Source organism: Vicia villosa, linkage group LG4 (genome assembly GCF_029867415.1).
Source record: "Vicia villosa cultivar HV-30 ecotype Madison, WI linkage group LG4, Vvil1.0, whole genome shotgun sequence".
NCBI lineage: Eukaryota > Viridiplantae > Streptophyta > Magnoliopsida > Fabales > Fabaceae > Vicia > Vicia villosa.
Window position 1 is genome coordinate 95,667,992 of NC_081183.1, and position 144,179 is coordinate 95,812,170.

At 35.7% G+C, this 144,179-nt stretch overlaps 3 protein-coding genes, 1 long non-coding RNA gene and 1 pseudogene across 10 annotated transcripts; all 5 read right to left on the bottom strand.

Annotated features, from left to right (window-relative positions):
* Window positions 1–19,270: 19,270 nt before the first annotated feature.
* Window positions 19,271–27,846, bottom strand: LOC131594994 (uncharacterized). Of its 4 annotated transcripts, none has more exons than XM_058867201.1 (11): window positions 24,826–25,392; window positions 24,524–24,732; window positions 24,324–24,413; window positions 24,121–24,237; window positions 23,681–23,942; window positions 23,375–23,528; window positions 23,150–23,227; window positions 21,173–21,273; window positions 20,870–20,944; window positions 20,294–20,398; window positions 19,271–20,171 (listed from the first exon to the last, which is right to left on the bottom strand). In XM_058867201.1, exons 3-11 carry the CDS (start codon window positions 24,374–24,376, stop codon window positions 19,938–19,940), a joined length of 1,179 nt encoding a protein of 392 aa, XP_058723184.1. In that variant the 5' UTR covers window positions 24,377–24,413; window positions 24,524–24,732; window positions 24,826–25,392; the 3' UTR covers window positions 19,271–19,937. The 4 variants fall into 4 exon arrangements, 3 of the variants coding, with proteins under 3 accessions (XP_058723184.1, XP_058723183.1, XP_058723185.1); XM_058867200.1 differs by having other exon boundaries at window positions 19,280–20,171; window positions 23,681–23,950; window positions 24,524–24,736; XM_058867202.1 differs by lacking the exons at window positions 19,271–20,171; window positions 20,294–20,398; window positions 20,870–20,944 and having other exon boundaries at window positions 23,123–23,227; window positions 23,681–23,950; window positions 24,524–24,736.
* Window positions 27,847–30,568: 2,722 nt separating this feature from the next.
* Window positions 30,569–37,819, bottom strand: LOC131594993 (uncharacterized). The gene is made up of 13 exons (XM_058867199.1): window positions 37,145–37,819; window positions 35,643–35,798; window positions 35,193–35,405; window positions 34,997–35,086; window positions 34,794–34,910; window positions 34,356–34,625; window positions 34,049–34,202; window positions 33,824–33,901; window positions 32,380–32,480; window positions 31,880–32,050; window positions 31,695–31,769; window positions 31,117–31,221; window positions 30,569–30,974 (listed from the first exon to the last, which is right to left on the bottom strand). Exons 1-13 carry the CDS (start codon window positions 37,535–37,537, stop codon window positions 30,639–30,641), a joined length of 2,259 nt encoding a protein of 752 aa, XP_058723182.1. The 5' UTR covers window positions 37,538–37,819; the 3' UTR covers window positions 30,569–30,638.
* Window positions 37,820–39,750: 1,931 nt separating this feature from the next.
* On the bottom strand, window positions 39,751–42,310 carry LOC131597544 (protein FAR1-RELATED SEQUENCE 5-like; annotated as a pseudogene).
* Window positions 42,311–42,663: 353 nt separating this feature from the next.
* On the bottom strand, window positions 42,664–47,517 carry LOC131594995 (pentatricopeptide repeat-containing protein At5g43790-like). Of its 4 annotated transcripts, none has more exons than XM_058867207.1 (5): window positions 44,978–47,517; window positions 44,054–44,209; window positions 43,600–43,712; window positions 43,255–43,489; window positions 42,664–43,130 (listed from the first exon to the last, which is right to left on the bottom strand). In XM_058867207.1, the coding sequence occupies exon 1, from the start codon at window positions 47,370–47,372 to the stop codon at window positions 45,579–45,581; it is 1,794 nt and encodes a 597-aa protein (XP_058723190.1). In that variant the 5' UTR covers window positions 47,373–47,517; the 3' UTR covers window positions 42,664–43,130; window positions 43,255–43,489; window positions 43,600–43,712; window positions 44,054–44,209; window positions 44,978–45,578. The 4 variants fall into 4 exon arrangements, with proteins under 4 accessions (XP_058723190.1, XP_058723188.1, XP_058723187.1 ...); XM_058867205.1 differs by having other exon boundaries at window positions 42,665–43,130; window positions 43,600–43,812; window positions 44,054–44,196; XM_058867204.1 differs by having other exon boundaries at window positions 42,666–43,130; window positions 43,600–43,812.
* Window positions 47,518–68,100: 20,583 nt separating this feature from the next.
* On the bottom strand, window positions 68,101–71,819 carry LOC131599368 (uncharacterized). The gene is made up of 3 exons (XR_009282727.1): window positions 71,545–71,819; window positions 71,394–71,448; window positions 68,101–68,591 (listed from the first exon to the last, which is right to left on the bottom strand). It is a non-coding gene; the product is annotated as an uncharacterized LOC131599368 (long non-coding RNA).
* Window positions 71,820–144,179: the final 72,360 nt, after the last annotated feature.

Genomic DNA, 144,179 nt, shown 5'->3' on the forward strand with positions numbered 1-144,179 from the left:
CCCTGAAATAAATACTCGAAGAACTTTGATAAAAGACTTCCCTGATTATTTCGGTAGAGACGATCATATAAGCTTCTGCCTTCAGAGAATTCATAGCTTCTGACTTCTGCTTCCATTGGACAGCTTCAGAACTTGAATTTCTTTAGATCCTTAGAACACTCACAGCTTCTGATTCCTGCTTCCATCGTGGACAGCTTCAGAACTTGAATTTCTTTGATCTTCAGAACATTCACAGCTTCTGACTTCTGCTTCCATTCAGGACAGCTTCAGAACTTGAGTTTTCTGGATCTTTTAGAACATTCACATCTTCTGATTTCTGCTTCCCTCGGATAGCTTCAGAACTTTGAATGTCTGCCAACATCACTTCATGCTAGATTTGTATCAGAACATTGTTGAATGTACCAGAGCATCATCAGAGCATCTCTACATCCTGAAATGTTACAGAACAAAAACTAAACGACAAAAGTCAGCATGAACGAGTTAGAACATAAAATGTATGTTTGAACACATTATATGTATCAAAGCCATATAGGCTGAAATAATGTATCAGAGCAAATAATGTATCAGAGCCATAACATTATATGTATCAGAGCAAATAGAATTTTGTCAGAACAGGATAGACAATGATATTCAAATTCTATTATCAGTGCTTCTGGTTCATTCTTCTTTCTTGCTTCTGATCTCTGAAGCTTGACAGCACTCAGCTTGCTTCAGTTTCCATGGTTTTGCTTCTTGTGTTTGCTTCTGAAGATTCACTTCACTTTTCTGTACCTGCAAAACACTCAAACCATATAGAACTTGCAGTTCTTGTTAGTTCTTGTTAGTGAATGTGTGGGAGCCTTTACCCAGCAACTGATAGATTAATCAAATCATTTATCATTTATCTTCTCCCCCTTTTTGTCATAACATCAAAAAGAATAGTTCAAAAAAAAATTCAGATGCATAAAACGACAAAAGAAAACATTTACTGGAATGTAAAACACAAAGAAACTTTTTTCATTGATAATCAAAAAGGTTTACAAGAGGTTCCTATGTTTAACAAGATGAAAAACATTCCTAGCAAATACAAGGTAGAATTTCCAAAGAGGAAATCACTACAAAAATTAAAAACAGAACCCTAGCTAGACACGCTCTGTGTCAACCCATCAAGAACCCCGGAGGACTTCTTGTCTTCCAGACTGAAACCTCCACTGTAGGAGAGATCCCGGAACCAAGGAGGAAGTGAGGGACAGTTCACAGACAGAGAGCTAATGTTGCAAACGGGGCTTTCCTTCAACATAGAAGTTAAGAATATCATTCTTAACCTCCTCCCATAACTCAAGAAAGTCTTCTGTCTTTGGATGAAAGTTGATAACAACATCAAAGAAGAGTCTGACTTGAGCGGTATTAGAAGAGCCATCCCGAGATGCACAGAGATCTGTCGCCTTTGAGTCATGGAGCTTCAACAGACTTAGAGTGAACTCTAGGTTTTGAGAGAAGAAATGAAAAACGAGAGAGAGAGAGAGAGAGAAAAAAAAACTTTAAGAGGAAGACAAAGAGATAGGAAACCAAAAACCATTTTGAAGAGAATTTAAAAGAAAATAAAGTGAAACGAATGAAGAAAAGCATTTAATGTTACGTGACGTGAGGAGAGATAATAAAGACAAATGAGGTGACTAGCACAGTTACCTATGGTCGGCGTCCCTTCAACTGCACGCGCGCTTATCCATGAATAGTAACGACAGGTTTACCATCCCGAGATAAAACGTAACAGCTGTTTTGCTTTAAAAGAGGTTCTGAATCAACTTAGACAATGAAACGTTAGTAATAACCGAATCATAATTTCTAACAGATTTCAATCAGAACTTCTGACAAAAAAAAAATGTTCCACATTCATTTCAGAAGATACTCATACATGAGAACTTCTCATCTTCTCATTCTGGGCATAAATCCATACTGATGTTCTTCAGAATGAACTTAAACCTATCTTCAGCCAGGGGTTTTGTAAAGATATCAGCCCATTGATGGTCTGTATCAACAAAGTTTAAAGATATGACACCCTTCTGAACATAGTCCCTTATGAAATGATGTTTAATCTCAATATGTTTAGCTTTTGAATGAAGAATAGGATTCTTAGATAAACATATAGCAGAAGTATTATCACAGAATATAGGAATGTTACTCTCAAATATCTGATAATCTTCTAACTGACTCTTCTGAAGGATAGAAAAACACTTAGAAAGGGGGGGATTGAATAAGTGTGACTTTAAATCTTGGACGATAAAAATAAATTGCACAATTATTTTTATCCTGGTTCGCTGTTAACGAAGCTACTCCAGTCCACCCCCGCAGAGATGATTTACCTCAACTGAGGATTTAATCCACTAATCGCACGGATTACAATGGTTTTCCACTTAGTCTGCAACTAAGTCTTCCAGAGTCTTCTGATCACACACTGATCACTCCAGGAACAACTGCTTAGATACCCTCTAAGACTTTTCTAGAGTCTACTGATCAACACGATCACTCTAGGCTTAGTTCACTCCTAAGACTTCCCTAGAGTATTCTGATCAACACGATCACTCTAGTTACAAACTGCTCAGCCAACTGCTAAGACTTCCTAGAGTATACTGATCACACTGATCACTCTAGTTCCTTACAACTTAATGTAATTCTAAGAGTATTACAAATGCTTCTTAAAAAGCGATAATCACAACTGTGATATTTCTCTTAACGTTTAAGCTTAATCTCACTAAAATATTACAACAGCAATGTAGTGAGTTGATGAAGATTCTGAGCTTTGATTGAATAGCGTTTCAGCAAGTTTCTTTTCGTTCAGAGTTGTTAAGAATTGGTAACCTTGCTTCTCATCAGAACTTCATATTTATAGGCGTTGAGAAGATGACCGTTGAATGCATTTAATGCTTTGCGTGTTCCGTACAGCAATGCACTTAATGTTATACGCTTTTGTCAACTACCTCGAGCCTTGTTCACGCTGTGTCTACTGACGTAGCCTTTAGTAGCTTTTAACGTTCCTTTTGTCAGTCAGCGTAGTCTGCCACCTGTACTTCCTTCTGATCTGATGTTTGTGAATACGACGTTTGAATATCATCAGAGTCAAACAGCTTGGTGCATAGCATCTTCTGATCTTCTGACCTTGAAGTGCTTCTGAGCGTGATACCATCTTCTGATCTTCAGTGCTTCTGATCTCATGTTCTTCTGATGCTTCCATAGACCCATGTTCTGATTCTGCTTCGACCATCTTCTGATGTCTTGCCAGACCATGTTCTGATGTTGCATGCTGAACCATTTGAGATACAACTTCTGAGCGCTGAATTATGCGTACTCTTTATATATATTTCCTGAAAGGGAAATTGCATTGGATTAGAGTACCATATTATCTTAAGCAAAATTCATATTATTGTTATCATCAAAACTAAGATAATTGATAAGAACAAATCTTGTTCTAACAATCTCCCCCTTTTTGATGATGACAAAAACATATATAAATGATATGAATTTGCGATCAGAAAGAGTAGACGGCAAAAGACAAATTACACAGCTATAGCATAAGCATATGAATATGTCTCCCCCTGAGATTAACAATCTCCCCCTGAGATAAATAATCTCCCCCTGAAATAAATACTCGAAGAACTTTGATAAAAGACTTCCCTGATTATTTCGGTAGAGACGATCATATAAGCTTCTGCCTTCAGAGAATTCATAGCTTCTGACTTCTGCTTCCATTGGACAGCTTCAGAACTTGAATTTCTTTAGATCCTTAGAACACTCACAGCTTCTGATTCCTGCTTCCATCGTGGACAGCTTCAGAACTTGAATTTCTTTGATCTTCAGAACATTCACAGCTTCTGACTTCTGCTTCCATTCAGGACAGCTTCAGAACTTGAATTTTCTGGATCTTTTAGAACATTCACATCTTCTGATTTCTGCTTCCCTCGGATAGCTTCAGAACTTTGAATGTCTACCAACATCACTTCATGCTAGATTTGTATCAGAACATTGTTGAATGTACCAGAGCATCATCAGAGCATCTCTACATCCTGAAATGTTACAGAACAAAAAACTAAACGACAAAAGTCAGCATGAACGAGTTAGAACATAAAATGTATGTTTGAACACATTATATGTATCAGAGCCATATAGGCTGGAATAATGTATCAGAGCAAATAATGTATCAGAGCCATAACATTATATGTATCAGAGCAAATAGAATTTTGTCAGAACAGAATAGACAATGATATTCAAATTCTATTATCAGTGCTTCTGATTCATTCTTCTTTCTTGCTTCTGATCTCTGAAGCTTGACAGCACTCAGCTTGCTTCAGTTTCCATGGTTTTGCTTCTAGTGTTTGCTTCTGAAGATTCACTTCACTTCTCTGTACCTGCAAAACACTTAAACCATATAGAACTTGCAGTTCTTGTTAGAGAATGTGTGGGAGCCTTTACCCAGCAACTGATAGATTAATCAAATCATTTATCATTTATCTTCTCCCCCTTTTTTGTCATATCATTAAAAAATAGAAAAGATTCAGATGAATAAAACAGAACACATGGAGGAAGAAGATGATTTCATTAAGGTTCAACCATTGGGTACAGAAGTACAAAATGATAAGATCAGATGCACAGAAACAAAACAGATGCAACGAAAAGAAAGAAGCAACACAGACTCAATCTAAGATGGCCCTAGTCTTGACAAGATCTTGGCCAGCATCTGTTTAACATCGTTGTTGTGTCCTTCTTGCCTTTCAATGAAAGCATCATACTTGTCATTGAGTGATCTTTGCTCATCCTGTCTCCTCTGAATCGCTTCTAGAGTTCTTGCAAGACGAGAAGGTTCATCAGAAGAAGCTTCACCGCTTTCAACTACAGGAATGGCATGTTGATCTGCATCTTCCATAGATAGATCATTTGCAGGGATTTCCTCAACAGGAACAGTTTTGGCAACATGATCTTCAGCATCTGCTTCTTGCATAGAAGCATCTCCATACTCTGCAGCAGGAATTTCAGAGTCTCCATTCTCTAGTGCCTGAAGGATGGCAGCTAAATTCCTGGGAGCAGAGGGACCTTCAACTTCTGGTGGGTCAACAACTTCTGGAATGACCAAGTTTGGATCTTTCTCAGACGGGTTTTCCCTCAGATAGTCAAAGAGAGTCTTGAAATCTCCGATCAGAACAGGATATTGAGGTATCCAAACCACAATCTCCCTGCAAGGATTGGCTTCCAATGCAGCAGCCAGTCTTAATACTTCCAATTCATCCACAAAGGGCTTCTCCTCAGCAGCAACACAATTTCTGAGAGGATGGTAGTATATACCATTATCTCCCTCCAGAAGGTAACCAGGGTAACCAGGGGCAGCAGCCACTAGTCTTTTCTGTGCTGCTATTGCTTCTACTTGAAAATCCTTGCGAAATCTTCTCCAGAGATTTCTTGTAGAAACATCATCCAGACCATTTAGGAATGCATCCTTCAGAAGGTCTAGACTGCTAATCACCTCAAGTCTGAAAAGTTCCAGGTAGGTATAGGGTTCAGGTTCAGGTTCAGGCGGATTGAAGGTGAATTTGTAGTCAGGATAGAGAAGACAGTAAGGTTCGGAATTTTCGATAGGAAAGGGATGAGATATAGAAGTTGGAGGAACGGTGGATGAGGAAGAGGGGATATCTGAGAGAATGATTGATGAGGATGGAATATCAGAAATGATGGATTGAGACGAGGATGGAGTGTTTGTAAAGGGAATTGGTGAGAGAGATTTATCAGAAGGAGTTGGGGGAACAATACTTAAAGGTGTGGGGTTTAGTATGGGAGAGGAGAAAGATGATGGAGAAGGATTTGGTAGGGTGAAGTTTACTTTTGGTTCAGATGGAGGTGATTGGAAAGATGGTTTAGGGACAGAAGGAGGTGGAGTAAAGACCTTTCTGGAGATTTGTACAGAAGAAGAAGAAGAAGATCTGGTTCTGCGAAAGGAATCTCTGATCCTTTTATCTCTTCGTTCTTGAGAGTCCACCTTGTCAGGATCATAGGTGACCCTCAACTTCTTGGCTCTCTCAGCCTCATCTTCTTGTGCCTTTCTTTTTAGCCTTGCCTGACGTTCCTTTTTATCCTTCTTCAGAATATCATCTTTGGATGGAAGTACTCTGCCACGGATCCAAGCAGGATCAACGTCTGATTGCTTCTTCACACAATCTTCCAAGTAAAACTTGACAACTTGATCAAGTTCTTTATGATACAAAGATATGAATCCTTCAACAGCAATTCTTCTTGACAGAATGTCAGGGAAGCTTGTGCACATAACAGGTACATTCTTAATGACTTCCAGTCCGAACAGATCAACACCATTGAAGATGGGACCTTGAGTTACTCCAAGAAAATGCGAGGCATTACGATTTCTGATGGAGTCCACCACTTTGCTTTCAATCAGAATGTCTGAAATCATCCTTCCGAAAGGAATGGTTGTTCTTGGAATATGAGGGTACTTCGCCCTTTCATCTTCTCTTGACTCAAAGATAGAGGTTTTCAGATTCTCAAATAGAATATGAGAGATGTTGATCTCTATCTTTTTGCCAATGCAGAAAAGAGTATACTTGTGAGTCGGACTGATGTAGGAGGAGCAGCGCATCTTTTTTTCTATGGTGAAGAGAACCCAGAATAATCTCAGCCCATACTTTATAAAAAGGCTTTAAGTTGCCCGTAAAATGAGAATCAGTTCCAACAACCGTAGAGATTTGTTTTTCAACTAAAGTCCAGTCAACTGTATGGGGTTGAAACTCAGACCAACCTTCTTCATCATCAAGATTGTACAGCTTTCTGATGAGTTTCTCAGTGATAGTCACTTCATGCCCTAGCACGAATGAAATGATGGCAGTTGGGGTAACTGTTGCATGTACCCAAAACTCCTTTACAAGTTCAGGATAAATTGGACCAACCAATCTATCAAGATATTTAGACCATCCTTGCTCAAAGATTCTTGCATCACACTGAAAGCCATTTGCTTTAAGGTTGTTGACGTCCACAGCCGATTCACATAGAACTTCCAGTTCTTTCGTGGGTATTAAGCATGTTTTCAATGGAGCATCATTTTTGCTTAAACGGTTCTGTGTGGAAGTGATTCTATCTTTAGAGATTGATGAACGAGAAGATGGATTCATTATGATAATGCTTTGAGATCAAATCAAGACTTAGGGTTTGAAGAGAGATGCAACGAAGTGAATGCACAAAAGAGAGAGAAAGAGAGAAAAAGAGGGAATGAAGATGAAGCGGGTTATTTAAAAGATTTAAAAAGAAATCATTATGCATTTAATGAGAAATGACATTAGGAGAGAGAACATAGTAAATGAAATGATTTAATACAGTTACCTAGGTCGGCGTCTTTTCAACTGCACGCTTAGTACAAACCGTTCAGACACGTGTACATCATCAGATAATAGATGACAGCTGTAAACATCAGAGAGATTTTACGCCTTCAGATTCTGATCACTGCTTCTGATCTGATCTACTTTCTCTTCTGGAAACACTTCTTCTGAAGTGTGCTGATATAAATTTGAATGATCTTCTGATCCATTACTTCTGATATACACAGCTTCTGGAGGTTCACTTCTTTGTTCTGCAGCTTCTGATAAGACAAAATTGTATCTGCAGAAATTCTTAAGCTCTTTGTTTCATCAGAAACAAGTTTATCATCAAAACAGATGTTTCTAGATTTGTCCACAATCAATGTTTCAATGTTGTATATTCTGTAGCATTTAGAGCATTCAGAATAATCAAGAAAGAAACATCAAAGCTTTAGAGACAAACAAAACAGATGATTCCAAGACTAATAAACTTTCTTTTCTGAAATCCTACAAACATAGTTTCTTCAACAGATTTAAGAACCAGAACTTGGAAGACAATCTTTCTTCCCTTCAAGTGTTGAGACCAACTTGAGTCCAGGAGACATGTCATGTTGATTTTTATCTTCTTTGTCACCAAGAGAATCTGCAAAAGAAATAGTCTTTTTCTTTGGTACCCACATTTTCTTGGGACCTTTCTTGTTAGTTCTCCTCAAGTTCTGATTGAACTTGGGTTTAACATTATAAGCAATAGGAGGAACAGCATGATAATTTTTAATATGAGTTTCATGATATTTCCTAGGTTGTGTCACATGCTTCTTGGTGTGTGTTATGTGAAAACTTTGAGCATGTGAAGTGTGCCTAATATCATGAGAGTGGCCATACTTGAACTGATCATACAATGGCTTGTATGTAATTTTCATTTCATCAACAGGTTCAAGTTTGTATGGGGTTTCACCCTCAAAACCAATGCCAACTCTTTTGTTTCCAGATACGGCATATATCATAGAAGCTAGCTGACTTCTGCCAATACTTCTAGATAAGAACTTCCTGAAACTTAAATCATATTCTTTCAGAATATGGTTTAGACTAGGAGTGGATTTTTCTGAATCAGAAGGAGATCCAACATTATTGGATAATTTTAAAAGTTTTTCTTTTAATTCAGAATTTTCCAACTCAAGCTTCTTTGTTTCAAATTCAAATTGCTTTTTCAGCTTTTTGTATTTGAGACTAATCTGAGACTTGAGTTCCAGAAGTTCAGTTAGACCGGAAACTAACTCATCTCTAGTAAGTTCAGAAAATACCTCTTCAGAATCTGATTCTGATGTAGATTCTGATCCGTCATCTTCTGTCGCCATCAGCGCACAGTTAGCCTGCTCATCTTCTGAATCATCTTCTGACTCATCCCAGGTTGCCATAAGACCTTTCTTCTTATGAAACTTTTTCTTGGGACTTTCCTTCAGAAGATTTGGACATTCATTCTTGTAGTGTCCGGGCTCATTGCATTCATAGCACATGACCTTCTTCTTGTCAAATCTTCTTTCATCAGAAGATTCTCCACGTTCAAATTTCCTTGAACTTCTGAAGCCTCTGAACTTCCTTTGCTTGGTCTTCCAGAGTTGATTTAACCTTCTGGAGATCAGGGACAGTTCATCTTCTTCTTCAGATTCTGATTCTTCAGGATCTTCTTCTCTGGCCTGAAAAGCGTTAGTGCATTTCTTGATATTTGATTTTAATGCAATAGACTTACCTTTCTTTTGAGGCTCATTTGCATCCAGCTCAATTTCATGGCTTCTCAAGGCACTGATCAGCTCTTCCAGAGAAACTTCATTCAGATTCTTTGCAATCTTGAATGCAGTCACCATAGGACCCCATCTTCTGGGTAAGCTTCTGATGATCTTCTTCACATGATCAGCCTTGGTGTATCCTTTGTCAAGAACTCTCAATCCAGCAGTCAGAGTTTGAAATCTTGAAAACATCTTTTCAATGTCTTCATCATCCTCCATCTTGAAGGCTTCATACTTCTGGATTAAGGCAAGAGCTTTTGTCTCCTTGACTTGAGCATTTCCTTCATGAGTCATTTTCAAGGACTCATATATGTCATAGGCCGTTTCCCTGTTAGATATCTTCTCATACTCAGCATGAGAGATAGCATTCAGCAAAACAGTTCTACATTTATGATGATTCCTGAAAAGCTTCTTTTGATCATCATTCATTTCTTGCCTTGACAGCTTCACGCCACTGGCATTTACTGGATGTTTGTAACCATCCATTAGAAGATCCCATAGATCACCATCTAGACCCAGAAAGTAACTTTCCAGTTTATCTTTCCAGTATTCAAAGTTTTCACCATCAAATACCGGCGGTCTAGTATAACCATTGTTACCGTTGTATTGCTCAGCAGAGCCAGATGTAGATGCAGGTGGATTTGTCGGAGTTTCACCAGCCATCTTTTAGATGAAGCGTTTTTCTCTTCCTGAATCTTTTCTAAACACGGTTAAGTGCTCGCACCTTAGAACCGGCGCTCTGATGCCAATTGAAGGATAGAAAAACACTTAGAAAGGGGGGGATTGAATAAGTGTGACTTTAAATCTTGGACGATAAAAATAAATTGCACAATTATTTTTATCCTGGTTCGCTGTTAACGAAGCTACTCCAGTCCACCCCCGCAGAGATGATTTACCTCAACTGAGGATTTAATCCACTAATCGCACGGATTACAATGGTTTTCCACTTAGTCCGCAACTAAGTCTTCCAGAGTCTTCTGATCACACACTGATCACTCCAGGAACAACTGCTTAGATACCCTCTAAGACTTTTCTAGAGTCTACTGATCAACACGATCACTCTAGGCTTAGTTCACTCCTAAGACTTCCCTAGAGTATTCTGATCAACACGATCACTCTAGTTACAAACTGCTCAGCCAACTGCTAAGACTTCCTAGAGTATACTGATCACACTGATCACTCTAGTTCCTTACAACTTAATGTAATTCTAAGAGTATTACAAATGCTTCTTAAAAAGCGATAATCACAACTGTGATATTTCTCTTAACGTTTAAGCTTAATCTCACTAAAATATTACAACAGCAATGTAGTGAGTTGATGAAGATTCTGAGCTTTGATTGAATAGCGTTTCAGCAAGTTTCTTTTCGTTCAGAGTTGTTAAGAATTGGTAACCTTGCTTCTCATCAGAACTTCATATTTATAGGCGTTGAGAAGATGACCGTTGAATGCATTTAATGCTTTGCGTGTTCCGTACAGCAATGCACTTAATGTTATACGCTTTTGTCAACTACCTCGAGCCTTGTTCACGCTGTGTCTACTGACGTAGCCTTTAGTAGCTTTTAACGTTCCTTTTGTCAGTCAGCGTAGTCTGCCACCTGTACTTCCTTCTGATCTGATGTTTGTGAATACGACGTTTGAATATCATCAGAGTCAAACAGCTTGGTGCATAGCATCTTCTGATCTTCTGACCTTGAAGTGCTTCTGAGCGTGATACCATCTTCTGATCTTCAGTGCTTCTGATCTCATGTTCTTCTGATGCTTCCATAGACCCATGTTCTGATTCTGCTTCGACCATCTTCTGATGTCTTGCCAGACCATGTTCTGATGTTGCATGCTGAACCATTTGAGATACAACTTCTGAGCGCTGAATTATGCGTACTCTTTATATATATTTCCTGAAAGGGAAATTGCATTGGATTAGAGTACCATATTATCTTAAGCAAAATTCATATTATTGTTATCATCAAAACTAAGATAATTGATAAGAACAAATCTTGTTCTAACATCTTCATCCAGAGCATCTGTGTACTACAACCAGCAGCAGCTACATATTCTGCTTCTGTTGTTGATAGAGCAATAGTTGCTTGCTTCTTGCTGTACCAAGAGATCAAATGACTTCCAAGAAATTGGCAGCTTCCTGAAGTACTTTTTCTTTCAATTCTGTCTCCAGCATAATCAGCATCGCAGAATCCTACTAAGTTGTATTCTTTAGATTTTCTGTAAACTAAGCCAACATTAGTAGTACCTTTCAGATACCTTAGAATTCTCTTAACAGCAGTTAAATGAGATTCTCTAGGATCTTATTGGAATCTAGCACACAAACAAACACTGAACAAAATGTCAGGTCTAGAAGCAGTCAGATATAGAAGAGATCCAATCATACCTCTGTATAACTTCTGATCTACCTTCTTACTTACCTCATCCTTACCTAGGATGCATGTTGGATGCATAGGAGTTTTGGCTTCTTTGCAGTCCAGAAGATTAAACTTCTTCAGAAGTTCCTTCACATACTTTGTTTGGTGAACATATGTTCCTTCTGATGTTTGATTTATTTGTATTCCAAGGAAATACTTGAGTTCTCCCATCATGCTCATTTCAAACTCAGCCTAGCCACTGGTGCAAAGGTTTCTGTATAATCAATCTCTTCTTGTTGACTATAACCCTGAGCCACCAGTCTGGCTTTGTTTCTTACCACTTCACCTTTCTCACTGAGCTTGTTTCTGAAGACCCATTTTGTACCAATTATATTGAATCCATCTGGTCTAGGAACAAGATCCCAAACATCATTCCTTGTAAACTGATTCAGTTCTTCTTGCATAGCAATTATCCAGTCTGGATCTTCTAGAGCATGATCAACAGAAGTTGGCTCGATCAAAGATACAAGACCTAATTGACAGTCTGCATTGTTCTTAAGGAATGCTCTTGTTCTGATTGGATCATCCTTCTTTCCAAGAATGACATCTTCTGAATGACCAGAGATGAGTCTGGATGATCTTCTGACAGATGGTTCTTCAGAAATACTTAGATCCTCCAGAGAAGCTGATACTTGATCTTCTGGTTCTTTGCTTCTGAGGAGCTCTGCTTCTGATGCGTTGCTTCTTGGCTCAACAACTTCTGATATATCAATATCACAATCTGCAAAATTATCAAACTGCTTTGGTTTTTCAGAACCAAGCTTATCATCAAACCTGATATTGATTGATTCTTCTACAACCAATGTTTCAGTATTGTATACTCTGTAGCCTTTTGAGCGTTCAGAATATCCAAGAAGGAAACACTTTTGAGCTTTGGAATCAAACTTACCAAGATGATCTTTAGTGTTCAGAATAAAGCATACACATCCAAAAGGATGGAAATATGAAATGTTGGGCTTTCTATTCTTCCACAATTCATAAGGAGTCTTATTTAGAATAGGTCTGATAGAGATTCTATTCTGAATATAGCATGCAGTGTTTATTGCTTCTGCCCAGAAATGCTTAGCCATATTGGTTTCATTGATCATGGTTCTGGCCATTTCTTGCAGAGTCCTATTCTTTCGCTCTACAACCCCATTTTGCTGTGGAGTTCTAGGACAAGAGAAATCATGGGAAATACCATTCTCTTTGAAGAATTCTTCAAAGGATCCGTTTTCAAATTCACCACCATGATCACTTCTGACCTTTATGATTTTACACTCTTTTTCAGATTGAATCTGAATGCAGAAATCAAAGAACACTGAATGAGTCTCATCCTTGTGTTTTAAGAATTTTACCCAAGTCCAGCGGCTATAATCATCTACGATGACTAATCCATATTTCTTTCCTCTGACAGATGCTGTTTTGACTGGTCCAAACAGATCAATGTGCAAGAGTTCTAATGGCCTTGAGGTAGAAACAACATTCTTAGACTTGAATGCAGGTTTGGAGAACTTGCCCTTCTGACATGCTTCACAAAGAGCATCTGATTTGAATTTCAGATTAGGGAGTCCTCTGACCAGATTCAGTTTGTTAATCTGAGAAATCTTTCTCAAACTAGCATGACCTAATCTTCTGTGCCAGACCCACTGCTCTTCAGAAACAGACATAAGACAGGTCACCTTCTGACTCATAAGATCTTGCAGATCTGTCTTATAAATGTTGTTCTTCCTCTTGCCTGTAAATAGGATTGAGCCATCCTTCTGATTTACAGCCTTGCAAGACTTTTGATTAAAGATTATATCATAATCATTGTCACTCAATTGACTGATAGATAAGAGGTTATGAGTTAATCCTTCTACAAGAAGTACATTAGAAATGGAAGGAGAGTTACCAGACTTTATAGTTCCAGAGCCAATTATCTTGCCCTTCTGATCTCCTCCAAACTTGACTTCTCCTCCAGACTTAAGCACCAGGTCTTGGAACATAGACCTTCTTCCTGTCATGTGTCGTGAGCATCCAGAGTCCAGGTACCATGACATGTTGTGCTTTGTCCTTCTTGCAGCCAAGGATATCTGCAATAGGAATAATCTTATCCTTAGGTACCCACATTTTCTTGGGTCCTTTCTTGTTAGATTTTCTCAAGTTCTGATTGAACTTGGGTTTAACATTATAAGCAATAGGAGGAACAGCATGATAATTTTTAATATGAGTTTCATGATATTTCCTAGGTTGTGTCACATGCTTCTTGGTGTGTGTTATGTGAAAACTTTGTGCATGTGAAGTGTGCCTAATATCATGAGAGTGATCATACTTGAACTGATCATACAATGGCTTGTATGTAATTTTCATTTCATCAACAGGTTCAAGTTTGTATGGGGTTTCACCCTCAAAACCAATGCCAACTCTTTTGTTTCCAGATACGGCATATATCATAGAAGCTAGCTGACTTCTGCCAATACTTCTAGATAAGAACTTCCTGAAACTTAAATCATATTCTTTCAGAATATGGTTTAGACTAGGAGTGGATTTTTCTGAATTAGAAGGAGATCCAACATTATTGGATAATTTTAAAAGTTTTTCTTTTAATTCAGAATTCTCCAACTCAAGCTTCTTTGTTTCAAATTCAAATTGCTTTTTCAGCTTTTTGTATTTGAGACTAATCTGAGACTTGAGTTCCAGAAGTTCAGTTAGACCGGAAACTAACTCATCTCTAGTAAGTTCAGAAAATACCTCTTCAGAATCTGATTCTGATGTAGATTCTGATCCGTTATCTTCTGTCGCCATCAGCGCACAGTTGGCCTGCTCATCTTCTGAATCATCTTCTGACTCATCCCAGGTTGCCATAAGACCTTTCTTCTTATGAAACTTTTTCTTGGGACTTTCCTTCTGAAGATTTGGACATTCATTCTTGTAGTGTCCAGGCTCATTGCATTCATAGCACATGACCTTCTTCTTGTCAAATCTTCTTTCATCAGAAGATTCTCCACGTTCAAATTTCCTTGAACTTCTGAAGCCTCTGAACTTCCTTTGCTTGGTCTTCCAGAGTTGGTTTAGCCTTCTGGAGATCAAGGACAGTTCATCTTCTTCTTCAGATTCTGATTCTTCAGGATCTTCTTCTCTGGCCTGAAAAGCGTTAGTGCATTTCTTGATATTTGATTTTAATTCAATAGACTTACCTTTCTTTTGAGGCTCATTTGCATCCAGCTCTATTTCATGACTTCTCAAGGCGCTGATAAGCTCTTCCAGAGAGACTTCATTCAGATTCTTTGCAATCTTGAATGCAGTCACCATAGGACCCCATCTTCTGGGTAAGCTTCTGATGATCTTCTTCACATGATCAGCCTTGGTGTATCCTTTGTCAAGAACTCTCAATCCAGCAGTCAGAGTTTGAAATCTCGAAAACATCTTTTCAATGTCTTCATCATCCTCCATCTTGAAGGCTTCATACTTCTGGATTAAGGCTAGAGCTTTAGTCTCCTTGACTTGAGCATTTCCTTCATGAGTCATTTTCAAGGACTCATATATGTCATAGGCCGTTTCCCTGTTAGATATCTTCTCATACTCAGCATGAGAGATAGCATTCAGCAAAACAGTTCTACATTTATGATGATTCCTGAAAAGCTTCTTTTGATCATCATTCATTTCTTGCCTTGACAGCTTCACGCCACTGGCATTTACTGGATGTTTGTAACCATCCATTAGAAGATCCCATAGATCACCATCTAGACCCAGAAAGTAACTTTCCAGTTTATCTTTCCAGTATTCAAAGTTTTCACCATCAAATACCGGCGGTCTAGTATAACCATTGTTACCGTTGTATTGCTCAGCAGAGCCAGATGTAGATGCAGGTGTAGATGTAGACTTTTCACTTTCATCAACCATCTTTTAAATGAAGCGTTTTTCTCTTCCTGAATCTTTTCTAAACACGGTTAAGTGCTTGCACCTTAGAACCGGCGCTCTGATGCCAATTGAAGGATAGAAAAACACTTAGAAAGGGGGGGATTGAATAAGTGTGACTTTAACTCTTGGACGATAAAAATAAATTGCACAATTATTTTTATCCTGGTTCGCTGTTAACGAAGCTACTCCAGTCCACCCCCGCAGAGATGATTTACCTCAACTGAGGATTTAATCCACTAATCGCACGGATTACAATGGTTTTCCACTTAGTCCGCAACTAAGTCTTCCAGAGTCTTCTGATCACACACTGATCACTCCAGGAACAACTGCTTAGATACCCTCTAAGACTTTTCTAGAGTCTACTGATCAACACGATCACTCTAGGCTTAGTTCACTCCTAAGACTTCCCTAGAGTATTCTGATCAACACGATCACTCTAGTTACAAACTGCTCAGCCAACTGCTAAGACTTCCTAGAGTATACTGATCACACTGATCACTCTAGTTCCTTACAACTTAATGTAATTCTAAGAGTATTACAAATGCTTCTTAAAAAGCGATAATCACAACTGTGATATTTCTCTTAACGTTTAAGCTTAATCTCACTAAAATATTACAACAGCAATGTAGTGAGTTGATGAAGATTCTGAGCTTTGATTGAATAGCGTTTCAGCAAGTTTCTTTTCGTTCAGAGTTGTTAAGAATTGGTAACCTTGCTTCTCATCAGAACTTCATATTTATAGGCGTTGAGAAGATGACCGTTGAATGCATTTAATGCTTTGCGTGTTCCGTACAGCAATGCACTTAATGTTATACGCTTTTGTCAACTACCTCGAGCCTTGTTCACGCTGTGTCTACTGACGTAGCCTTTAGTAGCTTTTAACGTTCCTTTTGTCAGTCAGCGTAGTCTGCCACCTGTACTTCCTTCTGATCTGATGTTTGTGAATACGACGTTTGAATATCATCAGAGTCAAACAGCTTGGTGCATAGCATCTTCTGATCTTCTGACCTTGAAGTGCTTCTGAGCGTGATACCATCTTCTGATCTTCAGTGCTTCTGATCTCATGTTCTTCTGATGCTTCCATAGACCCATGTTCTGATTCTGCTTCGACCATCTTCTGATGTCTTGCCAGACCATGTTCTGATGTTGCATGCTGAACCATTTGAGATACAACTTCTGAGCGCTGAATTATGCGTACTCTTTATATATATTTCCTGAAAGGGAAATTGCATTGGATTAGAGTACCATATTATCTTAAGCAAAATTCATATTATTGTTATCATCAAAACTAAGATAATTGATAAGAACAAATCTTGTTCTAACAGTATTGTGTCTAATAAGACCTGGGTTCGATCCCAGGATTTTGCAAAATATCTTTCTTCTCTGCTTATTCATGGATCCGGTGTACGCGCGCTCACCCTAGTTACTCTATTCCCTCACGCTGAAGCCACAAGATCACGCAAATGTCCAGATCTGACGCACCAGGATTGAAGGCATACCATGCTCCAGGAATAAGCAACAGCACAGGATGAAACCAGGTTTTCTATATATATATATTTTCTTTAAATATTATTATTTAGATTAAATGATGATTAATAGGATTTAATTAGTTTGTTTTAATTAGGGTTAGATATAAGATAGAATTAGATTAATAATATAATTAATCTTAGGATTATTTCCTGATTATTCGACCATCTCAATTTAATTAATTTTAATCGATCTTTAATTATGAAAATGACAAGAAACCCTGGAAGATGCGTTAGGATTTGCCCAATCCCACTGGCCATTTGGCCAAAGTATTAGGATTTAATTTATTATTCGCTTCGATTAAATCAATTGATCGCGGTGGGTAATAATCAGGTAATAATCAATCCTTTAAATAATAAAATACAAGTTAAAATAACAATTTATTCTGCTAAATGGTTTTAACCAAAGCTATTGGTTACGATGATTAGCATTTTCCCTTTATCAAAATTCGTTATTATTTGTAATCGAATCTATCGATTATGAGGAGTAACGATAATTAAAATACGCACATTTGCTATTCGTGATAATCGAATCTATCGATTATAGTGGTTAGCAATCCTCCCTTCAATCTGTTAGCCATGGTAATCAAACCTATTGATTATTGCAACTAATGGTAACAAATTAAAATCAGGGTTGTACGCCCAAAACATTCAAAACACACTAAACCACGAAACTACAGATTTTCATCTCTGCAATTTTCAAACTACGATAAGGTAATTCAAAATACCTTCGAACTTCGCATTTCAAAAACTACGATAGGCCACTCAAAAAGCCTTCAAACAACCTCATACTAATTCAAAGACGTACAACCCTGTGCCCGAACTACGTTGACTCTGATTCTCCCTAAGGAGATACGTAGGCACTTGGATAACCAAGGCGAGTCTCCTTCCATAAAATCTCTTTTTTTTTTCTCTATTCACTTCCTTAGCTATTAAACCTGAATATTTTAGCCAACCCTAGATTCAAAGTCATAGGAAAGGGTTGAGGGTGCCTAACACCTTCCCTCGACCTGATTATAATAATCTTACCCCGATCTCTAAACTGCGTAGGGTTTCCTATTCGCCCTTCAGAATAGGTGGCGACTCTAAATCCTCAATTTTTAGGGCAGGTTGCTACACATGAAGGTAGCATTCACGAATCTTGTGTTAAAACACCCCAACAAAATAACATTGCTGATAGAAAAAATGTGCACTTGTTAGACCAAACGTGTGAAAGTCTCATAAATTATAATTGCATCATATCTCATAAATTGTTTTCCTTCTAATTTCAATACCTTCAAAACTCCTATGAAAGTCTTGTCGTTGTTTTATCCTAATATGATCATCTTTAGTAATGTCAATTCTAAATTATTTGGGTGTACATCTCCTTATCCATAGTTATAATAGTGATGGTAGAGGGAAACTTGATCTTTAAACCTTAATGTGTGTCTTTATAAGATATTCTTTCATCCAACAAAATAATAAATATTACCATCCACCATCTCATAAATTTTTTCGTTTATCAAGATGTGTCATTTTCTGTGAACAAGAAAATTAATTCCTTCAAACTCATCTTCAACGTAAAATAATAGTTTGGAAGATGAGTTCCTTCTATTTTATAATATTACTCTCGAATCAAAGATTGAGGTTGAGACTAATAGTGACACTCTTGAAATTAAATTTGATTATAGTGTTTCACTTTATAAATTTTCACATGAGCAAGAGCCAAAACCCAACTAAATTACACCACGACCACCATCACACTACAAACATATCTTCCAATTGTTCTTAGAAAAGGTATCATAACTTGTACCAAAAAGTCATTTTATCCTCTATCCAACTATCTTTGAATACTTTTCACCTACCCATAAAGCCTTCCTCACAAATCAGAGAACTATAACAATACAAACCTCTCTCCCTAAAGCATTCTCCAACAAGAAATGAAAACAAGTCATATATTTAGAGAATGAGGCACTGGATAAGAACAATACTTTAGAATTTAGTTTCTCTACCAAATGGAAAGGAACCGCTATGTGCAAATGGGTATACGCTATACGCTATTAAATACAAGGCTGAGGAGTCTTTGAGAGAGTGAGAGGTACAAGACAAGATTGGTAGTGAAAAGATTCACTCAAACCCACATAGTAGATTATTAAGAGATATTTGCTCTATTTGCAAAAATGAATACTGTCATCGCGATATTATCTTTAGTGACTAATTACAATTAGATCATACACCAACTTGATATGAGAAATGCGTTTCTTCATGATGAGCTTGAAGAAGAATCTACATGGATGTACCTCATCGGTATCATGAAACATACTGCCACCAACATTGTGTGCAAGTTAAGAAAGTTTTTATATGGAATAAAGTAATAGCCACTAGCGTGATTTGGAAGTTTCATTAAATTTATTGTAGTTTTGTGCTTCAAATAAAGTCAAAGTGACCATGGGGGAGTAACTATATTGTTGGTGTACTTGATGACATTATTATTATCACTGGAAATGATGAGTAGGAGCAACAATTGTTAGGCAAAACTTAGGTAAACCCTGTTATATTCAGATTTCACAATTTCTTCACAAAATAAGAAGAGAGATTATTGGTGTACATTGAGATGTTTTTGTTTCTTAATGTAAAATAAGAACAGAGATCATTTCAAAGGGAAGGAGTGAAAATGTTTGAAAGAAAGTGTGTTTCGCATTTTTGACAGATATTACATTTGAAAATGAAAATTGACTTCCTATTGCAAATTTAATATGTTGACCTAAACTCCTGAAAAACCTAATACAACACAAATCCAAAGGAAAATGAACTATAAAACATTTTCATGATAAGAACGATGCACAAGCTGTGATCTCAAATGATTTGAGCTAGCTGAGGTAAGGATTAATTTAGTTGGAGGTCATAAATTCATGTGTTTGCAAAGGAGAGATAAAAATTATACTAACAATTAACAACTAACAATTAACTACAAACAATTAACCATTATTAAAATAAATAAATATAATCATACACAACTTTTATATTTCAACTTTCATTTCCAGCACAACATATATCTGAACAACAGCAATGGTTGCAGAGGCTGCCGCAACAAGCTGTGGCTGCCTTAACAAAGATTTCAGCCCCATCGGGCAATTTCGTATCTTCAGCTCCTGGTGGAGTGTTCTCAGCAGTTGCAGTCAAGTTGCCAAAGCCTATACCTAACTTTGGAAGCAAAAGCATTCTCTCACCTTGGACATTTTCACCTTTGTTTTTTGATACCTTTTTGTCATGATTTTCAAACAACAGTTAGAAAAGTTTCTATCATAACTGAGTTATATGCAGTATAACATCATATATAATTCTTAAACTCAATATATCAATATCTGGTTTTTGATACATACTTTGGCTCCATCTGATTGCTTGGATTTCTTTAGCTGATCAATCTCGAGAATTCCCATACGTGTATACTCCGACAAAAAGCCAGTTTGTAAGCTTAGTTTTGCAACCTGCAAATTAAAATGACGACGTGGCACAAAAATATTAAATGGCTGAATATCCAATAGAGGGACCATTATAACTAGAATTAAAAATTTTCAACTTAAGCATGTGAATGCATGCAGTGTAGTCAAGATCGAACGCTGGATCGTGTGCTAAGGAGGCCTGAGAGTGCTACGATCAAAGAAAGATCTTTTCACTGCCGGTGTGGTCAAGATTGAGCTTTTTGAAGTAAGATCGTAAAAAAAATGTGTTGAGGCTTTTTTTTGGGCATGTATTATAATTTTCATGTTTTTGTGTATGTTTCTGTGTACATATATGTACCATTTTTCTCTTCAGTAGGATCTTACGTTCCATGCTAAGGATCCGAGTTTCACAATCTTTCACAAGCCGTCCGATCCTACTGAAGATCTTGTGCTTGACTACATTATGCATGGGATGATGTGACAAAAAGTAAGAACAAACAAAAAGAAATAACAAACCTTCTGTTCTAATTGTTTATTGTTAGTAAGCCATGCTTGAGAAGTAAGATAGTCTATTTGTTCTCTTGCAAAAACCTGTTAATGAAAAATACAGTGCAACAGAATTGCAATGAGGAAACACAATTAGAACCTCTTAAGAAATTTAGTTGAAATTTAAAAAATCACGACAGATAATTTAAGTGCAACACAAAATCATTTCATATCCCCCATGGGATTTGGAAATTGCAGAATTCAATAGGCAGAAAAACAAGTCACTGGCATATAAAGTGTTTTTTTCTATCCAGATAACAGTAAAAGGTCTACCTCAACTTCATCCAGGTCATCAAGTATGTCCATTGTGATATTTGCAAGAACAAGAGATGAAGCTTTGTTAAACAGTTTTAGCATTTGAGGCTCAACCAAATCTGGTAATAAATAGCTGAAATAGGTCAGTCACATTGGAAATACTTTTAATGTTTAATAACTAACTTTTTTAATTAGAAAAGGTGAAAAACATGCTACTCACAGTCACACCAAATAGTAATGGCCAATCAAAAATTTATCTAACTTCGTTTAAAATAGTTATTAGAATTGTAAATATTGCTCACGATTTTCTTGGAACCTAAAGTAGAATTTTTAATTGTGTAATGATTACAACTGAGATTGGTCTTATTTATAGGCCTTCTGATGACCAGTGCTAGAAGGTATCTAAGTTAAATTTGACTGACACATGTTAGTCAGTTTGTTAGGGTTGCTATAACAGTTCTAAGCGTCTTTGACTGTTAGTTACAAAGGTCTGCTAGTGTAGGGTAAGTCTACAACAAGTTCTCATGGACTTGAGCTAGTTTAACTGAACCAGTGCTTTTATAGTCCACCTCAAGCTGATGTGGGTGTGAGACCATGTGACCAAGGTCGGTCCTGACATATTTGAGGCCCTGGGCAAATACGGAATTTCTTAAGTTTTAATATATTATTATAAAATAAAATTTAATAATATATATTTTAATAAAATAAAATAAAAGTAATAGAATTAGACATAAATAATAATATATTATAATTTATCATATAATTTAAAAATAAATAAATTTATTATATGATGGGTCTTTTTGAATATAGAATAAATATAATTTATATATAATTTAAAAGTTATTTTTATAAATTTGAAAAGCTTATGAGATGCATATATGATTTTTTTAATTATATTAATATAATTATTTTTTGGAAATTCATGTGCCATAGTTGTTCATAAAAAAATAAAATTATGAAATTGTAAAAGAAAAAAAAAATTGCTCGAATAAGCAAAAATAACTTTTTGTCTTGGTGCTTATTATTTCATTTCTGTTTGAGAGTTACTTCTCTATGCAGCACAGGTTATCTAAATCTAAGCCAAAAAGCTTTTTGTGTAAAAACTGCTTCTGCAGTGTCGAACACTAAACCATCACAATTCCATGGCATACAAATAACCGTTGCGCTAATGATACGGATTGATGTAAATTTAGCAAATTTTATATTTAATATTTATAATATATTTTTTATTAATCTATTTTGCCGATTTTGAGGCCCCCGATTTTTTGAGGCCCTGGACCGTGGGCCTGGTTGCCCTGCCCCAAGGCCGGCCCTACATGTGACCTAGAACATGTGTGACCAGGAGTGGCCTGTTCTGCACCTTCTCTTTGACAAAGAATAGGTTAAGTAAATCATTCCTTTAATAGCTATACATCTCTTGCAAATAAGAGACATAGAGTGGGGTGTTATTTTTTCACAAGAGAGCTAGTGGTTTTTGGATGAGTTACATGAAACTTGTATGCAAACTCAGTGTGTAAAGCATTTAATTCATGGAGTAGCAAAGTTGACATGATCAGGTTCTCCGTTTAAGATGCATATATTATGTAAAAAAACCTCTTGTTTTGTTTTCTTTTTTTTACTGGCAACCAGACTCTTGTTAGGCATATATTTATTGTCAACGGACCATCTTGAATTGACTTATTTGAAATAATCTACTATCATAAGAACTTATGATAATTAAGAGAGTAAATGAATAGCAACTTATAAAAACATCTCATAGCTTATATGAAAGTTATTCGATTTTATTTTATTTTTGTTATAGAAATAGTTTATACATAAACATTTATACGATACGCGCTTATGCTACAAGCGTTTAATGAAGTTGTTTATCCAAACAAGACCAATGTTGATAAGCAAAATTTCTCTAAAACCCAACGATGCAACTAAACTTATAACAAAACAAAGATAAACAATGAAAACGATATTTACTTTTTTAAGTTTAAATTCAGAACTTGCCTACATCCAAGGCTGCAATATGTTGGCCCCTGCTAATCATAGCTAGCATCCGCAAGAAATAGTGATTGCAGAATGAACCTGGGGTTGAATGAGATCTGATGATTAGTATAAGTGAACGAAATAACAATGAAAATAGTTAGAATATTAAAAATTCCAACTTGAGAATAACTCAATAATATTCAAATTTTGATTTAGTTTTTATATATAAGAAAAGAGAAATGATACCTATGCCCAAAGTGTAAATTCGGGGGAATATTGATTCTCCTTTGATCCCATTCTTTATCACGTCACAAGTCTGTCTCTCATCTTCAACAGTTCCATCTGTAAATAAAAAAATAATTGGAACTGGTCTTCGAGCATCAGATAGCATCTCTATTGCCTGAAAAGAAAAGGCAGCATAAATATATAATACACAAATGCAAACAAAGCGTGATTTGATAGAAAAGTTTTACACTCGGTGCACAACTATTAATCTCATAAACTAAACTCATCTCCAAGAAAAAGGAAAATTTGCATGAATATATAAGTTACCATGTTTAATGGATGCAAAAGATTTGTATCACCCCCAGCAAGAAAGTTTATGTTGATCCATTCAACGGCCCTTTCAACAGTATCGTTTGAAGCCAATTCCATTGTAGTTGAAAACTGATATATCTCTCCATTAAATGCTATAATACTAAACGAATCATCGGGATCAAGCTTAGAGAGAGCAGCTGATAATGCATTCTTTGTATCTTCAATTAGCTTTCCTCGCATGCTTCCACTTATGTCAATAACGAATACAATGTCTTTCCTGAAGACCTAGACAAATTGGATAAACTTCACAACAAGTACTATATACTTACAGAAAATTTTGTCACAATTTACTTTAATTGAGAAATTTTTATAAATTAGAAGTGAATCCAAAGTTAGAATAGAATCGGTAATGAGAACAAAAAGAGAATAACAAAGTTTAGAGACTTTATACTAACCTTCTTACCCTGAAGATTTCCAGGAGAAAGGTACATGCAAAACATATCTCTTTGATCATCATCATCCACATATGCAGATTCCAAAATAATCCCTCCATTTGTTTGATTAGAAGAGACCTGTATTTACGTAACATGTCAATAAGTGAAGCTTTCCACTGAAGCTAGAACTAACAATGATATTAAAAGCCCTCATTGAGTCTTACAGTATATGAGAAATTAAAATCAAATTTTGACCAAGAGAGAACATCAGTGTCATGTGAGAAACCTATGCCCCCAGCATTGCGCTTTACTTCCTGTGTAGTCAGGGAACAAAAGCACATCATTACACGTATGATTAATTGGTTATATCATACGTGAAATTTCAACTGCAATGCGACGAAAAATTGAAAAACCAAATATTAACCTTCGTGGGATGACTTGTTGTCTTGCACGTAATCTCACTACCATTAACAGCATTCACGTTTAATTGTATCTTTTCTTTTTTAGCCATTCTCTTCCCGGCGGGGTTGACGAAATCTGGAAAGGTAAATGGCACATTCACGTAGAACACGTCATTGCAGCATGTTATCTTCTGAGACCAACTAATTTTATTTGATAAATTTGAACCACCGTCTATCTGTTATAAACAAAATCAGTACAAGATAACATAACCAAATGGATCTAGCTATGAATAACCTTCACATTATGAAGCATCGACACACTCACACAGGCTTGTTGATGGTATATTTTTAGAGGTGGCACGAGGAGACTAGAAGTTTCCATCTATCGGTTTGGAGATGTCGATGACACTAGATGATGTGCCATGTTTGTGATTGTCTTCTGGACCATATCATACTGACCAGAACTGAAGCGGTGAAACTGAAGGTGGATCTAACTCAGAGGAAACTGATTAGGATGTTGAAAAGACTAAAGAGGCTAATGTACTGTTCAGCTTCTTGAAATATGAGTTCTAGAGACATTAAAATGCAGAAAAGGTTATATCAACATATCTAAACTATTATGATGGGTAAACAACAATCCAGCATAGATTCACATTAAACATATTATATTATTTCAAAGGCTTACATGTTTATCTTAACATTTATAGTGATGAGTTACTTTTTCAAGTGCTACTGAAGGAGTATACTAGAGATGTATTTCAAGGTAGAATATTGATTATACATACAGTAAGTTTCTCATGCAACTAAATGATCTTATAAATAAAATGAATTTCTAATGAATGTAGCAAACTATATATCTTCATGCAGGAACTAATTTTGCTGTGAGGTGAATTTGGAATTGTTATCACCAGTAATCCAGACAAGAGCAACTCCCATCTTTAAAATGATGAAACCGATTTCGATCTCGAACTATAATATCCCTTCCATACACCTCCGAAATAAGCTTCGTGAACTCATGGCAATCGCCACAAACTCGAAGGTTCTTAATAATTCTTATAGCTAAACTCGAAGGAGACGCTATAAGAGCAAATGCTATGGCTAGTCTTTCACTATGATAAGAAAGTGCACCTTCCTTATCTTCCTCTTCTACATCAAACAAAACCTCTGATGTTCTCGCATTGTGACCATATTCTTGTAGTCTTCGATTAATCTCCGCAATCTTCAAATATATTTCTTTTGAAAACGGATGCGTTTTGTCACCTGTAAGAAACTCATGCATGGCACCATTTATCTCCACCAGGCTAAAACCCGGAAGCTTGTTAACACCGTGATCTTTCATCAACATCCTCACCCTCTTCACATCATTCCACCTTGCGACACTAGCGTACATATTCGACAAAAGAACATAGTTTCCACTAGTTTCTGGTTCCAACTCTATTAACTTTCTGAGAGCAAGTTCTCCCATATCTAAATTTCCATGAAGTCTTGCTGCACCAAGTAAAGACCTCCAAATTACAGCGTTTGGTTTCATCGGCATATCTTGCAACCAACCCTCCGCTTCCTTTAACCGCCCAGCTCGACCCAAAAGATCAATCAAGCATCCATAATGCTCGAGTTTTGGTTCCACCCCATGAACCTCCTTCATGGACTTAAAAATCTCCAACCCTTCTTCGACCAATCCAACATGAGAGCAAGCAAACATCGTAACCACAAACGTCGCATTATCAGGAACTAAACCCTTTAATTTCATCTTTCTATAAAGCTCAACCGCTCGATTCCCATAACCATGAATAGCAAAACCCCCAATCATCGCATTATAACAAAACGTATCCTTATCTCTATCAAACATACTATCAAACACCTGACATGCAAGATTCAAACACCCGCATTTCGAATACATATCAACCAATGCAGTTCCAACAAACCTATTCACCATAACCTTATTCCTCAACACAAAACAATGAATCCAAAAGCCTTGACTAACAGCACCCAAACTAGAACAAGCACTAACCAATGCAACAATTGTAACTTCATTAGCTCTTACATTAGCCACTTGCATATCACAAAACAAACACAAAGCTTCCAAGGAAAATTCAGCATCATCAAAACTATTCACACTGTTTGCATAAGCACTCAAAATAATATTCCAAGTAGCCAAATCAGGTTGATCAATTTGATCAAAAAGATATCTAGAAACAAACAATTTCCCATATTTAGCATAGAAATTGAGCAAAGAGCCTTGAACAAAAAGATCAAAAGGTGGTTTCAGAAACTTCAAAACATGAGCATGAAGTAATAAACCATATTGAAACCATGATGGGTTAGAACAACAAGCCTTGAAAAGTGAAGGAAAAGTGAAACTATTAGGTTGAAGATTTTTGTGAGTGAGAATTTTACTATAAAGTGAAAATGCTAGATTAATTTTATTTTCACTATTTTTATTTTGATTAATCAATGATGAAATGAGTGTGTTGTAGAGGAAAATTGATGGGTTTGGGATGTGATTGAAGATGGTGAAAGCATAGGATAAATTGAATTTAGAGGAAATGTTGATGAGGTGACTGAGGCAATATGTTTGAAGTGAAAGACCAGTTGTTATGATTTGGGCATGGATTTGCTTAAGGTTGTTGAGGTTGTTGCATTTTTGTTGTAGTGTTTGGAGTGTTGGGTGGTTGAATATGTGGCTTTTGGGTTTCATGAAATTAACTGAATTTTCCGGCGACAGTTACGGTGATGTGTTTTGAAGACGGTGGTGGGAGGAGGAGGCGGTGGTGAATTTGAGTAATTTTCAAAGAGGTGCTGAGGAAAATGAGTGATATAGTCAGAACGGCGAGGAGTTATAAACAAAAAAATTGGTTTGGTAGTTTCTGTGATGTCCGTCAGTTTTTTTGTTTTGTTTTAACGGTTTACATCGATTTTGACAAACCGGTTATCTTGTTGGTTTCCGGTTCGACCGGCCGGTCCGGTTTTTAATACATAGTAAAACTACTCCATTCAGTTTGGTTTTAAACCGGTTTAGAACAGCATTGGTCAAACAGCATACAGACTGGATCTTCCGGCCTCGTCATGGATCCACCCGGTGATCCACGTTTCGCAACTCCGGGCTTTTCATGGCAACCCAACCTCCGATCTGTTATCTCCGATCCCAACGGATTTAGAGCCGCCAGAAGAACTAGAACCTACATCAAATGCCATGCAAAAGTCAGACTTAACAGTTACTAATACAAACCCAGATGCAGAACCGACAAACCATACCTCAGACGGTGTCCTTCCGGCGGAGAAGAGTGATAGTCCTTCAAGGAATGGCGACGACGAAGAAGGTCTCTTAGCAAGGCCGACATTTTTGAGGCCAGGACAAATACGGAATTTCTTAAGTTTTAATATATTATTATAAAATAAAATTTAATAATATATATTTTAATAAAATAGAATAAAAATAATAGAATTAGACATAAATAATAATATATTATATTTTATTATATAAATTTAAAAATAAATAAATTTATTATATGATGGGTCTTTTTGAATATAAAATAAATATAATTTATATATAATTTAAAATTTATTTTATAAATTTGAAAACCTTATGAGATGCATATATGATTTTTTTAATTATATTAATATAATTATTTTTTGGAAATTCATGTACCATAGTTGTTCATAAAAAAATAAAATTATGAAATTATAAAAGAAAAAAACAAAAATGCTTGAATAAGAAAAAAAAACTTTTTGTCTTGATGCTTATTATTTCATTTCTATTTGAGAGTTGCTTCTCTATGCAGCACAGGTTATCTAAATCTAAGCCAAAAAGCTTTTTGTGTAAAAACTGCTTCTGCAGTGTCGAACACTAAACCATCACAATTCCATGGCATACAAATAACAGTTGTGCTAATGATACGGATTGATGTAAATTTAGCAAATTTTATATTTAATATCTATGATATATTTTTTATTAATCTATTTTGCCGATTTTGAGGCCCCCGATTTTTTGAGGCCCTGGACCGTGGGCCTGGTTGCCCTGCCCCAAGGCCGACCCTATCTCTTAGAGTGCACAAAGATGGTACAAGGCAAAGATTCAGTGACCGAAAGAGAAGTAGTTTCAAAGGGTGAGAAAACTGAAGCGTTACAAGAGAATGTGAGAGAGAGTTCTAGATTGTGTGAAGATATGAATGACGTTAACCCAACAGCTATCACTCTTAAGTCTTTGGGCTGTTCAAAAAGTACACCACGTGATATTTTGGTTGGTTCCCACACGCTAAACAAATCTCCACCACAAAATTCTTTGGATTCCCTGGCACTAGAATCTCCACCGTCTGATCTAAGAGTCGTTGGCACAACTTCCAATTGCCAGCCTGGGGACACGAGGAGCACGCGGGATGAGCTGTATCCCACTTCCACTGCCGTTTTGTCCCATTCAAAAGAAAAGCAAAACCCTAATGTTGATGGGTTAAAGCGGATTGGGCCGCTCCATTAGGCCTTGGCTGATTCTGCTTTACAGGATTTTCTTAAACCCAACTTTGAGGACAAGGTTGCTTGTGGACCAGATGGTAGTGATATTAGGCCCAACAGAATTAAATTCAAACCCAAGTGGATGCAAGACTATGTGACAAAATAAGAGTATTTATTTTAATTGTAATTTTCTTTTATTGGGCTAGGCCCATTTTGGACAACCTTTAGGTCTAAACCCTAGAGTATTTATTTGGTTGTTTCCTTCTTGAGAAGTTAAGAAAAATTTCACAAACTATTTCTTTATTGTTGTTGCAAATCTTTGTTCTATGTTTGTTCTTAATTAACCCTAAAATCTAGATTCAATAGTTGCTGAATTTCTTTTTATCAACCACCGCCATCGCACTACAAACATATAAGTCTTCCAATTGCTCTTAGAAAAGGTATCATAACTTGTACCAAAAAGTCATTTTATCCTCTATGCAACTATCTTTGAATACTTTTCACCTACCCATAAAGCCTTTCTCAAAAATCAGAGAACTATAACAATACAAACCTCTCTCCCTAAAGCATTCTCCAAGAAGAAATGAAAACAAGTCATGGATTTAGAGAATGAGACATTGGATAACAACAATACTTGAGAGTTTGGTTACTCTACCTAATGAAAAGAAACCGCTAGTGTGCAAATGGATATACACTATTAAATACAAGATTGGTGGATCTAGTGAGAGGTACAAGACAAAGTTGGTAGTGAAAAGATTCACTCAAACCTACGTAGTAGATTATGTAGTTGATTATTAAGAGACATTTGCTCTATTTGCAAAAATGAATATTGCCATGGTGATATTATCTTTAGCGACTAATTACAATTAGATCATACACCAACTTGATATGAGAAATGCATTTCCTCGTGATGAGCTTATGGGTATCGTGAACATACTGCCACCAACATTGTGTGCAAATTAAGAAAGCTTTTGTACCTCATGGGTATCGTGAACATACTGCCACCAACATTGTGTGCAAGTTAAGAAAGCTTTTATATGGATTAAAGCAATAGCCACTAGCATGATTTGGAAGTTTCATTAAATTTATTGTAGTTTTGTGCTTCAAATAAAGTCAAAGTGACCATGGGGGAGTAACTATATTGTTGGTGTACTTGATGACATTATTATTATCACTGGAAATGATGAGTAGGAGCAACAATTGTTAGGCAAAACTTAGCTAAAAACTGTCATATTCAGATTTCACAATTTCTTCACAAAATAAGAAGAGAGATTATTGGTGTACATTGTGATGTTTTTGTTTCTTAATGTAAAATAAGAACAAAGATCATTTCAAAGGGAAGGAGTGAAAATGTTTGAAAGAAAGGTGTTTCGTATTTTTGACAGATATTACATTTGAAAATGAAAATTGACTTCCTATTGCAAATTTAATATGTTGACCTAAACTCCTGAAAAACCTAATACAACACAAATCCAAAGGAAAATGAATTATAAATCATTTTCATGATAACAACGATGCACAAGCTGTGATCTCAACTGATTTGAGCTAGCTGAGGTAAGGATTAATTTAGTTGGAGGTCATAAATTCAAGTGTTTGCAAAGGAGAGATAAAAATTATACTAACAATTAACTACAAACAATTAACCATTAAAAAAATAAATAAATATAATCATACACAAACTTTGATATTTCAACTTTCATTTCCAGTACAACATATATCTGAACAACAGCTGAGACAGCCATAGCATCCTAAACCAATACAAAGTTGAGAAAATGCAGTTGCACACTGGTTGTTCATCTTGGTACAGACCTGAATGCAGCACATGCAACAGCAATGGTTGCAGAGGCTGCCGCAACAAGCTGTGGCTGCCTTAACAAAGATTTCAGCCCCATCGGGCAATTTCGTATCTTCAGCTCCTGGTGGAGTGTTCTCAGCAGTTGCAGTCAAGTTGCCAAAGCCTATGCCTAACTTTGGAAGCAAAAGCATTCTCTCACCTTGAACATTTTCACCTTTGTTTTTTGATACCTTTTTGTCATGATTTTCAAACAACAGTTAGAAAAGTTTCTATCATAAGTACGAGGTTTTTTAATTTGAAAAAGAATATATGCTGTATCACATCATATATAGTTCTTAAACTCAATACCAATATCTGGTTTTTGATACATACTTTTGTTCCATCTGATTGCTTGGATTTCTTTAGCTGATCAATCTCGAGAATTCCCATACGTGTATACTCCGACAAAAAGCCAGTTTGTAAGCTTAGTTTTGCAACCTGAAAATTAAAATGACGACGTGGCACAAAAAAATTAAATGGCTGAATATCCAATAGAGGGACCATTATAACTAGAATTAAAATTTTTCAACTTAAGCATGTGAATGCATGCAGTGTAGTCAAGATCAAACGCTGGATCGTGTGCTAAGGAGGCCTGAGAGTGCTACGATCAGAGAAAGATCTTTTCGCTGCTGGTGTGGTCAAGATCGAGCTTTTTGAAGTAAGATCGGAAAAAAAAAATGTGTTGAGGCTTTTTTTTGGACATGTATTATAATTTTCTTGTTTTTGTGTATGTTTCAGTGTACATATATGTACCATTTTTCTCTTCAGTAGGATCTTACGTTCCATGCTAAGGATCCGAGTTTCACAATCTTTCACAAGCCGTCCGATCCTACTGAAGATCTTGTGCTTGACTACATTATGCATGGGGTGATGTGACAAAAAGTAACAACAAACAAAAAGAAATAACAAACCTTCTGTTCTATTTGATTATTGTTAGTAAGCCATGCTTGAGAAGTAAGATAGTCTATTTGTTCTCTTGCAAAAACCTGTAATTGAAAAGTACAATGCAACAGAATTACAATGATGAAACATAATTAGAACCTCTTAAGACATTTAGTTGAAATTTAAATATGCTATGTAGTGTAGAGAACATTACCTTTTCTATAGGCATGTCCTTAGCATTTTGTATTTTCATGTTTATTACAAAATTACTGAAATCAGCCAAGACACCTTTTAGATTAAGAACTTCTGGAAAGTTTCCCTTGTATCTTCCAAATAAAACCAATGTAGAATCCGATGAAAGATCTGGAATATGCAAAGGGTACACCTATATAAACGTGGCAAATAATGCCATTAGAGACCTATGAGATCAAGGAAAGCTAGATAAATGCAACACATATCACAGAAAATTAATTGCAAAAACTGATACAATTATGTCAATTCCAACACAATATCATCATATAAAAGAGTCATCACATTTTAATAAGTGTCTAAAGAAGGTACAAACAGAAAAAATCACGACAGATAATGTATGTGCAACATAAAAATCATTCCATATCCCCCATGGGATTTGGAAATTGCAGAATTCAATAGGCAGAAAAACAAGTCACTGGCATAAAGTGTTTTTTTCTATCCAGATAACAGTAAAAGGTTTACCTCAACTTCTTCCAGGTCATCGAGTATGTCCATTGTGATATTTGCAAGAACAAGAGATGACGCTTTGTTAAACAGTTTTAGCATTTGAGGCTCAACCAAATCTGGTAATAAATAGTTGAACAGTCACATTGGAAATACTTTTAATGTTTAATAACTAACTTTTTTAATTAGAAAAGGTGAAAAACATGCTAACTCACAGTCACACCAAATAGTAATGGCCAATCAAAAATTTATCTAACTTCGTTTAAAATAGTTATTAGAATTGTAAATATTGCTCACGATGTTCTTGGAACCTAAACTAGAATTTTTAATTGTGTAATGATTACAACTGAGATTGGTCTTATTTATAGGCCTTCTGATGACCAGTGCTAGAAGGTATCTAAGTTAAATTTGACTGACACATGTTAGTCAGTTTGTTAGGGTTGCTATAACAGTTCTAAGTGTCTTTGACTGTTAGTTACAAAGGTCTGCTAGTGTAGGATAAGTCTACAACAAGTTCTCATGGACTCGAGCTAGTTTAACTGAACCAGTCTTTTTATAGTCCCCCTCAAGCTGATGTGGGTGTGAGTCAATGTGACCTAGAACATGTGTGACCAGGAGTTGCCTGTTCTGCACCTTCTATTTGACAAAGAATAGGTTAAGTGAATCATTCCTTTAATCGCTATACATCTCTTGCAAATAAGAGACATAGAGTGGGGTGTTATTTCTTCACAAGAAAGCTAGTGGTTTTTGGATGAGTTACATGAAACTTGTATGCAAACTCAGTGTGTAAAGCATTTAATTCAATGAGTAGCAAAGTTGACATGATCAGGTTCTCCAATTAGGATGCATATATTATGTAAAAAAACCTCTTGTTTTGTTTTCTTTTTTTTACTGGCAACCAGACTCTTGTTAGGCATATATTTATTGTCAATGGACCTGTTTGAATTGACTTATTTGAAATAATCTACTATCATAAGAGCTTATGATAATTAAGAGAGTAAATGAAAAGCAACTTATAAAAGAGTGTTGCTATGTTTACACCAAAAATTTAACACCACACTTTTACACCGTATCAAATACATCATGCCCAATGTGGTTGTTTGTGTCAGAGCTAATAAAAATTAGTGATTAAACATTTTAAAAAGTAAAACCGTATTATTATACAGTGTAAGTGTTAGATTTTGGTGTAAACATAGTGTTTCTCCTTATAAAAACATCTCATAGCTTATATGAAAGTTATTCGATTTTATTTTATTTTTTGTTATAGAAATAGTTTATACGTAAACATTTATACGATAAGCGCTTATGCTACAAGCGTTTAATGAAGTTGTTTATCCAAACAAGACCAATGTTGATAAGCAAAATTTCTCTAAAACCCAACGATGCAACTAAACTTATAACAAAAACAAAGATAAACAATGAAAACGATATTTACTTTTTTAAGTTTAAATTCAGAACTTGCCTACATCCAAGGCTGCAATATGTTGGCCCCTGCTAATCATAGCTAGCATCCGCAAGAAATAGTGATTGCAGAATGAACCTGGGGTTGAATGAGGTCTGATGATTAGTATAAGTGAACAAAATAACAATGAAAATAGTTAGAATATTAAAAATTCCAACTTGAGAATAACTCAATAATATTCAAATTTTGATTTAGTTTTTATATATAAGAAAAGAGAAATGATACCTATGCCCAAAGTGTAAATTCGGGGGAATATTGATTCTCCTTTGATCCCATTCTTTATCACATCACAAGTCTGTCTCTCATCTTCAACAGTTCCATCTGTAACTAGGAAAATAATTGGAACTGATCTTCGAGCATCAGATAGCATCTCTATTGCCTGAAAAGAAAAGGCAGCATCAATATATAATATACAAATGCAAACCAAAGCGTGATTTGATAGAAAAGTTTTACACTCGGTGCACAACTATTAATCTCATAAACTAAACCCATCTCCAAGAAAAAGGAAAATTTGCATGAATATATAAGTTACCATGTTTAATGGATGCAAAAGATTTGTATCACCCCCAGCAAGAAAGTTTATGTTGATCCATTCAACGGCCCTTTCAACAGCATCGTTTGAAGCCAATTCCATTGAAGTTGAAAACTGATATATCTCTCCATTAAATGCTATAATACTAAACGAATCATCGGGATCAAGCTTAGAGAGAGCAGCTGTTAATGCATTCTTTGTATCTTCAATTAGCTTTCCTCGCATGCTTCCGCTTATGTCAATGACGAATACAATGTCTTTCCTGAAGACCTAGACAAATTGGATAAACTTCACAACAAGTACTATATACTTACCGAAAATTTTGTCACAATTTATTTTAATTGAGAAACTCTTGTAAATTACAAGTGAATCCAAAGTTAGAATAGAATCAGCAATGAGAACAAAAAGAGAATAACAAAGTTTAGAGACTTTACTAACCTTCTTACCCTGAAGATTTCCAGGAGAAAGGTACATGCAAAACATATCTCTCTGATCATCATCATCCATATATGCAGATTCCAAAATAATCCCACCATTTGTTTGATTAGAAGAGACCTGTAGTTACATAACATGCCAATAAGTGAAGCTTTCCAGTGAAGCTGCAAATAACAATGATATTAAAAGCCCTCATTGAGTCTTACAGTATATGAGAAGTTAAAATCAAATTTTGACCAGGTGAGAACATCAGTGTCATGTGAGAAGCCTATGCTCCCAGCATTGCGCTTTACTTCCTGTGTAGTCAGGGAACAAAACCACATTGTTACACGTATGGTTAATTGGTTATATGTGAAATTACAACTGCAATGCAACGAAAAATTGAACAAACGAAATATGAACCTTCATGGGATGACTTGTTGTCTTGCACGTAATCTCACTACCGTTAACAGCATTCACATTTAATTGTATCTTTTCTTTTTTAGCCATTCTCTTTCCGGCAGGGTTGACGAAATCTGGAAAGGTAAATGGCACATTCACGAAGAACACATCATTGCAGCATGTTATCTTCTGGGACCAACTAATTTTAATCGATAAATTTGAACCACCATCTATCTGTTATAAACAAAAATCAGAACAAGATAACATAACCAAGTGTGTCTATCTAGCTATCAATAACCTTCGTATCTATGATGCATCAACACACTCACACATGCATGAACACTAGAAACAACACTGATACTTAAACATCGATAATAATCAGTGTTGCGTCAATGTTTAGACACCTAACATGCCTTTAATCCGAGGTGTTGGTGGTGCTACATAGTTCAGAATACATAAATTATATAATACCTGTGGTATAGTCAAAGTGAACACATTAGACTTGAGAAAGCCTCCTTCTTGAGTTCTGATGACGTTCTCCTTCCCACCAGTTTGGTCTTCCATATCAACCAGTTGAGTAGAATATGATTTCCTATGAACACTGACCTCCACACCTAGAATTGAACCCTGTTAGCCAAATTGTATCAGAACACAAAATCTGCAACATCTTTAAAAGTTAAACATTATTCAAATATTACAATAGTTTAGGAGTTACTATGATCAAACTTTTAAGTCAGTTGTCAAAAACATTTGTTCATGGCTAATTTCACATAATATCAAAGATTTTACTAAATATCCACGGCGAACATATAATGGATATGGAACACTAACAGTTTTAGCCTGGACATTTTGTTATAAATTGACAGTTATTTTAAAAGTAAACTGAACATTTGACACACATAGAAATACAACAATGCGACAAAAAATATTCAAATATTAACTACTACCTTTCAAGGATTTTGCACAAGAATTATATACTCTCTTGTTTTAAAATAATTATCAATTACAATTTTCCACAAAACTAATAACCAATAGATACTTTAACAATCCATTCAACAACAACTAATTCTTATCCCATTAAGTGCGATCGGCTACATTGATCAACTTTTGCTATAGTGTTCTATTTAGGATAGTGTTCTATCTAAATTATTAATCTCGAAATCTTTCTTAATAACTTCTCTTATAGTCTTTTTAGGTCTTCCTCTTCTTCTAATTGTTTGTCTTCTCTCAATCTGGTCTACTCTCTTTACAACAGAATCTACACGTCTTCTCTCTACTATTGGCGCTATACTGACACTCAAATATTTTTATTTCTAATTTTATCCTATCGAGTCTTACTACACATCCAAAAGTACCCCATCATGGTGAACCTCTCGTGATCGGGATGAGGTAGATGCCTCCCAGCTGGGAGGCGGATCGAATCGGCAACATCCTCATCTCTACTACACTTACTTTAGTCTCATGTTGATTCTTAACCGCCCAATATTTTGTTCCGTACAAAATTGCAAGTCTTACGCAGTTTGATAAAAGTTTCCCTTCAGTTAGAGCGGTACCTGTGTCACATAAAACACCTGATGCCCTTCATCATTTAATAACGCTTCACCTAACTTACATACATTCTATTCTGTATAGGCAAAATTCACACAAAATTCACACAAGACTGTGAAGTCCAAAGTTTGAACTATGATGTCGGCATCCAACCTATCAATACCTTTTTACCAATTGAGCTAGGATTTCCAGACTATTAAACTATATTTTATTGTCCTGAATTTTATAGCACCTCAGATATTAATTTTTAAATATATATAATCAAATACATTACAGCTTTTTTTTATCAAAAATATATTGACATACATTACAACTTTTAGCACAAAATGAATATGACACTTTGTAACAGATCAATTTAGACGAATAACAAAAAAAAAAAAAATAGTATTTTCTTAAACATTGAGAATATGGAAAAACGAACAAACCTGATAACCCATGGGAACAGCCACAACACAATCACAAGACCGACTCCCCGTAACACAATGCAGCCTCCACGATCCCGAAACCTCAACAACCGCCGTATCCAAACAACAATCCACCTTAAGCTCAACCGCATTAATCATCTGAAGCGGAATCAACGCCGGCGGATCACACCTCCCATGCACATGCGGTTGATAGCTAGGAACATCAGGATTATCAACAATGGCAGGATCATGAATAACCGCGTAAACCATAGGCGACGTCGGAAGAAAAGCTGTGTTGGATTTAAGCATCGACGTTGGCGGTTTTGGCGCGGATACCGCTCGGTCGTTGCCGAAGTATATTCGTTTGGATAATTTGAGTCCTTCTTCGACGGATTTGGAGAATTCTTCTGCCATTGTTGGGACTCGAGGAGAGGCAAATTAGGAATTTGGCGATTCCTTCTTTGGTTCTCCTTTTGTCTTAGGTCATCGTTGGGGATGAGAATTGGATTTTCATTTTTTTTTTTGGTTTTGTTGTTGGAAGTTTTGAGTTTATTTTTTCTTTGGGAATTTTGTGTGGAATGGTTAAAAATAGATGGGTTGTAACGGAATTAGAGACGGCACGTCGCGTTGGTGAGGAGTTTTTTTTTCTTGAGTAGACCGTCAAGTGTTTTGGATTTGGATATTGACTTCCTAATCATTTGGTTGGAAATGGAATTCGTGTCTTGCTTAGTTGGTGTCGACGACGTGGAATTCTATTTGGTGAATAAGATTTTGACCAATAAAAAATTGGGCTGGTTTCCCTACCATCTTCTGTAAGGACGCATTCATACATTTAGAAAGCTAATAGTCGTTGGATCGAAATAGGATGGTAGATATTTCAGTTTGATATTTACAATTACAAAACCAAATTAAAATTAAAACTAAGTTTTTTACAATTTATTTTCTTTTCTTATTTTATGCATTGCTTCTAATTTGTTCATTTTTTCTCAGTTCAATTAAATTACCTAGCACTAAAATGAGAGTAAAGAAGACAAGATAATATGTTTAAATATTGTCAACGAAATATGGTTCAATCATGCTATTTAGAGGTGATGGTGCCACCACGAGCTACAACAAAATTGATCAGGGCTTGTTGATGGTATTTTTTTAGAGATGGCACGAGGAGACTAGAATTTCCATCTATCGGTTAGGAGATGTCGATGACACTAGATGATGTGCCATGTTTGTGATTGTCTTCTGGACCATATCATACTGACCAGAATTGAAGCGGTCATACCCTATTTATCAAACGTTCTGAGACTAAGGCAGTAACTATATTATTGGTGTACTTGAATGACATTATAGTCGGTGGAAATGATGAGGAGCTGTAAAACTAAGCTAAGCCCTGTCATATTCAGATTTCACAAAATAAGAGAGATTATTGGTGTACATTATGATGTTTTTGTTTCTTAATGTCAAATAAGAACAGAGATCTTCTCAAAGGGAAGGAGTGAAAATACTTGAAAGAAAGGTGTTTCTTATTTTTGACAGATATTACATTTGAAAATGAAAATTGACTTCCTGTTGTAAATTTAATATGTTTGACCTAAACTCCTGAAAAACCTAATACAACAAAAATTCAAAGGAAAATGAACTATAAAACGGGTCCAGATCCTCTCCGTTTCTTTAAAAAATGGAGATCTCCGGTCTATTATATATGTGTTTCACACGTGCCTCATTAAAGAAACAATGGTTGAGATTTATTTTAAAAGAATATTCTTTTTTATAAAATAAGAATGGGAGTACATCACTGTTTGTCTCTCTTTCCCTCGTATATTCACAACAGAGAAGTGTGAAACCCTCCAGCTCGCGCCGGCTTTCCGCTCGCCGATTGGAATTTAAAACGTCCTCTGTATCTTGCCATTTTCAATCTTCTACTCTAATCTTCTACTCCGATAATTACGATTCTCTTTGACCCTATTTTGAATTGGGAATTCAAATGCCTAAAATTGGGATTAAGTTATGAGAATAGGTTTTATGTACATCTTGTGATGGAACCTTGTGTTGGTGGAGAGTTATTTCATATAATCATTGCTCAAGATTATTATTCTGAATTTCAGATAGAGCTGTTGCTGAAATTTTGCTGGAGTTTCAATTTTTTGATGAATTTTCTTCTATACATTGTACCTAAGTGTAATTAATAGTTTATTTATTTTATAGAATTAGCCTCGTAAGTATTGTGTTATCTGGGGAGATTGTAAAAGAGAATTAACCTTGTAACTGTAATGCTATTTGAGCAATTTATTAAATGATTTATTTGTTTATTGTTTAAAATTAGTCTTATAATTATTATGCTTAAACTGATGTAGCATAACTTTTGGTAGAAAGTTGTTTCATAGTAAACAAGTGTAACACAAACCAATTCAAAAAACATGTTAATTGCTTTAAACTGATGTATCAGTAAACAATGGTAGCATAAACCATTCAAAAAACATAAACTAGTGTATTGCATAAACCAGTATCTAAACAGAAGCTCAATACACTAGTTATACACTAGTTATAAGTCTCTTCCAAAACATAAACATAAACCAATGAAAAGTAAGCACCAAACTAGTACAAAATTCTGTCATGATGTACATCATAAATGTCTAAAAGAAGTTGAACATTCCTATTGTGTTAACTTGACTCAATTGTGTCATTTGAGTTGTAGTCCCGCTGTAATTTCCATTACCAACTTCACTTAAACTTAGAGTATGTATACCACCACTTTGACTCGATTGTGTCATTTGGGTTGTAGTTTCGCCGTAACTTCCATTACCAACTTCACTTAAACTTAGAGCATGTATACCACCACTTGTTCCTCTGTATTTTTCTTGCACAGTTTGAACATCCTGCTGTTATGGATTGTTCCTACACAACTTAGAGTAAAAGTAACATATATTATTAACAGGAGATAGTAATACTAAGATTCTAGTTAAGCATTGAGAAAAAGTAAAAAGTGATTTACCAAATTTCTATTTCTTTTATTCTGTGATAAATTTTCCTCTGCTTTTTTTTGCGACAGGTTTCCCTTTCTCTTTCGAGCCAATTTCTCAACCCAAGACTTAGGCCGTTTTCTAACTTTATTTAAGCAGTCTCGCTTCTTTATGCCTTTTGCTCCACCAACATCAACAATATCCACATTTTGGTCATTTTTTTCATTTGAAATTGATATGGATACATTACACATCCCATTAGACTCTCCATCCATATACTTTTGAGTCAACATACTTTCTATTATTTTCTCACTCTCTTCATAAACTTTAGACAAAAAGGTGTAAGTTTCATGAGATTCTGATGCTCGATTAGTCATTTTAACCATTCGAGGACATAGTTCATTATATTGCTTCATGAAATGGGCTTTTTTGTCCAATTCAATATGATTCCCTTTCCAATCTTGGTTTCTTCCACACCTAGCATCTCGTGTCCATCGTTTTAGAACATAGTGCTGTGGAATTAGCTTGATATTCATAAGATCTAAAACTTTTAAAGCATGACTGCATAAGATGCCATGTGTCTCAAATTTTCGACAATCACAAACAACTTTTTGATCCATAAGATTCCATGTTACTATTCGCTCCTTACTGTTATCATAACTTGAAACAGCATACATCCCTTCTTTCAATTCTTTTATGCACATGCCTTGATATTCGTCGTATTCCTCTTGGAATTCCTCAAAAATTGATGGAGTGTAAATGTTTCCAGCTTGTAAAAGCATAGGAGCCGTGAAAGTTTTCCGAACATAAGCCCATGCCCACTTTTCCTTCAACCTAAAAATTGTATGGAGCCATGAATCTTTAGAAACATCATGCTCAACTAGTAAAGCATTCCATGCATTTAAAAAGTCTCCTTCCTCTTCATGTAGATCAATGCATGCTTCAAAATCTGAGGAAAATTATGAACTCTTTTGATAAAGATGGTTCACGTGCCTTAGGGAATTTTCTCTAATATGCCAAGTGCATAATCCATGAAATGTTTCTGGCATAACTAAAGATATAGCCTTAGCCATTGCTGCATCTTGATCTGTTAGAATGGTTTTAGGCTTTTCTCCTCCCATTGGAATGAAGGAATCGTTTCATCATATAGCAATGCTGCCCCAAAAATGATTGTTTTCCTGTGATTATTAAGTCCAACAAATACACCTAATGGCCGATAATTCTTATTTGTCTTGTATGTAGTGTCGAAAGTGACGATATCGCCAAAGTAACCATAATCATTTATCATTTGTGCATCCGCCCAAAATATATTTGTTATTTGCTCTTCGACATCCATTTGAAATTCATAAAAGAATGAAGGATTTTCACTTTGCTTTTTGAAATGTATCAACAATGCACCCACTTCACCATATCTTAGTGATTGTTCCCTTCTAGTGCGCAGATAATTTTTATGGTCTTGTTTTGTGTAACCAATAACATTTATTCCACCAGCTTGCTTTGAGACATATTCATGAAAATCTTTTGGTTTTATTCCAGATTCATCAGCTAATACAATTTGGGATGCTTGTGAATCGAATATACGTCGATGAGAACGAATCATGTGAACATACTCATTTGGCTGAAGAAAGTGATTATGTTCAGCTATAAAGTCAACAACCTTGTATTTTCCAATCTTTCGATCGAGCGAAATAACCATACGAGCTTCACATCCTTTTCTAGTTTCTGCTCTAGCCTCTTTTGTCAAGTGATCTCGTTTGTCGGCACCCCGTTTACCCTCCTTGAAGCATACAAATCTTCTTGAAGTTAGGATTCCATCTATTTTGCTTTTATTTCCATATTCTCGACGAATACCAAACCCAAATCTCCTACTGTACTCGTTGTAAAAATCATATGCTGTAACCTCAGACTCAAACTCCATTCCTAATTTTGGTATATAATCAACAACACTATTTTTTCCTAGTTGCACAATGTCTTCATGTACATTGTTTACCACTTTCTCTACTCCTTGTTCCATTAACATTTGTGACTTATTCACATTTTCTGAAAACATGATACAATTGATATTTTAAGATTCTAGAAGAAAAATAAAAAGAATGTAAAGAAGCTTTCAATAGTAAATATGCACTCATCTTTTATATCTATAAATAGAGAAAGACAGTAACATACCTATGCATTGGGGAGAAGATGAATCGTGGAGGTTCACTACATGTTGTTGGTAAAAGCTTTCTGCCATTGGATGCAAGCAGCGGGACGAAACGGCAGAACAATGTCCTTGAGTTGTAAAATGAGCGGTTGAAGATGAATGTCAAGAGTTGCAGAAAAAACTAAAGAGATGGAAGGTCGTGTTGTAAAGTGTTCCTTCGTATTCCATTTACCGCCACTTTTTTTAATTACAAAAATTAATATTATTTTAAAATAAATCAGAACCGTTGTTCTTTTAATGTATTAGGTGTCAACCATATATACAATACAATGGAGATGCCCATTTCCTTAGCAAATGGAGACGATCCTGATCCCTATAAAACATTTTCATGATAACAACTATGCACAAGTTGTGATCTCAACTGATTTGAGCTAGCTGAGGTAAGGATTAATTTAATTGGAGGTCATAAATTCAATTGTTTGCAAAGGAGAGATAAAAACTATACTAACAATTAACTACAAACAATTAACCGTTAAAAACTATACTAACAATTAACTACACAAACTTTGATATTTCAACTTTCATTTCCAGTACAACATATATCTGAACAACAGCTGAGACAGCCATAGCATCCTAAACCAATACAAAGTTGAGAAAATGCAGTTGCACACTGGTTGTTCATCTTGGTACAGAGCTGAATGCAGCACATGCAACAGCAATGGTTGCAGAGGCTGCCGCAACAAGCTGTGGCTGCCTTAACAAAGATTTCAGCCCCATCGGGCAATTTCGTATCTTCAGCTCCTGGTGGAGTGTTCTCAGCAGTTGCAGTCAAGTTGCCAAAGCCTATGCCTAACTTTGGAAGCAAAAGCATTCTCTCACCTTGGACATTTTCACCTTTGTTTTTTGATACCTTTTTGTCATGATTTTCAAACAACAGTTAGAAAAGTTTCTATCATAACTACCAGTTATATTTAGTATCACATCATATATAGTTCTTAAACTCAATATATCAATATCTGGTTTTTGATACATACTTTGGTTCCATCTGATTGCTTGGATTTCTTTAGCTGATCAATCTCGAGAATTCCCATACGTGTATACTCCGACAAAAAGCCAGTTTGTAAGCTTAGTTTTGCAATCTGCAAATTAAAGTGACGACGTGGCACAAAAAAATTAAATGGCTGAATAGCCGTCCGATCCAAATTTTGACCAGGAGAGAACATCAGTGTCATGTGAGAAACCTATGCTCCCAGCACTGCGCTTTACTTCCTGTGTAGTCAGGGAACAAAAGCACATCATTACACGTATGATTAATTGGTTATATTATACGTGAAATTTCAACTGCAATGCGACGAAAAATTGAAGAACCAAATATGAACCTTCGTGGGATTACTTGTTGTCTTGCACGTAATCTCACTACCGTTAACAGCATTCACATTTAATTGTATCTTTTCTTTTTTAGCCATTCTCTTCCCGGCAGGGTTGACAAAATCTGGAAAGGTAAATGGCACATTCACGTAGAACACATCGTTGCAGCATGTTATCTTCTGGGACCAACTAATTTTAATCGATAAATTTGAACCACCATCTATCTGTTACAAACAAAACCAGTACAAGATAACATAACCAAATGGGTCTAGCTATCAATAACCTTCACATCTATGAAGCATCAACACACTCAGACATGCATGAACACTAGAAACAACACTGATACTTAAACAACGACAATAATCAGTGTTATGTCAATGTTGCTGACACATGTTGGACACCAAACATGTCTTTAATCCAAGGTGTCAGTGCTACATAGTTCAGAATACATAAACTATATAATACCTGTGGTATAGTCAAAGTGAACACATTAGACTTGAGAAAGCCTCCTTCTTGAGTTCTGATGACGTTCTCCTTACCACCACTTTGGTCTTCCATATCAACCAGTTGAGTAGAATATGATTTCCTATGAACACTGACCTCCACACCTAGAATTGAACCCTGTTAGCCAAATTGTATCAGAACACAAAATCTGCAACATCTTTAAAAGTCAAAAAACATTATTCAAATGTAACAAGTTCTTGAGTTACTATAACAAACTTATGAGTAAGATGTCAAAAACATTTGTTCATGAAATGTGATTGAATATATTTGGAAAACTAAGTGATTTGATTCAAGTATATTTTTTTCTCTCAATTCAAATTATGACTAATGAATTTCAGTTAAGATTGAATCAAACAGAAGTATTTAAGTTCAGTTCAAACAATATTTTATAGACAAAATGCTTATAACCACTAGAAATTCACATACACGCGACTTTGAGATTCAGGGTTTGAACTATGATGATGGTGTCAAACCTAACAATATTGACTTTTACCAGTAGAGCTAGGATTCTCAGACATATTAGACTATATTTTATTGACCTTCCAACTGAATTTTATAGAACCTCAGATATTAATTTTTAATAATTTTTAACCAAAAAATTATGAAGAATATATTGACATACACAATTTTTAACCAAAAAAATTATTAAGAATATATTGAAATACACAATTTTTAAAATATATTCGAATATAAATCACTTTAAAATCAACTCATTTTCAACCTTAATCAATTCTACAAAATTAACTCCTTCAAAATCAATTATGATCATCGCAGAACCAAACACACCCTAAGTTTATAACATTATAATCAGATTAATTTGGACAAATAATTAAAAAAGAAAATCCTATTTTCTTAAACATTGAGAATGCAGAAAAACGAACAAACCTGAGAACCCATAGGAACAGCCACAACACAATCACAAGACCGACTCCCCGTAACACAATGCAGCCTCCACGATCCCGAAACCTCAACAAGCGCCGTATCCAAACAACAATCCACCTTAAGCTCTATCGGTTAGGAGAACATATCATACTGACCAGAACTGAAGCGGTGAAACTGAAGGTGGATCTAACTAAGAGGAAACTGGTTAGGATGTTGAAAAGACCAAAGAGGCTAATGTACTGTTCAGCTTCTTGAAATATGAGTTCTAGAGACATTAAAATGCAGAAAAGGTTATATCAACATATCTAAACTATTATGATGGGTAAACAACAATCCAGCATAGATTCACATTAAACATTTTATATTACTTCAAAGGCTTACATGTTTATCTTAACATTTATAGTGATGAGTTACTTTTTCAAGTGCTACTGAAGGAGTATACTAGAGATGTATTTCAAGGTAGAATATTGATTATACATACAGTAAGTAAGTTTCTCATGCAACTATATGATCTTATAAATAAACTGAATTTCAAATGAATGTAGGAAACTATATATTTTCATTCAGGTACTAATTTTGCTGTGAGGTGAATTTGGAATCGTTATCACCAGTAATCCAGACAAGAACAACTCCCATCTTTAAAATGATGAAACCGATTTCGATCTCTAACTACAATATCTTTTCCATACACCGCCGATATTAGCTTGGTAAACGCATGACAATCGCCACAAACTCGAAGGTTCTTAATAATTCTTATAGGTAAACTCGAAGGAGACGCTATAAGAGCAAACGCTATGGCTAGTCTTTCACTATGGTAAGAAAGTACACCTTCCTTATCTTCCTCTTCTACATCAAACAAAACATCTGATGTTCTCGCATTGTGACCATATTCTTGTAGTCTTCTATTAATCTCCACGATCTTCAAATATATTTCTTTTGAAAACGGATGAGTTTTGTCACCTGTAAGAAACTCATGCATGGCACCATTTATCTCGACTAGGCTAAAACCTGGCAATTTGTTAACACCATGAAGTTTCATCAACATTCTCACCCTCTTCACATCGTTCCACCTTGCAACACTAGCGTACATATTCGACAAAAGAACATAGTTTCCGCTAGTTTCTGGTTCCAACTCTATTAACTTTCTGAGAGCAAGTTCTCCCACATCTAAATTTCCATGAAGTCTTGCTGCACCAAGTAAAGACCTCCAAATTACCGCGTTTGGTTTCATCGGCATATCTTGTAACCAATCCTCTGCTTCCTTTAACCGCCCAGCTCGACCTAGAAGATCAATCAGGCAACCGTAGTGTTCAAGTTTCGGTTCCACCCCATGAACCTCCTTCATGGACTTGAAAATCTCCAACCCTTCTTCCACTAATCCAACATGAGAGCAAGCAAACATTGTAACCACAAACGTCGCATCATCAGGAACTAAACCCTTTAATTTCATCTTTCTATAAAGCTCAACCGCTTGATTCCCATAACCATGAATAGCAAAACCCCCAATCATTGCATTATAACAAAACGTATCCCTATCTCTATCAGACATTCTATCAAACACCTGACATGCAAGATTCAAACACCCGCATTTCGAATACATATTAACCAAAGCAGTTCCAACAAATCTATTCACCATAACCTTATTCCTCAGCACAAAACAATGAACCCAAAAACCATGACTAAGAGCACCTAAACTAGAACAAGCACTAACCAATGCAACAATTGTAACTTCATTAGCTCTTACTTTAGCCACTTGCATATCATGAAACAAACACAAAGCTTCCAAGGAAAATTCAGCATCATCAAAACTATTCACACTATTTGCATAAGCACTCAAAATAATATTCCAAGTAGCCAAATCAGGTTGATCAATTTGATCAAAAAGATATCTAGAAACAAACAATTTCCCATATTTAGCATAGAAATTGAGCAAAGAGCCTTGAACAAAAAGATCAAAAGGTGGTTTCAGAAACTTCAAAACATGAGCATGAAGTAATAAACCATATTGAAACCATGATGGGTTAGAACAACAAGCCTTGAAAAGTGAAGGAAAAGTGAAACTATTAGGTTGAAGATTTTTGTGAGTGAGAATTTTACTATAAAGTGAAAATGCTAGATTAATTTTATTTTCACTATTTTTATTTTGATTAATCAATGATGAAATGAGTGTGTTGTAGAGGAAAATTGATGGGTTTGGGATGTGATTGAAGATGGTGAAAGCATAGGATAAATTGAATTTAGAGGAAATGTTGATGAGGTGACTGAGGCAATATGTTTGAAGTGAAAGACCAGTGGTTATGATTTGGGCATGGGTTTGTTTAAGGTTGTTGAGATTGTTGCATTTTTGTTGTAGTGTTTTGAGTGTTGGGTGGTTGAATATGTGGTTTTTGGGTTTCATAAAATTAATTGAATTTTCCGGCGACAGTTACGGTAATGAGTTTTGAAGACGGTGGTGGGAGGAGGTGGTGAGTTTGAGTAACTTTCAAAGCGGTGCTGAGGAAAAGGAGTGATATAGTCAGAACGGCGAGGAGTTATAACCAAAAAAATTGGTGTGGATATCAAACCGGTGCCTGTTCTAAACCGGTTTAGAACCAAACTGAATGGAGTAGTTTTACTTATAAACCAGACTTAAATACACTTTTTCATCATTTTATTTTGATTTTATTAATGTTTTCGCTCTCTTTAAAAATAAAAAAAAAACTTAATACATTCTTTGTCCTTTAACTTAATTTCGGATTTCATTTTAATTCCTTATTTAATAAACGTTGATTCTTGGTCCTATAAATGTCATTTTGTTAATTACATTAGTCATGTCCGTTAAATTTTAGTAAAATCCGTTAAATTGGGTATACATGGCACTTTAGTTGGCATTTGCTTAGATGACATGTAATTATTTTATGTGATATTAAATATTTCTTTCATTAATTACAAATTTATTAAAATAATTAATTTCTATCATTTTCTTTCCATTTCCAGTAATCATCAATTTTCAATATATATCTTTCATTAGCAAAACAAAACCCACCACCAAAACTGCTTCTCTCCCCCGCAACTGCGATCGGGAGGGGGATGGAACCACTTGATGCCAGAACTCGCCCCCGAACCGGACTAAACCGGTGGTATAAAGCCAAAAAAAACTGCTTCTCTCTTATCTTCTCTCAAAACAAAATCTTCATAAATTCATACTTCAATCAACCATGTCTTCCCCTCACATCTTCGATCGATAACTTCACTTTTCATTATTTTTCAGATCTACAAATTTTAATGATTTCTATTATTTATTTGTTTTTTGTTTGTTTGTGTTTTTAGGTTAAATCAATTAAGGAAGCCATGAATATGGTTGGAAAATCAACTCCTTCAACAACTTTGATCCAAACCGCAAAATCGACAACGACAGATTCAGTTCAGTTTACCTCAAAATCTCCGTGATGGAAATATCGCAAATCATTGGTAGCTTATATTTCTACATTCGTCATTTCTTTATCCCCTCCCTGTTTGGATTTTTGGGTATTTTTGGATTTGGATTTGTTGGAAAAATGAGATTTTGAATTTCTGGATTTAAGAGGTTGTTGAAGAAATGAGATTTTGAGTTGCTGAGTTTAGGGGTTTTTTGGATTCTAAGTTTACTAGTGTTTATTTTGATTTGAAAAGATTATCTTGAATTGAAGAGATTGTGTTTATGGTGATTTGAAGAGATACTATTGAAGGAGATGGAAGATCTGAAGCAGGTGGAAGATTTGAAGAGATTGTGTTTTCTGTGTTAATTTATTGTTAATATATATATTTATTTATTTTAAGAGATTTGAAGATTAGAACATTTGTTATTAATTATTCATGATTTGTTAATATAAATTTATTTTTTGTTAATATATATTCTTGTCCTGAAGAGATTTAAAGATCTCAAGATTTGTTATTATTTATTTATTTATTTTGGAGAAGATTTAGAAATATTTATTTTTTTTGTTAATATAAGATTAGAAGATTTGCAATTATTTATTTATTTTGGAGAAGATTTTTTAATATATATTTATTTTTTGTTAATATATATTACGGTATTTAAGAGATTTGAAGATTAGAAGATTTGTTATTATTTATTTTGGAGAATATTTGTTATTATTTATTATTTATTTGAAGAATATTTGTATATATATTATTTAAATTAGTATTGCTCAGTCACTATTTTAAATAATGCTTTGATGTCCTGCCACATCACTAGAAATTAACGTTTTTTTCAAAATTTAACAGAAAGGATTAAGTTAGCTAACAGAACTGTTTTTAAAGGACTTACTATATGTAACATTTATTAGATAAGGGACTAAAGTGAAACCTGAAATTAAGTTAAAGTTAAAGGACTTCAGGACTAATTAAGCCAAAAAAAAAACTAGTTGTTCATACCTTTGTTCAATATTTTATATATTTAGTTCGCACATTCTTTTATGATTATGTGGCGCCATATCTTATAAGTTTAATATGTCATATTTTTTAAAAAAACTAAAATTAATTTTATAATATTATTTAAAAATAAAAAGAAAAAAAATTATTTTTAAATTTTCTTAAAGAATAATTAAATCATTTTTTAATCATTTTAAATTAGTATATTTTATTGAAATTTTGGGTAATTAATTAATTATAAAAAAATATTAAACTATATATGCAAAATATACTTTTAACATCAAGATGAATCAAACCCTGTCCTCCAAGACCACATCATATAAGTTTACCATGTCATATTTTAAAAAATAAAAATTCATATCCAAAATTAAGTATCAGAACTAAATCTCTGTCTTGATTATCTCTGAACTATCTCTGGAAAATATCCAGAATTAAGTATCAGAACTAAATCTCTGTCTTGATTATCTCTGAACTATCTCTGGAATGTATCCAAAATTAAGTATCAGAACTAAATCTCTATCTTGAATGAGTGTCAGAATTAAATCGTTGACTTGATTATCTCTGCATTATATCTAGAAGATAATGTTCATTTGATTTGTAGGAATAGACTGAAAAAGCAACATTAGTTTTATGCAATATCGTGATGCATGTATTGTAATGTGTTTTTTGAAATGAATGAGAGTGTTATACATATGCCTTGGGGTACATGATGTATGAATGCAAAATGTCGTTAATGACGACAGCAAATGGTAGTAGCGTCTGACGGGGAAAATAAATCCCTGACTGTTGCAGAGAATACGGAGTACAAGTCTTCCCATTCTAGTAGGAACTCCCACATCATGCTCGAGGATATTTAGCTGGAGATCTTTAACTTCTGCTTGGGGATGGGAGTGATTTGAAAGATTGATTTTGACTTACCTTGACCGGGAAAAGTGAGGTGAATAACCCTATTTTGGAGAAAAGAAAAATATCGAAGAACCGGAAGTGTTGAAGATGTAAACTCCGTTGAGGAACTAAGTCTATGTTGGGAAGAGAGCATTTGTAGATATCTTTTCGAGGATTACCCTGTGGGGATATGATCATGTGAAACTGGCACTTTGGGAAGGCATTGATGCTTTGAACATTGCCCTCAGTGGTTATAGTAACTGCCATTCCTGAACTTGTATTGATTAGGACACACCAATGAGTATTAATCGAAGTTTCGGACAGGCCTTGCATAGCTTTTCCCAAGCTAGTAGGGAATTTGAAGAGATTTGCCTTATGAGGACCTTATGCGATGTGTACTATGGATGACATGCCCCTGGTACCCATAGACTTAGTATGATGCCCCTGATTGTTTGGCATTTTGAGAGATTCTTGGAATCTTGACCCAATTGTCCTAGATCGATTGGATAAAACATGTCATGCCCCTTGTATACATGGCTTCTAGAGTGATCTTGTCTGTCGGGATAACTGTTAGTCATTAGTCATACCCTGTGCAGATTCTTCCTGATGCTAACATTTGAAATTATGTAGCAGAATATGTTTAATAATGAGTTCATAAGGTGCAATGCATATGTATGTCTTGATTTTTGAAAAACTGTAAAACAAAAGATGTAAAAGCGTGATATTTGTAAAAACCTGATATCAACTCAGCATTATGGCAAACCTTAAGGAGTCAGGATACCTTTTGGTGACAGTATGCTTTCGAACTAACCATGCTTCAGTTAGGACTTTCAAGGGTTGTAACGTGGCTTGGTTCTCGGTTTAAGAAACAAAGGTTAATGGCTCAAAGTTTATTTGTACCCATCCCAATCTTCGTGATGTTCTTCGATCCTATGCTCATTTAACCTTTCGTTTAAGTCCTAGCAGAGCTTGAAGTCGTAACACTGACATTTGATGATGGTTAAAGTATTGGAAGTTTATTTGGGTAGGCAGTCATCCCCTTTTTTTTGTAATGTTTTCTTTTGTCGAGGATTCGTAGTGACCTCTTTTTTGACTTTGTTATCCCTTAACTTTTGCCTTAACTGTTTAATTTGAGGTTATAGTCAGCGGGATGTTTCGATTTTTGATAAGTCTCCTTCATAGGTTTTGATTTAACAGTTTTTTTCTTTTTTAAAGATGTTGACTACGTGATTCAATGATTATAGGAGCTCATTGTAACGCCCCGATTTTCGATATTTATTTTATTATGTAGTTATTTGGTGTGTTTGGTGCTTAAACTGATATTTTAATTATTATTATATTAGTTTAATAATTTTTATAAGAAGTAAAATGATTAATTAGTTATTGGGGCCAAGTAATGATTAGTAATTGGGAGGGTGTGTAGTAAGCCCATTAGCAAATTAAGGATTAGTAGGAGATTAATAAAATAAGGAAGAAAATTAGAAGGAATAGTTTTTTGGGCAAAATCGTGAAGAACGTAGAAACAGAGAAAGAGGCTAGGGCAAGAGAGAAAGGAGACTTCCACCATTGTTGAAGGATCAAAGCTCAATCCTAAGGTAAGGGGGGAGAATGGGTTCTTTAAATGGTGATTACAACATGAGAGGGTAGTGAGGGTTTTTTTCCCTCTTTAGGTTTCACAATTGATGTTTGATCCCTTCTTTGATGTGTGAATTGATTTGACTTGTATATTGTTCTTCATGACTAATGAGTATTGTATGATTGTGGACGAAATTCTGTTTTGGATTGATGAATTATGATGTGGTGTTGGGTGTTGGTTGAGTTGTTGTTGTGTTCATAAGAGGAACTGAATCTGAATGTGAAACTGTCCAATTTGATGAGTAGGAATTGAGTTGTTATCATGTTAAAACTGATGTAGTATAATAGGTTAATGAATCTAGATGAAGGGAGCGAGTTAATAGGTGAAAATATGATGTTTTGGACCCGAAATCGCAGACTGGAAGTGATGAAAACGAGTGAGAACGAACTGGTGCGAGTGCAGACTTGGAAAGACAGTTTTCCTGTCAGTTTGCGTATGGTACGCGTACGGGTTGAGGCCATACGCGTATGAGGGACACACCCAGGGGGCTATACGCGTATGATACGCAGCCCTGTCCCAGCATAGTACAACCTACTGGTGGAATGCGTATGGTACGTGTATGAGAGAGAGGTCATACACGTATGAGAATGTGATACGCGTATGGAGGAGTTTTTAGTGCAAATCTGATTCTGGCGAAACGCGTATGATACGCGTATAGGCAAGGGGGTATACGCGTATGGCTTAGCTGTACGCGTATGGTTACGCTAGTGTGCAGAATTTTCCATTTTTGTGATTTTCTTCTGATCCTTGAGTGAAATAAATACCTTTCTGAGTTACTAAACTTTAGGACTTAGGTAAACATAGAGAGACTGTAAGAGTTATGCTTTGGACATTAAATATTGTGATAAGTTGTGTTGACTGTTGTGAATGTAACTACGAAATAATAAAATTATAGTTGCATGTTGTTGAGCTGATTGATAGCCTAAATGGCAATGAGTTGAAGGCTGAAGCCTTGTGTTGTTGAATTGTGTTGATTGGATGTCCATATTGCATACATATGTTGTTGGGGGCTTATGCTTTGTTGTTGGCCTGTATTGGCATTGTTGAAGGCTTATGCCTTGTTATCGCCTCTAAAATAATGGCAATTGTTTAGGGCTTATGCCCTGTTGGTACCACATGCATGTAGAGTTGAGAGTTGCATTTTCATTCATTCTGACTGACTGCAAATGTTGTGTAATGATGTTGTTGTGTAATTGATGGAGTGAGAATCTGTTTATGATTGTGTTTGTGCGTGGTGTAGATACTACTCCTTAACCATGTGATATCTCACCGTGTATTTATTGAATGTAATTCTCACCCCTTTTCTGTTGTTGTGTCTGTGCTTCTTCGGGAGTATAGATAACCAGGTACCAGAGTAGTGCTTGGATTGTCGAGTGTTACCTGATCGAGTCTTAGGAGTCGTTCTGATACGTAACACGGGAACGTTGGGATACGCTGTGTTTTGTTTTCTTTTCAGTTAAATTGTTACGTATCTTGATTTTGATATTATCGTTGGACCATCTGTTTAGGGGATATAATTTATTTGTTGAGGCCGTGGTGCCATGAAAATTAATAAGCTTTTTTAAATTCCGCTGCAGTATTGAATATTCTATTTTAATGAGGAACTATAAAATAAAGTGATGTTTTAGTGAATTGTTTAGAAGATGTGACATCCTACTCGTATTACTCTGATTATTTATGTATTTATAATTCGTTTATTTTCGATATGAGAAAGTGGGGTGTTACACTCATCACTAATTATGTAGAAGTGTCATACCCCAAAATTTACCCTTATAAATTTGTGAACGTCATTTTATTACGGATAAAAGTGATGACGCATTTGGTAAGAGGTTAAGGCTTGCGGGTACAAAGTCTTGGGTTCGAATTCCACTTCTGATGTTTTTTTACCTTTTATTTTGTTACTAACTTAATTTTTATCACAAAATTGGTTTTTATTAATTAAGTAATATTTTTCGTTTTTTTTATTCAACTTTCAAAAATATCTTTTTATTTAAAATCTTGATTTCATGCTTTCTACTCCACCAAAAAGAAACAAAAATATATGAATATTTGAATTGATTTTTAGTGCATTTTATGTTAGGAAAGTTTCTATGAAATTGATCTAAATAGTTATAATTCAGAGATCAAATCAAATTTGATTTCAAATTTTAACTATTATAGATTAATTGTCATCAAATTGTGATTTGATTTTACTTTTTAGTCTAACCTAATTTTTTTCATTATAAATAAGAAACCAACACCCACTTACAAGGGGGCGCCCAATTTCCTAATCCTTTCTCTCTAACCCTTTTCACGTATAACACTCTTACTTCAGAAAACTTTTGTTTCAGAATTTTTTTTACTTGTACGCTTAATATACACTAATTTTCAAACCACCATATTCAAATCCAACCCCCAAATTGTTCAAAATAACTCACTTGCGAAATTTGTACACTATGTCAAATATACACCATGAATAAACTCTCCAATATAACCTTTATCATGTTATGTTATAAATCAAAACCCCTTTTATGAACCATAATGTATTTTTACGTCGCAGACTTTTTCATTTACTCTAACAAAATACAAATGCGAATGTGGTTTCCTTTTTGTTTTTTTCTGTCAAATTGCAGTAACAGAGACAACAAGGAAAAGAAGATTGGAACAAACATCAAGAGTTCATGAATCTAAGAATTTTCAAAATAGAATGGTGCTTGTTGTTATTTTCATTGATTACAGGTACAGAAAAAATAGATGAAGGAATTCGGGTCCACTTGCCATCACCCATCCGACGGAACCGCGAACCACCCGTGACCGGATTCGCCGCCCTCCTCCATCACGTCCGTACGATTCGCCGCCCTCCCTCGGACGAACTTTCTCCAATCACCGACTACCACCGGAACCGGGCCGCCGCTCTCCGCCTCGGGAATAGAGTCCAATCGCGATACTCCTCCATGGATCTCCGACGCACAGCCATACAACAATAACCTCAACAACAAGCTCGCCGACAACCACAAACAGCCGCACGAAGTCGGTAGTTTTCTGCTTCTCTTTACAATTTCTTGTGTTTACAGTGTTCTCCTTGTTGTAATAAACCTTAATCCTCTCTTAATTGCTCTAATCCATGCTCAATCGGCATGTAATTCAGATTTTTAGAGCTAGGTTTTTGGAGGTGTTTTTTTTGCAGGATTGGCTTTTGCAATTGACCTGTTCGGAATTTAGGTAGCAGGTTCAGATTCATGTTGAAAAACTAGGCACAACCATATCTTTGTTTGTTAGTTTTGGTGGAGTTTTGAGAATTGGCCATGGTTGTTGAGAGATGTTATCTGAGAGAAACTCGCTGACAGAAGAAGGTGAAAATACAAAACTGAATTTCTCTCCTTGCTGTTATATATTTGTTTATTTGTAATTTTCATTTTTTTTTTAATTTAAAACTAGCTTACCACGTGTCAAAACCTAAGTGGACTTGGTTATGTTATGAAATTTTAAATGGTTGTCTTGTGTAGAAATATATGGTAGCAGAGTGGAATAACATGTGAATTCGCCTTACTATTACGTGCCCCGTTTTTTTTGTCTTTTCAAATTTTATTCCTTACCTTTTTTTTAATTTGATTTAATTTAGTTATTAGTTTTTTTTAAAAGGTTAATTTAGGTTGTTTATTCTAAGTACTAAAAATGTTTAAAATATAGAAAAATAGGTGATTAGTTTCTTTTCTCATATTATAAAAAATTGTAAAAATATATCATTCATTTTTTAATCTCTTTTTCTAGATTTAACATACTTAGTGTTATATTTTTTCCTCAATTAATAATTGTTAGTATTTTTTTTTATATATCATTTGCTATAACATCTTCTTGTTTATGCGAGGTATTATCATCTCTGAGCAATGGGACTACTCCCTGAGGATATTTATATATTTTTTGCGTTAATTTTTTTTATTTGTAATAGTTAATTAGGGCTTTACTTTCCGCATTCCCGCCAGATTTTTATTGTAATCCCCTCCCCAAAGCGATGTAATAGCGTAGGAACTTTTACTTTTCCGCAATTTATTTTCTGTAAATATATTAACTGTTAGTAATTAGGATTGTATGGAAAGACTAATAATTGAACGTTAGCTCACTAACTACAAGATTAACATAACTGTAATTAAAACACTCTTCTCACACACTCACCTCCAGGGTACGCCCCTCTTGGTTGCCTTACGAATTAAATGGTCGTGTTCCTTGAATATAGGGGTACCATTAGCAAAAGTCTCTCAATCCAAAAATCATCGCAAAGATCATAAGTCCCTCGATGACCCTCGGTGTTGCCTACAAATATATGATCTAGTCCCTCGAATGGTTGCCTACGAAGTGATGATTGTCCCTTCAAATTTGCTAAAGGGACCCCTACTTGTTGCTTTCAACGACCTCGATGACCCTGTCGATTGTCCCGAACACGTCCAATCAATAGGACTACCTACCCTAAATGGTAAGGATAGCCCTATCTCTTTCTTAGAAGAATAAAAAGCATAGAAAAAGACCAATTTAGGGTAGTGCTCTTAATATGCCTAGCTCGATTAAAAAAATCTTTTCAATACTCTTTCAAAGACTAAGGCTATGCATTTACGCTAAAGTCCTTATGTCCCTTTTCAACTCAAATCAAACAAAACAAACATGAGCTAAGTAAATTAAGAGCCCGTAGGCAACTACGGATGAAAAAGGTGCTTACACCTTCCCTTTTCATAATCTACCCCCGAGTCCGTTTCTTTTAAAAAGGGTCTTTTTCTATTCTTTTTGCCCTTCCGAGTTATTGGATAAATTAAAAGTCAGTGGCGACTCATGCTTACCGCAACATTGCTTGCTAAAAAATAAAAGTCAGTTCTCCCACCGAGTTACAAGAAGAAATGTTGGCATAACTGAGTTAACTGAGTAACTACCCTGCCCCAAGTTATGATCAAGGTTTTAATCTGTACGAGAAATAAAACTTCTACTTCTTAGGCTTAAAGGGGTTGACGAGGGATTAACATCCTTATATCTCCACTGTTTAGGAATTGAAACAATGTCTGTACATCGTCAACACAGTCTGTTCAAAAGCATATTGTGTGAGGTTGCGTTATCATTTTTGTCATCCTCCCTCAAAAGGCTTACAACTTAGTAGGAGTTGAATATCACAAAACAAAAACAAAGTAAAGACAAGTTTAAAATGAGTGATAGCGAAATGATTAATTCAAGACAAACATATGCAATGCACTGATGATGATTATTAAAATAGATAATGTCTATCATGAGTCAAATGTTTAAACAAACAGAATAGAAATTGCAAATGAAAGTAAAACTAATGATCTGAAAGTCCACCCTTCTAGACATCCCCAGTATTAGCAATCTTGTTATGATTAGGCATTGGAGCAGTGATCACATTAGGAGTCTTAGGAGGGTCAAACTCAATTTCCCGAGCATCTATCATATCATGGATCTTGTTTTTCAATGGCCAACAATCGTTCGTATCATGTCCAGGGCTATTGGAGTGGTATGCACACCTCACATTGGGCTTATAGCTAGGAGCAGAGGTGTTAGGATTCTTAGGAGGGTCCCTCGGAGTAATCAATTATGCCTTCAGCAGATGTTGTAATGCTTGAGCCAGTGACATATTGATTTTTATGAACTGACGCCTAGGCGGGTATTGCTTGTTTTGACGATTTTGTTGTGGCGCCGGTGTGGAGATCAGAACTGCCCCAACAGATTGGTCACGATTGCTCTTTTTCTGACCATACACAACATTGGACTCTGACTTCCCATTGAATGGCTTTTTTGTAGTGCCTGAGGGTGTAGCCACTTGAATCTTACCACTTCAAATGCCACTCTCAACATGCTCTCCAGTGAGTATCAAGTCGGTGAAACCAAATGACGAACTTCCAAGTAAGTGACTATAGAAAGGACCCGTCAGTGTGCTCATAAACTTATCAACCAACTCTCTATCAGTCAAAGGAGGTTGAACTCTGTCAGCCAGGTCTCTCCACTTCTAAGCATACTCTTTAAAACTTTCTTTCGGCCCCATAGACATACTTTGTAGTTGCATGCGGGTTGGCACGAGGTCAGCATTGTATTGGTATTGCTTATAAAAAGCAGTTGCCAAATCTTCCCAAGTATGGATGTTGGTACCTTCTAGTTGATAGTACCATTCCAGTTGCGTTCCTGTCATACTTTCTTGAAAGAAATGGATCCAGAGCTTCTTGTCAGCAGTGTGAGGCTGAATCTTCCTCACATAGGACAAGAGATTCCATCATACTTAGAAAAGGTCGGAGTCTTGAATTTTGGAGGAATGACAACCCCTGAGATGAGGCCTAGTTCTTTAAAATCCAGCCCAGGTACTTTCTGAATTTCCATGGCTTTCATACGCTCTTCTAGCAACTTGTACTTGTCATCAATATGTTCATCCTCATGGTTGTATTCCTCTTCTTCCTCAGAGGGATTGACAGAATCATGGTTGCTTTTCGCATCAGTTTTGACACTAGCGTCGTCATTTTGTTCATTGTCATCCTCTTCGGAAACCTTGACTTGTTGAGCTTTCTTGAATGGTCCTCGAAATCTTCTTCCCATGTTAAGGACACCCATAGATCTTCTGGGCTTTTTCTCCTTCTTGGTCAGAAGAGTTTTCAGCTCGTCTTGCCCCTTGGACAAGTTCAGAATCAAAGCTTGGAATTGGAAATTCTAAGCTTAAAGGTCTTTGACTTACTGCTCGAGATTCATGATGCTGAAATAAACAGCGAGAGCGGATGAGAAACCTGTGGTGGAAACCAGTTATGCGATGTTATGAAATGCACATGCAATGTTTTCAAGGATCTATAGGAATTTAGTTAGCAACATTAGAAACGGATTTGGTCGCATCTTCATTTGAAGAACTCTGATTCTTGGATGTTCTTCTATGGGAATCAAGCTCACCATATCTAGTGGGTCATAGCCTCCGATTCAGGATACTTGTAATTCTGAATTTTGAAAGTGTATGGCTAAAGGAAAATAAATCCTCTTGCCCCTTGATAGGTACTGTGCTTTTAAATTGGAAGACATATGGCTAGAGGAAAATAAATCCTCTTGCCCCTTGATAGGAATTCAGTTCTTGATAAGAGCACCTTAAATTGTGCGCCCTAAATCCCTAAGATCCTTGAAAGGGTTAGTTAACATGCTATGCTATGATGTCATGATGTCATGTGAATGTAATGCATTAGGAAAAACATAAGGTAACAAGGACAAATGAGTCCTACAAACAATTCCTGCAAGGAAATTGAAGGGTTAGTAGCATACATAAGCAAATCACACAAGTGTCCTTAGGTTTAAAGGCTTGCGTGAAGTCCACACGTAAGTACCCTCCCACTGAAGTTTAGTTGGCTCAACCTGTCCTATATAAAGATCGGGTTCTAGGGAGCTCATATCATTGACCTTTCTCGAAGGCACTATTTTAGTTCATCAATCAAATCACCGATCGAAAACGTCTGAAAGTCCAGTCCATATGAGTGTAGTTTCGAGTATCAACCAACTTCGGTCGGAACAAAGCCAGCCATCTCGCTACTTTCTAAAAGGCCAAAGTCAAATTCAACTAGGGTTCTAAGGGAAAATTAGTGTTAAATGACGCTACATGACAGTCAAATGTTTCCTCGAGTCGGATCCTAAGGAACATCAAAACAAATTCAAAGTGTCGTACTAACGATGGCTACCATATCAACCATATCGGTATACGACATACAGTCTCCTTGGACTCTTGGCATATACCTAAGGTATACTAGATCCGGGTGTAGGATCTTTCACACAACAATATACCCCAACAGCCTTTGAAGTATAAAGCAAGCAAGTCAAACAATTTTAAAGTGATCCTAGCTCTAAGGTAACCTCTCTTTTTATAAGTGTCCCCAGCAGAGTCGCCAGTTTTGTAATACGGTGGGAGAACTGACTTTTTTAAAATGTTGCGGATAGCAAGAGTCGCCACCGACTTTTATTTTATCCAATTGGAAAGGCTAAAAGAATAGGAAAGACCTTTTTGAAAGATATTGAGTTCCTGGGGTAGGTTATACAAAGGGAAGGTGTAAGCACCCTTTGTATCCATGGTTATCCATGGGCTCTTAATTGCTTAGCTCACTCTTTTTGTTTATTTGAAAGGTGTCGTGTGTGTTTATAAAATATTTTGAATAAGGACTTTAACTTGTAAATAAGTGTAGCCTTTTGGAAATCGTTTTGGAAAGAGAGTGTAAAAAGCATTTTGAATTTTGAATTGATTGTGAGAAAGCAGTTAAGAGCCACCTACCCTAAGTTTGTCTTTCTTGTTCTTTAAGTCTTTCGTTTGAAAGGGCTATCCATACCATAAGGAGGGTAGGAAGTCCTTTCATTGGATGTATGAGTCATCGAGGGTCATCGTTTGCCATAAGTCTATCCATATCATAAGAAGGGCAGGAAGTCTTTAGGAAAGGATGAGAATAGTCATTTAGGCAACCAGTAAGGATACCTTACCATACGAAGGGGCTATCATCATTTATCGAGGCAACATCGAGGGACGAGATCATTTTTTGTAGGCAACTCGAAGGGACTATGATCTTTATTTCGAAGGGACTATGATGATTTGAATCGAAAGCAGCATTTACTAAGGTATCCCTACGCTCGTGGGACTTGACTATTATAATCGAGAAGGCAACATAAGAGGAGTTACCATAAAGGTGAATGGGTGCAACAATCACATGAATTGAATTCAGATATTTATCTTGCATTAGGTGAACTAAATTCGATTAATTGTTGTCACTCCCTACTTTACTAACCACGCAGTTAATATAACAGAAAAAATAAGTAGTTATAATATTCGGAAAATAAAGAGCAGAAAAGTAAATCCTAATTACTATTACATTTAAAACGAATGAGCAACCTATACACCTTCTAGAATTTTAAATGACAGAAAATTAAATAATTGAATAAAAGGCAAAAATTAAATAAAGGCAAATTAAATAAAAGCAGAAAATAAGAGGGAAAAATTAAACAGGGAGCATTCGACAATCAATGGAATATGAGATGAGAAGAGAAATTGCGCCTTGAAAGAAAATAAGGGTTAGAGATTTTTATGGTGATAAATTTTAAATCTTGAGGATTAGTGAAGAAACCTAAAAATAAAATTAATGTTTAAAAGCCTTATGGCTAAAAATCCTAATGACAACATTCACCTAAGGAAGAAACCTAAAAAACCTAAAATTATAGTTAAATTAAACCTAAATATTTAAGCTAATCCTAATTAATTAAAACTAACCCTAATTAACTTAATTATTAATTTATTTAACCTAAAATTAACGTAAATATTAAATTATTTAACCTAATTAAAAATTAGAACTAATTACCTATCCTAATTAATTATTTATCCTAATTAATCTAATTAGCTAAAAATAATTAACAAACTAACTTAAAAAACTAAATTTGCTAATGGTATTAATTAATGGCTAGCTAAAGAAGGAAATAATAAATAAGAACAAACAAAAGGAAAATAAAAATAAAGAAAAGGAAAAGAGCCTGGGCGTTGGGGATCCAATGTGTGTGTGACCTGGAGGTGCACCGTAGAGCATCATTTTGGAAGCATCAGATCGCCTGTCCAGGAGATCTGACGGCTGGTGAAATGGAGCGCGTCGTATCACCACCAAAGTGAAGTGCACAGGACCTGGAACTAATGTGTGGTAAACAAATTGTCAAAAAATAACGTCTTGGGCGAGAATCGAACATAGGTTTCAACGTTGCCTGTCCACCACACGCCTGCCAGCCGCGCTGCGTACACAATTTGTTAATTATTCCATTGAAAACATGAAATACGAAAAATAATTATTATGATAATTTTCAAAAGAAAAAAAAAAGAAAAGAACGCTCTGTCTGAAACAGACGAATAAAGTGAGGAGAGAGGGACTTCAAGCTTTGACCAACCAATGACACTGTGGGAGTAAGCCTCACATGCGTTGACCATACCTGGGTGCATTCAAACCGCCATTCGCGGAGGTCTTACTCTTCTTCTCCGACGAAGCAAAAATGGTGGATCCTACAAACACGATGAAAACGAGCAAAAAAATAACCCATGTACACTAATTAAAGGGTTGCAATCTCAATGGAACTGTTACTTTAGCCTGAAACGCCCTATAGCTAGGGGTTTGAAGCTCGCAACCCTTCGTGCCCTAATAATGGCGAAGCTCTGTTTAGGCCTTTAAACTCTCATGTAACACGTCCAACCTGTTCTAATGTAAGCCCTGAAAGTACTTGTGCACACAAAATTAAGTAACAAGGCGTAAACAGATGGATTCGAAGTTTCACATAACTTACCTCCGACGAAGCTTAAACGACGGCATTCTGGACATGCTTGGCCTTGCTTAAGGATGCAATTAGACCTTTGAGAACCTCAGGAGGCTGATAGAGGGACCATATGCCATTAATATTTGCTGCAGAATTGTTTTTTGATTATGCCCTAGTTTTGAGTTTTTTCATTTCATGAAACCCTATTCTCCGTCTGCATCTTCCGTCCCCTTTGTGGCTGCAGAATGTTGGTTATATATGGAGAGTAATTTAGGGTTACCAAATGGGCTTGGACATTGGTCATGAGAAAGTTTGATTCTTGATTGAAAAATATATATGAAACTTCCTATTTTGCCTCAAATCTCCTACCAATCAAATATTTTCGAAATTGCTAGCCTTTAATGAGTATCTTGGATCTCAAGAATGCTGAATAACAAACCTTGCACTTAATTATTTGAATCTTGCATTTTATTTTAATTAAAATTGAATTTAATTGAATTAATCCAAAAATAATTAAAATAAACAAAGGAATGGCGTGCCATTGGGCTTTAGAAACTCTTGGCTACTTTAGAAATAGGTTTGAATCAAAGAAATATAGGCCCATTAGCCAAAAATGCAACTTCCATCACTTAGGTTTTCAAACATTTTCTCAAATTTCCCCAACTTGTGCAAGTCATAACTCATTCATTATTTATTATATGAAGATGTTCTAGTACTTATTGGAAAGCCCAAGATGTCCTCTTCAAGCCACTTTGAGGCCTTTTTTGCATTTGAGGATTTATCTTGAAGATATGGCTCCTGACAAAAAATAGCTTTTTGCGAGCTTCTAGAAGGACCTGTAATGTTTTTGCTCATATCTCTCAAATGGTGCATTTCTTGACTTTGGGCCCAACTTAAAAGTTGTATAGAATTGAATTTTCTTGAGAATGAGTTTTTTGTTGGGAAATTTTTGATAAAGTATGAGAGATATATGATCAGTCAAAGTTGGGTTGACTTTCTACTAGAAACCCTAATTTAGTAACTTTAAGTTTGGATGATTTCTGAGCTTTCCTTGATGAATCATGATCAATCTTTGATCAAATGATGAATGTGACTTAAAAATATTGATGTTGACCAAAAATCAGGAGTTTTGACTGTAATTTGACCATAGTTGACTTTTAGGCCAAACTAGTCGACTGTTGTCCATTTGAGCAGTTGATTGAGCAATCTTGTGAATCAGAGCTTGAAACTTGGTGTGAGGATTCTTTGAGGCATATGAGAAGCCATGAAGTCCACTTGAGGTATCAGAACCTGATTTTAGCTTGAGAGAGACAAAACCCTAGTTGGAGGCTTGTTGCTTATGAGATAGGTAAGTGTGCCCACTCCTTGCACAGTCTTTGAGTAACTGAAGATCATATGAGTCAATATATATTGAAATATGATGGGCAAATTTTGGGGTATGACAAAAGGGGACTTGGAAAATCAGACTTCCTAATGCGATTATAAGTTTCCTTTGGCGTCTCATGAAAGCTGTTCTCCTAACTAGGACCAACCTGAACAAAAGAGGTATGTCTGTTGATCCTGTGTTCCCTCTCTATTTCTCTCAACCCAAGTCTGAGGAACACTTGTTCCTTAGATTCCATATGGTTAAGTTGTTATGGTTTGCTTCTCCCTTGGGTTTATGCATTCCAAATGGCATTGATCTTCGATGTTGGCCGGCTTGTGACTTGGCCAAAATGCAAGGATAACAAGGGCGCTATGCTAGTTTGCACTTCCCTGTGGAAAATTTGGCAAAGCAAGAATTTGATGTTGTTCAATAACAAGACCTTCATTCATGTGGAAGTGGTGCGCGATACTGTAGCTGCGATAGAGGAAGTGGTGCGCTGATTCTCTCTTTGTGGCGAACTATACATCCATGGTCATTTGGTTTTGGCTGATATTGCATTTGATGTTAAGGATGTATTAATCTCATTTCTTCTTTAATTAATGTTTATGTTAGTTTTTTTAGTCGCAATTGTAATAAGGCCTTTGGGTCTAGAACCTGGTTTGATTGTATGCCTACATTGCTTCCTTCTATTTAAATGAATTTCTATTTCCATAAAATAAAGATTCTTTAGAAATCAACTTGTTCAATGGTTTTTTAATGATAAAACACGTGTTTTTCTATGTGTTTTTACATTTACAATCAGACAATGTTCCATTTTATATGTATATTAGTGAATTTGAATTTATTTGAGCATATGCAAGATCGGCTTTGGCTAATATGCATAAGGATTTTCCTTATGCACCATGCATAACCCTACATAAGCCATTGAATCATGTTTTTTTAATCCAGTATTGACTATTGAGTATTGAGTATTGAGTGGTGAGTATTGAGTATTGAGTAATAACAATTGATGTCTAGAATTTGATCCAAGGGTCCATAATAATCTATGCATGGTGCATAGATTTTTATCTATGCACGGTAACCGCACCCTGCAAGATCGTATTGAAGGGAAATCATTAATAATAATGAGTAAACACAATAATTTAGTATTTAATTTCCCTTTGTTTTATCGTTTAACAACCAATGGTTCAAGGGTGACCTCCAATCTAGTTTCATTTGTTGAGCTGCATGTTGATTTGGTTGACATCCTTTATAACTATTTTGCTATTGATGAACACCTTGTTGACCTCTTCATCTGGCCTAGTTTAAGTGTTTTCATAAGGGTTAACTTGTTGGAAACCGATTGGTTATTGATGAAAATCCGACAAGTGTACCAAATCATTGAAAGTAATATCGTGGTGAAAGAAACTAAGTTTTGAAGTTTGAAATTAATAAAGTTTAACAATGAAGAAGTTGAACAAATATGTTTTTGAATTGGTTGAAAGATATAACACTAAAAACTAAGATTTATAAAACTATTGATTACCCAAATGTCATGGAGAACTCATTACTCAAAAAATATATTTAGCTATTCATGATGCAATTACAAAACACATTATAACAAGGTTTGAGAAAACTTACAAAAACCATACAAGATAATTGAGTTCCAATTGTGAAAAAGGCAGAAACTAGAAAATGTTGTTCAATTCAAATTCAGAACTCCTTCCTTATAAAAGAGGTGTTTGGCTATTCATGATTCATTTACACATAATAACAATATTTGAGAAATATTACAAGAATCATACAAGAAGATAAGTGAATTCTAATATTGATAGACTCTCCATTGGCTTCAAAAAGACTACGCAAATATTGCTCTTCAATTCAAATTCAAATCACCTAGTTTTTGCCATAAGTTTAACATATTTGCTAACGATTCGTGTCATAACTGAGTGATTCACAAATTGTATCACGATCAAATCCAATCATGATAATTCTAGTCAGTCACTTATTTATTTAGGTTCAATTTTCATGGTAAATTTGTATTCAATCATGTAGATTTAGTAAATCAACTTGTATTCAATCTTGTGGGTCGGATGTGTAAAATTAAGTCTTTGTTTTGTTCTTGGTGCATGAATCTTGTAGCTTTGCCATTGAAATCCTTTCCAATTGAATTTATGCTTGATGAAAACGAAGTTGATTATGTTGTATATAACCACCAATTTGTAGATCTTTTGGTTAGTTTCTTAGAATCCTCTAAGAACCTTATCTATAATTTACTCGAGGGTGTATACGCATATGAGCAATATGGAGTTATATTTTCTCCATTGGAGATGATGGAAAAACAACACTTTTGCACTAATAATAATATTTTGCATAGTTATAATTTTTTATGTTTTAACTTTGATCTCCCGAGAAAACAAAATCAATTTTTCATATGTTCAACACACAATGCTCAAAGGCATTATCTCCTCTAAAGATACTACTTGTAAGTGTAATGAACCTATGGACTTTATAAGTTTGAATAATTCTAAAAATGTTTTATTTTTAGGTACTCAAACATCTTGTATCATATTTAATGATTTTACCATTAGTCCTTGTTTAGTTTAGACTTAACTTTTTTTGTCCAATTCAAATTTCTTTCTTTTCATTAACTTTTTCTCGGTCTTGATTACTCTCTAAAACTCATTTATGGACTTTTACCTTGAACAAAAATTCACAAACCAAGTTTCACTTGAAGTCAAGTATGTGTGGGGTTTTAAATGATGCTTAAGTACAAAAACATAAAATAGAGTTGAGACTTTTTCTCAATGATAAGGTGATAGGTGAATGTCTAGTTCTACATAGGACTTTGGTGGAAGTGCTCCTTAGTTTTTTAACCTTAATCTTTTTAATTTGGGAAGAATTGTGAATAAGTTAAATTGCAACACAAACTTAGCTAGCATTGACACTCTTTATAAGAGTGTTTTAAATTTAAGTCTCTTTTCACCTACCTTCTTGAATTTCCGCTTTTTTACCACTTGAATTTAGAAATGAGTAATATCCTATTGTGAAAAATCACAATATTTTGACATAGTTAAACTCTCGTCTTAAAAAATCCCTTACTTAATTTATGATATGGATTCGAGAAAAACATCATTCAAACAAACTTTTTTGCAAATGTGTGTTAGAAAGCTACAAACATTTCTTAAAATGTCATAAAGTGTATATGATACTTTCGCAGATAATCTCTGAAAAAATTTAAATTTACAAAAAAAATACTTTTAAAGATGCATCTACGAAAACAAACAATAGACATAAATGTAATTGCGCAGAGTACCCAAAAATATTATAGAATGAATTGAAATATTCTCTCTATTTATTTTTTTCATGCAATTAAACTTTTAGTAGTATAATAGTAAATATGTAATAATATTAGTCTTTACCATATCAAAAAAGAAAAAACGTAATTTATGTCATTAACTATAGTTCTATTTAATATTTGATGTACTACTATATAAACGAATTTTTAATATTTACTGTTGTGAAAAACGATGTCAAGAACAAAATATAATAGGGATTTAGGGAAGAAAAGGAGAACATAAGAATTGGTTATAACTGTTATTCTTTTACTTTCTCTTAAAACAAGATTACAAGTTTACAAGAATAACAAATAATCTCTCTCACCCTAAATTAAGATTTGCAGCTTAGCAATGATGAGAGACTAGTATGCTATTTATAATAAAGTCTAACATACTAACTAATGGGCTTTTTCAGCAAGGCCCATTACACAAGCCAACTTAATAAACAAGCTAACTTAACAAATTAGGGTTTAAACACTAAAACTTAATTTAACATGCTAACAACCCTAGCATCTTCGACATCTGTATGCTCGACCCATCTTCGACTACAGCATACTTCGACACCAGCATGTGAGCAACCTTCGACGTCATGCTTAACCCTGTCGAACTGTCAAACCAATGAGCTACACTTCGACCATACTAGAGTTCGATCCAATATCTCACAAATCTCCACCTTGGATCTAACTCTACAACATCAAGGGAACAAACTAACTTTCTTCATGCAGCTTTATCAACTGCATACAGTGGAAAAACTTGCAACTCGGCAATGCCTTGGTGATCATATCAGCAACATTGTCTTCAGTCGAAACCTTCAGCACTTGGACTTCTCCACGCTCGATTACTCCTCTGACGAAATGCAGCCTCATATCATCGTGCTTAGTTCGCTCATGATAGGCTGAATTCTTCGACAGGTGTATTGCACTTTGACTATCACATTTAACAGTGATACCTCGACCTTGAAGTTTCAGCTCCTTCGCAAAACCTTCAAGCCACAATGCTTCTTTCACAGCTTCAGTTAAGGCAATATACTCCGCTTCAGTGGTTGATAGAGCAACAACCTTCTGAAGTGTTGCTTTCCAACTAATTGCAGTGCCAAACATAGTGAAAACATATCCAGAGATAGATTTTCTGGAATCCATACAACCTGCATAATCAGAGTCGACATATCCTTCGATTACTGCTTTACTATCTTCACCGCACCAATTTGTTGTGAAAAACGATGTCAAGAACAAAATATAATAGGGATTTAGGGAAGAAAAGGAGAACACAAGAATTGGTTATAACTGCTATTCTTTTACTTTCTCTTAAAACAAAATTACAAGTTTACAAGAATAACAAATAATCTCTCTCACCCTAAATTAAGATTTGCAGCTTAGCAATGATGAGAGACTAGTATGCTATTTATAATAAAACCTAACATACTAACTAATGGGCTTTTTCAGCAAGGCCCATTACACAAGCCAACTTAATAAACAAGCTAACTTAACAAATTAGGGTTTAAACACTAAAACCTAATTTAACATGCTAACAACCCTAGCATCTTCGACATCTGCATGCTCGACCCATCTTCGACTACAGCATACTTCGACACCAGCATGTGAGCAACCTTCGACGTCATGCTTAACCCTGTCGAACCAAGGAGCTACCCTTCGACCATACTAGAGTTCGATCCAATATCTCACACTTACCGTCCCATCAACCATCAACCAGAGCATCATGAAATGGATTTGGCGAAGTCACACATATTTTTAAAATTCGTAGACACTAATAAATCAAAATAGACAATTTAAATAGAGATTCAATTTTTAATATTATAAATTTTATAAACTTAAATACTTAAATTTTTGTACTTCCTTTTGACCAATCAATATTTATGACTTTTTCTTGGTCAATACATATATTCATATAAATTGTTTGTAAATTCCCATCAGGTGGCTTTAATTATCTAAACATTAATTTTGAGTTGATACAATCATAACTCTATTTCATGATTGTGTACTTCAAAACCATCCTTAAACCTCACACATATTTCACCTTCAAGTGAAACTTAATAATTGAGTTTTTGTTCAATGTAAATGTATGTAGTGATTTTCTGTTTAAGGTAAAAGTCAGTAACTTTGAAATATACTGTGACTTCTTTTAGTGATACTACTTTCTTCTTGTCTTTAAAAAAACAGCTCCCAGTAAAATAAGGATTGATTATTAAAGACGATATAAGTTGATAAAATATCTAAAAGGAAAATATTTTTCAAAATTTTCAAATTTATTGAATGTTCAATAAATCCACCACATTTACAAGAAGTATCCTTAGAGAGTTAATAAATGGTGGCTTTTATGTTGAACATATGAAAATTCAATGTGGCTTTTATGTTGAACCATAGTCCGCCGAATTGGTACTCGCGAACCGTGGTACTTTTGTGATTCGGCTCATCAGAATTTTTCATAAATTTATGTAAAACAAGAACCGAAATCCTTACAATATAAATTAAAAAACTTGAACTAATTTATTTAGAATCAAGGCTGCAACTATCAGCAAGCCACCTTAACCCACAAACTAATTATTGAAAATTTAAACTAATTAAATTAGGGTAATGCTAACGAGTGCCCCGAGGGCACTGATTAAGAGATTAAAAAGGGTATGTAGAGCATTGTTTAATAGATTAAAAAGATAAATTTTTTTACCTAAAATATATGTATTCAATGCATTGAAATCATAAATAATTAATTTTTTTACCTATTTATTTCTTTACTTGGAATGCTTAACCAATGCCCCTAGAGCACTCGTTAGCATGACCCATTAAATTATTTAGAATTAAGGCTATAACTATTAGCGTGCCACATTAACTCTCATATTAATTATTACGAGTTATAGTAGAGATCTTTGTGGAAGCAAAGTTGCATGGTCCTTTATTTATAAATATCTTAGCTATTAATAATACGAAAATAGTCGATGTGGGAATTGACACTTATTATATTCGATAGTTCTACTATCTTTCATTCTATTTTAACAAATTTTTAAAGTGGTGTAATTGAGTATTCATTTTATGTCAAAATAATTAAATTATAGTCTACTGATTATTATATTTAAACGTACTAGGAACCTAAATAACATACCAACCATGTAATACACTTCACGAACCTAATTTTTTGATAATTGCCTACTGCATATTCGAATTCGTACCACATACCAAACCGAATTGTATGATTATGTGAAAATTCATTTTTTCTTCACGTGGGATTAAATTTAAACCGAGAATTATGATATCTTTGCAAAAGTGTTGTTTTCCCATCATTTTCAATGGAGTAAAGATGTTGTTCATATCACTTACAAATTTGCATATAACACCCATACATATCTAATGCTTCCACCTTATGTACACTCAAGCAAATTATATAAGGTCCCTATAACTAATGTTTCCAAAAGACTGTGAGAGAAATTAGTGACTTTTCATTTGACCATACATCAAGAAAATGCTCTAAATTTTCTAAAAAATGCTCTAAATTTTCTAGAAAGAGAAGATCATCTTCTCAGCAATAGCAATAATGTATTATTGATGATCACACGGTTCGCAATTCGTTTCGATACGTAGTACAAATTCGGATATGTGATACGCAACTGTCAAAAAATTAGATTCGTAAGGGGTATACATAGTTGATATGTTATTTGAGTTTATGGTACGTTTAAATATAATAATTGTTACGCTATAATTTAATTATTTTGAGATGAAATGTATATTCAATTATATCACTTTGAAAACCTATTAAAATAGAATGAAAGATAGTAGAAATATCAAATATAATACACCCTCCGGTCATTATTATAAGCAAAAAAAATGGTCTAATTCTTGGTCACTATTATAAGCAAAAATCAATTATTACTAAATCATTTAATGCTGTAATTCCTAAGATACCCCTATATTTCATTTTCCAATACTTCATTAAATTTAATAAAGAGGATATTATAGTAAATTTAATCAATGTTTTCTCCAAAATCTAAAAAGTTAACTATACTTAATTGAATTTCTTAATAATCGTGAAAACCATTTTTTTTTCTTATAAATGTGACCGGAGGGTGTAAGTCTCTAATTCCATATCAAGTATTTTTTTTATCATTAATAGCTAAGATAACTATAAATAAAGGACCATGCAACTTTGCATTCACAAAAATCTCTACTATTAACTCCTAATAATTACTAATAATTACTATGTGATTTAAGGTGGCACGCTAACCGTTGTATTGTGGCTTGTTGACAGTTGAAGACTTAATTCTAAGCAAGTTAGTTCAAATTTTTTAATAGGATTTCGGTTCGCGGGTAGCCAAACCTAAAGTTGTATCGTGGCTTGTTGACACTTGCAGCTTTAATTCTAAATAAATTAGTTCAAATTTTTTTAAAAAAATTCTGTTCTCTGGTAGCCAAACCTAAATATGCCAGATTGTAGAAAACTGACATTAAATAATATGCAAGCATTGAAATCAATAAAACTAGTTGAACTAAAGAATTTATGTTCTCTGGTAGCCAAACCTAAATAAGATGAACTAAAGAATATGAAACTACTTAAACTTACATTTATTTGAATGAAATCCAAACTGAGACAAATCTATTTGTCCTGGTCGAAGTACCTGTAACAAAAAAACTAGTTGTTAATTCTTCACATTAAATAGCACCTAAATTAATGGCCTTTTCCATTTATCTGTACTAAAATTGAAAGCTCAAACCTTATATTAATATATATGAAAGATTTTGCCAGAAAGGGAGAAGGAGAAAGGTTTCGTTTCAGGAGGAGAATGTCAGTTTGCGTAAGGGAGGAGGAAGAGGAGGAGGCTGGAGGCTCGGGTGAGGAAGGTGGAGGTTTGTTTAGGTTTTGCTAGAGGAAGTAAGATAACGCTCTCTTTGGTTTTTCTTCATATACTCTATAAAACAATTATATGCCATCCAGAGGTAGAACAGAAAAATACCCTATACATTAAATAAATGACGTAAATTTGTTACAAAAAATTTCTGTAAAATGAGTAGAACATAAACGTTTTCACACGCAACCATTATATAGACATCAATTATAAACGTTTTCACACGCAACCATTATATAGACATCAATTATAAACGTTTTCACACGCAACAGACAGATCCAAAAAGCTAACAGTGTTAAAGACTAATAAAAAGAAAAGGTTAAAGACACTTTTTTTACACAGAAGTAGTTTAAAATTAGTATTTCTTAAAAGAGTAATCATTTATTGAATCCAATGTATGGCAAAATGAGAACTAGTAACGAGGTTTGTTGCAACCCAACTATTTCTTACTATCTCCGGTCCTATTTATAAAAAAAGATTCACTTTTTAGATACATTGAATAAATAATGTATTTAGACAATATAGAAATCTTTTCTTATAAATAGGACCGGAGGGAGTATAAAAGACAATTTATTTTTTAATTCATTAATTAATTAATGTATTTAATCTAATAATAGATAAAATATATTAATTATCCGATCAATATAAAAAGAAAATTCCCACTTATAAATAGGACCAAAAATAGTACAATTATTAATAGAATTAGTCTTTGAGTATATACAGGGTTGGTCCTGACTTTTTAGAGGTCCTGGGCACACAAATAAATGGACCCCTAACAAAAAATTGATGTTTTACTCTCCTCTAAAATAAAGAAAAGTCTCGAAGACAAGATTAAGAATGAAAAATTTTCAAGGGCCTTAATTGCTCCAATTTTTAGGCAACATCCACCATCTCAAAGAAATAGAAGTGGCGTTTTCTTTTGTTTTAATTGCGGTAAACTAAGTCGCTAGAAAATGTAGGAGTAGGTGTAAATCATGTTCTTGCCCAAATACGCAGGTTTATCAAATTGATAAGAAGTTTATTTCTATTATCAGAAAAATAATAAATCAAAGCACAAGTGATAATAAATTTGATTTATCATAAAAATTTGATAATAAATGAGATAATTGATGATAAAATTTTAAATATTTGATTATAACATGTAAATAGTCTTTATAATTTACACTAAAACAAATTAAAATAAAATTATAAAGGTTACAATAAATAACCATTAAAAATAAAATTTAATTTAAAATTTTAATTGATTATATATAAATTGTTTTATAATTAAAATTTGAAAAATGTTAATTGTCACCTAATAACTGCATTTAGAGAGAGCATAACAATTTAGATAACAAAAGCCTTCTAATGACCTTGCTAATCCACTGGACTAAAAATAACGTGATGTTTAACAATCTCGCTAACAGTTACCTATTTTATTATTACAGTATTAAATTTTTTTAATTACACCTCCTAAAATTGAGGCCCCCAATTTTTTGAGGCCCTGGGCTGTGGGCCTGCTTGCTCTGGCCCAGGGTCGACCCTGAGTATATAAATAAGATTCAATTTTGTAAGGATTTTGTTGATTATTTAAATAGAGTTTTGATGAATATTGATGAGGTTATTGATCGATTTAAAAAATAATTCAATTTTAATTTTTTTACAAGTTAGAACATGATTCTTTAGAAAGTTGCACATATTTGAGAAAAATTGATTGGATGGGTGAGGAATTTTAGATTGTAATTCCTTGTGTCGAATAAATTTGATTTAAATTTAAATTATATAGATTTGATTTATTCCAAAATAGATATTTTGGGCTTTTATAGTTTTGGGCTTTTGATTTAGAGAGCAAGCTAACCTAAATCTATAAATAGAGGGAGTAACCTATATTTTTGTAATCAAGTCAATTAAGTTGTATTCACAATATTTGCAGTTGCAAGTGAATAAGAAATTTTCCACAGTTTGTGGACAGAGATAAACTCTGCAGAAACCCTAATCATTTCTTCTTCTTTTTTTAAATTTCTTTTATTATTTTTATCGTTATTGTGTGAGTGATAACAATCTTGTTCATCAAGATTGATAGAAACTCATCGTAGATATTGGTGGATTTCTAACATCTAGTATAAAGAGCTCTGGTGTATCGATCAAGCAAAGAAGAAGAAACCACATTGGCGGTGAATTACGGGAATGGAAATTATCCAGCAAGTCTTCTAATTCTCAAAGTAGATAATTATGAGAATTGGTGCAAACAGATGTGTCATACTCCAAATTTGCCCACCTCGTTAAAAAAAATCATATAATCTTTAAAATTGGGTTTTATAAAACTATTTGGTTTATTTACATTTTGGGTTTTAAATTTCTTTGGTTTATTTACAATAACAATTTGGATTTTAAATTTCTTTGGTTTATTTAGACTAACAAGTTGGGTTTTATAAATTTCTTGGGTTTGTTTGGGGTTTTATTAACATTTGGTTTGGATAAAAAAAAAATATAATAGTTTATTTAAAAATATTTATATTTTAAAATAATAGCAAATGTTTGCTCTTCCTTATATACTTTCAACTGACATTCAATTTCGAATAATTAAGCATAGCATAATTGGTAAGGGAGAAGAGCTTGCAAGCACAATATCACTGGTTTGAATCCTACCATCGCACATGTTAAACATTTTTTGGTTTTGTTACTAATTTTATTTCCTTTTTAAAAATATCAAAATTTGGACTTTTTATGTTGGGTAATTTCCTTTTTTGGTATTTTTACATAATTTTTAAATTTATAAATAAGGCTTTTGTCCATCCTATTTCTTGATCCAGAAAACCCAGTAACTTCAAATTTTCTCATATACTTTTTCAAACTTTTCTTTATTTTTATTGTTGCTTTCAATCCTTTTTTGGGTCAATGATTTCTATATGAGGCCCCTCCTCTTTCTTTATATCAAAACTTTGTTTTTTTTAATCTTTTTTAATTCTTTTAAAACTCTTTTATCAAATTTTTGGCCAACGATTTCATATGAGGCCACTCTTTTCAATTTTTTAAAACTTTGTTTTTTGGCCAATGATGCTACATGAGGCCTTCCTTATTTTAAAAATTTATTAGTCAACTATTGTCAAGGTAGTTATTCGTACGAACAACACCAAAATACTTATTAAAAAAAACCTAAAGGCTAAATGGGTCCCCTTAAGTACAAGGGAGGCAAAGGGTGTCTAACAGCTTCCCTTTGCCTAATTTACCTACTTACCCAAATCTCACCACCAATAAGGTTTTCCTTTTTTTTTTTTTTTTCATTTTTTTCCTTTTTAAAATAAATTAAGGGTGACGGCTTTTTTTTTATTAAATTTTTTAAGCCGGTTGCAACAAGATGAAGGTTCTATTCAGGTGTCAAGTTCTTTTGGATCTTGTAAAGGATGAAGTAGAAGAGCTTGGAGAAGACGCTTCAGAAAAAGAAAAAGAAGAATACGAAGAATTGGAGACAAAAAGTTAAAAAACACTCTTTATAATTCATCAATATCTGAGTCCAGACAATTTCGAAAAAGTGAGTGATTCAGAATCTGCAAAAGAAGCTTGGGAGATTCTTGAAAAGTCCTTTGGAGGCGCAGAGAAAATGAAAGAGGTGAGGTTACAAACTCACAAAAGAACGTATGAATTGCTTCAGATGGAAGATAGCAAAAGCATAACTGATTTCATTACTAGGGTTGTGAAACTAGTGAATCAAATCAAGATATGTCGAGAAAAGTTAACAACAAGAGATGTTGTTTCAAACATCTTGAGGTATTTGGCCCCAAAGTTCGACTACATGGTGGTAGCCATAGAAGAGTCGAGAGATTTATCGAAGTTGACAAAAGAAGAGCTTCAAGGGACACTTGAATCTCATGAACAAAGAATGGATGAAAGAGCGGCAGGAAAGTCGAAGATTGATGTGGCTCTGCAGGCTCAGTTAACAAAAGAAAAGAAAGTTAAAGGAAATTGGAATGGAAATAAAGGTAGAGGTGGCTACAAAAATTCGACTGGTCGAAATCAGCAAGAAGGAAGTTGGTCGAATCAGAGAAAGCCCTTGTAACACCCCAAATTCTACCCAAAAAAATCATGCGAGAAATCAGAGTATTTTAAAAACTATCAACAAGCATTTGGGGTATCACATTTACTTCATATAAACAACTCATAAACCGATACATAACACTTTAATCTCATAGAAGCACAAAATAACTTATAATAGCTCTTAAACAAACCAACTTCATTTTAATATGCAGCGGAATCATAAATCAGAGTATTTTAAAAACTATCAACAAGCATTTGGGATATCAAATTTACTTCATATAAACAACTCATAAACTGATACATAGCACTTTAATCTCATAGAAGCACAAAATAACTTATAATAGCTCTTAAACAAACCAACTTCATTTTAATATGCAGCGGAATCATAACATTCGACTTTATAAACAAATAATCTTATTTAATTGGAAACAACTTCAAACATCATAGTACTTCTCATTATCCAATTTGAAACTCAACAACTAAAACATGAACAACATAGAAACAACAATATAGACAACCCCCGAGTGCTACGTATCAAAGCGACACACCAACCGGACACGATGAAGCTACAAACTTCCACAGCTATACTTGAGTACCTGCCCATTTCCCATGGTAGGGGAAACATCAGCAGAAGGGGTGAGATATCAAACAGTATAAAGGAAAGTATGATAATAGATATAGCAAGATAATATCATACGCAATTCACCACTTCTCAATATAAGCAATTTGCATCACGACAACAACATGGTTCATATATTCCAACTTATACACATATATCATTAATACATATATATTCATAGTCTCATCATATATGTTTCATTCACGTACATCATATCTATAACACATCAACAATCCATATCAAAGGAATTCAACTTCATAAACTATGCATCCACACATCATAACAATGAATTGAATGCAACTCGGTATACAAACTCGAATGCGACTCATACTATGCATATGCATGTGGTACCAATCGGAGCTTCAGCCCCCGTCACCAATTTTCCCAATTCAGAGGCACAAGGCATAAGCCTTCGTCACTAGTTTGCCAACCCAGGCCGTCACAGAGTATGCATATGAAATGTGACTCGACAAACAAGACAACACGTCATACTCATCACAATCACATATCGTCACAAGGCATAAGTCTATATCACAATCAATTACCATTTATACGAGGTAATTCACGTCACCATAATATTTCATCTTCACTTAGTCACAAAATCATCCTCACAAATATATACAACATCACGTATTCACAAAATCGTCACAAATATACAATTCGCATATCATCAAGATCATTACAATTATCATCATGTTTTGGCACATCGGCACAATTACTCAATTTCACATATTAACACAGTCATCGCAATTATTATCATAACCCACTAAACTAACGGAATTAGCTAGGATTCATACCATAAGGTTAATCAGATAACAGTGCACAATAATAATCATATTGGCAATCACAATATTATTCACAACAAAGGCATCCAAACCGGAATCACAATTTTTGGTCAATTCTCAAAATAATCTCAATATGCCAAAATATCAAGTAAATCAAATCGACTTTCAATCATCAACTAAATCATTTAGAAATAATGTTAATTACCAAAACAACATCATACGCATAACAATATATTATTCTCAACTTGAATATTCAACAAAAACACAATTACGGTCAATTTCTCAAAATACCGTAATTTATCGATAAACCGAATAATTGGTCCAAGTCCAAGTATATTCCAATCACACAGACTTATTGGAATTAATTCAACTAATAATTTAATTATCCAATTAATAATCAAGCTATATTAATTTCAATTCAACTATTATATTTCTATTCCACTAGTGTCTCTACCTCTCTACCCGTGCGAGGCACGGGATACAATTTCTTATACTAAAAAATATATTTTATAATTACTTATAATTTATAAATAAAGTTATATTAACATTATAATGTGTCTTTGTTATTAGTTGCACACAAAATATTTTTTATCAATAATAAACTATATTTTGTTTATAAAAATACCTTTAGTAATTAAAAATTTAATTTATTTAACTATAAAATAATTTTTTAATTTTAAAATTATGATGCTAATTTAAAAAGAATAGAATTTGTTAATTTTTTTGTAAGTTATTAAAAAAATCATTTAGTCTTTAAAAATATAATATCAGTTAAGAAATTAAAACAAATCTTTTTTAAAATTGCTTGATATAAAATAAATAAGATCTCAATTTAAAGATAACCTTCTCTGAAAAATAATCTATTTGAAATCAATTTAAGTTAGAAAACTTATATATTTATAGATTTTTGTGAATAAAATGATAAAGATTAGAATCCAATCAAAGAAATTATAGAAATTAAAAGTTGGTGAATTCTTATCTACCCAACTTAAAAAGTTGGGTAAGGTTACCTCATTTGTAAAATGCTTTGAAAACAATAAACATTTGTAGCATTTTAATAAATAATTAAATGTCTTTAATGAGATGGAATCATGTGATTGGTTGAAGGTACACTACCCAACTTTTTGTGATGGGTAGAGAAGTTGTCCCCCTAAAAGTTTAATAATTTAAAGTATTCCATGTTTGAAATAATTTAAAAGATTTAAAATGTCAAATAAAAACGTTTTAAGTAATTTAAAATTAGTTTGTCAAAATAATAATTTTTTTAAAAAAAGTTTTGCTTAGAATCCTAGATTAATTGAGGTTATTAACTATTACCGAAGTAAATTGATATAATTTTAAATGATTATAAGTTTTTTTATCATCAATTTTTATGTTAGAATTTAAGAAAATAAATATGATTTTTTGTGATAAAAATAAAAGTATTAATTCTTTTAAAGCATCACTACATTATGATTCTATAGCAAAATATTCGCTTATGTATTAAAAAATCAAATTAATTGTGAATCGGTTAGGTTTTGTTTGTTTTTATAGACTTAGTTAATGAATTATTATTAATGAATAATAAATAATAAACAATAAACAATAAAAAATAGTAGTTAAGAAAACACAAAATAATTAGTTAAATATAGAAAAAAATAATTAAAAATAATTATAATGTATTACTATTAATAAGTAACTTTTAAAATAGTAAGACATCTAATTAGATGACAAATGACAAACTTTTCAAATAACTCATTGTTTTAAAATCCTAAAATTTAAAATCTACAAATGTTACAAATTGTGTGACTGCAACTGTTGAAATTAAAAGATTATAAGTTATAAATTAAATTTAAAAATGATAAGTTATAAATTAAATTTAAATATTTTTAACTCGAAATATAGAAAAGATAAAGTTTTTATATTTTTTGCAAGAATTTTTATTTCATTTTTATTATATAAAAGTAAAAAAAAAATATGAAAAATTATTTAAAAGTTTAATTATTATTAGTATGAATTGTAGAATAGAGGGGTTTTTTATATTCCCTGTTTGAATCTTTAATTCATTTCATTTTTATTATATAAAATTAAATGGTATAAGAAAAAATATTTAGAAGTTATATTGTTATTATTATTATTATTATTTATTATTACTATTATTATTATTATTATTATTATTATATTATATTATATTATTATTAAGTAAATAGAGAAGTTTATAAAAATGAAGGATAGTTATATTTTTTTTAAGAATCTTTAATTCATTTTTATTATGTAAAATTAAAAAATCATATGTAAAGCATTTGGAAGTTACATTATTATCATTATGAAAGTTTATAAAAACATTGCTAACTTTAATCACGTTATAAAAGCTATTAAAAGCATAAAATCATTAAAAAAATCCATTATTTAAGTGATTTGTGTAATGTTTGTAACACCAAATAAATAAAATATATTAAAATTTTATGAGATTAATTATACAAAATTTTAAAAGGTTTTATAGATTGTAAATTAAATTTAAATATTTTGAACTTGAAATATAGAAGAGAGAAAGTTTTTATATTCTTTGTAAAATATTTACTTCATTCTTATTACATAAAATTAGAAAATATATGAAAATGTATTTTAAAATTATATTATTAATATTATTATGCAGTAAATATAGAAGTTTATAAAAACAGTATTTACTTTAATCACGTTATAAAAACTATTAAACACATATAATCCTAAGAAATTATATTATTTAAGTGATTTTTGTAATATTTGTAACACCAAATAAATAAAATATATTAAAATTTTGTGACATTAATTATACAAAATTTAAAAATATTTTTAGAAATTCTAAATTAAATTAAAATATTTTAAAATTGAAATATAAAAGAGAGAGCGTGTGTGTTTTTATATTCTTTGTAAAATCTTTAATTCATTCTTATTATATAAAATTAAAAAATAATATATAAAAATTATTTGAAAATTATATTATTATTATAATTATGAAGTAAATATAGAAGTTTATAAAATTTGAGGGGATAGATAAATATATTTAAATGAATATAAACGTGATAAAATTTCTTATGCTAAAAATATTTACTATATAATTATTTACGGTTTATAAATAAAGCTATGATAATATAAAAATAAGTGGATAACTTATTAATACTACATATAAAAAATTTAACTATTTAATAATAATTATTATATAAAATAATTGAGTATTTTGAAAATCAATAAATATAATAAAGCAACTTTACCCTTTGTCCTTCAATTAATTAGTGAAATTACCAATTAAAACTTAAATGAAACAAAAAATTAGGTTGAATCAATACTCTCTTTTTCTGAGAAAAAACACACGCCTCTCATCTCATTCTTTTCTCTCTTCTCTATTCCTCTGTTTCTCCATTACTCTTTAGAAAAAACAAAATAACACAAATAAATTTTTTCACTCAATCTCTCTAGGTCTCACAGATTCAAACATCAAACACAAAAAATTACTCAAACCCCCAATCAAACCCTTGAGTCCCAATTTAGATCTCAAATGTTCAAGGTTACAAATGCAAGATTTTGCAGAAATCCAAAAGCATAAATAAAAAAAATACAGACGAAAAATAAAAGTTATGTATGCTCTGTTTACTTCGAATCTTCTTCTTCGTGTGGCTTTGAATGCAGATATGAACTTCTATTTCTTCTTCTTTTCTGTATCTATCTGAGATGAATGAATATTGTTGTTGTTGTTTTATATTGGTTGAGTGTGTTGACATGGTTTGTTTAGGGTGAAGGTGTGGCAGAGGTGTAGGTATTTTGGTGGTGATTTTCGGTGTGTGTAATGAAGAGAAAATGAAGGTCTATTATATAGTGTGTTTGAAGAGTGATTTGGAGAGAATATTTTTGAAGATTGGATAAGGATGAACATAAATTTTTAGATGAATTTTCATATGTTTTACGCTTCTCCCAAAGAATTTTTTGGATTTCTAATTGATTCCAATAACTTTACATCTCTCAATGTGACTATTGAGTTGTCCTAGATGGTAGTATATTTTATCATTATAAGTAATTAGAAATTATTGACATAATTAATTAAAGATTAAAAAATAATTATAATTAATTATAGAAACTTTCTACTAATAGCAAACATAAAAATAACATGGAGTCTAAAAATTTGACAAATGACAAACTTGCCAAAAAACTCATCTTGCTTTATTATATTTTATGATTATTTTCCAATTCTACAACAAAACTCATTATTTCACTATCAATGGTTTACCCACAACAAACACAACATTCTAATACACATAGATTATCAATTGCACACAACTTATCACATTAATATCATCACATTCCAACAAATCATCAAATATCCAAAATTACTACATAGAAGAACATGGATATCAAAGTATAGAATTAAACCCACCATAACATACTATCATACAACCCTTTAGCATGAAAGAATCTCACCCTTACCTTGGCAAATATGGACTCTTTCACCATAGCTCTAAGCTTTTCTCCAAAGAAATCCATTCTAACATCATTTGGAGACACACCTAAAAACCAGTTCAGAAATCAGCTTATCAGACGAACTAACTTAAAACCCTCAAAATCAAAATCGCTCCGGTCAGAACTTACCTCTATGAGTCAGGAATGTCGTGTCAAAACCACGCGACGATCTAACGGTTAGATTGAGAGATACATCCGTTTTGCTAAGGTGACTCAATGCTGAAACTTGCTGCGAAAATGAGATTTCTTCTAGCTTTTCTCTTCTACCATTGTTCTCTTCCCTTTTGACTCTTTTCTCCTCTTCCTATATTTTCCCCCAAATGAAAATAGTAACCTCTAAAACCCTAACCTTCTCTTACTAACTCACTTATGTCAATTGGGCTTAACCCACCAATCCATCCATTATGTTTCTATCACTTAGGCCCATTTAGTTATATCTCTCTAATAACTCAATTAAGTCAAACACAAACACTCACATAACTAAATACTTAAAAAATTATTATATCACATAATAACTAAATAAATAAGTAATTATAAAAAACACCAAATAATATAATTACTAATATAATTAATAAAAATATTGATAAAAATCGGGATGTTACAACTCTCCCCCACTTAGAATATTTTCGTCCTCGAAAATACAATCGACACAACCATCTCATCACCAAAACTACACTTATTATCTCCAGACTCACACAAACACAAAGGCTTTCCACACCTTCGACCATACAAAGCTTCAAAATACAAGCTCTCAAAAGATCCTTAAGCTACTGAATCGTCTTCTCCGTTTGACCATCAGCTTGCGGATGATAAACAAAACTCAAACACAACTTAATAATCAAAGTACTCTGCAAAACTTTCCAAAATCTAGAAGTAAACTTCGGATCTCTATCAGAAACAACACTCGACGGAATACCATGCCAACTCACAATCTTTTCAAAATACAGCTTTGCAAGTCTCTCCATCGGATAATCCCTGCTTATCAGAATAGAGTGAGCAAAATACGTCAATCCATCTACAATGACCCAAATTGCCTCACAATTAATCGATGTCCTCGACAAACCCAAAACAAAATCCATAGAAATACTATCCCACTTCCACTCAGGAATGGACAACGGTTGCATTAACCAGACGGTTTCTGATGTTCAATCTTTGACTTCTGACAAGTCAAACACGAATACACAAATTCTGCAATATCCTTCTTCATACCTCGCCACCAAATAACTTTCTCAAGTCTTGATATATCTTAGTAGCACCAGGATAATTACTCAACCACTTTGATGCCCTTCATCCCAAAAATTCTCTTTTTCAAATTCGAAACATCAGGAATACAAATTCAATCACGACATCACATGACACCGTTCTCATCAATCCGAAAATTATCACCTTATCCTCGATCAATCAATGTCATCTTATCAACCAATTTCAAATCCGATTTCCGACCTTCTCTAATCTCATCAAGAATACCACAAGTAAGCTTTAACATACCAAACTCAAATCTCGAAATTAATCCAACAATTCCAATTCTTGAATCATCAAGATAGACATATGCAATTATTTCCTACTCAATGCATTGGCTACAACGTTCACTTTTCCCGGATGGTAATTCAAACCAAAATCATAGTCCTTTCAAGAATTACAACCATATTATTTTCCTCATTATCAACTCGTTCTGATCAAACAACTACTTCAAACTCTTGTGTTCACTATATACCTCGAATCTCGACCCAAACAAGTAGTGCCTTCAAAGTTTTAAAACAAAAACAACGGTGACCAACTCTAAATCTTGCGTCAGATAATTCCTCTCATGAATCTTAAGTTGCCTTGAAGCATAAGCTACCACTTTCCCTTTTTGCTTCAACACAAGGCCTCACAGAACCTTCCTTCTTCTTTAACCAACATAATAGGTGCACCCCACGACGACACACTCGGACGAATAAACCTCTTCTCAAGCAAATCCTCAAGTTGACTCTTCAACTCTTTCAACTCAAGCTGACATCTGATATGGATCCATCGACACAGGACTGGTTCCAAGAACTAAATCAATCAAAAATTGAACTTCTCTTTCCGGCGGTAAATCACTTACATCTTTAGGAAACACTTATGCAAATGCACAAGCTACCGGTAATTCATCAATCGTTCTTTTCTCATAAACATCCAAAGTTGCCAACAACATAAACAACATCGCACCATCTTGCACAGACTCATTCACTTCCAATATTATCAAGCTGGCAAGATAAGTCTATCAAATCCAATATGATCCCGCCTACTATCAACAAGAGATTAAGGGTGATCAGTTCCTCAATTTGTCAATAGATAGCCGACAACCATAATGGTAGCGTAAACCATCCTTACTCAACTACAATAGAATCCTTCACGTCACCAAAAGTACCATACTTCAACAACTCCCAAAATCATCTGAACATGCCAACACACACCTTGTGATAACATTAGAACAAAATTCCTTTACACCATTATCAACACTTTTTATTCTTGGAATCATACTCGCCCCTTCGCATTTCTAACTCCGACTTGAACGTTCCAACAACTTCGACAACTTTTCCAATCTCTTGCCAAGGATCCCTTGACAAGGTCTACCGTAATCCGTCGCTTAATAATTATTATTACGTCAACATCCAACGCAACGGTTACTTAAACTGATAACTTCACAGTCCACCAATAATGCTGAATATGGCAACTTCCTAAATTCCATCTTATAACAATTATCCTTATTCCAAGACGTTCTAACTTGTTAAACAACCAAAATCTTAAATCCATGTTACCTTCGAATTCGGAAACCAACAAACCTCTACATTTCTTGCTCTGTCTCCTTAAGCAATATATTGCACCAATAACTTACAACCGAAACATATCCGAGAAGCACAACTTCTCCCCTACTCCGCTTAATCTAACCCTGCAACAAAACGAACAAGTACCAACAGTGTTTCACACACATGTCGCGTACTAAGGAATAAAACACTAACAACATTCCACTGTCACACAACTCAACTAACTCGACAACTTGGCCGAACGGACCGACTTGCTCTGATACCACTAATGTAACACCCCAAATTCTACCCGAAAAAAATCATGCAAGAAATCAGAGTATTTTAAAAACTATCAACAAGCATTTGGGATATCACATTTACTTCATATAAACAACTCATAAACCGATACATAGCACTTTAATCTCATAGAAGCACAAAATAACTTATAATAGCTCTTAAACAAACCAACTTCATTTTAATATGCAGCGGAATCATAACATTCGACTTTATAAACAAATTATCTTATTTAATTGGAAACAACTTCAAACATCATAGTACTTCTCATTATCCAATTTGAAACTCAGCAACTAAAACCTGAACAACATAGAAAAACAATATAGACAACCCCCGAGTGCTACGTATCAGAGCGACACACCAACCGGACACGATGAAGCTACAAACTTCCACAACTATACTTGAGTACCTGACCATTTCCCATGGTAGGGGAAACATCAGCAGAAGGGGTGAGATATCAAACAGTATAAAGGAAAGTATGATAATAGATATAGCAAGATAATATCATACGCAATTCACCACTTCTCAATATAAGCAATTTGCATCACGACAACAACATGGTTCATATATTCCAACTTATACACATATATCATTAATACATATATATTCATAGTCTCATCATATATGTTTCATTCACGTACATCATATCCACAACACATCAACAATCCATATCAAAGGAATTCAACTTCATAAACTATTCATCCACACATCATAACAATGAATTGAATGCAACTCGGTATACAAACTCGAATGCGACTCAAACTATGCATATGCATGTGGTACCAATCGGAGCTTCAGCCCCCATCACCAATTTTCCCAATTTAGAGGCACAAGGCATAAGCCTTCGTCACTAGTTTGCCAATCCAGGTCGTCACAGAGTATGCATATGAAATGTGACTCGACAAACAAGACAACACGGCATACTCATCACAATCACATATCGTCACAAGGCATAAGTCTATATCACAATCAATTACCATTTATATGAGGTAATTCACGTCACCATAATATTTTATCTTCACTTAGTCACAAAATCATCCTCACAAATATAAACAACATCACGTATTCACAAAATCGTCACAAATATACAATTCGCATATCATCAAGATCATTACAATTATCATCATGTTTCGGCACATCGACACAATTACTCAATTTCACATATTAACACAGTCATCGCTATTATTATCATAACCCACTAAACTAACGACAATTAGCTAGGATTCATACCATAAGGTTAATCACATAACAGTGCACAATAATAATCATATTGGCAATCACAATATTATTCGCAACAAAGGCATCCAAACCGAAATCACTATTTTTGGTCAATTCTCAAAATAATCTCAATATGCAAATATATCAAGTAAATCAAATCGACTTTCAATCATCAACTAAATCATTTAGAAATAATGTTAATTATCAAAACAACATCATACGCATAACAATATATTATTCTCAACTTGAATATTCAACCAAAACACTATTACAGTCAATTTCTCAAAATACCGTAATTTACCGATAAAACGAATAATTGGTCCAAGTCCAAGTATATTCCAATCACACAGACTTATTGGAATTAATTCAACTAATAATTTAATTATCCAATTAATAATCAAACTATATTAATTTCAATTCAACTATTATATTTCTATTCCATTATTTTCCAATTCTACAACAAAACTCATTATTTCACTATCAATGGTTTACCCACAACAAACACAACATTCTAATACACGTAGATTATCAATTGCACACAACTTATCACATTTATATCATCACATTCCAACAAATCATCAAATATCCAAAATTGCAACATAGAAGAACATGGATATCAAAATATAGAATTAAACCCACCATAACATACTATCATACAACCCTTTAACATGAAAGAATCTCACCCTTACCTTGGCAAATATGGACTCTTTCACCATAGCTCTAAGCTTTTCTCCAAAGAAATCCATTCTAACATCATTTGGAGACACACCTAAAAACTAGTTCGGAAATTAGCTTATCAGACGAACTAACTTAAAACCCTCAAAATCAAAATCGCTCCGGTCAGAACTTACCTCTATGAGTCAGGAACGTTGTGTCAAAACCACGCGACGATCTAACGGTTAGATTGAGAGATACATTCGTTTTGCTAAGGTGACTTAATGCTGAAACTTGCTGCAAAAATGGGGTTTCTTCTAGCTTTTCTCTTCCACCATTGTTCTCTTCCCTTTTGCCTCTTTTCTCTTCTTCCTATCTTTTCCCCTAAATGAAAATAGTAACCCCTAAAACCGTAACCTTATCTTACTAACTCACTTATATCAATTGGGCTTAACCCACCAATCCATCCATTATGTTTCTATCACTTAGGCCCATTTAGTTATATCTCTCTAATAACTCAATTAAGTCAAACACAAACACTCACATAATTAAATACTTAAATAATTATTATATCACATAATAAATAAATAAGTAATTATAAAAAATACCAAATAATATAATTACTAATATAATTAATAAAAATATTAATAAAAATCGGGATGTTACAGCCCTCATACCAAGGCAACCAAAGAGGTGGTGTTGGAGGTAGAGGAAGAGGTGGTGATCAAACGCCTGACAAAAGTCACATACAATGTTTCAATTGTTAGAAGTATGGTCACTATATGAGTGATTGTCCATAGAAGCATGAGAATCAACAAAGTGATGCAAAGTTTGCAAAACATGAAGAAGAAAAGATGTTGCTGATGGTCACAACAAGAGATGAAGATAAAATCAAGCACCAATGGTACTTGGATTCAGGATACTCATCACACATGTCTAGAAGGAAAGTTTGGTTTGTCAACATAAAGCCCTCAATAAAGAACATGGTGAAATTCGAAAATGACAATACTCTAGCAGCTGAAGGTATTGGAAACGTTTTGATTATGAGGAAAGATAGAAAGAGGTCAGTAATTTCCAATGTGTTGTACATACCAGGCATGAAGAGAAATTTTCTCAGCATTGGTAATTTGGTTGAAAAGAACTACAAAGTGTCTATCAAATATAAGATGATGAGAGTCGTCGACGCAAGTGGAAGGTTAATCTTGAAGGCTCCTATGTGTAATACGGTGAACTGACCTTTATTGAAATGTTGCGGATAGCAAGAGTCGCCACCGACTTTTATTTTATCCAAATTAATCAAAAAGGCTAAAAGAACAGGAAAAACCTTTTTAAAAGAAAACAGGGTTCGGGGGGTAATTATGCAAAGGGAAGGTGTAAGGCACCCTTTGCATCCATGGTTTTCCATGGGCTCTTAATTGCTTTGCTCGTTTTTTGTTTTTAGAAATGTAGAAGAAAAAGAATAGGGACTTTAGCTCGTAAATGAGCGTAGCCCTTTTGAAGGATTATGAGAAAGAATATAAAAATTTTAGAGCAAGGCAAAGCAATTAGGGGCAATTACCTTAAACTTAGATGATAGGTTTCTTTTAGCCTTTCAGGATGAAAGGATCTATCCATGCCATGAGAGGGCAGGAAGCCTTTGGTTTGGAGGTAAACGGGTCATCGCATTATCGTTTGCCATAAGACTGACCCATGCCATAGAGAGGCAGGTAGTCTAAGGGAAGGATCAGAATAGCCTTTTTCGTAGGCAGCCAGAGGATACCTCAGCCTTTTCGTAGGCAACTTCCGAGGGTCGAGATCATGTATATCGAAGGCAGCATCATTAGGGACCATGATCTTTAATCGAGGCAACATGGCTGAGGCATCCTCGTATTTGAGGGACTGGCTATTCTGCAAAGAAACACAAGGCAACAAGGCAACAGGCAACAGGCAACAGGCAACAGAGAGGATACCCAAAAGTGTGCGTGTGTGCACCAATCACGTGATTATGTTCAGTTATGTTATCTTGTAAAATTACGTGATGCTAATTCAATTAATAAGTTGCACTCCCTAGAATTACTAACCACGCAGTTTAATATAAACAGTAATAACAGGGAAGGGAAATTGTAACGAGCGGAGGAGAGGGGAATTGAAACCAGCGGGATAACACAAATGGGTTTGAAATAAGTAATAATATAATTGAGGTTAGGGTTTAGGGTTACCGATACTCGACGCTTTGGCAAGTGACAAACCCTGAAAAGGCGGGAAAAATAAGAATAAACAAAGAAGGGTGAGTGCATTATCGGTTCGGAGGCAATCATAGTTAACCCTAAAATAAGAAGGTAAAAAGAAATTAAAAATAAATAAGTAAATAAGGAGCACTTAGCTTTGCATTTGATCTGACATGGTTGGCGGTCGGTGGAAGCCTCGGGGTTAACCCTGAAAATGGCAAAGGCAGAAAAATAGATGGAGTGAATGTATGCACAGTTCAAAAAATATAAAGGGCAAACCCTAAAATCAAAGGAAACAAAATAGACTTTGAAATAAATTAAATACTTAGCTTTGTGAAGGGTATGGCGCGTAGTCGGAAGGCGCTTGAAAAATAACCCTGAAAAGGCACAAAAAGGAAATATATTCAGTGTAGGGAATGATCTTCGAAAACCCTAATTAGGGTACGAATTAAATAGGAGAATATAAATGATTTAATTAATTATTGGTCTTGCGACCTAATTAATTAAATCGAGAAGAGAAAATAAAATCAGACACTCAGGTATTTTTTAGGGATTTTTTAGAGTTAAAACAAAATAAATATGAAATTTTAAATATATATATATATATATATATATATATATATATATATATATATATATATATATATATATATATATATATATATATATATATATACATAATTAAATATAAATTAAATGAGAAAAAGAAAATAAATATGATAAAATAAATATGTAATTAAGAAACTAAAATTATTATGAATAATATAAATAATAAATAAGAAAATAAAATAGATATAATATAATATATAATATTATGTATTAAATAAATATAAAAAAAAAATTATGAATATCAAATAAAATAAATAGCTTATTAATATTATATATAAAAAATTTGAAATAAAAACATATAATAGTTTTATTATCATTAAGAAGAGAAAAAGAAAAAAAAAGATATATATATATATATATATATATATATATATATATATATATTATAACAAAATAAAATAGGTTGTGTAATAGAAAATAAAAAAAAATTGGAAAATACTTAGCTTGATCGTATGTGGTAGGTCCTGTGAAGTCCATGGTGGAACTTCATGCCATGGAGCGCTGGATCAAATTGTCTTTAGATCCAAAGGTGATGATTGAAGGGCCTACGGTAAGGCGCACAGATTCATGTGCACTGGATCAGAGAACCAAATTTGCTAAAAATAAAGTGTTTTACCTGGGTATCGAACCCAGGCTATTCTGATGATAACCAAAACGCGCTGCCACCGCGCTGTTTCTCAATTGCTGTTAAACAAATCATTTATGAACAAAATATAACAAGTTTCTAATATTTCAGAGAAAACAAAAAAAAAGCGCGCGCGGGCCCAGCGATTCAAACCACCCCCATTCACACGAAGACACGTCTTGTCTTCTTCATCTTTTCTGAAGAAAAGAATACAGATCTGTACCCACGGTTTTGGGGTTGTAGCCATAGCCCTGCAATCATGGAAAACCTCCTACACACAATAGAAATTAATTCTAAAACCATGGATGAGTTCCTACCGTCATCCCGAGTTCAACCATAGCACTTTTATTGGCCAACTTCCCCTGCACATACAGACCCTAATACGAAGCTCGCAAACCCTAATAATGGTGTTTTCTTCAATACGGCATAAAAACTCAATTAAATTTCCAGAATTGTTCTAAACATCAAAACAAATGTAAATATGCCATCAAATCTCAATGAAGATGCTTGTATTATGCTAATCGAACAAAAAAAAAGAATGACAAACCGTGAGCTTTCTGGAGGTGTTTCTGGACGCTGCAAGCTTTGTTTGTGATTGAAAAACACTCAGTGATGTTCCAGGAGTGTATTAGTACCTTCAAAGCTCTTTGAATTCACCTCAATTGTCAAGGACAAAGTTGATTTTTCTTCAATTTTTGCACTCGGGTTTGGGGTTCTTGAAGCAGATTTTTTCGTCCACCCTAGCCTCTAAATGGTTTTTCTATTTATAAAGGTTGATTAGGGTTGATAAAACTGAAGGAAATCTTGATGAATCTTTGATTGGTAGTTATGCAAATTTGATTGAAATTTGGTTTATATTCTTTCTAATTTTGGCCTTAATTGAATCAATCTTCTCCCAATCTTTTATGCACGAAATTATATTGGATATGGGGTATAATTGGAGATTGGATTTGATCCTTTTGAGCTCTTGAATCAAATATTGGATTTTATCTTAATTTATTTGACTTTAATCCTTTTTTAATTGAATAAAAAATCATAATAAATTAAATAAATCACATAAATTCGTGGGAGTTGATTCTTGGGCTTTAGATGACTTGTGGATCAAGACTGAATCAAAAGATCTTGGGCTCATTTGCAAAAAATCCAAATTCTTTCACATTTTTCCCTCCAAAATAGTCCAACTTTAACAAGGTCTATCTCTCTCAATTTTTGAGGTATGGAAGTGTTCTAAGAGTTTTTAGAAACCTTAGAGAGTCCTTTAACCAATGTCTTTGGTCTCATGTCAAAATTATTTTCCATGCTCCTTGTGTGCTCTTTTGAAAAAGATGACTTTTGGTCGACTTTTGAAAAGGACCTATAATCTCTTTATCCATATCTCTCAAATGAAGCATTTTTAGACTTGGCATGTGAGAGAGAAAGTTGTAGAGAATTCAATTTCCTTCAAAATGAGCTTTGGATGGGAAATGTTTGATGTTCCATGTGGAAGTTATGGCTGGTCAAAGTTCAGTTGACTTTTCCTATGAAAACTCTAATTTAGAAACTTCTGCAATTGTTGATTTCTGATCTTTCCTTGATGAACCATGATCAATTCTTGATCAAATGGTGAATGATACTTCACTATGAGGATCTTGACAAAAAAAATCAGGAGTTTTGACTTTACTTTGACCACAGTTGACTTTTAGGTTAACCTAGTCGACTGTTGACTTTCTGAACAATTGAGTGACCAATTCTTTGAGTTGAGACTTAATACTTGTTATAGAGGTAATGTGAAATATATTGAACCATATGAGATGCCTTGGAGCCATTGATTCACTGATTTTCATTTGAATAAACCAAACCCTAGTTTCAGAGCCTTGCATAGGAGAGCGTGTCTAGGAGCTTTGTGTATTGATTTGAATTTTGAATAGGAGAAATAGTATGGGAAAATTTTGGGGTATGACACTATGTATCAAAATAGAACCTTCAAGATCGAATTCGATGTGATGGAGCGCAGGTGCCTTTCGACAACAGCTAGCAGAGATGAATGAATGTGGCACTATTGATTAGTTCATCTCAACTTTAGAGACATCATATACTTGAAAAGAAGGAATATGGTTTCAAGACTGCCAAAAATTGACATTCCAAATGGGGTATGTGAGGAATGTGTGCAGGCGAAGCAACACAAGAATAGCTTCAGCAAGGATGCAGGAAGCAATTTGAAGGCTATTCTGGAAATCATATACTCTGATGTATGTGTCCAATCTAGGTGGATTTGATGGGAGGTAATAGACACTTTGTCACATTCATAGATGATTTAATTTGAAAATTATAGACTTATCTAATCAAGAAGAAAAGTGAAGTGACCGAGGTATTTGCCAAGTTTAAATCTATGGTCGAAAGACAAAGTGGTCGAAATCTCAAAGTTTTAAGAACTGATGGTGGTGGAGAGTATGTGTCGAAAGATTTTGATGCATTGTGTGAAAGAAGGGATTGTGCATGAGGTGGTGCTACCCTACACTCCACATCAGAATGGAACTGCAGAAAGGAAGAATCGAACCATCACGAATATGGTGAGAAGTATGTTGAATGGTAAGCATTTACTTAAAGAATTTTAGGGTAAAGCTGTGTCGATGGTAACATACATTTTGAACAGATGTCTGACGAAGAAGCTAGAAGGAATTACTCCATAAGAATGTTGGTCTGGTGTTAAACCTAGCTTGATTCATCTGGAAGTATTTGGATATATAGTACATAGAAATGTGCCAGATCAGTTGAGAAGAAAACTTGATGACAATTCGAGTCAGATGATCCTAATAGGATATTATTCGACTAGAGTTTACAAGTTATTCGACCTAGTGAATAAGCAAGTAGTGATTAGCAGGGATGTGATCATTGATGAGCTTAAAGAATTGGATTGGGCTGAAAATGTCAAGAAAGATTCAGTGGGAATCTTACTCGAAGAACCAGAAACTCAAGTCGAAAGAAAAGTCTGTCAAGAGGAGGTTAAAGATCAACCAAGTACAAGCAGACCTTAGTGAACAAGACACATGCCTACAAGGTTGCAATAATGTGTGATTACATCAAATGATGTGGTCGATAACGAAGGTGAGATGATACATTACGCTTTCTACGCAGATGTCGAACTTGTCATTGCAACTGAAGAATTGAAGGATTCGAAGTGGGTGAAAGCCATGAATGAGGTATTGAAGTCCATCGAAGACAATAATACTTGGTCACTTATGGAATTGCATCAAGGCAAGAAGGAAATTGATGTCAAGTGGGTATACAAGCTGAAGATGAATCCCAAATGTGAAGTGACTTGACACAAGGCAAGGCTTGTGGCGAAAGGATTTCTTCAAAAGGAAGGAATCGACTTTGATGAAGTATTTGCACATGTTGCCAAGATCGAAACAATCAGGTTGGTTGTTGGTCTGGCGAACTTGAACAATTGGCTCATGTGTCAGATGGATGTTGAATGTGCATTCCTGAATGGACCCTTAGAAGAAGAGGTCTATGTTGCACAACCAGCTGGGTTTGTGAAACATGGCGAAGAGAGAAAGGTGTACAGAATGCATAAAACCTTGTATGGACTAAAGCAAGCTCCAAGAGCTTGGAATAAGAAGATCGATGGTTTCCTAATGAGAAGGAATTTATGAAGTGCACAACTGAACATGGAGTATATGTAAGAAGAAGCAATAAAGAATTGCTAATACTATGTCTCTATGTCGATAAATTGTTGATAACAAGTAGCTGCAAGAAAGAGATCGAAGACTTCAAAGGTGATCTTAGCAAGGAATTCGAAATGTCTGATCTGGGCAACATTTAATATTTCCTTGGCATCAAGTTCTACAAGAGCATTAGAGGTTTGATGATGCATCAAAGAAGCTATGCAAGTGAAATTCTCAAGAGATTTGAGATGGAAGAATGCAACTCGACTTCGACACCTACAGAACAAAGACTGCAACTGTCGAAAGATGTAGATGAAGATAATGTCGACATAACCTAATACATAAGAATTATTGGATCATTGAGATACCTTTGTCACACAAGGCCCGACTTAGCATACAGTGTATCACATCTAGCAGAGTCGAAGAGGAAATTGAGGTATCTAAAAGGAACACTCAACTATGGAATTTTATTTCTTGCAGCTGATAAAGTAAAAGAATGTAAGTTAGTTCGGTACACGGATTCGAGTTGGTGTAGTGATGTTGAGGATAAAAAATCCACAACTGGTTATGTGTTTATGCTAGGTGGTGCACCAGTTGCTCGGAGTTCGAGAAAAGAACCAGTAGTGGCACTATCGTTGTGCGAGGCAGAGTACATAGCTGTTTCCCTTAGTGCATGTCAAGCAACATGGATGGTGAACTTGGTCAAAGAGATAACAGGTAAAGATCATGGAACAATTGCCATGAAGATTGATAGCATGCCAGCTATCATCCTGGCGAAGAACCCGACAACATATGGTCGAAGCAAGCACGTCAAAATGAGGTTCCATTATCTTCGAGAGCAGGTAGCAGATGGGAAGATGAAGTTGGAACACTGCAAAACTGAGAATCTAATTGCAGTTATCATGACGAAGGGAGTGCATGTCCAAGTGTTCAAAAGACTAAGAGCTATGATGAACATAGACAGCTTAGACACAATGAATTAGGTGGTGTGTTAAATTATAATTCCTTGTGTCAAACATATTTGATTTAGATTTAAATTAGAAAGATTTGATTTATATCTAGATAGATTAGATTTAATTTAGTTCCAAAATAGATATTTTAGACATTTATAGTTTTGGTCTTTTGGCTTACAGAGCAAACTAACCTAAATCTATAAATAGAGGGAGTAACCCATACTTTTGTAATCAAGTCAATTAAGATGTATTCACAGAATTTGCAGTTGCAAGTGAATAAGAAGTTTTCCAATGTTTGTGGACAGAGATAAACTCTATAGAAACCCTAATCCTTTCTTTCTTTTTTTAGATTTCCTTTCTTATTTTCATCGTTATTGTGTGAGCGATAGCAATCTTTTTCATCAAGATTGATAGAAAACCATCATAGATAATGGTGGATTTCTAACAAAGAAAAGAGAAGAATAAAAGTTTTAGTATATTTGATGCATTGTAAGATTTGTTTGTGGTCCAATGTTGTAGATGTTTGATGTCTTGACTAATGTCATGACACGCTATGTGTAGTGTTATGCAGGGTTGTATGGTTGAGCTAATACAGGTTTTTGTTGGATGTCATGACATAAGTAATTAACAGTAGTGGCTGTTGTGTTTGGGTGTTAGGTTTCCTTATTTATCTCAGACTACAATTTAGGAAACTATATATTTTGTGCTGTATGGGTTGCGCTAAAATATCTCGTCTACAACATATATGTGAACACCCTGATTATGTGGAAATTAGGTTAACTTGGTTAACCATAATTTATGTTTGGAAGGCCCAAGTGCTGCCTATAAGAAGATTGCTAATCCTACTTTCAGGGGCAGAGTTTTTGGCGTGAAGAATTTTATGCATTGTGTTTTTATTTTCACGTGTGTTTGTGTTAGTGTTTTCTTGTAATCCAAGCAATTTTAACTTTGATGATTGTATTGGAATAAGGTGTTTTGAGTTGTAATTTGTTATGTCACTCTAAGATTTTAAGCATGAGTGATGTGGCTCTTGATTGAAGCTTTTAAGTGTCATACCCCAAAATTTGCCCGATGAGATCTACGTCTCTTAATCCATCCAGAGTCAAAATTAAGAGCCATAGAGTTTGACATTTCTATTGTCAAACTCGCTCTCTTATAAATCAGGTTGAGTTAAAACAAGGGCGTAATTAACAGATGTTTAGGACCCAAACATTGGGCCCAATTATTAAAAGGGTTTTATCGGTTGTGGGGGTATTTTGGGGTTTTACTAACATTTGTTTCGATTATTATTATTTTTATCATGACTAACTATTAGTATTTATCATTATTATTCTTTATTATTTTTTTTATTTTTTTATTATTATTTGATTTCTTTTAGTTAAATAAAAATATATTATATTAGTATTATTTTCAATTATTATCTTTAGTAATATAATTAGTTGATTAATTAGTTGGACAAGAGGCCCATAAGCTAATTCCTACTTATTTCTATATTTTATTATTTTTTTGAATTGATTTATGTAACAAATTAAAAAGGAAAATCATGATCTAATGAAAAATTATTATTACATGGTCAAAGTTCCCAAAAATGATAATTTACTCCAATAAATCAGAAAAGGCTGGAAAACGTGAAGGTGTATGCATCATAATAGAGTGGAGGCCAAATTGGAAAATTTTCATATGAATTGGAATCAAATCTCAATCTTTCAAAATACAAGGATTTGATTCAATTCTTAAACCAAAAATCAGTCCCCTATATATGGACAATTAACCTAGACGCAGGGGAGAAGATTGGCTGCAAAAACGCTGCTCTGAAGGGTGAAAAAACCGTGAGTTCGAAGGAAGAGGGAGACAAGGTTGTAGTTTGCGAGAAGCCAAACAAACAATCCCAATCGATTCTCTGGAGTATCCCGAAACCATTACAACCATTGCCTTCAGCCGAAGTTGTCGGAATTGCCTCCTCTAAATCACCGTTTCGTCACATTTTTATGTCAATTTCGTTTTCAATGATTCACGACTCATAAACGCATTTTGATCACATAATCTTGTTTGCCATGGTGTGGTGAGTGATTCTGGATAATTTAATTTGAGTTATATTGCAGGACGAAGCATATGCCATTGCTAGGTTTTTGAAGCTTTAAATTGGGGATATTAGGATAGAAGCGAAATTAGCCCAAATTAATGGTTCCATTAGATTTAGTGGACATTTTCTAATCGATATGTGTTTTTATCTGGGATTTATTTGGCTTGTATGATGAAATTAGAATTTGCAGGGCTATGGAAACACCCCATAACCGTGGCCAAAAGCGTGCTGTTTCAGAAAACTAAAAGGGAGAAGATGAAGAAGACAAGCGCGGGTTATGTTTGAGATTTTAAAAAAGGGCTTCCGTTTTTATATTTATAGTTATTGGTGTGTTTCTTTAACAGCATAGAAACATGGCTCATTTGGCAAGGGGCTCTTACTGGTGAAGGAAAGAACTGGGGTTCGAACCCCACACGCAACATGTTGTTTTTTGACAACTTGCTTGTTTCAAGCTGCCTACAGATCCTACGCCATAAGACTACACACTCCTATCATGCACCTGCATTGCATCACCACTATATCGTCAGCATTCCAGATCCTACGTATCAAGATTGGAGGTGTACCATGGGACTCCAAAGGCCAGCAACAGGGGATCACAGCCAGGTTCTTATATACATTATTTTTTATTTTTAATCTATACATTATTTTTGTTATTTATTTAATTATTTATTAGTTAAATATTTAGATTAAATATTAGTTAATTAGTTTAAATTAATTAAATTATTCAATTAGAATTAGGATTAGAATAAATTAGGACTAGGGTTAGAATTTTTCCCAACTATTCGATTTAATTGATTTAATTATTTTTTAATTAAAAAAATCACAAAAACCCCAGAAAGATAGTAACACATTAGGGTTTGCCCAATCCTACTGGCCATTTGGCAAAACATTAACCCTTAATTAATTTTCTTCTCGACCCGACTAAATCTATTAGTCGCATTAGACAAGAGATAAAAAATTTAAATAAATTAAAATACACTTCATTTGTTGTCCGTGACGATCGAATCTATCGATCAGAGCAACCAGCAATACATTATCTAATCCGTTAACTATAATGATCAAACCTATTGATCGTCGCAACTAACGGTGACATATTAAATCAGGGTTGTACGTCCAAATCTTAAAACACACTAAACCACGAAACTACAGATTTTCATCTCTCCAATACTGCGATTTTCAAATCTACGATAAGGTAATTCAAAATACCTTCGAACTTCGCATTTCAAAAACTACGACAAGGTAACTCAAAATACCTTCAAACCATATCAAATCAAATTCTAAGGCGTACAACCCTGTGCCCGAACTACGTTGACTCTGATTTTCCTTAAGGATATACGTAGGCACTTGGTAACAAGGCGAGTCCCCCTCCCTAAAATCTCAATTCAGTTCAAATCTCACTTTTTCCCCTATTCATTTCCTTAGCTATTAAATCTTAATACTTAGCCATAAAACTTTACTTTGAACATAAAACGTTAGGAAAGGGTTGAGGGTGCCTAACACCTTCCCTCGACCTGATTATAATAACTTACCCCGAATCTCTTAACTGCGTAAGGTTTCCTATTCGCCTTGGTAGAATAGGTGGCGACTCTAAAACTTTAATTTTTAGGGCAGGTTGCTACAGCTGGCGACTCTGCTGGGGATAACTATAATGGTGAATTATTATGCTCCTAAGGCTTGAGAGGGTTTAGGTTTTTGGCGAAATTTTTAGGGTTTGGCTAATTCGCCATTTTAGGGTTCTGGTTTAGGGTTTATGTTTTTTATAAATATTTAAATTTTATTTATTTATTTATTTATTTATTTGCAATCTTATTTATTCACTGCAATTCATTTATTTACCGCAATTCAGTTAAATGTTTATTTATTTGAATATGTGTTATTTCATTGCTTTTTGGGATATAAATTGTTGTTAAACCTAAGTGTGGGAATTATATTTAAGACCAGAGGGGAATTACATCGCCTACGAGTCTTATTATAATTCCACTCAGAGTGGGTTGAATATCTGGAAATGTATGATACGAAACTTGACTTTGTTGAGGGCAGGACTTGGTATTTAGCTGATCTCTCTGAGAACCTACCCCTAAAACTCGAACCTCATGGATAAAATGAGCTGTTCTAAAATCCAAAGAGACAAAAGTCTCGGCGGCTACGAACGACCCCATGAGACCTTCTAGAACATACCAATGGGAAGGGTAGGCACCCTAAGCCGTTACGTCGAACCTATGAAACTATGGCTTATGTGCTTATGTGCTTATTGTGTGTTTGCAATTTATATACTGCGAATGTCTTGCGTTTTAATTTTGCAGGTATTCCTATGCGTTCCCTGGCCTGCAGGGACCCTATTTCTAAGACCATGTCCTTCCCACGAAGGACACCTCTATTTACGCACGTTGATTGGCCTCTCGATGGCCATGAGACTTAGTGACTGTCATGAACAGTCACCCCGCGCCTGCATCTACGCACTCCCTAGCCTGTAGGGACTTTCCTTTTATATCCTTGTATTTCTATAACTATGCATCCTTCCCACGAAGGACATCTGTATCAATGCACGTCGATTGGCCTCTCGATGGCCATGAGATCTAGTGACTGTCTAGAACGGTCACCCCGTGCTCACATCTGCGCACTCCCTAACCATAGGGATTTTCTTTTTATACCTTTGTATTTTTACAACTACGTGTCCTTCCCACGAAGGACATCTTCGTTAGCATACGTTGATTGGCCTCTCGATGGCCATGAGATCCAGTGACTGTCTTGAACGGTCACCCCGTGCTTACTCCTACGTACTCCCTAGCGTATAGGGATTTACTTTTTTCGCCCATGTGTTTTTACAACGACGCGTCCTTCCACTGAAAGACACCATCATTAAAGCACGTTGATTGGCCTCTCGATGGCCATGAGATCTAGTGTCTGTCTTGAATGAAGGATAGAAAAACACTTAGAAAGGGGGGGTTTGAATAAGTGTAGTTTAAAAACTTGAAAGATAAAAACAATTTGCACAGTTATTTTTATCCTGGTTCGTTGTTAACTAAACTACTCCAGTCCACCCCCACGGAGTGATTTACCTCACTTGAGGATTTAATCCACTAATCGCAACAGATTACAATGGTTTTCCACTTAGTCCGCGACTAAGTCTTCTAGAGTATCCTGATCACAACCTGATCACTCCAGGAACAAATGCTTAGACACAAGCTAAGACTTTCTTAGAGTATCCTGACCACCACGTGATCGCTCTAATTACAACTGCTTAGACACAACCTAAGACTTCCTAGAGTATTCTGATCAACACTTGATCACTCTAGTTACTTACAAATTAATGTAATCAATTCTAAGAGTATTACAAATGCTTCTGAAAAGCTATAATCACAACAGTGATATTTCTCTTAAAGTTTAAGCTTAATCTCACTAATATATTACAACAACAATGTAGTGAGCTTTGATGAAGATGAAGTTTCTGAGCTTTGAATTTGAACAGCGTTTCAGCAAGTCTTTCAGAATAATTTCGTTCAGAATTGGTAACCTTGCTTCTCATCAGAACTTCATATTTATAGGCGTTTGAGAAGATGACCGTTGGGCGCATTTAATGCTTTGCGTATTCCGTACAGCATTGCATTTAATGTTTCACGCTTTTGTCAACTACCTCGAGCCTTGTTCACGCTGTGTCTACTGACGTTGCCTTTAATAGCTTCCAACGTTCCTTTTGTCAGTCAGCGTAGCCTTCCACTTGTACTTTCTTCTGATCTGACGTTTGAGAATACAACGTTTGAAAATCATCAGAGTCAAACAGCTTGGTGCAAAGCATCTTCTTGTCTTCTGACCTTGAAGTGCTTCTGAGCGTGATACCATGAGAACTTCAGTGCTTCTGCTTCTGATCTCAAGTTCTTCTGATGCTTCCATAGACCCATGTTCTGATTCTGCCTTGACCATCTTCTGATGTCTTGCCAAACCATGTTCTGATGTTGCATGCTGAACCTTCTGAGACAAAGCTTCTGAGCGCTGATTTGTGCATACTCTTTATATATTTCCTGAAAGGGAAATTGCAATGTATTAGAGTACCACATTATCTCACACAAAAGTCATATCCTTGTTATCATCAAAACTAAGAATATTGATCAGAACAAATCTTGTTCTAACAATCACCCCCTTTTTGATGATGACAAAAACATATATAAATGATATGAATTTGCGATCAAAAAGAGCAGACGGCTAAAGACAAATTACACAGCTATAGCATAAGCATGTGAATATGTCTCCCCCTGAGATTAACAATCTCCCCCTGAGATGAATAATCTCCCCCTGAAATAAATACTCGAAGAACTTTAATAATAAAAGACTTCCCTGATTATTTCGGTAGAGACGATCACATAAGCTTCTGTCTTCTGATAATTCATAGCTTCTGACTTCTGCTTCCATTGGACAGCTTCAGAACTTGAATTTATTTAGATCCCTAGAACACTCACAGCTTCTGATTCCTGCTTCCATTTAGGACAGCTTCAAAACTTGATTTCTTTGATCTTCAGAACATTCACAGCTTCTGATTCATGCTTCCATTTAGGACAGCTTCAGAACTTGAGTTTTCTGGATCTTTAGAACATTCACAGCTTCTGATTTCTGCTTCCCTCGGATAGCTTCAGAGCTTTGAATTTCTTCTTACATCACTTCATGCTAGATTGTATCAGAACATTGTTGAATGTACCAGAGCATCATCAGAGCATCTCTACATCCTGAAATGTTACAGAACAAAACTAAATGACAAAAGTCAGTATGAATGAGTTAGAACATAAAATGTGTATCAGAACACAAAATATGTATCAGAGCCATATAAGCCATATAGAATATATCAGATCCAATAGACAATGTATCAGAGCAAATAGATGTATCAGAGCAAATAGACAATGATTTGGATCATATTCTATTATCAGAATTTCTGATCATTCTTCCTTCTTGCTTCTGATTCTGAAGCTTCCTAGCACTCAGCTTGCTTCAAGAATCCAAGAGCTATTTCTGATCATTCTTCCTTCTTGCTTCTGATTCTGAATTCATTTTGTTGCTTCTTATGTTGATCTTGAATCTTTGATTCCTGCAACAACACAACTTGAAAACATAGAACTTTGCAAGTTCTGTTAGTAAATGTGGAGCCTTTTTACTCGGTAACTGATAATATTAATCAGATCATTTATCATATATTTTCTCCCCCTTTTTGTCATAACATCAAAAAGCATAAAAGATTCAGATGTAAAGCAAGAGACAAAAGGAAAGTAACATAAATAACTTTGTTGGACAAGAGAGAAAAAGAAAGAGAAAGAGAGCCAAGACTTATTGAAAAAATGCAACGAAATGAAGGAATAAATAGAGGGAAAAAGAAGAGGGAAACGTTCGAGGAATATAAAAAAGAAAAGAAGGACAATAAAAGAAATGATGAATGGAATTTAATGTAACATGACGTGAGGAGAGATAATAATGACAAAAGACGAGATTTGCACAGTTACCTAAGTAGACGTCCCCTCAACTGCACGCACGCTTGTCCAGAAATAGTGAACACGTGTTTACCATATGGATAGCCAGTTACAGCTGTTTTGCTTTTAAAGAGATTCTGAATCAACTTAGACAATGAAACGTTAGTAATAACAGAATCACTACTTCTAATTGATTACAATCAGAACTTCTTATAAAAGACTAATCCAATCTTATTTCAGAAGATACTCATACATAAGATCTTCTCATCTTCTCATTCTGGGCATAAATCCATACTGATATTCTTCAGAATGAACTTAAACCTATCTTCAGCAAGGGGTTTTGTAAAGATATCAGCCCATTGATGGTCTATATCCAAAAAGTTTAAAGATATAACACCCTTCTGAACATAGTCCCTTATGAAATGATGTTTAATCTCAATATGTTTAGCTTTTGAATGTAAAATAGGATTCTTAGATAAACAAATAGCAGAAGTATTATCACAGAAAATAGGAATGTTACTTTCATATATCTGATAATCTTCTAGTTGACTTCTCATCCAGAGCATTTGTGTGCTACAACCAGCAGCAGCAACATATTCTGCTTCTGTTGTTGAGAGGGCAATTGTAGCATGCTTCTTGCTGTACCATGAGATCAGATGACTTCCAAGAAATTGACAACTTCCAGAAGTACTTTTCCTTTCAATTATATCTCCAGCATAGTCAGCATCACAGAATCCTACTAAGTTGTAATCTTTGGATCTTCTGTAAACTAAACCAACATTAGTAGTACCTTTCAGATACCTCAGAATTCTCTTAACCGCAGTTAAATGAGATTCTCTCGGATCTGATTGGAATCTAGCACACAAACAAACACTGAAAATAATGTCAGGTCTAGAAGCAGTTAGGTATAGAAGAGATCCAATCATACCTCTGTACAACTTCTGATCTACCTTCTTACTTACCTCATCCTTACCTAGGACACATGTTGGATGCATAGAAGTTTTGGCTTCTTTGCTTTCAGAAAGATTAAACTTCTTCAGAAGTTCTTTCACATACTTCGTTTGATGAACATAAGTTCCATCAGAAGTTTGGTTGATTTGAATTCCAAGGAAATACTTGAGTTCTCCCATCATGCTCATTTCAAATTCAGCCTGCATAGACTCAGCAAACTCCTTTCCAAGTGTAGCATTAGATGTTCCAAAGATGATATCATCAACATATATTTGACATATTAAAATATCCTTTTTAAAGGTTTTACAAAAGAGAGTAGTGTCCACTTTTCCTCTAGTGAAATCATTTTCCAGAAGGAAAGAACTCAAACGTTCATACCAAGCTCTGGGAGCTTGTTTCAATCCGTATAATGATTTCTTTAATTTGAAAACATGATTTGGAGACATGGAGTCTTCAAAACCAGGAGGTTGGTGAACATAAACTTCTTCATCTATATAACCATTTAAGAAGGCACTCTTGACATCCATCTGATAAAGAGTGATGTTGTGTTCAGTGGCAAAAGAAATTAATAGACGAATAGATTCTAACCTGGCCACTGGTGCAAAGGTTTCTGTATAATCAATCCCTTCTTGCTGACTATAACCCTGAGCAACCAGTCTGGCTTTGTTTCTTACCACTTCACCTTTCTCACTTAGCTTGTTTCTGAAAACCCACTTAGTACCGATGATGTTAAATCCTTTTGGTCTAGGAACCAAGTCCCATACATCATTCCTTGTAAACTGATTTAGTTCTTCTTGCATGGCAATTATCCAGTCTGGATCTTCTAGAGCTTGATCAACAGAAGTTGGCTCGATCAAAGAAACAAGACCTAATTGACATTCTGCATTGTTCTTAAGGAATGCCCTTGTTCTGATGGGATCATCTTTCTTTCCAAGGATCACATCTTCTGAATGAGCTGAAGCAAGTCTAGGTGATCTTCTGATTGTTGGTTCTTCAGAAATCCTGAGATTCTCTAAAGATGCAGCAACTTGATCTTCTGATTCATTGCTTCTGAGACTGCCAGCTTCTGCAGCTTTGCTTCTTGGTTCTACTGCTTCTGATATATCAATATCAAAATCTGCAAAATTCTCAAACTGCTTTGGTTTTTCAAGACCAAGCTTATCATCAAACCTGATATTGATTGATTCTTCTACAATCAATGTTTCAGTATTGTATACTCTGTAGCCTTTAGAGCGTTTAGAATATCCAAGAAGGAAACATTTTTGTGCTTTGGAATCAAACTTACCAAGATGATCTTTAGTATTCAGAATAAAACATACACATCCAAAAGGATGGAAATATGAAATGTTGGGCTTTCTGTTCTTCCACAATTCATAAAGAGTCTTATTTAGAATAAGTCTTATAGAGATTCTATTCTGAATATAACACGCAGTGTTTATTGCTTCTGCCCAGAAATGCTTAGCCATATTGGTTTCATTGATCATGGTTCTGGCCATTTCTTGTAGAGTCCTATTCTTTCGCTCTACAACTCCATTTTGCTGTGGAGTTCTAGGGCAAGAGAAATCATGGGCAATACCATTTTCTTTGAAGAACTCCTCAAAGAATCTGTTCTCAAATTCGCCACCATGATCACTTCTGACCTTTATGATTTTACACTCTTTCTCAGATTGAATCTGAGTGCAGAAATCAAAGAACACTGAATGAGACTCATCCTTGTGTTTCAAGAACTTTACCCACGTCCAGCGGCTATAATCATCAATGATGACTAATCCATATTTCTTCCCTCTGACAGATGCTGTTTTGATTGGGCCAAACAGATCAATGTGCAAGAGTTCTAACGGCTTTGAGGTAGAAACAACATTCTTAGACTTGAATGCAGGTCTGGAGAACTTGCCCTTCTGACATGCTTCACAAAGAGCATTTGATTTGTATTTCAGATTTGGGAGTCCTCTGACTAGATTTAGTTTGTTAATCTGAGAAATCTTTCTCAAACTAGCATGTCCTAATCTTCTGTGCCAGACCCATTGCTCTTCAGAAACAGACATAAGACAAGTCACCTTCTGCTTCTCAAGATCAGAAAGATCAATTTTATAAATGTTGTTCTTCCTCTTGCCTGTAAATAGGATTGAGCCATCCTTCTGACTTACAGCCTTGCAAGACTTTTGATTAAAGATTATATCATAACCATTGTCACTTAATTGATTTATGGACAATAAGTTATGCGTTAATCCTTCTACAAGAAGTACATTAGTTATGGAAGGAGACTTACCAAGACTTATGGTTCCAGAGCCAATGATTTTGCCCTTCTGATCTCCTCCAAACTTGACTTCTCCACCTGGTTTAAGCACCAGGTCTTGGAATGTAGACCTTCTTCCCGTCATGTGTCGCGAGCACCCAGAGTCCAGGTACCATGACATGTTGTGCTTTTCCTTCTTTGCAGCCAAGGATATCTGCAATAGGAATAATCTTTTCCTTAGGTACCCACAACTTCTTGGGTCCTTTCTTGTTAGTTCTCCTCAAGTTCTGATTGAACTTGGGTTTAGCAAAATATTTAACAGGAGGAACAACATGATACTTCTTATTCTGAGTTCCATGATATTTCTTAGGTTGTGTCACATGCTTCTTGGTGTGTGTTATGTGAAAACTTTGTGCATGTGATGTGTGCTTAATATCATGGGAGTGGCCAAATTTAAATTGGTTATACAGAGGCTTGTATGATATTTTCATATCATCCATAGATTCAAGCTTGTATGGGATTTCACCCTCATAACCAATGCCAACTCTCTTGTTCCCAGACACAGCATATATCATAGAAGCTAGCTGACTTCTGCCAATACTTCTAGATAAGAACTTCCTGAAACTTAAATCATATTCTTTCAGAATATGATTCAGACTGGGAGTGGATTTTTCTGAATCAGAAGGAGATCCAACATTATTGGATAATTTTAAAACTTTTTCTTTTAATTCAGAATTTTCCAACTCAAGCTTCTTAGTTTCAAATTCAAATTGCTTTTTCAGCTTTTTGTATTTGATACTAAGATGAGCTTTTAATTCAAGAAGCTCTGTTAGACTGGAAACTAACTCTTCTCTAGATAGTTCAGAAAATACCTCTTCAGAATCTGATTCTGATGTAGATTCTGATCCATCATCTTCTGTCGCCATCAGCGCAAAGTTTGCCTGCTCTCCTTCAGAGTCTGATCCTGATTCTGATTCAGAATCATCCCATGTTGCCATAAGACCTTTCTTCTTATGAAACTTCTTCTTGGGATTCTCCTTCTGAAGTTTTGGACACTCATTCTTGTAATGTCCAGGCTCATTGCACTCATAGCAGACAGCCTTCTTCTTGTCAGATCTTCTGTCACCAGAAGATTCTCCTCGTTCAAATTTCTTTGAACTTCTGAAGCCTCTGAACTTCCTTTGCTTGCTCTTCCAGAGTTGGTTTACCCTTCTGGAGATCATGGACAGTTTATCTTCTTCTTCTTCAGATTCTGATTCTTCAGGATCTTCTTCTCTAGCCTGAAAAGCGTTAGTGCATTTTTTAACATTAGATTTTAAAGCAATAGACTTACCTTTCTTCTAAGGTTCATTAGTGTCAAGTTCAATCTCATGACTCCTCAGGGCACTGATCAGCTCTTCCAAAGAAACTTCATTCAGATTCTTCGCAATCTTGAATGCAGTCACCATTGGGCCCCATCTTCTGGGCAAACTTCTGATGATCTTCTTTACATGATCAGCCTTGGTGTAGCCTTTGTCGAGAACTCTCAATCCAGCAGTCAGAGTTTGAAATCTTGAAAACATCTTTTCAATGTCTTCATCATCCTCCATCTTGAAGGCTTCATACTTTTGGATTAGTGCAAGAGCTTTGGTCTCCTTGACTTGAGCATTTCCTTCATGAGTCATCTTCAAGGACTCATATATGTCATGGGCCGTTTCCCTGTTAGATATCTTCTCATACTCAGCATGAGAGATAGCATTCAGCAAAACAGTCCTGCATTTGTGATGATTATTGAAATCTTTCTTTTGATCATCATTCATTTCGCTTCTCGTGAGCCTTACACCAATAGCTTTAACAGGATGTTTGTAACCATCCAACAGAAGATCCCATAGATCAACATCCAGACCAAGAAAGTAACTTTCCAGTTTATCTTTCCAATATTCAAAGTTTTCACCATCGAATATTGGTGGTCTAGTATAACTATTGTTACCATTGTATTGCTCAGCAGAGCCAGATGTAGATGCAGTTGGATTTGATTGAGATTCACCAGCCATCTTTTACTTAAGCGTTTTTCTCTTCCTGAATCTTTTCTAAACACGGTTAAGTGCTTGCACCTTAGAACCGGCGCTCTGATGCCAATTGAAGGATAGAAAAACACTTAGAAAGGGGGGGTTTGAATAAGTGTAGTTTAAAAACTTGAAAGATAAAAACAATTTGCACAATTATTTTTATCCTGGTTCGTTGTTAACTAAACTACTCCAGTCCACCCCCACGGAGTGATTTACCTCACCTGAGGATTTAATCCACTAATCGCAACAGATTACAATGGTTTTCCACTTAGTCCGCGACTAAGTCTTCTAGAGTATCCTGATCACAACCTGATCACTCCAGGAACAAATGCTTAGACACAAGCTAAGACTTTCTTAGAGTATCCTGACCACCACGTGATCACTCTAATTACAACTGCTTAGACACAAGCTAAGACTTCCTAGAGTATTCTGATCAACACTTGATCACTCTAGTTACTTACAAATTAATGTAATCAATTCTAAGAGTATTACAAATGCTTCTGAAAAGCTATAATCACAACAGTGATATTTCTCTTAAAGTTTAAGCTTAATCTCACTAATATATTACAACAGCAATGTAGTGAGCTTTGATGAAGATGAAGTTTCTGAGCTTTGAATTTGAACAGCGTTTCAGCAAGTCTTTCAGAATAATTTCGTTCAGAATTGGTAACCTTGCTTCTCATCAAAACTTCATATTTATAGGCGTTTGAGAAGATGACCGTTGGGCGCATTTAATGCTTTGCGTATTCCGTACAGCATTGCATTTAATGTTTCACGCTTTTGTCAACTACCTCGAGCCTTGTTTACGCTGTGTCTACTGACGTTGCCTTTAATAGCTTCCAACGTTCCTTTTGTCAGTCAGCGTAGCCTGCCACTTGTACTTTCTTCTGATCTGACGTTTGAGAATACAACGTTTGAAAATCATCAGAGTCAAACAGCTTGGTGCAAAGCATCTTCTTGTCTTCTGACCTTGAAGTGCTTCTGAGCGTGATACCATGAGAACTTCAGTGCTTCTGCTTCTGATCTCAAGTTCTTCTGATGCTTCCATAGACCCATGTTCTGATTGTGCCTTGACCATCTTCTGATGTCTTGCCAGACCATGTTCTGATGTTGCATGCTGAACCTTCTGAGACAAAGCTTCTGAGCGCTGATTTGTGCATACTCTTTATATATTTCCTGAAAGGGAAATTGCAATGTATTAGAGTACCACATTATCTCACACAAAATTCATATCCTTGTTATCATCAAAACTAAGAATATTGATCAGAACAAATCTTGTTCTAACATTGAACGGTCACTCCGTGCTTATTCCTACGCACCCTCTAACTTGTAGGGTTTTGGATTCCCATCTATACATCTTTCATCCCTAGCTTGTAGGGATTTCTCATCATCCGATATCGTCCTTATATAGGTCGTGTTCCGCATAGAGAACCTTCCCACGAGGGACAACTTTGTAAGTACATATCGAACGACCTCTCGATGGCCATTGTAACACCCGTATAATTTTAATATTAATTTAATTGGAATATTGAATTAATAATTAGAATTATTGGGGATTTTGTGAAAATAATAAATAAATAATGGTTTATGGCATTTGGGCCATGTGAGTAAATAGTAAAAGAAGGAGGGTGATTTTATAATCCTTTTACTAAATTATTATTATTTTCATAAAGCATTTGGAATTTGGGAAAGGAAGAAAGAACGTGAAAGAACAAAGGGTTGAGAACACGAAGAGCGTGAAGGAGAACTGTAGAGGGAGAGACCAAGGATCAAGAACTCTTGTCTAAGGTAAGGGGAGACTCTCCATTTAATCTCTATTATCGTGTTATGGATAGTGATGTTGATTAGGAGTATTGTTTGGATAATTGATTCTATATCCTGAATTTTACTCTGTGTTCATCATTAAAAATTGAGCTGTTAATCCCTAATAACTGATAGATTTAGGGTATGATGAACGAAATTGATTATGGAATCATATACTATGGTTATGGATGAAATTATATGCTGTTTAGATGCAATTTTTCTGGTTTTTAGACTCAAATTCGTGGACTGGTATGAGTAAAAACGAATGGGTTTTGGACTGTTACGAATTCTGCAGGTTCTGGGCATTTTCTGGTGTTTCGCGTATGAAACAGTGCCATACGCGTATGGAATGAGGTCATACGCGTATGGGGGACACTCCCAATGGGCTATACGCGTATGATACGCAGTTGCCCTGTCCCAAATACCACGTACTGGTGTTTTGCGTATGGGAGCGTATGAGGGTGTTCATACGCGTATGGAAATTTTGAAAGAGGAAAATATTTCTGGTGATACGCGTATGGCAAAGCTGATACGCGTATGAGTTGGTTTCTAGGCTATTTTGAGTTCTGGTGAATTGCGTATGATACGCGTATGAGGCAAGGTGATACGCGTATGGACGCGTATGGGTCATATGATACGCGTATGACGTTGTGTGTGAAATTTCTGTTTTGTGATTTTTCTGGAAAGTTCAATGATGTGTAACTTTCGATTGGTATGCCTGTTTTGTATACTGTTTGGTACTGTGTAAACCTTGTGATGTGGTTCTATGGTTTACTGATGTTTTAATTGTATTGAATGATGTGATGTATGTATGAACATGCTTAGTATTGGTGATGATGATGAAATGAGTATAGATGATGCTACTCATAGTATGACGATGAAGTATGTTATATATATATATGTTGCATGCATTCATAAACATGGGCTGAATCCTATATGACGAGAGGATTCAGCGAGGGGCAGAATTCCCATTGTGTGGAATTTGTGCTGGCAGGGCCGTATCTGGATGATGATAGATCGGTCGGTGGATGATTCCACTGGTGATGATTGGTACCACATGCATAGTGTCAGTTTCATACATGTGCATGATTTGTTTGTAGCATGATTGTATATGTTATGTGTTAACTGTCTGTTATCTGTGGATATATGAATGGTGATTTGTCTGAATATGAAACAATTGGGTGAATGATATGACTATGATATGTTATTGTTTATGATGTGATAACATTGGTTAACTGTGATGAGACTCACCCTTACTTGTTGTCATTTTCAGATTGAGGATAGCGGCGCGACTTGGTGAGGATTAGCTCATCAGTCGGTTTTTAGTTATAGTGTCGGTGTCATGCTCTGGTAGATGTAACACTGGGAACACGTCTGGTTTGAGTTGGTTATAACTCTATTTGGTTTTGTTGATTGAGTCGGATACATTAATGATGAATGTTGACTCTGTGTTTTTAATTCCGCTGTGTAAAACATGATTTTATTTAATGGGTTATAATTTCAGTTGTTTTCAGTGTATGCATGACTTATACTGATGCGTGTTTTATTATTTATGAAATTGTGATGCCTCTCTACATGTTACTCTGATTTAATAATTATTATTTGCCGCGGGTTATTAGAGGGGTGTTACAATAGTGGTATCAGAGCATAGTCGGTCGTTGTGACCAGAGTCTTAGTGTCAGTCTTCGGTGTATGCGACTAATACGAACTATTTGTCGATACTTTTGTTCTGATTAGGTTGTTTGTGTTAAGCAGAACAATGGCCGGAAGAGGAGGAAGAAACGACGATGCTATTGCTGAGGCTCTGGGCATGATTGCTGGTGTGCTAGGAGGGAATGCCAATGGAGCTGCGATTGGTGCTGATAGACATCTGAACAGTTTCCAGAGGAACAATCCTCCATTGTTCAAGGGCACGCATAATCCTGAGGGTGCTCAGAAATGGCTTAAGGAGATCGAGAGGATTTTCAGAGTCATTGACTGTGCTGAGGATCTCAAGGTGAGATATGGCACTCACATGTTATCTGAAGAAGCTGATGACTGGTGGATGTCGACCAGAGCTGAGCTGGATGCTGGTGGTACAGCAATTACCTGGACTGTATTCAGGAGGGAATTTCTGAGGAGGTATTTTCCTGAAGATGTCAGGGGAAGAAAGGAAGTTGAATTTCTGGCGCTGGTTCAAGGCAATATGTCAGTACCGGAGTATGCTGCCAAGTTTGTGGAACTGGCAAGGTACTATGTGCACTACAATGATGACGAAGCCAGTGAGTTCTCGAAATGTGTCAAATTTGAGAATGGTCTTCGTGATGAGATCAAGCAGGGTATCAGGTACCAGAGAATCCGAAGGTTTGTTGATCTGGTAGATTGTAGCAGGATTTTTGAGGAAGATAACATCAAGCTGAGGTCATCTCACCCTCGCGAGTTGGTTGACCGAAAGGGTAAGAAGCCTATGGATAGAGGTAAGCCATATGGTAGAGGTAAACCTGTTGATTGGAAGAAACCCAGTGGGGGAGATTCCAGTGCTCGTATCAGGTGTTACAATTGTGGTGAGATGGGACATCGTAGGAATGAATGCAAGGTTGATCAGAAGAAGTGCTACAGGTGTGACCAAGTGGGTCATATTGCTGCTGACTGCAAGAAAAGGATTGTGACTTGTTACAATTGTGGAGAAGAAGGCCACATCAGTCGTAATTGTCCTAAGCCGAAGAAGAACCAATCGGGAGGAAAGGTTTTTGCCTTGACAGGATCAGAGACTACTCCAGAGGACAGGTTGATTAAAGGTACGTGTTTCATTCATGGCACACCTTTAGTTGCAATTATTGATACTGGAGCAACTCATTCTTTTATTTCTTTGGATTGTGCTATGAGGTTGAATCTAGAGATATCTGATATAAACGGAAGTATGGTTATTGACACTCCTGCGTCGGATTCAGTAACTACTTCGTCTGCATGCTTGAATTGTCCGGTTGACATTTTTGGTAGAGAATTCGGGATGGACCTAGTGTGCCTTCCGTTGAAACAACTTGATGTAATCCTGGGAATGAACTGGTTGGAGTTCAACCGTGTTCATATCAACTGTTTTACGAAGACAGTAATTTTTCCTGAAGAGGTTAGTTCTGATGGTCTGGAAATGACAGCTAGACAGGTGAATGAGGCTATCGGAGATGGTGCAACAGTGTTTATGTTGTTTGCATTGATGAAGGGGAAGGAGAAAGTGACGAGTAGCGAATGGCCTGTGGTGTGTGAATTTCCAGAAGTTTTTCCAGAAGATGTGAATGAATTACCACCGGAAAGAGAAGTGGAGTTTTCTATTGAATTGGTTCCGGGAACTAGTCCAGTGTCGATGGCACCGTACCGTATGTCACTGTCTGAATTGGCTGAACTGAAGAAACAGTTAGAGGAATTGCTTGAGAAGAAATTTATTCATCGTAGTGTTTCGCCGTGGGGTGCGCCAGTGTTACTGGTAAAGAAGAAAGAGGGTTCAATGAGGCTGTGTGTAGACTACAGACAATTGAACAAGGTTACTATCAAGAATCGGTATCCATTACCGAGGATTGGTGATTTGATGGATCAGTTGGTTGGAGCACGTGTATTTAGTAAGATTGATCTGAGGTCTGGGTATCATCAGATACGTGTGAAAGATGACGATATTCAGAAGACTGCTTTTAGAACGAGGTATGGACATTATGAGTATTCTGTAATGCCGTTTGGAGTTACTAATGCACCTGGTGTTTTTATGGAATATATGAACAGGATCTTTCATCCTTATCTCGATAAGTTCGTGGTGGTATTTATAGATGATATCCTGATATATTCTAAGAATGAGGAGAAACATGCAGAGCATCTCAGAACTGTGTTAGAATTGTTGAAAGAGAAGCGACTTTTTGCCAAACTGTCGAAGTGTGAATTTTGGTTAGAAGAAGTCAGTTTTCTTGGACATGTGATTTCTAAGGATAGTATTGCTGTGGATCCTACAAAGATAGAAGCTGTGTCTCAGTGGGAAGCTCCGAAATCAGTATCAGAGATTCGTAGTTTTCTTGGCCTTGCAGGTTACTACAGAAAGTTCATTGAAGGATTTTCAAAGTTAGCATTGCCGTTAACTAAATTAACCAAGAAGGAACAAGCCTTTATTTGGGATGCAAAGTGTGAAGAAGGATTCCAAGAGCTCAAGAGGAGATTGACTAGTGCTCCTATTTTGATTTTGCCAAATCCGACAGAATCATTTGTTGTTTATTGTGACGCATCACTGATGGGTCTAGGTGGTGTATTGATGCAGAATCAACAAGTGGTCTCTTATGCGTCGAGACAACTCAAAGTGCATGAAAGGAATTATCCGACTCATGATTTGGAGTTGGCAGCTATGGTGTTTGTTTTGAAGTTGTGGCGACACTATTTGTATGGTTCGAGGTTTGAGGTGTTCAGTGATCATAAGAGCTTGAAGTATCTCTTTGATCAGAAAGAGCTGAATATGAGGCAGAGAAGGTGGTTAGAATTTCTGAAGGATTATGATTTTGGTCTGAATTACCATCCGGGTAAGGCAAACGTCGTGGCTGATGCATTGAGTAGGAAGACTTTGCATATGTCTATGCTAATGGTGAAGGAATTGGATTTGATTGAACAATTCAGAGACTTGAGTTTAGTGTGTGAAGGTACTCCTATTAGTGTTAAATTGGGTATGCTGAAGCTGACTAGTGGTATTCTTGAAGAAATCAGAGAAGGTCAGAAAGCTGATGTTGGATTGATTGATAAGTTGACTTTGGTTAATCAAGGCAAGAGTGGTGAATTCAGAGTGGGTGAGAATGGTATACTGAAGTTCGGTGACAGAGTTTGTGTTCCTGACGTTGATGAACTCCGAAAGCGTATTTTAGAAGAAGGACACCGTAGTGGGTTGAGTATTCATCCTGGTGCTACTAAGATGTATCATGATTTGAAAAAGTTATTTTGGTGGCTTGGAATGAAGAGGGAAATTGCTGAATTTGTGTATTCTTGTTTGACTTGCCAGAAGTCAAAGATTGAGCATCAGAAACCATCTGGGTTTATGCAACCGATGTTTATTCCTGAGTGGAAGTGGGACAGCATATCAATGGATTTTGTGTCGGGTTTGCCGAGAACTGTCAGAAATTGTGAAGCTATCTGGGTTGTGGTAGACAGGTTGACGAAGTCTGCACATTTTATACCGGTGAGAATGGATTACCCGATGGAGAAGCTAGCTCAGTTGTATATTGAGAAGATAGTTAGTCTACATGGTATTCCTTCGAGTATCGTGTCAGACAGAGACCCGAGGTTTACATCTAAATTCTGGGAAGGTTTGCAGAAAGCTTTGGGTACTAAGCTGAGATTGAGTTCTCCTTATCACTCGCAGACTGATGGACAGACTGAGAGGACGATTCAATCGTTAGAGGATTTGTTGCGTGCTTGTGTGTTGGAAAAAGGAGGTACTTGGGATAGTTATCTACCTTTGATCGAGTTTACCTACAACAACAGTTATCATTCGAGTATCGGTATGGCTCCGTTTGAGGCTTTGTATGGTAGGAGATGTAGGACGCCGTTGTGTTGGTACGAATCTGGTGAGAGTGCTGTGATTGGTCCTGAAATAGTACAACAGACTATAGAGAAGATTAGGATGATTCAAGAGAAGATGAAAGCTTCTCAGAGTCGACAGAAGAGTTATCATGACAAGAGGAGGAAAACACATGAGTTTCAAGAGGGAGATCATGTGTTTATGAGAGTTACTCCTATGACAGGGATTGGTCGGGCATTGAAGTCGAAGAAGTTGACTTCGCGTTTTATCGGACCATTCCAAATTTCTGAAAGAGTGGGAGAAGTGGCTTATCGTATCGCTTTACCGCCGATGCTTGCAAATTTACATGATGTATTTCATGTGTCTCAGTTGAGGAAATACATCTCAGATCCGTCCCATGTGATCCAAGTAGATGATATACAGGTGAAAGATAACTTGACGGTTGAGACTTTACCTGTGAGGATTGAGGATCGAAGGCTGAAGCAATTGCGTGGCAAGGAAATAGCTTTGGTCAGAGTGGCTTGGGGAGGACCTGCTGAAGGAAACGTTACCTGGGAGCTAGAGAGTCAGATGAAGGACTCTTATCCAGAACTTTTTACCTGAGGTATGTTTTCGAGGACGAAAACTCTTTTAGTGGGGGAGAGTTGTAACACCCGTATAATTTTAATATTAATTTAATTGGAATATTGAATTAATAATTAGAATTATTGGGGATTTTGTGAAAATAATAAATAAATAATGGTTTATGGCATTTGGGCCATGTGAGTAAATAGTAAAAGAAGGAGGGTGATTTTATAATCCTTTTACTAAATTATTATTATTTTCATAAAGCATTTGGAATTTGGGAAAGGAAGAAAGAACGTGAAAGAACAAAGGGTTGAGAACACGAAGAGCGTGAAGGAGAACTGTAGAGGGAGAGACCAAGGATCAAGAACTCTTGTCTAATGTAAGGGGAGACTCTCCATTTAATCTCTATTATCGTGTTATGGATATTGATGTTGATTAGGAGTATTGTTTGGATAATTGATTCTATATCCTGAATTTTACTCTGTGTTCATCATTAAAAATTGAGCTGTTAATCCCTAATAACTGATAGATTTAGGGTATGATGAACGAAATTGATTATGGAATCATATACTATGGTTATGGATGAAATTATATGCTGTTTAGATGCAATTTTTCTGGTTTTTAGACTCAAATTCGTGGACTGGTATGAGTAAAAACGAATGGGTTTTGGACTGTTACGAATTCTGCAGGTTCTGGGCATTTTCTGGTGTTTCGCGTATGAAACAGTGCCATACGCGTATGGAATGAGGTCATACGCGTATAGGGGACACTCCCAATGGGCTATACGCGTATGATACGCAGTTGCCCTGTCCCAAATACCACGTACTGGTGTTTTGCGTATGGGAGCGTATGAGGGTGTTCGTACGCGTATGGAAATTTTGAAAGAGGAAAATATTTCTGGTGATACGCGTATGGCAAAGCTGATACGCGTATGAGTTGGTTTCTAGGCTATTTTGAGTTCTGGTGAATTGCGTATGATACGCGTATGAGGCAAGGTGATACGCGTATGGACGCGTATGGGTCATATGATACGCGTATGACGTTCTGTGTGTGAAATTTCTGTTTTGTGATTTTTCTGGAAAGTTCAATGATGTGTAACTTTCGATTGGTATGCCTGTTTTGTATACTGTTTGGTACTGTGTAAACCTTGTGATGTGGTTCTATGGTTTACTGATATTTTAATTGTATTGAATGATGTGATGTATGTATGAACATGCTTAGTATTGGTGATGATGATGAAATGAGTATAGATGATGCTACTCATAGTATGACGATGAAGTATGTTATATATATGTTGCATGCATTCATAAACATGGGCTGAATCCTATATGATGAGAGGATTCAGCGAGGGGCAGAATTCCCATTGTGTGGAATTTGTGCTGGCAGGGCCGTATCTGGATGATGATAGATCGGTCGGTGGATGATTCCACTGGTGATGATTGGTACCACATGCATAGTGTCAGTTTCATACATGTGCATGATTTGTTTGTAGCATGATTGTATATGTTATGTGTTAACTGTCTGTTATCTGTGGATATATGAATGGTGATTTGTCTGAATATGAAACAATTGGGTGAATGATATGACTATGATATGTTATTGTTTATGATGTGATAACATTGGTTAACTGTGATGAGACTCACCCTTACTTGTTGTCATTTTCAGATTGAGGATAGCGGCGCGACTTGGTGAGGATTAGCTCATCAGTCGGTTTTTAGTTATAATGTCGGTGTCATGCTCTGGTAGATGTAACACTGGGAACACGTCTGGTTTGAGTTGGTTATAACTCTATTTGGTTTTGTTGATTGAGTCGGATACATTAATGATGAATGTTGACTCTGTGTTTTTAATTCCGCTGTGTAAAACATGATTTTATTTAATGGGTTATAATTTCAGTTGTTTTCAGTGTATGCATGACTTATACCGATGCGTGTTTTATTATTTATGAAATTGTGATGCCTCTCTACATGTTACTCTGATTTAATAATTATTATTTGCCGCGGGTTATTAGAGGGGTGTTACAGCCATGAGATTTGGTGATTGTCTCGAACGATCACCAGCCGCTACTTTCTACATACTCCCTAATTTAAGGGATTTCCATTGGCATGTCATAACATCTACCTTGCATATTTCACTAGGGTCTAATGTCATCCCTAAATCCACATAGGCTATCCTTAGGATTATATATATCGCACGTCTACATTGCATACAAGGAGTTATAATACAAGGAGTCTCTCGCATACCCATGCATTTGCATTTTCATGTATTCATACATTTACATTTGCATATCCATCTTCGCCCGCGTCCATGCTTTCCGTGCTAGCCGATTTCCTGAAACTCGCAAAGAAAAATCCAAAGGATCGTAGACTATGGAGAAAGGAGGATAAATTATCGAGAACGAACTTGGTCTCACAAGGAGAAAAAGGAATGCCTTTCACCACGCCAGCCGCATGTCCATGCCTTGTCGTAGTAGGGTTGTGGATACAACATAGGTTATCGTCGAGCAAGGATTAGTTCAAAAAAGAGGTTCCCTCATAGATACACTTAAGGAGTATCTAGCCATAAAGGGGTTCATCTATGAACATAGCAAACTTACAAGGACGCTCTACGGTAACCTGGGGGTAAGGATCAGTCCAACTAGGGTAACACCCTGAACAAAGATGCATAACTACGATGGAGGGAAGGCGACATGTGTTAACCCCACACCAAGGGGCAAAAGGGTCATAGGTTTTCCTCATCAATCTACGAACTCCGAAGATTGTGAATGGTGTGACACTATCCCTTAGAAAAATCAAAAGAGGTTCAGTCAAAGGAAACTCATGAAGTTCCGATACAACGAAAACCCACCGCTAACGATTTATTCCCAACAGGTTTGACATGTCCAAGGAGAACTCGAGGTTACCCTTCACTTCTACAAGTTCATCAACTAAGGAGTAAAACTAGGTCAATGGACCTACAAAAGAGATTGTCCCTAGGATCAATAGGTGTTTATCATGCTCGGAATTTCAACCCCTACGATCGCTAAGTGTTACTCAGGATAAAAGTTGTACCTTCGGATTAGCAATTCTAATGGGATGACCATGCAGGTTTTGGAGTCAATTCACTCGCTCACTACTACGCTATTTTCAATTTCAAATTTAGGAGTACTAACAAACTGAAGGGAGAATGACGAATACAAATAACTATATCCAGCTAAACATATGCTTTCAAGGTAAGACCGAACCGACGATGTACAGGCATTATTTCAAATCCCAAACAGTGGAGATATAAGGATGTTAACCCCTCGTTACCCCCTCGAGCCAGGAGATGGAGTTTGTTTCTACTTTTCAAATAAACCTTGATTTTAACCAGGGGCAGGGTAGATTTCAATTAATTCAATGGTGTATTTTTGTTGTCAAGAGAATCAATCAATCCAAGCAAGGATTCAAGCAAAGGTTCAAGCATAAGGTTCAAGCATAAGGTTCAAGCATAAGGTTCAAGCATATCTTCTTCCTCGCATTCCTCCAAGATTAAGGAAGCAATGGAGGTAACATTTACAACATCTTCTTCCTTAATACATCATTCAAGATCGAGGACCTATCAAATACGAAGCTTACAAATCAAAGTCAACATGGCAGTCACAACATTCAATATCCAAGGATCAAGTCTCAAAAGGAGCTTTCAAAAGAAAAACGCCCGCTAAGTCAAAATGGAAAATTTCAGGAAAGAAAACAAAAATGACTTAGGCAAAATTAGGGCATCCCGATGGATCAAACTCAAAGGAGTTGGCTCATGCAAAAATAAGGGAGAAACAAAGGCAAAATACAAAGGATAATCTTGTGACTGCCAAATCATCAAAGCTTCTCATCAATGCATGGATCTCTACAACATTTTTCATCGGTGCTTGGATCTCTACTAAGGCTTCTGCTCAAACATCAAAACTGAAGCGATTCTCTTGCAAACAAAGCACATTCATTGGATTAGGAGAACTTTAAGATTTGGAGAACATCAAGGAGAAAGGGGTGGGCTAAATAAATGTTGAGCCTTATATCCATTGTTTCTTAAAACCATGAACCAGGCCAAGTTACAACATTCAAAAGTCCTAATTGAGGCAAGGTTGACTACGAAAGCATATTAAGCAGGATTTTGTTATACTGACTCCTAAAGTTTGTTAAAACTATTCCTAACCACTGCGTGTCTTCAAACGTTCATTTCTAATCATCCAGTCCTAATTCATAACGGACTTCGATTTCAAAACTTGCATACGCATCGCATTGGAGTTACTTCTCAAAGGGTACAACGTCATCTACAAATATACACTTAGCATCAAGAAGATCTCGAAATTGGTTAATCAAGGGCGATCACTTCTAATAAAGACCTTTGCATGGGGGGAACCACATCTAGAGGGTTCTCCTAAACAGGGGGAAAATTTCAAGGATCACAGAGGCATGCAATCAAACATCCTATTCACTAGGGGCGTTTCTTCCTAAGGTTCAATCGACTTGGGTCACATCTCGAAGCAATAAGCAATCAGGGGCATGTCAAACAGGGGAGGAATTTAAATCAAAAGGATAGAACACTATGGATAGCCCTCCATATCTTGGAGATCATAGGCACTTTTTCCACTAAACATTGGGGCATTGGATATCAAATCCAAAGGTGTGGAGAACCTCAAAAGGTTAAAAGTGTGGAGAAGCTCGAAAGGTTAAAGGTGTGGAGAACCTTGAAAGGTTAAAGGTGTGGAGAACCTCAAAAGGTTAAAGGCATGGAGTATTTCGAAAATCCAAACTGGGGCAAGGCGCACAGTATAAGGAAAAGGCGTTCTCACACTCTACAACCTCGAATAAATCTTCCTCCTAACTACAATCTTCAAAATGCAAAAAACAGGGATTGGGAAGTCGCTCTAGCATCACACCCCACCTTATCAAACAAACCTACAACTCCAGCGAGCTATATACGCTTTGGATATCATCAACCTATCATTGGAGCATCATGCAAATACATATAAATCATGCATTATATACATCGGTTGATACATTACACCATGCCTTTTCAGGTAGTCTTCTTTAAGACAAATCGTACGATCCTTTCTAGGAACTTCTTCAGGTAGTCTTCTTTAAGACATTATTTTTCTAAGAACCTTTCTAGGTAGTCTTCTCTAAGACAGTCATCGTCATCTACAAGAACCTTTTTAGGTAGTCTTCTTTAAGACATTCCTTTTCTAAGAACTTTTCTAGGTAGTCTTCTCTAAGACAATCATCGTTATTCCCAAGAACCTTTTTAGGTAGTCTTCTTTAAGACATCCTCTTTCTAAGAACTTTTTTAGGTGGTCTTTTCTAAGACATTCATTGTCCTTTCCAGGAACCTTTTTAGGTAGTCTTTTTAAGATATCTTTCAGCCTTTCCAGGTAGTCTTCTTTAAGACAAATTGTCATCCTTTCTAGGAACCTCTTCAGGTAGTCTTATTTAAGACATTATTTTTCTAAGAACCTTTCTAGGTAGTCTTTTATAAGACATACATCGACCTTTCCAAAAACCTTTTTTAGGTAGTCTTTTTAAGACATCTTTCAGCCTTTCCAGGTGGTTTTCTTTAAGACAAATTTCTATCCTTTCTAAGAGCCTTTTCAGGTAGTCTTCTTTAAGACAAATTTTCATATCCATTCCAGAAACCTTTTCAGGTATTCTTATAGAAGACATTACTTCGTTCCACTTGTTACATCAATCAACATATACATAAGCATAAGCATTACCCGCATACATAAACATTACCAAGCCGACATAAGCATAGCCATGGTGTAGGTGCAAATATGGTTTAAACAGGTTCAATAAGGAGATAAAATCTTAGGATTGACATCAACATTAACATATATACATACGCATTAGCATATGCATATCATCTAGTGCATTCACATACTACAAAAGTCTTCCGACCCGCGAGTCGTGAGTTTCCAACCCTCGTGTTGTGATAGGCATATTTTCCGACCTTCGAGTCGGGAGTCTCCAACCCTCGTGTTGTGATAGGCGTATTTTCCGACCCTCGTGTCGTGAGTGTCCAACCCTTGTGTTGTGATAGGCGTATTTTCCGACCCTCGAGTCGTGAGTTTCCAACCCTCGTGTTGTGATAGGTGTGTTTTCCGACCCTCGAGTCGTGAGTTTCCAACCCTCGTGTTGTGATAGGTGTGTTTTCCGACCCTTGAGTCGTGAGTTTCCAACCCTCGTGTTGTGACAGGTGTGTTTTCCGACTCTCGAGTCGTGAGTTTCTAAACATATCGTTCCTTTCCGACCCTCGAGTCGTGAACATTTGACATGCTATTTTCTCCGACCCTCGAGTCGTGAGTCTCCAAACAAGTGAATCTTTTCCATGCAGGTAAGTTTGCTAGAACTATAGCAAATAATTCATCTTATGCAGGTACGCTTGTCAGAACATGGCAGGTAATTCCTTTGATATAGGTAAGTTTGCTAGAACTATAGCAAATAATCCAAATGGTGCAGGTGAAATTTGCCCAAACCAGGGCAAATGATCCAAATGGTGCAGGTGAAATTTGTCCGAACCAGGGCAAATGATCCAAATGGTGTAGGTGAAATTTGTCCGAGCCAGGGCAAATGATCCAAATGGTGCAGGTGAAATTTGTCCGAACAAGGGCAGATGATCCAAATGGTGCAGGTGAGCTTGTCAGAACTATGACAAGTAATCCTATTGGTGCAGGTGAACTTGCTAGAGCTATAGCAAGTGATCCTTTTGGGGTTCACAAACTACGGAAACTTACTAGAACTATAGTAAGTGAGGTTCACAAACTACGGAAACTTACTAGAACTATAGTAAGTGGGGTTCACAAACTACGAAAGCTTGCTAGCGCTATAGCAAGTCAACTATCTTCTACACAACAAACTGCGAGTCGTCGTTGTTGATAGTCACGTTTACCCATCACATTAGTCCCTCGGCAGTGATCAAAGGGTTTTACAAAGGGTTTCTTCAATGGGGTTTATCACGTTAGTCCCTCGGCAGTGATCTACTTCGAAAAAACAAAGGGGTTTTACAAAGGGGTTTTACAAAGGGTTTCTTCAATGGGGTTATCACGTTAGTCCCTCGGCAGTGATCTACTTCGAAAAAACAAAGGGTTTTTACAAAGAGTTTTACAAAGGGTTTCTTCAATGGGGTTGTCATACCCCAAAATTTGCCCACACATTTTTCTCCTATTCAAATTCAAATCAATACACAAAGCTCTAAGACACATTCTCCTATACAAAGCTCAGAAACTAGGGTTTGGTTTACCCAAAGGAAAATCAGTGAATCAATGGCTCCAAGGCATCTCACATGGATCAATATATCTCACAGCATCTCTATGACAAGTATCAAGTCTCATCTCAAAGGATTAGTCACTCAATTGTTCAGAAAGTCAACAGTCGACTAATTGACCTAAAAAGTCAACTGTGGTCAAAGTAAAGTCAAAACTTCTGATTTTTTGTCAAGATCCTCATATTGAAGTATCATTCACCATTTGATCAATAATTGATCATGGTTCATCAAGGAAAAATCAAAAAATCAACAAATCAAAAAGTTGCTAAATTAGGGTTTTGTATAGGAAAAGTCAACTGAACTTTGACCGGCCATAACTTTCACATGGAACATCCAAAATTTTCCATCCAGAAGCTCATCTTGAAGGAAATTTGATTCTCTACAACTTTATCTCTCACATGCCAAGTCTAAAAATGCTTCATTTGAGAGATATGGACTAAAACATTTTAGGTCCTTTTCAAAAGTCAACAAAAAGTCACTTTTTTCAAAAGGACACACAGGGAGCATGGAAAATAATTTTGATATGAGACCAAAGACAATGGTTAGAGGACTCTCTAAGGTTTCTAAAAAGTCCTAGAACACCTCCATACCTCAAAAATTGAGGGAGATAGGTTTTGTCAAAGTGGGACTATTTTGGAGAGAAAAATGTGAGAAAAAGGATTCAAAATGGACTTTTTTGCAAATAGGCCCAATATCTCATGATCCAAACTTGATTCACAAATCATCTAAGGCCCCATACATGTTGTCCACGAATCATTTGATTTTTATTTGGATTTTTATGAATTATTAATCAAATAAAGGTGATAAATAATTCATATAAATTATAGAAAATCAAATATTTGATTAAAAAATATATGGGGATCAAATCCAATCTACATTTATATCAAAATATTCATATAATTTCGTGCATAGGGGAATTGAGAGAGATTGAGTCAATTTTGGACAAGTTTAGAAAGTTCCATAAATCAAATTTCTCAAGATTCAATCTCATGATTTAGTTAAAATTTGATCCAAGTTTTGACCTAATCTCAATCTCCTATAAGTACATGAATAATCCAGATCATAAGGGTTCACGAATTCTGCCATTGGAAGACCTAATCCGAGCCTCAAAAATCAAAGAAAATCTCAAGTTCGAATTTGAGATACAAAGCAATTCAACCGGTTCTAAGCATTGTTACGTGTTCCCTGGACACCACTGAAGCTATTCCATTACTCATACACAGAGAACGCACGCTGAATCATCACGTATACCCCCCGGTTTGCCGTTTTCTATATTTTGTCGATTTGCATAATACATACATCTTTAATCAAATTTAATTGCATATTCATGATTGTGGTAAGGTGTGGAACGTTTCTGGATGATTTGGTTGAGTTTGGACACAGGTACATGGTTTCACCATTAACGAGTTATAAACCTTGAAATTAGGGTTTCCTAAATAAGGCAAAATTAGAACCAATTGATGCCATAATCGTACTCAGGGCATCTGGACGATCGTATCTGTAGGGGTGCGAAATATTTCTATGTTGGTTTTGTGGTATTCGTAAGTGTGCAGGTTCTAGCTATGGACATGACCGTCGCTAAAGGTCTATTGCAGACCTAAGACGACGGACGAAGGTTGAAGGTGATGAGGTGTCGTCCTCTGAATGGAGGGAAAACGCGCGTGTTTTGGTTTGAAGGCCAGAGCGATTCAGTGCGTCATGATTCACCCAGATACCATGCACCCTCGTATTATCTATCATCCGATCGCGCTTGCAACAAGTTCAACGCGCCAGATCACGCAGATGTATGATGGACTGCACACGCGTGCCACACAGGATCATGAGGTTGGCTTTTCAGGTGCCTTCCGACTACGCGCCACCCCCTTTACAAAGCTAAGTATTTAATTTATTTTGAAAAGGCTATTTTGTTTCCTTTTAATTAGGCTTTGCCTTTAAATAATATTGCCTACATTCACTTTTCTGCCTTTGCCATTTTTCAGGGTTAACCCCGAGGTTTCCTCCGAATGCCAACCATATCAGATCAAATCAAAAGATAAGTATTCTTTTCTATTCTAAATACTTGTTTATTAGGCTTTATTTTATTTATTAAATTAGGGTTAACCCTAATTGACCACTGAACCGATAATGCACTCACTATATTTTGCCTTCTTATTTTTCCCGCCTTTTCAGGGTTTGTCAATTGCCAAAGCGTCGAGTATCGGTAACTCTAAACCCTAACCTCAATTATATTATTACTTGTTTCAAACCCGTTTATTTTATCCCGCTGTTTTCAATTCCCCTCTCCTCCGATGGTTACAATTTCCCTTCCCCGTTATTACTGTTTATATTAAACTGCGTGGTTAGTAATTCTAGGGAGTGCAACTTATTAATTGAATTAGCATCACGTAATTTTATAAGATAACATAACTGAACATAATCACGTGATTGGTGCACACACGCACACTTTTGGGTAAACCTCTCTGTTGCCTGTTGCCTGTTGCCTTGTTGCCTTGTGTTTCTTTGCAGAATAGCCAGTCCCTCGAATACGAGGGTATCTCAGCCATGTTGTCTCGATTAAAGATCATGGTCCCTAATGATGCTGCCTTCGATACACATGATCTCGACCCTCGAACGTTGGCTTCGAAAAGGCTGAGGTATCCTCTGGCTGCCTACGAAAAAGGCTATTCTGATCATTCCCTTAGACTACCTGCCTCTCTATGGCATGGGTCAGTCTTGTGGCGAATGATAACACGATGACCCTTCAACCTCCAAACGAAAGGCTTCCTGCCCTCTCATGGCATGGATAGACCCTTTCATCCTGAAAGGCTAAAAGAAACCTATCATCTAAGTTTAAGGTAATTGCTCTTAATTGCCTTGCTCTGGTTAAAACTATTATTTTCATATTCTTTCTCATAATTCTTCAAAAAATGGCTACGCTCATTTACGAGCTAAAGTCCACATCTTTTTCTTCTACATTTCTGAAAACAAAGAGCAAAGCAATTAAGAGCCCATGGAAAACCATGGATGCAAAGGGGTCCTTACACCTTCCCTTTGCATAATTACCCCCCGAACCCTATTTTATTTAAAAGGTTTTTCCTATTTCTTTTAGCCTTTCTAACTTGTTTGGATAAAATAAAAGTCGGTGGCGACTCTTGCTTAACCGTGACATTTCGATATAAAAGTCAGTTCACCGTATTACAGGGGTTTATCACGTTAGTCCCTCGGCAGTGATCTACTTTGAAAAAACCAAAGGGGTTTTACAACAAGATTTTCAAAGGGTTCCTCAATTGGGTTTATCACGTTAGTCTCTCGGCAGTGATCTTCTCCAAAACATCATCAACAACAAACAAAGGTTTTTTTCTTTTCTTTTCGAAACTTACTAACATACTTCAACTAACATAACTAACAATCATGCATCATTCAACTAACATACCTCATTCATACATAATGCATATACATACATTGCTCTCATTTATTTTGAGAAGCTCGCTGCATCATTAATTACACGCATCATAACATTGCATAAAATTCAGGTTGCCTTTTTAGGCCATACTACAATCAAAGCAAGGGGTTCCTTTCGAAAGCATCTGCTTCACATTCTATAAAAGAGGGGTATTTACCTTGGGTGGCATCTGTAAGCCCTTCTCCCACAGAACTTCTTCCCAACAAATGAAAATTTCACGACATTCTCAGTGTTCAATCATCTTCTACCTTTAGATCACGATAGGCAGACGTGCCAATCTGACTCTTCAGGTTTAAGAAGATTGAACAGGGGCAGCTGTCATACCCCAAAATTTTCCCGATCAGATCTGCGTCTCTTAATCCATCCAGAGTCAAAATTAAGAGCCATAGAGTTTGACATTTCTATTGTCAAACTCGCTCTCTTATAAATCAGGTTAAGTTAAAACAAGGGCGTAATTAATAGATGTTTAGGACCCAAACGTTGGGCCCAATTATTACAAGGGTTTTATCGTTTGTGGGGGTATTTTGGGGTTTTACTAACATTTGTTTCGATTATTATTATTTTTATCATGACTAACTATTAGTATTTATCATTATTATTATTTATTATTATTTTTATTTATTTTATTATTATTTGATTTCTTTTAGTTAAATAAAAATATATTATATTAGTATTATTTTCAATTATTATATTTAGTAATATAATTAGTTGATTAATTAGTTGGACAAGAGGCCCATAAGCTAATTCCTACTTATTTCTATGTTTTATTATTTTTTTGAATTGATTTATGTAACAAATTAAAAAGGAAAATCATGATCTAATGAAAAATTATTATTACATGGTCAAAGTTCCCAAAAATGATAATTTACTCCAATAAATCAGAAAAGGCTGGAAAACGTGAAGGTGTATGCATCAAAATAGAGTGGAGACCAAATTGGAAAAATTTCATATGAATTGGAATCAAATCTCAATCTTCCAAAATACAAGGATTTGATTCAATTCTTAAACCAAAAATCAGTCCCCTATATATGGACAATTAACATAGACGCAGGGGAGAGGATTGGCCGCAAAAACGCTGCTCTGAAGGGTGAAAAAACCGTGAGTTCGAAGGAAGAGGGAGGCAAGGTTGCAGTTTGCGAGAAGCCAAAAAAACAATCCCAATCGATTCTCTGGAGTATCCTGAAACCATTACAACCATTGCCTTCAGCCGAAGTTGTCGAAATTGCCTCCTCTAAATCACCGTTTCGTCACATTTTTATGTCAATTTCGTTTTCAATGATTCACGACTCATAAACGCATTTTGATCACATAATCTTGTTTGCCATGGTGTGGTGAGTGATTCTGGATAATTTAATTTGAGTTATATTGCAGGACGAAGCATATGCCATTGCTAGGTTTTTGAAGCTTTAAATTGGGGATATTAGGATAGAAGCGAAATTAGCCCAAATTAATGGTTCCATTAGATTCAGTGGACATTTTCTAATCGATATGTGTTTTTATCTGGGATTTATTTGGCTTGTATGATGAAATTAGAATTTGCAGGGCTATGGAAACACCCCATAACCGTGGCCAAAAGCGTGCTGTTTCAGAAAACTAAAAGGGAGAAGATGAAGAAGACAAGCGCGTGTTATGTTTGAGATTTTAAAAAAGGGCTTCCGTTTTTATATTTATGGTTATTGGTGTGTTTCTTTAACAACATAGAAACATGGTTCATTTGGCAAGGGGCTCTTACTGGTGAAGGAAAGAACTGGGGTTCGAACCCCACACGCAACATGTTGTTTTTTGACAACTTGTATGTTTCAAGCTGCCTACAGATCCTACGCCATAAGACTACACGCTCCTATCATGCACCTGCATTGCATCACCACTAGATCGTCAACATTCCAGATCCTACGTATCAAGATTGGAGGTGTACCATGGGACTCCAAAGGCCAGCAACAGGGGATCACAGCCAGGTTCTTATATACATTATTTTTTTATTTTTAATCTATACATTATTTTTGTTATTTATTTAATTATTTGTTAGTTAAATATTTAGATTAAATATTAGTTGATTAGTTTAAATTAATTAAATTATTCAATTAGAATTAGGATTAGAATAAATTAGGACTAGGGTTAGAATTTTTCCCGACTATTCGATTTAATTATTTTTTAATTAAAAAAATCACAAAAACCCTAGAAAGATAGTAACGCATTAGGGTTTGCGCAATCCTACTGGCCATTTGGCAAAACATTAACCCTTAATTAATTTTCTTCTCGACCCGACTAAATCTATTTGTCGCATTAGAGAAGAGATAAAAATTTTAAATACATTAAAATACACTTCATTTGTTGTCCGTGACGATCGAATCTATCGATCAGAGCAACCAGCAATACATTATCTAATCCGTTAACTATAATGATCAAACCTATTGATCGTCGCAACTAACGGTGACATATTAAATCAGGGTTGTACGTCCAAATCTTAAAACACACTAAACCACGAAACTACAGATTTTCATCTCTCCAATACTGCGATTTTCAAATCTACGATAAGGTAATTCAAAATACCTTCGAACTTCGCATTTTAAAAACTACGACAAGGTAACTCAAAATACCTTCAAACCATATCAAATCAAATTCTAAGGCGTACAACCCTGTGCCCGAACTACGTTGACTCTGATTCTCCTTAAGGATATACGTAGGCACTTGGTAACAAGGCGAGTCCCCCTCCCTAAAATCTAAATTCAATTCAAATCTCACTTTTTCCCCTATTCATTTCCTTAGCTATTAAATCTTAATACTTAGCCATAAACCTCTACTTTGAACATAAAACCTTAGGAAAGGGTTGAGGGTGCCTAACACCTTCCCTCGACCTGATTATAATAACTTACCCCGAATCTCTTAACTGCGTAAGGTTTCCTATTCGCCTTGGTAGAATAGGTGGCGACTCTAAAAATTTAATTTTTAGGGCAGGTTGCTACATTAAGCAAGATCAAGATTTGTTTGAAGTGTTTCTTCACATTTCTTTTCGTAGTTTTCTGTTTGTTATCACTAATGTGATTGAGGGGGAGTGAGTAGGTACTCAGGTCTAGCACTATATTGAAATTGCATTGGGTAGGTCTTAAGTGAGGAGTTTAAACTGGTAGTTTTGGTTCTGAATTAATACTGCTTATAGTGGATTTCCTCCCTGGCTTGGTAGCCCCTAGAGTAGGTGTTGTTTCACACCGAACTGGGTAAACAATCTCCCGTGTTCCTTACAATTTTTGTTTACTCTTTGCAAAATTTTATTATCAGTTCTGAAGTGGATGTCATAATATCCATTACGACATTCATCGTGTGCTACTAGAATTTTCAATTGGCATCAGAGCGGGCACCCCGCCTATTTATTTATGGGTGAGATCTAGGGACAATAAATTCTGGTACGATGGACAAGGATGTAGTAGTATTTGGGAATAGACCATGCATTCTGGATGGGTCTAACTATGAATACTAGAAACCTCGTATGGTAGCCGTTCTGAAGTCCATGGACATCAAGGCATGGAGAGCTGTGAACAAAGGATGGGAACATTCTACGAAGAAAGAAAAATATGGAACAATTGTGTTGATACCCAAAGAAGAATGGAGAAAAGAAGAGGAAGAGCTGGCTTTGGGGAACTCTAAGGCTCTAAATGCATTGTTCAATGGAATAGACAGAATATATTCATACTTGTGCAGCACTGTGAACTGGCCAAAAATGTTTGGGATACTCTCAAAATAACTCATGAAGGCACATCCAAGGTGAAGATGTCTAGAATTCAGATGTTAACTACTAAGTTTGAAAATCTCTGGATGAAAGAGGATGAGACCATTTATGATTTTTACATGAATATTCTTGAAATTGCCAATGCCTCAAGATCCTTAGGAGAAAAAATGTCTGAAGAAAAGCTTGTGAGAAAGATCCTCAGATCTCTGCCTAAGAGATTTGCTATGAAGGTTACTGCTATAGAAGAAGCTCAGGATATCACCAAAACGAGGGTATATGAATTCATTGGTTCCCTCCAAACATTTGAGATGAGTATATGTGACAATGTTGAAAAGAAGAACAAGAGCATAACATTTGTATCTAACACTGAAGACGACTCAAAAGAAAGAAATGGTGGAAGTGATGAAAATCTATCAGAAGCCATAGCCATGCTTGGAAGACAATTCAACCAGTTTATTAAAGGAATAGATCAGAAATCCAGACCAAATGTCATGAACACTCCCTCTAACAACAACAAGTCTTATGACTCTAGTAGAAGATCTAAATTTTGCCCTAGGATCTTGATCACCCTTTTTCATGCCTTTTCTTTTTGGAACGCCAAACTTCTATTCAAAGGTGCCATTATGATCATTATCGGGAACTGGAACATTGAGTGTTACGTGCGAGAACTACGGTCGTTGATAATACACCTTTCTTTTCAAATATCTAAAACATAAGCATAGGAAGAACTACAGGCATTTTCCTTTAGACCTTTTTCTTTCTTCGCTCTTGAGCAGTTACCTCTTTTCCCCATTCAAAATTTTTCCTCTTTTACTTGAGAACGTTAGTGCGATATGGCTAAAAAATTGCGAAAGAATGTGAAAGGTAACATGTTTAATCCAACCTATCCTTGGGAAAGTTCTTTATATTCTTCTATTGTGTTTGTTTTTTCCAAGGAGGACAGCTCGGATAAAGCTTTTTTTAGAAATGGAGGAACCTTCGCTTTGGGGTCCCACTACCCCAGGTGAGGACGATAGAATTTGCAGTGAGTGTGGTAACTATACCATCCCTCTATATGAATTTATCATATCGACATTGAGTGTTCGTTTTCCCTTTTCTGCTTTTGAGGTTGGTGTTTTTAATTACTTAATGGTGGGTCATTTGTAACTCCATCTATCAAGTTGGGCATATGTAAAGGCCTATAAGTACTGGTGTGAATATCTGAAGGGGAACCCCTCCGTCACCTTGTTCTTTCATCTCTTTCATTGTTACCGGGCTAACCTGGCCTGACTAAGAGAATGATAGTTGGTCCTCTTGGTACTGACGATACATGTCTTTGAGTAATTTCATGACATGCCTCCCTTTGCGGACTGGTTCTTCTTGGTTACTCCCCTCAATCCCTTGGCTCATGCGACCATTTTGCAGGGTCAAGCTAGGAGTAAGAGGTAAATGCAAACCTCTATTTCCTCATTGTTTGTCGGAAAAGCATTTCCTGCTGGAGAATGACACTTATGTCTATAGGGAGGAAGATTTTTCTGATAAGGATTCTTATCAAAAGAAAAAGTTAGAAGACTTTGTTAGCTGCTTGGGTTATCTTGGAGGCGGAGTTCTTCGATTGAGGCCGATAAGAAACATTTGAAGTGTGTGATAGATGTCTCATTGTTGATAGGGGCTCACTTTTGTAACACCCCGAAAATATAGATTAATTATTTAATTAATTTGACGTGAATATATGAGTCTCTAGGAAGTCTTGATGTTTTAATGACGATATATGTTGTTTTGATGATGATGTATGATGTTTCAATGATTTTGGGTGGCGCATAGATGTTATGAGAATTATTGAGAACTAGGAGTATTTTAGAATAATTAGAATAATTAGTTGGGATTATTTTAATTAATAAAATAGAATAATATTGAGGCGAGATAATAAGGGCAAGTTGGTAAATTCAAGAGGGTTAAGTGGAACAAAAGAGAAAAGAAGGGAAGGGGTTTTTCATTCGATCGTGGAATTTTGGAGAACGTGAAAGAGAAGAGAGCTAGGGCTTAGGAGAACTTGAAGGCTTTATAGAACGCGAAGAGGATTTTGATACCAAGCTTCAATCTAAGGTAAGGGGAGTCTATCCTAATTATTATATTTGGCCTAAGTGTTAGATAGTGGTAGAATTGGTTTTGGGGGTTTTGGGTTTATGAGAAATAGATGATGATATGATAAAGTTGGGTGAATTAGAGGTATTGAATTTCAATATAATAATCCCCATCGTGTAGGATAAATTGTGTTGTTGTTATATGATAAAAACTGGTGTTTAGAGGATGATTCGAGACTTATGATGTGAGGAAATCGCAAGACTTTGGACTGGTTTTGGTGTAGAAATTGCTTCAGGAAATCCTTGATCGACAGATTCGCCGGGCGAATCGATTGAGTCATCGGGCAAGGCGATTAAGACTTGACATGTCGGGCGGAGGATGGAGGCAAGTGTTGCACCCCAAAATTTGCCCATCTAATTTTATTTCTAATTGGCTTAAACATCGCATTCATATGCATCTCTCCAATAGGTCATGTAACATCTTATGCATTGATTCATCAATAAGTCTATCATAGGATCAAGGAGTTTGAAAGGTTGGGAGTATGTTAATATGCTGCGACTAAGGTAGATTTGTGTTTGTGTTGGATTCTCGACTGGTTGTATCTCAAAGGCTTGGCTATGCATCATCAAGGGCTATTTATTCTTAATATCTTGATCCCACTCATTATATATCTGTGCTTCCCACCATCCCTTGATTAGGGTTTATTTCCCTAATCAGGCATTACCCAAGAAGGATTTCTTTGTGAAAATCATTTATCCTGGAATGTTATTAGTCAAGAAGGCTCACTCGAAATCATTTGGAGACATTTGCAAGGAACTCATAAAGCCTCGTTCATTTAATCTGACATTCGGATTTATTCGTTTGGTAATTGTTTGGATTATAAAAAAGGAAGTCAAAATAGCAACATTATGGAAAAAGAGAAACAATTGGCCAATTCATGGATCATTCAATCAAGAGGATTCAATTGGTTCGATATTCATTCAAAGGGACAAAAATTTCTCTTATCATGATTTATTCAAGTTGTAAATTCAAGAAAGCATATTTTTGAAATTCGAATTCAAAATAAGCCTTGGCGAGAAAGGGGAAATCGCAAAGTGGGAATTTAAAGGAAAATCATTATAATTTCAAGAATCAAGGAAATACATTCCATGGAAAGTCATGACATTATACACTTCATGGTTCAAAAACTATTCCACTACATATCCTAATTCTCCTACAAAACATCACATCTTCATGCTTCCACCAAGTTTTTACATGAACCTGCCACAAAAAACCATACAGTCAGTAGACTTACAATAATCACAGTCGAACAAGATCAGTCCCTATACAATCCAAGCATCATAAATCCATCACCATACATTCAAAATACATATTCTAATATCACAGAATCCAATACACAATCTACACAGACCCTGCATAATCTGATCCATAAATTCACAACAGAACAATCACCAGAACCTACACTGTACCATGCATACATAAGCCAAACATAACATATATCATACTCAATACACACATATTTGACAAACTCATGATGACAAACTATGTACCAGCAGCCCCAAAGATAAGTTATGGAGCAAATTCATGAAGAGAAAATGCATATACGTTCAGATGAAGATCCTGCAATTGGCTTCAATACTCAAATATCTTCAAAACAGAAGAACAAAGAGAACAATTATAGTCAGCATCAGCATTCAATGACTGTCCCCTTTTTTTTTAACCTCTAATTGTTTTATACTAACAGTTTTTGAATTTAACCACCAACAGAAAAAACAAATTATATGACCAACCTTTAACAGCCTGTTACAAACTCCAACTGAAAATAACAAACTCAGAACTTACAGTTTGTAACTAACCAATTGCTAACAGTTTTTCAAAACTATCCTAACTGCCTCTACTCCTAACAACATATAACAGAAATAACCTCCTCTAACCAATTTCTAACAAATTCGTAACAACCTGTAACCAACTAATTCCTAACTGTTTGTGTAACTAACAGATTGGTAACTGAAATTCTAACAGAAAATTGAGTAGCCAACTAACCTGGGAATTCCTATAAATTAGAGTCACCATCATCCACAAAGCTTCTCCACCATCTTTGATCTCTGAGCCATTCTTCATTCTTCACTGCTCCTTCCTCATTCCATCACCATCTTCATCATTCATCAATCATCATCATCTTCGCATCGCCTTCATCATCTTCGTCACAGTGAACAACAACAAACTCATCACCTTCAATCACCATAACCTTCGCACACTCTATTCGATCTTCATCCCTGAACTCCCTCCGCTGCACTCTCTTCATCAATCCTCATCACCCTCGCATCGCCTTCATATCTTCACCGGCAACAACGACATCACGCAACCAACGAGGCTCAAGTCAGAATCGTAAATCAAAGAGCAAAAAGAAGAAATCGAAAAAGAAAATAGCGCAAGAAGTAGAAAGATAACAGAAGAGTACCTGAAGGGAAGACTTCCTCGTGTTGTTTCACCAAGGCGACGCCGTCGAAGGAGCACCGGACTGACTCCGGTAGGTAAACGCGAAATTCCCCAACTTTCTTCATCTCTATGCTATTTTTTCACGCCGTGCAATAGATTATCATCCTCTGATTATTTCCCCATGGCCTTGCTCCGTGATTCGTAGTTATTCGCGTTTAATTTCGTTTCCGATCGGATTTAGGGTTTCCTGTTTGGCCTCACTAGGAAACAATGAAGAGACGAAGGGAGTGAGTTTGGGGAGAGGAGATGATGTTGACTCGCGGCGGCGTTCAAAACGCTCGCCGGGGGGGGGGGGGGGGGGGCGCCGTTTGTGCGCCGTTTCGGTCGTAAGGTTGAGAGAGAGAACGAAAAGAATGAAGTCTGAGAGTGAGAAGCTGAAGCGTCACTTAACTTACCCTAATTCCCAATCTCCATTTTCCTTTTTTTTATTTAATTAATTGTTTTGTTATTAATCGATTTAATTGCAATTAATTAGAGCTAATTGGGCATTAACCAGAACTTTATTTGAACAAGTTAATAATCTGAAGTAATGTTGATTTAGATCATATGTCCTTGGGCTACACGAATTCCTTAATACACCTCTCGGGCCTTCTGTTAACCTCTCCCTAAGGCCCATGTTGTTTTTGGCAATTCTGAACAGCAATGAAACTTTCTGGGCCAGACTCAGTGGGCTCAGCGCCCTTACTCCTTACACCTTGCAATTCAGGATTGCACACCTGTTCACATTTTTAATTTTTAATTTTAATTAGTTTTTTTTGCTATTTCTTTTAGTGATTAATTGCTAATTTTTCTACTATTCTCTTAGACTTTTAATCATGATTTTTGACATATAAAAATAATAATAAAAATACTAGTTTGTAGGCTATTTGTTTTTAGTCTTTTTACTTGACATGTAATTCAATTTCTCCCATAAAAATCAATATAAAAAATAGTAGTATTTTTGGTTCATTTCGTACTACATTTTTGACTTGTTACTATAAGCTTGTATACCAATTTTTGCACCATTGTGTTACTTACCTATTGACTCCTAATTATGACTCTATTTTCATGTTTCTCTTACTCCTAACCTTAGGTAGAAACCATGATAACATTAGGTAGAAATTCCCTTCATATTTAGGCTAGTTTCTTTTCCTTTTCAACTTTAAATCATCTAACAAATACTTGAATAAACTCCCATAAAAAATACCAAGAAAACTCATAAAAAAAAAAGACTAATAAATACTTTGACTAATAAAAAGGGAATGGAAGCTTGTAACTTCTCTTGCTTAAGGGATGTTCGAGTGCTTGGAGCTCCCTTGCTTAAGGGTCCCATTCAGGCGTAAGTTCCCAGCTTCTAAAAAACACAAACCATAGAGTAACTCGAGTTTCCCTTGCTTAAGGGATTTCCTCGAAACGCTCAAACTCTCTTCTCTATCTCGCCTCCGAGGCATTCTTTAATCGGACATGTTATTTCCGCTCCATTCCCAGCTCAAGACTCCAGAGGTCGAGCAGCGCAGTGCGAATGTAACTGTTCAACTAAAAAACACAAAACAAACAAAAGCTAAAGAGCCGAACTACGGCGCTCTGATTCCCGAAAGGGATACGTAGGCATCAAGTCGCGGGGCTTGGACGAGCACAATTATTTATAAACCTTTTTTTTTTCCCCGTGTTTCTTTCCTTTCATTTGCATGCATTCCCTTAGTAATTAAGCTTTAGATTTATACACCCTTTAGATAGCAACAAACATAGGTGGATACCATCGAGTACGATGGGCGTGAGGGATGCTAGTACCTTCCCCTTGCGTAACCGACTCCCGTACCTTGATTCTCTGGTCGCAAGACCTTGTTCCTTCCTTTGTTAGGTTTCCTGGTATTCCTTTCCCTCTTTGGGATAAATATATTGGTGGCGACTCTGTTCATACTTTCGCGAGCGTGCGACAGCTGGCGACTCTGCTGGGGATGTTGCTAGACCTGTTGCTGGTCCATCCTTAGTGAGTCGATCCTAGCCTGCGTTTGTTTGTTTATTTACTGGGTGTTTATTTGCTTTATGTCTATATCTTGTATATATGTTTGCATGTTTATTTTCTGCTTGCATATCATGTTTATTTCTGTTTGCACATCATGTATATGGATTATATTCTGTGTTCCTTGGGGTCTTCTGTTCTGTTTTGCAGGTGGGGGGTTTTTGTGAGGTAAAAGGCCCACTACCCAGGCCAAGTGACACATAGGATTAGCGTGGATGCTCATGTTGGCTACCGTAGCGCTTGCTATGGATGAGTTCAATATGGGGTACCACAACTGGGCGAGGTTCTTTCATGGAACACTGTGTCTGGCACGCTTGTTGCCTCAAACACTTTGTACCCCATGGGAACTGTAGACCCTGGTGACCATTAGGGACCACTTGTTTGTGTCTAGACTACATACCCGTGAGATTGGGGTAGGACAGGAAACTTGACCTCCATCATACCCGGATTTCTGCTATTCAATAAAAGACGTCGAACCTTTGATCCTGGGACATTTGACTTATACAGAAGTTCTACATCAGTTATTTATCAGAATCAACGTCGAACCTCTGAATCTGGAGGGTTCGACCATCTTTGACTTAGGCACAAGCTATTTATCCGGAGAGCAACGTCGAACCTCTGAATCTGGAGGATTCGACCATATCTTATTGACCATGAGAAGTTGTTATCCAAGAGGCCTTGATCCTTGATCCTGATTTATGATACATTTGCATCTTCATTAACATTTTTTGCATACATGCATGTGCATCCATGGTTACCAAGACTCTTACCACTTTTCCTCTCCATCAGATCAGTCAAGACGATTCCTCCACACCGATATCTGACAAGAGCTCACAGAAGAAGAATCATGGAGAACTATGAACAAGATCAAGCTGCCATTAGAGAAGAGATGGATCAAATGAAAACTAAGGTCGATGCTATCCTGGAAGCTATCCAAGCCTTACAAACTGAAAGGGTTCCTGCTACACAAGAGATTCCCGTTGTTGGTAACCAAGCTGCTGCTAGCCAACTTGAGGTCGTTCCACCTTCTTCTACTCCATTTGAGTTCCAAGCAAGGACTAATGCTACTCTTGGGATGCCATTCAACTTCATGACTGTTGATACCCTTGGAGCTCCAAACCAAGGTGGGACTATACCCGTGACTTCTGGAGCAATGACTATGGCTGATCCCGTCTTCCCATTCCCTGCGCCACCGTCTCAAACAGAGATTCCTATTCCTGCTTTCTGTGGTACTCGTTCTGCTAATCCAGAAATGCAAACAATACCAACTGCTGAAAGAGCTCGACCCGTTGAGAAATCTGCTGAGAAGTACAAAATCCTTGAGGAAAGAATTCGAGCCATTGAAGGATTCAGTGCATATGGGATGGATGCTGAGGATATGTGTCTAGTTCCTAATCTGGTTGTCCCTCCTAAGTTCAAGACTCCTGACTTCCAGAAGTACAAGGGTTTGAGCTGTCCGAAGAGCCATATCATCATGTATTGTCGTAAGATGGCTTCTCACATCCACAACGACTCATTGCTCATCCATTGCTTCCAAGATAGCTTATCTGGGGCATCTCTGAACTGGTATATGAATCTGGAGCGTAATAGAATCCGATCTTGGAAGGATTTGTCTGATGCTTTCCTCAAGCAATATCAGTATAACATTGACATGGCACCGACTAGGTTGCAACTTCAAAATCAAGTGCAAAGGACCAATGAGACATTCAAAGAATATGCCCAAAGGTGGAGAGAAATGGCTGCTCAAGTGAATCCACCACTTTCTGAATCCGAACTGGTTGACATGTTCATGAACACTCTTCAAGGACATTATTATGAGAGAATGGTTGGTAGTGTTTCTTCTGGTTTCTCCGATCTAGTCAGGATTGGTGAAAGAATTGAGAATGGTTTGAAAATTGGTAAGATCCAGAATCCCGCCAATGCTGCTGCTGCAAACCAATATGGGTACAAGAAACCTCAGGGTAACTTTGTCAAGAAGAAAGAAGGCGAGACCAGTGCCACCTATGCTCAAGATCAAGCTCCTCGCTATCAAGTGGCCGCCACCGCCCCTCAAGCTTATGTGGCACCTGTTGGTCAACAACCTTGGGTCCCTTATCAACAATATGTCCAACAACAACAACAAGGTTTCCAACAACAAGGTTATCAGCAGAGACAAGGTCAACAGAGGCAGAATAGGCCTAAAAGGGTGTATGATCGTGTACCAATGACCTATAGCCAACTTCTCGCCGCCTTGCTTGATCAAAAACTGATTCAATTAGCTGAAGCGAGGCCTCCTCCTGATCCTCTCCCTCCAAATTACAAGATTAATGCCAAGTGTGAATTCCACTCTGGAGGATCTGGTCACACCACTGAAGAGTGCAGAGTTCTCAAAGACAAGGTTCAGGATCTGCTTGATGCAAAGGAGATTACATTCACACCTGTGGCGCCTAATGTGGTCAATAATCCCATGCCACCTCACAATGGAGCTTCCACCAGTGGACCATGAAGACTTTATGTTTGTCAGAGAACATTTCATTTGCATTAGAATAAGGCCAAGCTTGCCATTGTATAGATTTCTTTAGTATTTTCAATTGTATTACTTTTGTTGTTATCAAGTACTTCTCATTGTAAGAAACTCATTTTGTTTGAATAAATAAAAATAATGTAATATACATGCTTTTCTCAAATCATTTCATCTTTGTCTTTATGTTCATTGATACTTCACTCATTTGTCTTAAGCAACTAAAAAGGAGAATGATGAAAAGTCAAAAACACATGAATCACTAACTGTATGCTTTTGGAACAAGAAACCTGCTGACGATGTACAGGCATTATTTCAATTCCTAAACACTGGAGTTATAAGGGAGTGAAACCTTCGTTAACCCCTTTGAGCCTAAGGAGTAGTAGTTCTTTTCAAAAAATACAAAACCCTCAATCTTAACCAGGGGCAGGGTAGACTTCAGTTAGTGCGACCGAGCGCTCAACTTTCAGGTATTCCATCAGAGGATCAACCATATCTCAGATCTCACGAAAGAAGAACACAATCCACAATGGATGTCTCTCATTCACTAAGAAGAAGGCAGTCACAACCTTTTCATCAAGTCGATCACAAAAGTCATACAACTTGTTCCCGAACGAGGCAAAAGAGAATGAAAAGAAAGTATTGAATCATGATAAAAAAAAAAGAAACAATGGCCCGCTAAGTCAAAAGAAAAAGAAAAGCTTTGAAGCAATTGACTTAGGCAGAAATTAGGGCATATCCCGCTGGACAACGAAAACCAAATTCAAAAGAAACTTTTTGTCCAGGCAAAAATTAGGGATAGCGAAAGACAAAGCGAAAGAAAAAACCTCCAAGGGACAAGTTGTTGTGGTCATCAACAAAAAGCACCAAAGGGTGACTGCCACCTCCATCAAAGCCATAAAGGATCTTCATCCATTACAATCCTTCCTGAAAGGTGAACACTCGTGTCAAACTAGCTGAACGTAGGACTGGAGAACATCACGAAGAGGGGTGGGTTAAGTAGAACTTGAGCCTTTATCCTTTATTTCTTAAACCGTGAACCCGACCACGTTACAACCCTTAAAAGTCCTAATTGAAGCAGGGTTCGTTCCGAAAGCATACAAACTGTAAAATCATGTCAAACTGACTCCTAATGTTGCTGTGTCATTCGTGTTAGTATCAATACAACATTTTGACAAATAAAACTTTTCTTTGAGATTAACATGTGCATTGCATTCTCGTTATCTTTTTCAAAACAGAATTATCTCTAATATGAAATTAAGTACTTGATACCAAGGAAAGTTCAACATTGAAATTCCATCGAGTAATCTTACAAAGGCAAAGGTTGGTCATCCACAAAGCAAATACCTGAAGCATCCATCTGGTGGAATAGTTCCTTTCAATCTGGGGCATTCATCCCATGATCTACGCTGGGGCAGACCATTATAAATCTCCATGATTCAAGCATTATCAAAGTTCTATCTCAAGAGATCATACAAGCTGGGGCAAGCTAGTGACAACTCTTTCTTCCATCCCCAAGCAAAGTGTCAGATATCAAGACAAGTGTCGAGGAGTCAAACTAAACACCTCACCTTCACAAGTGTTGTCCTTCAAGCAACAACCTTCCACAAGGGCATACTCCATCCACTCCTGGTATCTTGGAGACAATCATTGCACTCATAATCATACAATCATCATGCATATCATTTTCATTATCATTTCACCCGCATGATCCGATCATCAACAAAGCAGGGCCATCCACCCCATCTTGAATCAAGCAGAGTTTCAAAACTCCACCTAATCTATTCCACATCAAAGCAGAAACCCTGAACATCCAATCAGTACACTGCATATAGCAATCATTGCATAGCATCTCCAGAAGTGCACAAATAAATCATACATTGCATATGAAGCATAAGCCAAGTTACTCATCAGATGAGGTCCCTACAAGCAATCAATTGATATTCCACTGGATCACTCAGAGTTAACATTTGTGGTGTCATCCCCCAAAGTCAATCATGTTCATCTTTCTTCAACCCAGAGTTGATACTTTTGTGTTCAACCCAGAGTCGACCTTCCTTTCATCTTTTGACCCCGAGTTAATTATATCTTCCCCACTCACCCAGAGTTGACGGTCACCTTTTATTCAACCCAGAGTTGATGTTTGTCTTTTATCCAACCCAGAGTTGATGCTTATCTTTTTCCCACTCACTCAGAGTTGACGGTCACCTTTTACTCAACCCAGAGTTGATGCTTATCTTTTGTTCAACCCAGAGTTGATTCCTATCTTTTTCCATTCAACCCTGAGTTGATGTTTGACTTTTATTCAATCCAGAATTGATTCTTTTCCCACTCACCCAGAGTTGACGGTCACCTTTTATTCAACCCAGAGTTGACGGTTTTCTTTCTTTATTTTCTTCTCAACCCAGAGTTGACGATCATCCCTAATTGTTCTTCTTTCCTTTTCTCAACCCAGAGTTGATATCCTCATCTTATCTTCGACCCAGAGTTGATGTCCTTCTTTCCCTTCTCGATCCAGAATCGATGTTTATCTTTTATCTAACCCAGAGTTGACGGTTATTTTTTATTCAATCCAGAGTTGATTCTCTTTCCCACTCAACCCAGAGTTGACGGTTATCTTTTATTCAACCCAGAGTTGATCCTTGTCTTTCTTTCCCACTCACTCAGAGTTGACGGCTACCTTGGTCATTTTTCCCTCTCACCCAGAGTTGACGGATACTTCTTATCTTTTCTCTTTCTCACTCAACCCAGAGTTGACGGTCACCCTTTGTTCAATTCAGAATTGACTTCTTTTCTCTTTCCCACTCAACCCAGAGTTGACGGTTATCATTTACCTTTCCCACTCAACCCAGAGTTGACGGTTATCTTTATTCAACCCAGAGTTGATCCTTTCTCTTATTCCACTCAACCCAGAGTTGACGGTTATCTTTTCTTTTTCCATTCAACCCAGAGTTGACGGTTATCTTTTATTCAACCCAAAGTTGATCTTCTTTCCTTCTTCTTCAACCCAGAGTTGATTCCCTTTCTCAACCCAGAGTTGATGCCTATATCTTGTCCCACTAATACTGGTTTCTCTTTTCTTTTCTCAACCCAGAGTTGTTATGTATTTCATTTCTAACCCAGAGTTAATTTGTTCAATCCATAATTGATGCATTCTTCCCCAGTGGGGTTGACACCATTTCTTCCCTAGTGGATCATACCTCATGAGGCAAATTTTCAGGTTCACTTGGTATTTAATCTTCTTCTACCTCGAATGTTCGAAAGGCTGGCGCCAATCTCACCTTCAGGTTTAAGACGATTAAATAGGGGCAGCTGTTGCACCCCAAAATTTGCCCATCTAATTTTATTTCTAATTGGCTTAAACATCGCATTCATATGCATCTCTCCAATAGGTCATGTAACATCTTATGCATTGATTCATCAATAAGTCTATCATAGGATCAAGGAGTTTGAAAGGTTGGGAGTATGTTAATATGCTGCGACTAAGGTAGATTTGTGTTTGTGTTGGATTCTCGACTGGTTGTATCTCAAAGGCTTGGCTATGCATCATCAAGGGCTATTTCTTCTTAATATCTTGATCCCACTCATTATATATCTGTGCTTCCCACCATCCCTTGATTAGGGTTTATTTCCCTAATCAGGCATTACCCAAGAAGGATTTCTTTGTGAAAATCATTTATCCTGGAATGTTATTAGTCAAGAAGGCTCACTCGAAATCATTTGGAGACATTTGCAAGGAACTCATAAAGCCTCGTTCATTTAATCTGACATTCGGATTTATTCGTTTGGTAATTGTTTGGATTATAAAAAAGGAAGTCAAAATAGCAACATTATGGAAAAAGAGAAACAATTGGCCAATTCATGGATCATTCAATCAAGAGGATTCAATTGGTTCGATATTCATTCAAAGGGACAAACATTTCTCTTATCATGATTTATTCAAGTTGTAAATTCAAGAAAGCATATTTTTGAAATTCGAATTCAAAATAAGCCTTGGCGAGAAAGGGGAAATCGCAAAGTGGGAATTTAAAGGAAAATCATTATAATTTCAAGAATTAAGGAAATACATTCCATGGAAAGTCATGACATTATACACTTCATGGTTCAAAAACTATTCCACTACATATCCTAATTCTCCTACAAAACATCACATCTTCATGCTTCCACCAAGTTTTTACATGAACCTGCCACAAAAAACCATACAGTCAGTAGACTTACAATAATCACAGTCGAACAAGATCAGTCCCTATACAATCCAAGCATCATAAATCCATCACCATACATTCAAAATACATATTCTAATATCACAGAATCCAATACACAATCTACACAGACCCTGCATAATCTGATCCATAAATTCACAACAGAACAATCACCAGAACCTACACTGTACCATGCATACATAAGCCAAACATAACATATATCATACTCAATACACACATATTTGACAAACTCATGATGACAAACTATGTACCAGCAGCCCCAAAGTTAAGTTATGGAGCAAATTCATGAAGAGAAAATGCATATACGTTCAGATGAAGATCCTGCAATTGGCTTCAATACTCAAATATCTTCAAAACAGAAGAACAAAGAGAACAATTATAGTCAGCATCAGCATTCAATGACTGTCCCCTTTTTTTTTAACCTCTAATTGTTTTATACTAACAGTTTTTGAATTTAACCACCAACAGAAAAAACAAATTATATGACCAACCTTTAACAGCCTGTTACAAACTCCAACTGAAAATAACAAACTCAGAACTTACAGTTTGTAACTAACCAATTGCTAACAGTTTTTCAAAACTATCCTAACTGCCTCTACTCCTAACAACATATAACAGAAATAACCTCCTCTAACCAATTTCTAACAAATTCGTAACAACCTGTAACCAACTAATTCCTAACTGTTTGTGTAACTAACAGATTGGTAACTGAAATTCTAACAGAAAATTGAGTAGCCAACTAACCTGGGAATTCCTATAAATTAGAGTCACCATCATCCACAAAGCTTCTCCACCATCTTTGATCTCTGAGCCATTCTTCATTCTTCACTGCTCCTTCCTCATTCCATCACCATCTTCATCATTCATCAATCATCATCATCTTCGCATCGCCTTCATCATCTTCGTCACAGTGAACAACAACAAACTCATCACCTTCAATCACCATAACCTTCGCACACTCTATTCGATCTTCATCCCTGAACTCCCTCCGCTGCACTCTCTTCATCAATCCTCATCACCCTCGCATCGCCTTCATATCTTCACCGGCAACAACGACATCACGCAACCAACGAGGCTCAAGTCAGAATCGTAAATCAAAGAGCAAAAAGAAGAAATCGAAAAAGAAAATAGCGCAAGAAGTAGAAAGATAACAGAAGAGTACCTGAAGGGAAGACTTCCTCGTGTTGTTTCACCAAGGCGACGCCGTCGAAGGAGCACCGGACTGACTCCGGTAGGTAAACGCGAAATTCCCCAA

Bases quoted from the DNA above. Each gene is read 5' to 3' on its own strand.
- LOC131594994 (XM_058867200.1), bottom strand. From the start codon at position 24,882: ATGGAAACTTCTAGTCTCCTCGTGCCACCTCTAAAAATATACCATCAA. The intron at 23,529-23,680 runs GTAACTTATATA...TTTTCTTTTCAG, and splicing joins TTTTGCATCCATTAAACATG to GCAATAGAGATGCTATCTGA. The intron at 23,228-23,374 runs GTATCATTTCTC...ATTCAACCCCAG, and splicing joins AATTTACACTTTGGGCATAG to GTTCATTCTGCAATCACTAT.
- LOC131594995 (XM_058867207.1), bottom strand. From the start codon at position 47,372: ATGAAACCCAAAAACCACATATTCAACCACCCAACACTCAAAACACTA.
- LOC131594993 (XM_058867199.1), bottom strand. From the start codon at position 37,537: ATGGCAGAAGAATTCTCCAAATCCGTCGAAGAAGGACTCAAATTATCC. The intron at 35,799-37,144 runs GTTTGTTCGTTT...TTTGGCTAACAG, and splicing joins CTGTTCCCATGGGTTATCAG to GGTTCAATTCTAGGTGTGGA. The intron at 35,087-35,192 runs GTTCATATTTCG...CTGACTACACAG, and splicing joins CAACAAGTCATCCCATGAAG to GAAGTAAAGCGCAATGCTGG.